Genomic DNA, 123,376 nt, shown 5'->3' with positions numbered 1-123,376 from the left:
TTATACAAAGGTGCCTTAGATCACAGTCATGGGCTATCAGTGATTTTGGTGTTAGGTGCATATATTATATGCTAACCTACCTTCTCTTCAACCGTAAAATCATAGATCAAGTGAAGTATTTTAAATCTTTCATTTCAGAGCCTTGGAATGAAAACAGAGTTAGAAGGGTTATCATTTTGCCTTGCTTGGGAGTTTTATTTTTCTCTAGGTGCTCTAAGAGATTGGAAATTGGGGACATATATTTTAAAACAGAACTGTATTTAGACAAATAGCTTTAACTTTTACATGTGACCCTACCTGCTGGAAGTCAAGGATTTGGCTCTCCAAGATATATTCCAGCAGAACAGCTAGGGGGTGGTGGGCTGGCCACAGCAGAGACAGCAAGAAACTGCTGGCAAGAAGCTCCCAAGAGCCCAGAGTCACTGTTAGTGGCACATGAGAGCAGAGGCTGCGGTTGTGCACACCAGGCAGAGCTGGGAAGCACGGGAGAAGCAGGGCCCGGAGACAGAATTGGACGGAGTGGGCCAGATGTGGTGATCACGGTCTTTGGGGGCCCGGGTTGCAGTTTGCCAGGCCCTCCCTCCATGACCACTGAGTTGCTGCATGGTAGGCCTGACACTAGGGTACCTCTTGGGGCAGAGTGGGCCTAGGTCTGGGAACATGGACGTGAAAGCAGGATCTAAGACAAGCATGTGGGCAGCTGCTCTAGGCCTCTGGTCTATACCTGGTCCCCCTAAACTATAGAGATACTGGCAATGACTAAGCAAAGTTAGGAGGTTTTGCTGGCCCAGGCCTCATCTTTCCCCTTCCTCTTTCTTTCGTCTGTGCCAGCGTGACCTGGTGTCCCTCTGAGCTGAGAGACAGATTTCAGGATCACTCCCGCAGCCTCTGCAGCTCTGGGGTGCTGCGGCCTGGAACTGTGTCATCCAGCTTTGTCAAGGTTCAGGCCACAGAGAAGGTGTCAAGCTAGGATGGAGCAAAGGCTGTAGCAGGCCCCTTAAGATCCTGACCCTTGGGCAGCACCAGGGGCTCTTCACCAGCTCCTGCTCTGGTCTTTGGTCTGAGACTCTCTGAATGGCACTTTGTCTCCTGGACTTGTAGCTGTGCAAGGATCCTAGATGAAGTTGAACAGAGAGGGTAAGAGTGAAGGAACTTCTATTTCCTAAACTCCTCCTGTGTGTCAGGCCCGGTGCTAGGCAGTTTACACCAGTTAGCTCGATTGAACATTCCTGCAGCCTTTCCAGCTGTATTGCTGCCGCAGTTAACAGGTGAGGGCATTGATGCCCACCACTGTGGTGAAGCCTTGGATATCCTGGCACAGCCTGAATTTCCCACCAAGAACCAGACACAAGTGGGGTTGGCTGTGGACCCTGACTCTGACCTGTGTCATCCTCTGCTGTCCCCCCTTCAGCCTAAAGTGAAGCTTGTGGTCTGGCTTCTCCCGGAGCATCAAGAGGTGTCTCTTCTCCACCAGAAACAAATGCTCATCAATTGGGTTGACCTGGACTGTCCGGGGGCTTGGGGTAGCTTGGCGCTGAGCACGGGGCCAAGCTCTCAGGCTGAGACTGAGAAGCCTGTGGTTGGGCCCAGCCTCTGACAGCTCTGCCGTCAGCCAGGATGGAAGGCCCCAGGCGTTGATCAGACCCAGGGGGCAGGGAGAAGAGCTGGATCTGGCTGGCTTCCCCCTTAGTTTCAGGCTCTGCCACTACCCCAATGAAACATCCTTTCCCAATTGGCTGTTTTCCCCACACAGAGACATGTGCTCTCACGGGGGAGTTTGCCAGCCCAACTGCTTCTGGATCGCTCTGGGCTGACTGAGAGTGAGCCACCCAGGAGCTCCTGGTTTGAAGGTCACACAGATCATCTCATGGAGGGTGAAGAACCTTCTTACTGGTGGGTGTCCAGGGATAAAGCTATGCTGACATCTGCTTTCTGGGCAGAGTGAGTGGCTTTGCTTGCCACTCAGAAAGCTGCATGGATTTCCCGGAGGGATCGGTTCATAGGAGGATCCATCTCTCACCCGTAAAGCTGGGTCCCCCAAAATTACTTCCTCTGACCCTCCCCTTGTAGGGGCCATTGTACTTAATGTCCTGACAGTCTCTTAAGAAGAGCTATGCTGTGCCGAGAGTCCAGCATGAATGGGGATGTCTTAAACTTGCCATTTTGACTCTGTTTTGAACAAGTCACCAGGAAAATGAGACTTGGTAGAAATAACCAATATAAAGGAAACTCAGTGGCAGAAACTGCACTTGGAAAACTTGATGTGATAAACCTGATTAAGGAACCAAATATTTATTGTAAAAAAATTCACATGGAAAAGCCTTGATCTTGGGAAAAACAAGTGTGGTTAATGCAAACTGAAAGTGAAAACAATTGGGACTGCTTAATTGTGAAATGTAGAAAACCAATTAAGGAATTAAATTGGCTTAATGGAACTCACTAAGGAAAACACTTTTGGCAAAAACACATCTGTATTAGCTTAAAGTTTTTCTGTAAAAGCGTGAAGTCAGAATATCCCTTAGGGCCTCAAAAGTGGAGGCAAGGACATCTAAGCTCTCCAGCGTTCAGAGAAGTGCTGCCGCTCAGTCCTCGACTCACCCGGGCTGCCCGTGCTGGCATCAGCTCACATCTCGGCTCAGGCGCTCGTCCTGTCTCAGAATCATGCTGTTAGGTTTGGGGGCTGCCCCCGTCCCCCAGTGCTCTACCAGCGGGTGAGGGGGAGCCCTTGCTTGGCCAGGCAGAGTCCCGCTTTGAGAAGGAGAAGGGTCTGAAGGAGGAGATCCCTGGGGCTGGGTTTTTATCTGGTTGCCCAGAGAAAATTCCCTGGCTAGTGAATGAGGAGATGGAGGTTCGGTGGGGAAAGCAGGTGGGAGCTGAGGATGGGCTCTGGGATTAGCAGCCAGCTTTTAGGTCAACTTAACGAGGTTGTAGGACCCAACACAAAGCCCACCCTTTCTCGTCTGTACTCACCACCCCCAAAATGGCCTGGGGACAAGGCTTTCAGAGGCAGAGGACCCAGGGCCTGACTGGGTGGGAGGTAGGGGAGCGAGAAGGTCCTTAGGAGGAATCTACACATGGAAAAAGCATGACAGCAGGTGGAGATGGCCCTGTGGTGAAGACAGTGGCGGTCACCAACAATAGTGTGTTCATTCCACATGTGCCTATTGAGCATGACTTTGCAGCAGGCAAATCCTGGGCATTGGGTGAGGATACGGCAGTGGATGTAACACGCAAGGACCTGTCCTAATGGGCCAGACATTCCCGGGGGAGGAGACTGACGATAAACAAGCAATCAAATGCCATGATAATTTCAGATGGTGGCAAGTGAAGTGGAGACAAAGACACTAGGATGCTGAAAAGATTGCCCTGACTACCACGTGGAGATCAGACTGTAGGGAGATGTAGCTGAGCTGTGTGGCACCATCAGGAGAGAGATGACAGTATCTCGGACCGGGCTAGTAGCCCTGGAGATGGGGAGAAGCGGATGAACTTGGACTACATTAGGGGCAGAGCTCAGAGATCAGATGTGAGGGGATGAGGGAAAGATGAATTGGGCTGGAGCAACTGGGCAGATCACGGTGCTGTTGACTGAGACTGAGAAGGCCAGAGGACGAGTTGGTACTGGAGGTGTGGTCGTGTGTGAATTACAGCTCTATTTTGGTCTTGTTGTATTTGAGCTGCCTGTCAGGCATCCAAGTAGCATCTGGAGCTCAGCGGAAGGAGGTCAAACAAGGGATAAAGTTTGGGAGTCACTGGTATGTGAGTGGTATTCAGGGACTAGATGAATCACTGAGCCTTTGGGTCTTAGCGTAGTGGTTCTCAACCAGGGGCAATTTTTGCCGACTTCTTCCAGAGGACATGTGGCAGTGTCTAGAGACACTTTTTGTTGTTACAGCTGAGTGGGGGTTGCTGCTTACATCCAAGGATGCTGCTAAACATCCTACAAGGCACAGGCCAGCACCCTGCAACAGAGTTATCTGGACCCAAATGTCAGTGGTGCTGACATTGCAAACCCTGCCCTAGAGTGAGAGTATAGATAGAGAAGAAAAATGGTAGCTGAGCCCAGGGACATTCTTACTTGAAGAGCTGGAGCCCCCAGCCAAGAAGGCTGGAGAGGAACAGTCTGAGAAAGAGGGAAGCTTGGAGCGTGTGGTGTCTTGGGAGAGGAGAGAGTTTGGGGAAGGAGAAGTGCGTTACTGTGTTCTCATGCTGCTAAGAGGGGGAATCATTTGAGCACAGGGGGGAAGTGACCAGTGGCTTAGGCAAGATGGACATTGTTGATGACCTTGATAAAAGCAGTTTTTGTGGTTTGGTGGGGCTGGAAGCTCTAGAAGAGAAGATTGTGCCAATGGCCAGCAGTTACTGAGCATGTCCTCCCCACTCAGAATGCCTTACAAGTGTCACTTGGTTAGTCCACACACAACAGGCAGGCTCTGTTATATTTTACAGAAGTGGCAATACTATTATTACCCCCATTTTACAGAGGTGGAAACAGGCACAGAGAGGCCAGTTACTCCCTAAGGTAAGTGGCAGAGCCAGGATTCAGACCTAAAACAGTTTGACTGCAGAGTCAGCATTACTGAAGGTGAGAAGTGGAGGTGCTTACTAAACACCACCCTTTTGAGAAGTTTTGCTGGAAAAGAGAGCAGAGATAGGGACAAGAGGATGTTTGCACACCGATAGAAAGCTGCCATGTGCAGGCTGAAATTGTTGGAGCGGGTGCTGAGAACTGAAGTTTTTGAGGAGGTGAGATGGATCTGAGGTTTAAGTCAAGGTGTTGACTTTTCCTCGGAGCATCGTTGTGGTAGCTCTGAAGGGGAGCCTGTTTTGAGCAACTATATCCCTGGACTCAACTTCTTCCCCACCTGCCCCCTGCTGGCCTCCAGAGGTCCTGCTCTGCTCTCCCTGTAGCCCCCCTGCTAAAAGGTAGCCGGAAGCTGCTGCACAGGCCTGATCCTCCCAGAAACAATTGTGCCCAGGAACCGGTGTCCCAAGAGCATCCCTGCCATCAGTACACATCAGCAATTCTCCACCCAACAGTGTCTCGATCCTTAACACAGAGGCGACCTGTGTTGGCCACCCAGTGTCTTCACTGACCACTCAACCTGGTGGCAAACACTTACCGGAGCCACGCCAGGCTCCTGTGAACTCCCTCAAGTCCTGTGCTTGCTCCTGCTCCTGGGAGAATGTTCTTATCTTCTGTTCATCTTCTCTCCCTCCTCTTGCTCAGCCTCCAGCCTCAGTGTAGCAGTCACATCCTGAGATTAGGACGTTCCAACACCTAGTTGGAGGAACCGGGACTGTTCCTCCAACTAGGTGAGAACCTCCTGTTAGCTACTCCTGCGACTCTGGATTCTAACTCTTTCGTTGTGTTCTTATTGCTTGCAATTTTCAAACCCAATGTCTGCATTCCATGCTAGAGTAACCTCCATGAAGGTAGGTTTTGCCTACCACAGGTATTTCTAGGGCCTGGCATATGGTAGGTGCTCAGTAATTATTTGCTAAATGAACAAATGGATTGGTGACTGGTTTATAGCCTAGCTGGTATTTACATGGCTCGGGTATTTCGGATTCAATGTTCTGCTCTACACACATTTCATTACAAATTTTTGAAACCTTTCTGATTGCTTACATGAGTACTTTCATTTTTGTTTGAAGGTATGTTAAGAAAGCTTAATTTAGTATCTTACATTGTGGTCATTCACCTAAAAGAGGTATGTTAAGTTTGTATGTTATTGACTCTTCCCAGTAGGATGGCTGATTTGGTTTTGTGTGAACCAACAGAGCTTTACAACATCTTGAATCAGGTCACAAAGCTATCCAGATTAACTGAACCCAACTATCTCTGCTTATTGGGTAAGTACTTTAAAAAAAAAAATGTGTTAAAGACGGTGTCCTTCAAACATTTCTGGTGAATTAAACTTTTGGGAGAGGGGAACAAATGACTTTAGAAAGCTGTTGAGTTCATGAGCTGGAAATCATCCCAGATTAAATCTAGAAGAGAAATTCCTAGAAGACTCGTGTTCTGAGTCCTCTTGTTATTGTTTTTAGTGAAATATTTTAAACATGTAATAAACATAACTAATGAATACCCATGTACCCACTCAGATTTAACATAATAAATAAAATGTTACGCAGATATATCTCCCCCCCTTTTTTTTTACTCCATCCTGATCGCATTTCTTGTCCTCAGAGATGACGGCTTCTGTATTTACACTTTTGCTAGATATGCAGGTATCCCAAAATATGTGTGGTTTAAACATTTACACAAATAATGCCATTGTGTACAGTCATTCTGCAACTTTTGTTTTTGCTTAAAATTATATTTTTTAGTTTCTCCCATGTTTATATGTGAAGATCTAGTTAGTTTATTTTAACTATTAGTTGGGATATGTGTCCATTCCCAGTTGATTACAACGTTGCTTGCATTGTGTTGCTATTATAAATGATGCTCCTTGTGCAGTTCTCCTATTCATGTGTGCAAGAGTTTCTTCAGGATACATACCTAGAAATGGAATCGCTAGTTGCAAATTTAGCCTCACTACATTGTTGTCAAGTTGCCCTCCAAAGAGATCGTGTCAAATTGCAATCCCATCAGCAGTGTAAGAAACATACTTTCCGATACCTGGTTTTGTCAGCCTTGAATATTTTTGTAGTCTGGGTATAAAATTGTATTATGATTTAATTTTTATTTCTCTAATTGTTAATAGGACTGAGCATCTTTTCATGTTTATCGGCCATTCTGGTTTCCTCTTCTGTGAAGTATTCATATTTCTCCATTTTTTTTTTCTATTGGGTCATTTGTCTCTTACTGATTTGTAGGAGTTCTTTATTTACTCTGGATACTAATCCTCATTATTTTTACACATTGCAAATATCTTCTCCCACTCTTTAGTATTTCTTTGACATTTTTTCTTGTGGAGTGTTTAACACACATAAAGAAAAGTATTAAAAATAAAAATTTTGAGTTTTGATTTATCACAAAGCAGACACCCACGTAACTACTGCTCACGGAAGTCCCATCGTGCCCTCTCCCAGTTGCTAATCCATTCCTCCCCCTACAGAGGTGACCACTCCCAGAATTTCTTGTTTTTCTTTATGGTCTTTCCACTTAAGGATAAGTGCTTATAGTTTAGTTTCACCTGGCTTTTGAATTTTATATAAATATTATCAGAATAGTATTTGTATTCTGATACAAATATTATTAGTATTGGCTCCTTATGCTTATTATGTTTGTGAGATTGATCCATGTTGGGTATAGGTGTTCATTCACTTTCATTGCTTTGTGGCATTCCTATTCCATGAATGTATCACAATAAATTCATCCATTTTACTTCTGGTGGATATTTGGGTTATTTCCATTTTTAGGATTAGAAGTAACAATTCTGTGAACATGGCTCTTTTGAACATGTACACATTTCTGTTGAGTTCATTCCTCAGAATTGCTGGGTCAAGGACATGTGTGTTTAATTTTACAGATAATGTCTTTGGCATATTTTATTTTTGAAAAGACGTTTTTGTTTATTTTCAGCTTTATTGGGGTATAACTGACAAATAGAAATTGTATATACTCAAGGTGCATAACTCGATGTTTTGATACATGTACGCGTTGTCAAATGATCGCCATAATCAAGCTAGTTAACTTCACAGTTACCAAATTTGTGTGTGTGTGTCTGAGAACAGTTGCGATCTAACCTCTTAGCAAATTTCAAGTATATAGTACTATTGTTAACTACAGTTACCATACTGTATATTAGATCTCCAAAACTTATTCATCTTGCATAACGGAAACTTTGTACCCTTTGACCAATTTCTCCCTCCCCGAGCCTCTGACAACCACCATTCTACTCTCTGCTTTTATGAGTTTGACTATTTTAGATTCTACATATGAATGAGATCATGCAGTATTTATCTTTCTATGTCTGGCTTATTCACTTAACATGATGTTCTCCTGGTTGATCCACGTTGTTCCAGAAATGGCGGGATTTCCTTCTTTTTGTAAGGCCCAATAATTCATTTTATTATATACAGCGTCTGTGTGTGTGTCACATTTTCCTTATCCGTTAACTTAGGTTGTTTCCATTATCTTGGCTGTTAATAATACTGCAATCAACATGGGAACACAGATATCTCTTTGTCATGCTGATTTAATTCCTTTTGGATATATACTCAGAAATGGGATTGCTGGGTTGTATGGTAGTTCTATTTTTAACTTTTTAAGGACTATCCATACTGTTTTTCATAATGGCTTCACTAACTTACATTTGTACAACAGTGTACAAGGGTTCTCTTTTCTCCACATCCTCACCAACACTTACCTTTGTCTTTTTGATAATAACCGTTCTAACAGGTGTGAATGATATCATTGTGGTTTTGATTTGCATTTCCCTGGTGATTAGTGATGTTGAATACTTTTTCATACACTTTTTGGCCATGTGTATGTCTTCTTTGAGAAATGTCTATTTAGCTCCTTGGCTCATTTGTTAAATCAGGTTTTTGTTTTTTGCTATTAAGTTGTTTGCATTCCTTATATATTTTTGATACATATATACATACAGACATATGGTTTGCAAATATCTTCTCTCATCCTGCAGGTTTCTACAGGTTGATTGTTTCCTTTGCTGTGCAGCAGCTTTTTAGTTTGATGTAATCCCATTTGTTTAATTTGCTTTTGTTTCCTGTGCTTTTGGTGTCATATCCAAAACATTATTGCCTGGACCAATGTTGAGAGCTTTTTCTCTGTGTCCTTCTAGTAATTTCATGGTTTCAGGTCTTGCATTTAAGTTTTTAATCCTTTTTGAGTTGATGTTTTTGTACATGGTGTGAGGTAAGGGTCTAATTTTAATCTTCTGTATGTGGAACTCCATTCTAGTTTTTCCAGCACCATTTATTGAACTATCCTTTCGCCATTCTATGTTCCTGGCACCCTTGTCAAAGAAGATTTATTTCTGGGCTCTCTGTTATGTTCCATTGGTCTATGTGTCTGTTTTTATGCCAGTACCATACTCTTTTGATTACTGTAGCTTTGTAATATATTTGAAAATCAGGAAGTGTGATGCCTGCAGCTTTGCTCTTCTTGCTAAAGATTGTTTTGGCTATTAGGGGTCTTTTGTGGTTCCATATGAATTTTAGGATTATTTTTTTTCTATTTCTATAAAAAGTGCCATTGGGATTTTGGTAGGGATTGAATTCTGTAGATCGCTTTGGGTAGTATTGACATTTTGACAATATTGATTCTTCTGATTCATGAAGATAGAATATATTAATATTTCCATTTATTTATATCTTCTATAATTTCCTTCACCGATGTATTATAAGTTTCAGTATACAAACCTTTAACGTCTAGTTAAGTTTATTCCTAAGTATTTTACTCTTTTTGCTATTGTAAATGGGATTGCTTTCCTAATTTTCATATCAAATAACTTGTTTGTGTATAGACATGCCACTGATCTTTGTATGTTGATTTTTGTATCCTACAACTTTACTGAATTAATTTATTAGTTCTGACAGTTTTTGTTATTGAGTCTTTAGGGTTTTCTACTTATGTGATCATGTTATCTGTCTGGAAATAGAGATAATTTTACTTACTTTCTGATGTGGATGCCTTTTATTTCTTTTTCTTATCTAATTGCTCTGGTTAGAATTTCCAGTACCATGTGGAATGGAAGTGGTAAGAGTGGGCATTTTTGGCTTGTACCAGATCTTTGAGGAAAAGCTTTCAGTTTTTCCGTATTGCTTACGATGTTAGCTGTGGGCTTTTCATATATAATGTCTTTATTGTGTAGTGGTAAGTTCCTTCTATACCTTTTTTGCTGAGTGTTTTTATGCATGGATGTTGAATTTTATGAAATGCTTTTTCTGCATCTCTTGAGATGATTGTATGGTTTTTATGTTTCTTTCTGTCAATGTGGTGTATCCCATTGATGGATTGCATATCCTTACATCCCGGGGTAAAGTCTACTTGGTCATGGTGCATAATCCTTTCAATGTGCTGTTTAATTTGGTTTGTTAGTGTTTTACTGAGGATTTTTGCAACTATGTTCATCAGTGATATTAGCCTGTTTTCTTGTGGAATCTTTTTCAGGCTTTAGTATCCGATTAATGCTAGCCTCATAAAATGAGTTTGGAAGTGTTCCCTCTTTTCTTTATAGAAGAGTTTAAGAAGGATTGGTATTAATTCTTCAAATGTTTGGTAGAATTCACTGGTGAAGCCATTTGGTCCTGAGCTTTTCATTGCTGGGAGACTTAATTTCTGCTTCAGTCTCCTTATTTGTTATTGGTCTGTTCATGCTTTCTGTTTCTTCTTGATTCAGGTTTGGTAGGTTGTAAGTTTCTAGGAATTTATCCTTCTAGATTATCCAATTTGTTGCTGTGTAATTGTTCATAATCCTCTATAATGCTTTATTTCTGAGCCATCTATTATGTCTCCTCTTTCATTTCTTTCTTTTTTTTTTTTTTTTTTTTTTTTGAGACAGAGTCTCACTCTGTTGCCCGGGCTAGAGTGAGTGCCGTGGCTTCAGCCTAGCTCACAGCAACCTCAAACTCCTGGGCTCAAGCGATCCTCCTGCCTCAGCCTCCCGAGTAGCTGGGACTACAGGCATGCACCACCATGCCCAGCTAATTTTTTGTATATATATATTTTAGTTGTCCATATAATTTCTTTCTATTTTTAGTAGAGACGGGGTCTCACTCTTGCTCAGGCTGGTCTCGAACTCCTGACCTCGAGCGATCCACCCGCCTCGGCCTCCCAGAGTGCTAGGATTACAGGCGTGAGCCACCGCGCCCGGCCTCCTCTTTCATTTCTAATTTTGTGAGTCTTCTCTTTTTTTCCCTCAGTTTAGCTAAGGGTTTGTTGATTTTATTTACTTATTGAACAGGCTTTCTTTTTTTCTTTCTGTTTTTTTAAGAGGTAAGGTCTTACTCTGTTGCCCAGATGCAATCATAGCTCGCTGCAACCTTGAACTCCTGAAATCAAGGGAATGATCCTTGGGTCTCAGCCTCCTGAGTAGCTGGGACTACAGGCATGCGCCTCCACCCCTGGCTAATTTTCTCTCTCTCTCTCTCTCTCTCTCTTTTTTTTTTTTTTTTTTGAGACAGGGTCTTGCTATGTTGCCTAGGCTGATCTCAAACTCCCAGCCTCAGGCATTCCTCCCATCTCACCTCCCAAAGTGCTGGGATTATAGGCATGAGCCACTGTACCAGCCTCTTGTTTTCTTTTCTGTTCTCTATTTCATCTGTTCATTTATTCTCTTATCTTTATCATTTCCTTCTTTCAGTTAACATTGGGTTTAGTTTGTTCTTTTTCAAGTTCCTTGAGGTGTGAAATTGGGTTGTTTGAGATGTTTCTTCTTTTTTAATGCAGGCATTTATTGCTATAAACTTCCTTCTTAGTACTGCTTTTTCCCTTTTTTCCCCTTTATTTCCCTTTCTTTCAAGACAGGGTCTCACTCTATTGCCCTGGCTAGAGTGAAGTGGTGTCATTATAGCTCACTGCAACCTCACACTCCTGGGCTCAAGCAATCCTCCTGCCTCGGCCTCCCAAGTAGCTGGGACTACAGTCACGTGCCATGACACCCAGCTAATTTTCTTTTCTTTTCTTCTTCTATTTTTTTTTTTGGTAGAGATTTCACTCTTTCTCAGGCTGGTTTCGAACTCCTGGCCTCAAGAAATCCTCCTACCTTGGCCTCCCAAAGTGCTAGGGTTACAGGCATGAGCCACCACAGCTAGCCCTGCAATTCCTTAAAACTTCACTTATGGAGAGAGGCTGTCACAGGGGAGGACATCCACTAGTTTATGGAGATCCCTAAGAAAGTGTGATTTTAAAAATCTGGATTGTATTTAAGTTTCACCAGCCTTTTTCATTGTATTCATAGGAAGTTGCAGCTGTTCTGCCAACATTCAAACTACTTCTGGTATCCTAAGTTGGCTGTATAAGATATGGCTTTGGAATCTCACAAGTGATATTTTGTATAACTTATAGGAATAAATATCTCCTAGTTCCAGATTTGTAGTTTCCAAATATCACTTACCATTCAGTTGAGTAACCATATGGATGCCAGCTATCTATGAAAAAGGATTTTCCTCAAATATATGATTTATCACTGTACATTTAAGAAGTAGCTGTACCAAAACAGGCAAAAAAAAAAAAAAAAATTACTGATGGTTGGTATTTGAGATACAAATCCATTCAATAGAGAGCCTAATGGTTTATTTATTGCAAAATCCCAACCAAGAGCTGTGAATTTTTACTACATCCATTCAAAATAAGTAGCTTGTATGGAATATAGATTCTGACATAGATGTAAGATGTGAAAATCAAGGGACTGAACCTGCATGCTTCATTTGTTTATAAACTCACACACACTGATATTCTGCAAAAAAGACAATTACTGCAAAGAAAAAAGTGTCCTTTTGCAAACAAGCCTAAAAGCATCTCTCCAAAGAGTCCCAAATAAACATGCATGTGTATGTATAAAGCATTACTGTTCAACACAAATGATATTTCTAGAAAAGATTTAGCTGCTCATGTTAAAAAAAGCAACATCAAAATGATATGTAACATTGTAAGCCCTTAAAGCATTACAATTTAAAAAAATATCAGAATCACTATTTATAATATTATGATTAACATGCACAAATAAGAGATAATAACAAATTCTTAAATACCTGGACTGATACAATATCCATTGTTGGGAGAATTTTTCTTCAAGTTAAATATCCAGTGAATTCCAAGTTCACATACATTTTTAAAGGGCTAATTTTATATAAAGCAGGCAAATTCTTCAAGTAATTTGCTATTAAGCATGCCAGTTTTTATAGATCTTAACAAGGAAATAAAATCAAAGTAGAAAAAAAGAAAAACTGACAAATTGGAGCCAGACAGAGCAACAGAATGCTATGATGCTATCTTGGCCGTTTTATTTCAATGAAACACATAGGTTAACACTGCGGTCCCCAACCCCTGGGCCATGGCACAGTACCTTCACTGGCCTATTAGGAAACAGGCCTTGCATCACTGCCTGAGCTCTGCACGCCCCCCACCCCCTTTACCAGTCCGTGGAAAAATTGTCTTCCATGAAACCGGTCCCTGTTCCAAAAAGGTTGGGGACTGCGGGTAACAGATTTAGATACCTGGTTTTAGTACATTAACTTCCTTGGATTTTCTAAAACTTATCCATCAATCAATGAGAATGTGAAAGTCCTAAGGATTAAGAGTTCCATTTAAAAACCAACACTGGATGCTAATTAAAGCAGTCTTAAAAATGCTGTCAGAGAGGATTCTGGGAATATGGTAGAGTAGGAGCACCAGGAATTTCTCTCCCCAGCTAGACAACAATTGCACTGGCAGAATCTGTCTGATACAATTATTTTGGAGCTCTGGAGGCATTGAATGCTTGCAGCTTCTAGGGGAAGGTTTGGATTGTGGTTAACTTCAGTCAATTTCAACTTCTAGCCAAGTAGCAGCTGCCATCCCCACCCCTAGTTCCATGGCAGGCAGCTGTGCACATGTTCCCAGAGCAACCTGTACACAGCTTATAGGAGTGAGGATGAGCAAACAGGACACTGTCCTCCAAGTATCATGGATCTGTGCTTTGATTGCTGACTGCTGCTTCCGATCACAAAGGTGTGGACAGAGGTGGGTGACCATTGTTGCATCTCTTTCTATTGCAAGCCCCTCCCTCTCTGACTTCTGATTTCAGGGGCAATTTAAAGGGCCAATACCCTTTCCCACCCCTTCATTTTTCTCTTTTGTCCCCTTTGGGACTCAGACATTAAAGACTAGAACACTAAAAAATAGCTGCCTAGAGCAAGAAAATCAGAAAGTGACTACATATTCCCAGGGAAAGGCACAGACTCAGAAAAAAACCTGAAAAAACTAAGTTTACACTTTAGGCTGAGCCTTGGCACAGAGACAGCTTACAACAATTAAAAAAAAAAAAATAACAAAAAACAGCCCTGGAGAAAGAGGAGAATAAGAAATAAGAAAGGGGAAAAAAAAAAATTAACAGAAACTGTCCCTGAAAAAGACCTGATGGTAGATCTACTAGACAAAGACTTTATTTTTATTTATTTATTTATTTTTTGAGACAGAGTCTCACTCTGTTTCCTGGGCTAGAGTGCCGTGGCGTCAGCCTAACTCACAGCAACCTCAAACTCCTGGGCTCAAGCAATCCTTCTGCCTCAGCCTCCCGAGTAGCTGGGACTACAGGCATGTGCCACCATGCCCGGCTAATTTTTTGTATATGTTTTAGTTGTTTGGCTAATTTCTTTCTATTTTTAGTAGAGATGGGGTCTCGCTCTTGCTCAGGCTGGTCTCGAACTCCTGAGCTCAAACAATCCACCCGCCTGTGCCTCCCAGAGTGCTAGGATTACAGGCGTGAGCCACCGCCTTCGGCCTAGACAAAGACTTTAAAACAACCATGTTAAAGATGCTCAGAGAACTAAGAAGACTTGGAGAAAGTCAAGAAAACAGTCTATGAATAAAATGGAAATAGCAATAAAGAGAAAACCTGAAAATAAAGCAATTCTGGAGCTGAAAAGTACAATAACCAAATTTTAAAAATTCACTCCAGGGATTCATAGGCCGACTTAAGCAGGCAGAAGAATCAGCAAACTTGAAGATAGGACAAGAAACATTATCAAGTCTAAGGAACAGAAAAAAGATTGGGGGGAAAAAGTGAACAGAGTCTAGGGATGTGTGGGACACCGTTGTGGACCAATGTGCACATTGTGGAAGTGGCAGAAGGAGGAGAGAGAAAGGGACAGAGGAAATATTTCAAAAAATAATGGCTGAAAACTTTCCAAGTTTGAAAAACTTGAATACAGTGGTCCCCCCTCTTATCTGTGAGGGATACATTTCAAGACCTCAGTGGGGATGCCTGAAACCACAGATAGTGCTATACCGTATATGTTTCATGTTTTTTCTTACACATACATACTTATGATAAAGTTTAATTTATAAGCTAGACACCATAAGATATTAACACAATAATAGAACAATTATCATATGCCATAATGAAAGTTATGTGAATGTGATCTCCCTCTCAAAATGTCTTATTATACTGTATTCACCTATTTTCACACCACAGTTGACCAAGTGTAACTGAACCTGTGGAAAGTGAAACCATGGATAAGGGGGGCCTGCTATATAAACATCCAAGAAGCTCAATGAACTCCAAATAAGAGGAATTTAAAGGACACATTATAATTAAACTGATGACAGCCAAAGACGGCATCTTGAAAGCAGCGAGAGAGAAGTGACTCATCATGTATAAGGGATCCTCAATAAGATTTCTCATCAGAAACTTTGGGGACCAGAGGCAATGGGGCTGATAGAGGCAAAGTACTAAAAGAAAAAATGTCAACCAAGAATCCTTTATCTGGCCAAACTTTCCCTCAAAAGTGAGGGGAGAAATTAAAACATTCCCAGATAACAAAGACTGACAGAGTTCATTACAACTAGACTTGCCCTTCAAGAAATGCTTAAGGGAGTCCTGCAAGGTGATTCAATCAGTAATTAAAAAAAAAAAAAAAATCTCTCTACAAAGGAAAGTCCTGGACCTAAGGGCTTCGCTGGTGAATTCTACCAAACATGTAAAGAGAAATCCATATTAATAATCTCAAAAAATTGAGGAGGGAACATTTCCTAAATAATTCTATGAGGCTAGCATTACCCTTGTACCAAAGCCAGACAAAGACACTACAAGAAAAAACTTGTAGTGGTATTGCAGACCAATACCACTTCTGAACATTGATGCAAAAATCCTCGACAAAAACTAGCAAACCAAATTCAGCAGCATATTAAAAAGATTATATACAATGATCAGCTGGGATTTATTCCCAGAATGGAAAGATGGTTCATCATATGAAAATTGAGCAATATAATATACCACATTAACAGAATGAAGGAATAAAAACACATGATCACCTCAATTGATGCAGAAAAGGCATTTGACAAGATTTGACATTCTTTCATGGTTTAAAAAAAAAAACCCACAAACTAGGAATAGAAGGAAACAACCCCAACATCATAAAGGCTATATATGAAAAACCCACAGTGAACGTCATACTCAATGGTAAACACTGAAAGCTTTCCCTCTAAGATCAGGAACAAGGCAAGGATGCCTGCTTTTGGCACTTTTGTTCAACACTGTACTGGAAGTTCTAGCTAGAGCAATTATGCAAGTAAAAGAAATACAAGGCATCCCATTTGCAAAGAAGGAAGTAAAACTATCTGTTTACGGTGACATCTTATATGTAGAGAAAATCCTGAAGATTCCACACATGCCAAAAAAACCTGTTAGAGCTAATAAATTTAGCAAAGTTACAGGATACACTATCAACACACAAAAAATCAGTTGCATTTCCATACACTAAGAATGACAATCCAAAAAGGAAATTAAGAAAACAATTCCATTTACAATAGCATCAAAGAAGAATAAAATATTTAGGAATAAGCTTAACCAAGGAGGCAAAAAAAGACTTGTACACTTAAAACGATAAAATATTGCTGAAAGAAATTTGACATAAATAAGTGGAAAGACATCCCACGATCGTGGATTGGAAGTCTTATTGTTAAGATGTCCATACTACACAAAGTGATCTACAGATTTAAGGCAATCCCTGTCAAAATCCCAATAATTTTTTTTTTTTTTGCAAAACTAGAAAAACCCATCCTGAAATTCATATGGAATCTCAAGAGACACCAATAGCCAAAACAATCCTGAAAAAGAACAAAGCTGCAGGCATCGATTTCAAAACTTACTGCAAAGTTAGAGGAATCAAAACAGTGTGGTAAACACATGAAGGAATAGAATAGAGAGCCAGAAATAAACCCTCATGTATATGGTCAAATGCTTCTGGACAAGAATGCCAAGACCATTTGATGGGGGAAAGGACAGTCTTTTCAACAAATGGTGCTGAGAAAACTGGATGTCTGCAGGCAAAGCAATGAAGTTGGACCTTTATCTAACACCATATACAAGAATTAACTCAAAATGGATCAAAGGCCTAAATGTAAGACTTTAAACTATAAAACTCTTAGAAGAAAATATAAGGCAACTACTTTCACATTTGATTTGGCAATGACTTCTTGGACATGACACCAAAGGCATAGGCAACAAAAGAAAAAGTAGGCAAATTGGACTTCATAAAAATTAAGTTTTGTTTTCTTTTTTTTTTTTTTTTTGCCACAAAAGACACTATCAACAGAATAAAAAGGCAATCCACAAAAGGGAGAAAATATTTGCAAATCATATCTCTGATAAGGGATTAATACTCAGGGTATGTAGAGAATTTCTAAAACTCAACAGCAAAAAACCAAGCAACCCTATTCAAAAATGAGCAATGGGCATGGACGAGACAGTTCTCCAAAGAAGATATGCAAGTGGTCAGTAAGCACATCAAAAGATGCTCAATGTCACCAATCACTAGAGAAATGCAAATCAATACTACAATGAGATACCCCTCATACCCATTTGAATGGCTCCTATAAAAACATGCAAAAGGAAGTGTTGGATGTGGAGAAATTAGAACTCTTGTGCACGGTTGGTGGGAATGTAAAATGGTGCTGCTGCTATGCAAACAATACTGCAGTTCCTCAAAAAATTAAAAATAGAATTCACCATGTGATCCAGCAATTCTATTATACTTCTGGGTATGTACCCAAAAGAATTGAAAACAGGGTCTTGAGATATTTGTACACCCATGTTCATAGCACTATTATTCACAGAGGCTAAAAATGTGGAAGCAACATTATTACCTATCAACAGATGAATGGATGAGCAAAATATTCCACACAATGGAATATTATTCAGCCTTAAAAAGGAAGGAAATTCTGACATACGCTACAATGTGGATGACCTATGAAGACATTGTGCTAAGTGAAATAAACTAGTCACAAAAAGACAAATACTGCATAATTCTACTTATAGGAAGTACTTACAGTAGTCAAAATCATGAAGAAAGTAGAATGGTGGTTGTCAGGGGCTAGAGAGAAAAGGAAATGGAGCATTTTTGTTTAATGGGTAAAGAGTTTCAATTTTACAAGATGAAAAAGTTATGGTGATGGATGGTGGTGATGGTTGTACAACATTATGAATGTACTTAATACCACTGAACTATACACTTAAAAATGATTAAGATCAGCTGGGCACCATGGCTCATGCCTGTAATTCCAGCATTTTGGAAGGCTGAGGTGGGAGAATCGCTTGAGGCCATGAGTTCGAGACCAGCCTGAGCAACATAGCAAGGCCCCATCTCTACCAAAAACAAAACAAAATAACACAAAAAAACACAAACCAGAAAAACTAGCCAGGTGTGGTGGCAGACATCTGTAGTCCCAGCTATTCAGGAGGCTGAGGCAGGCAGATGGCTTGAACTCAGGAGTTTGACATTGCAGTGAGCTATGATGATGCCACTGCACTCTAGCCTGGGTGAGAGAGACTGTCTCCAAAACAAAAACAACCCCCAAATGATTAAGATGATAAATTATGTTTTATATTTTGATGCAACAAAAAATGGTAAAAAATGAAAGGTTTACTACTGTTAATGAATATGTAATAGATCATACAAACTAAGAATTGAAGCTTTGTCCAAAGTTTAATCACTCCTGCCCCTTTTTCAAGAAGTGTGCATTACCAAATGGCGATTGACGTGTTTGCTGTAATCTTTCCTTTGTAAAAGAACAGTTGCAAGAGATACAAACAAAATCTCCCTTAGCTGTGCCGACCGTCGGGTCCTCCACTAGTTTCTTGTGGAACCAGCCAAGCCCCATTCCATCTGGCATCATCACTAACCTCTGCCATTTTGTCACTAGGTCACCCCCGTCATATGGCTGCCTTCACTTTATCAGTTTCCTGAGACTCGGTTACTGGCACACCAATAGGAGATGCAGCCAGGGCAGTGTGGCCACTGCTACGCGTTTTCCTCCTGGTGGGGGAGGCAGCAGCGGAGAAAGTGGTTCTTGTGCTGCTCAGTCTTAACCAGGGAGGTTCTCCCTTATGTCTTGATTGGCGTCTGTCCCGTTTCACTGAGCTTAGTGTCAGCCTAACAGTCACCACCTGAAGGGTCGCCCTCTGGCACCCTGAGGTTTTGTTCGGAGGATGAGACAGTGGTAGGTTCCTCTCCAGTAGCAGGAGGACCAGCCAGGTCCTTATCTGCCTCTTCCATCCCTGCTTTATGAAGACAGACCTCGCTATTTCCTTCCCCTTCTGAGAGTACTTTGGGATCTTTTGACTCCTTTTGAGTTTTCCTTTGGCAGCAGTGACGATGGGGGTCGGGTCCTGTGCGCCTGCACTTGCCCTTGGAAGCCCACTGTCACTGTCACTGAGCCAACTGCGGCAAGGACTTGCTCTGTCCCTTCCATTTCGGTCTGCACGGGGGACTTCTCCTTTTCATTATCTTTTTGGGGCGGAAACTCTTTGGGAATTGGCCCCATGTGAAGGGGAAGCTCCATGGAAGGGGTTTTGCTGCTTTTTAAACTTGATTTATTTATCAGAGTTTTCTTCTTTGTACTTTTTTTTTTTTTCCCACGCAGGTATTTTGCTTTCTGTTCTCCTGCACTTTGCTGTCACCCTGTGGCACTTCCTGCCTGATTCTGGATTTGCCTTCTTTCTACCTTCATTTTCTTTTGCGTCACAGATTCCTCATAGTTCACAAGATTGTTTAAGGATCGGGCTTCAGCTTCCATCTTCCATTGGCTTTGCTCGGTTTTACAGGTTTTTTTCTGAATTATTTCCAACATGTATGTTCATCTTCTTAGTCCGATTTGAAAGTTCTGGTTATCACTTGGATCACTGGGGCATTACTATAAGCCTTTTTCTCTTTTGAAACATCTTTGTTTCCTCCCCTTTTACCAGCTATTACTGATTTTTAAAAATATATTGATATTAAAAATATATATATTGATATTGTATAATATCTGTCAACCTTGATGCACTCTCCTACTGATACTAATTGTGATTCTCTTGGGTTTTCTATATAGACAAACATATTGTCTACTTGACAATTTCATTTCTTTTTCAATTCTTATATGCTTTATTTTTTTCTTATCTCATTACATTGCTGTGGCTTTTGCCCCTCAGTACAGTGTTAAAGAGGAACAGTGATAGCATTTTGTTTCATTTCCCATTTTACCAATCAATATGATTGCTGTAGATATTTAGTAAGATGCTCATAGGTTTAAGGAAACTACCTTGTATTCCTAACTTACTAAGAATTTTTTCATGATAGAATTAAACTTTTTTTTTATATCAACTGAAATGCAGGTACATTCTTCTCTTTTATTATCTCAATGTGATTTTCTATTATTACATAGTCTCTGTTAGACCATGGTATATTGTGTTCTGTATACATTGTTAGACTTGGCTTACTATTTACTTCAGATTTTTACATCTATATTAATGAGTGAAGTTAGCTTACAGTATACTACTTAGTGTCACCTATATTTGAACCATACAGATCATGTTCTTGTTGTATCTGTCTTCTCTCTTTTTCTTTCTTTCTTTCTTTTTTCTTTGAGACAGGGTCTCTCTCTGTCACCTGGGCTAGAATGCAGTGGTATCATCACAGCTCACTGCAACCTCCAACTTCTGGGCTCAAGTGATCCTCCTGCCTCAGCCTCCCAAGTAGCTGGGACTACAGGCATGCAACACCACACCCAGTTAATTTTTCTATTTTTGTAAAGACGAGGATCTCAGTCCTGCTCAGGCTGGTCTTGAACTCCTGACCTCAAGCAATCCTTCTGCCTCGGCCTCCCAAATTGCTAGGATTGCAGGTGTGAGCCATTGTGCCTGGCCCATGTATCTGTTGTCTTTTACTCAAGATTATATTAAGATTCTCTCATGTTATTGTATGTTGCTATACCATGGTTCATTTTTTTGCTAAATATTATTCCGTTATATGAATATACCTCCATATATTTATTAGAATATTTATCCATTCTACTATTGATGGGCATTGGGTTTATTTCAATTTTATCAGCTACAGATATGTTGCTACATGCTTGTACATGTCGCCAGATGTTCGTGTGCATGCATTTCTCTAAGGTATATACATACCAAGGAGTTGGGTCATAGGGTTTGTGTATCTTCTGCTTTGCTAGACACAAAACTCTTTTCCAAAGTCATCGTATCAATTTACCTTCTTGTCATCAGTGAGTGAGAATTTCCATTGCCTACATCCTCACCAGCACCTAGTGTTATCTGGCTTTTCAATTTTTGGCTTTCTAGTGGGTATGTAGTGGTATCTTATTGTGGTTTTAATTTGTATTTGCCTGACTATCCATGAGATTAAGCACCTTTTTACATGCTTATTGGCCATTTGGATTTCTTTTATAAGGCTTTTTCCATTCAGATGTCTGAAGTTTGCCCACCCCTGACAATGGATTTGTGAATTCTTTGTGAATTCTGGATACAAGTCTTTTGTTATTTGTGTTGCAAATATTGTCTCTCATTTTATGGCTTGCCCTTTCACTTAATGTTGTATCTGATGAAAAGAGAATGTTAATAGATTCATTAATATTTTCTTCTGTGGTTAGTGCTTTCTTATGCCTTTTTTAAAAATAGACTTTAGCCAGGTGTGGTGGCATGCACCTGTAGTTCCAGCTAATTGGGAGGCTGAGGTGGGAGAATCACTTGAGCCCAGGAGTTTGAGTCCAACCTGGGTAACATAGCGAGACCCCATCTCTTAAAAAAAAAGAAAAAGAAAAAAAAAGAAGAAAAGAAAGAAAGAAAGAAATTTTACAAGTAGACTTTATTTTTCAGAGCTGTTTTATGTTCACAGCAAAATCAAGTGGCCGGTACAGACAGTTCCCATGTTCCTCTGCCGGCCCACGTCCCCCTATGCACAACCTCCCCAACTCTCAACTTCCCCTTCCAGAGTGGTATATTTGTCACAATCAAAGAACCTACATTGACACATCATTATCACCCAAAGTTCACAGTTGACATTAGGGTTCCCTTGTGGTATTGCACGTTCTGTGGGTTTTGACAAATGTGTCATGACATGTATCCATCATTATGGTATCGTACAGAGCAATTTCACTGCCCTAAAAATCTGTGCTCTGCCTGTTCATCCCCTGTCCCCACTAACCCCCGGTCACCACTGATCTTTTTACTGTCTCCACAGTTTTACCTTTTTAGGAACGTCATATAGTTGGAATCATACAGTATGCAGCCTTTCCAGTTAGGCATCTTTCACTTAGTAATATGGATTTAAGGTTCCTCCTTGTCTTCTCATGGACTGATAGCCCTTTTCTTTTTAGAGCTGAATAATATTCCATTGTCTGGATGTACCACAGTTTGTTCATTCATCTACTGAAGAATGTCTTGGTTGTTTACAAGTTTTGGCAATTATGAATAAAGCTCTATAAATATCTGTGTGAAGGTTTTTCTATAGACACTAGTTTTCAACTCATTTTGATAAATACCAAGGAGCATGATTGCTGGTAATCTTGCTTCTTGGTATTTATAATTTTGTTATAAACTGCCAAATTGTCCTCCAAAATGGCTGTACCATTTTGCATTCCCACCAGCAATAAGTGAGAATTCCCCTTATTCTATATCCTCATCAGCATTTGCTGTTGTCAGTGTGTTAACAGGGGGAAAAAAACCTGGAGAGGGGAGAATTTTTTTGAAAACAAAAAAACCCAAACTCTGTAAAAATAAGTTAAAGAAGTTTATTCTGAGCCGAATGTGTGTGACCACAGCCTGGGGAAACGTGCTCAAAAGGTCTTGAGAAAATGCGTGAGGTAGACAGGTTACAGTTTGGTTTTATACATTCAGGAATTACACGTAAAATCATAAATCAACACATGGAAGGTGTATATTGGTTTGGCCTGAAAAGGTGGAACATGGTGAGTCTAGGGGTGCTTACAGATTACAGTAAGTGAGTTTAAAGATTCTTTGATTTGTAATTGGTTAAAGAAATGAAACTTTACCTAAAGGCTGGGAGTGTATTTAAGATAAAGAAGTTTGTTAATCAAACACACATCTGTTAAGTAAACAGCCAGACATCTGTTAATTAAACTGATGGCCTGCAGGTGTGGTTTAACCTTTGCCTTGCATGCCCTTAGGCCTCTTAATGATTTAGTATCTTATTTTACAAAGAGTAACTCCAAAAGGGAGGGGACATGACCAGGCATGTCTGACCTCCCTTCTCCTCATGGCCAGCGACTCAGCTTTAAGGTTTTTCTGGGGTCCCCTTGGCCAAGATGTGGTCCTTTCAGTTGGCTGGGGGGGGGCTTAAGATTTTATTTTAATTCACAGTTGTTTTGGATTTGGGCCATTCTAATAGGTGTGTAGTGGTGCTCATTATTATTTTAATTTGCAATTCCATAACAACATGATGTTGAGCATCTTTTCATATGATTATTTGCTATCTATATATCTTCTTTGGTGAGGTGTTTGTTCATATCTTTTGCTCGTTTTTTAATTGGTTGTTTTCTTACTGTTGAATTTTAAGAGTTCTTTGTATATTTTGGATAACAGACCTTTATCAGATATGCCTTTTGCAAATATTTTTTCCCAGTCTGTGGCTTATCTTCTCATTCTCTTGATAGTGTCTTTTGTAGAGCAGCAGTTTTACATTTTAATAAAGTCCAGCTTATCAATTATTTTTTTCACAGATCATGCCTTTGGTGTTGTATCCAAAAAGTCATTGCCAAGCCCAAGGTCATCTAGATTGTTTCCTATGTTATCTTCTAGGAGTTTTCTTGGTTTGCATTTTATATTTAGGTCTATGTTCCCTTTTGAGTTAATTTTTGTGAAGGGTGTAAAGTCTGTGTCTAGATTATTTTTGTTTGCTTGCGAATGTCCAGTTTTTCTAGCACCACTTGTTAAAAAGACTATCTTTTTTCCATTGTATTGCCTTTGCTCCTTTGTCAAAAATCAGTTGACCACATTTGTGTAGGTCTATTTCTGGGCTTTCTAGTCTGTTCCATTGATCTAGTTGTCTATTCTTTTGCCAATACCACACTGTCTAGGTTACAGTTGCTTTACAGTTGGGTAAAGTTACTTGCTTAAAGTTGGGTAGTGTCAGTCTTCTGACTTTATTCCTTTCCTGCAATATGGAGTTGGCTGTTCTGGGTTGTTTTTGTTTTCCCCTCTCCATACAGCATGTGTTTTTTAATTTTTGTTTGCAAATTCATCTTTCCAGGGGAATTATTAAAGTGTCCCTACAGAAAGATTTTGTGATTGTTCCTGACAAAGCTCCCCAAATTCCAGTGGTCCTAAACCAGTTTCTACACACAAAACAGGCCTGGTTTCAGTTTCTTTTTCTTTCTTTCTTTCTTTTTTTTTTTTTTTTTTAACTTTCTACCTCAGACTGGTGGGTAGAAAGAGTTTATTGCTTTTCATAAATAGGTCAGAGATCTTTTAGGCTTTAGAATTTATGCCTAAGGCTCAATTCCTGTTCCATGTTCCTCCCAACTTTAAAGAATATCAGCACTTTATCTTCTGTCCTAGCATGGGCATTAGAACCTCAGATCTTAGGTTCTAGAGTCTGAGTTTGGGTCTAAATTTCAGTGAAGTATTTAGCTTTGATTTCAACTTTGGCTTTAATTTCCCCCCTCTCTCGCCTTTTAGACCTCATAAATGTCAATGGAGAAGAACCCAAACTCTGTAAAATAATTAAAAGAGGTTTAATCTGGGCCAGATATATGCACCCATTGCCCAGAAAGCCATGACCAAGAAGCCTTGAGCAAGTGGTCTCACCGTGGTGGGATTAGTTTGGTTTCATACATTTCAGAGAGACAGGAAGTACATGTAAAGTTATAAATTAATACATGGAAGGTGTACATTGGTTTGGCCTGAAAAGGCAGGACATCCGGAAGCAGGGCATTATAGGTTATAGGTGGATGTGAAGGTTCTCTAACTTGTAATTTGTTAAAGAAATGAAGTTTCTTCTAAAGGCTTGGAACATTTTAAGATAAGTCTGTTAATCAGAGATAAGCCACTGGACGTATATTGGAAATATACTCAGACTCAAGTGATCTGTTAGGTAAATTGATAACCGACCTGCAGGTGCGGTTTAAGTTTTGTCTTATATAGCCTTAGGCCTGTTAATGAGTTATAAAGGATACCTCCAAGAAGGGGAAGAGGCATGCTGAGGCATGTCTGACCTCCCTTCTCATGGCCAGCAACTCAGCTTTAGGGTATTTCTGGGATCCCTGTGGCCAAGAAGGGGGTCTGTTTAGTCAGCTGGGGGGACTTAAGGTTTTATTTTAGTTCACATATAGAACTCCTCCTAAATCAGAGATACAAAGTCTCACTCCCCTTAAGGGGATGTGTGGGTGTGGGTGTGGGTATGACGGGGTAAGGGGGAGTCATGTCGTAGGCAGCCTGGAGTAGTGAACCACACAGCTCAAGTTTTGACCTGACAGTAACTATCACCTAACTGCCAAATAGTTGATGATGATGTAAGTACTGTAAGTAATTTGGTCATGTGTCCCTTAGCAAATATAGTTCTTAAATACTTTTCCTTTCCAGATGTTCGTTGCAAACGGGAGTATGATGAAAGCCATGTGATTACAGCCCTTCGAGTGAAAAAGGTATATGGTTGAGTCAGTCTGGGGCAGGCTGGCTACCTTGCAGGAGAGTGGGAAAGAATGGGAGGTTCTAGTACCGTGAGGTCGCATCCCCTCCCTAGGTGACCTCATGGCCTTAGCAGTTGGCATCTGATGTTCCTGCCCTTGGGATCCATTGTTATGGTGACTCCGCCACTCCTTGACTCTACCGCTCACTAACTCCTCTCTACCTCCTGGCTTCTGGTCACCCATTCATTCGTTTAACCATATTTATGGGCCACTGTGTGCCAGACACTTTCTAGAAAGTGGGGATACATCAGTGACCTAAAAAAGGACCAAAATCCCTACTCGTACAGAACTTACATTTGATCTTATAGTCTGTTGCATCCTGTCTGCCTGCTCCTGACCTGTGCTTATGCAGGTCTGCTGCTCACTGCCCCTTTATGGGTGTTTGTGGATTCGGCACCCAGTGCCCCATGAGAGAGGCTGTCACTAATTCAGCTGGCCATAGTCGCTCTGATGCCAGGACCCCTAATGGGCTGTGGGCAGTCAGCAGACCAGCTGTTTTCTTGGCTAGGCGCTTATCCTTGGTCCAGTCATCTGTGGGCAGTTTTTCTCCGAGGGGGAAGTAGGTGTAGAAGATACTGGAATTTAATAGACTCGAGGGTCCACCCCCGTGTTTCCATGCCTGTGTGTGTAGTCAGAAGAGCACAGTCCTGGATCTTTCCAGCGCTGCTGTGAAGGGAATACTTGCTCAACCGAACCTGCCACTCACTGGCCTCTACTGTGGTTTCCTTAGAAGAGGAATGAATATCTTGTCCCGGAGTCCGTGGATCTGGAGTGTGTGAAGTACTGTGTGGTGTATGATAACAATACCAGCACCATGGAGATGCCCTTAAAAGACAAAGATGATGACTCTGATGATTCTGATCAAGGTGGGTTTTTACAACAGCAAGAGTAACAGTTAACAGTTACTGAACGCGTTTGCCACATGCTAGGAGCCATGAGGCCAAGTGCTTCACCCAGGTCTGTTCATGCAATCTGCAGAATGACCTTACTGGGACTGTAAGGTCATGAGCTATGAGGGGACTGAGATCTTACCTTCTTTGCAAGAGAACAGGTGAACCTGCTACAGTTTCATGAATACCGACAGAGACATAAGACTCTTGGGTCAGAGACAAAGGACTCTGTTATTCAGAACAACAGAACTAGCCAGAATGTCATTATTTTCTTGCACTGGTTCTCCAAGCCCCAATTCTCTTTTTTTTGTTTGTTTGTTTGTTTTTTTTTTTTTTTTGGAGATAGAGTCTGGCTCTGTTGCCCAGGCTAGAGTAGAGTGCAGTGGTGTGATCATAGCTCACTGCAACCTCATACTCCTGGGCTCAAGTGATCCTTCAGCCTCAGCCTTCCAAGTAGCTGGGACTATAGGTACATGCCACCATGCCTGGCTAATTTTTTCTATTAATACTTTTTCTAGATATGGGCTCTCTGTGTTGCCCAGCCTGGTCTCAAACTCTTGGCCTCAAGCGATCCTCCCACCTTGGCCTCCCAAAGTGCTAGGATTACAGGCATGAGCCACCAAGCTTGGGCTCAAGCCCCAATTCTCATAGGCTGACAGGAGGAGGGCCAGGTGATATCTATATACACAGCAAGGTGCATTATAGGAGAAGAACCCAGAGCTTAGGGGGCCTGGGCCTTCTATAATGGGCAGAAAAGAAGGAAAAACTCTATCTTCCATGACTGTTACATAAATATCTTGAAAAGCTAGTTTGGAACGAAGGCAGCCAGTTTCTTTGTTCCTTGGACACGCAGAAGTGTGAGGGGCCATGGTGAATTATCTCCTAATAGGTAACGTTGCCCCCATTTTGGAGATGGGAGGAACCTGGGGCCCAGAAAGGTGAAATAACTCACCCAGGATCCCCCACCTAGGGAATTAGTTATCTACTGCTGTGTAACAAATCATGCCAAAACTCAGTAACTGCAAACAACAAACAGTAATTATCTCGCTTGTTGCTGTGGGCCCAGAATTCAGGAAAAGCTCAGCGGGGAGGGTTTCTACTGAGCTTGTAGTCAAATGTGAGCCAGGGCTGCTGTCATCTGAGGGTTTGGGCCAGGTGGCCTGCACCCAGGAGGACTCACTCACCTGGCTATAGCCAGGAGGCCTCAGTTCCTCGCATGTGGAGCTCTGCATGGGGTGGCTTGAATGGCCACACATGTGGCAGCTGGGTCCCCACAGAGTGAGTGACCTGAGAGAGAGGAGAGAGCAACAGGGAAGCCACGTGCCTTTCTGACCCAGTCTCGGGACTCAGTGTCGCCTCCGCCACATCCTATTTATCAGAACCAGGTGGTTAAGTCCGGCCCACCGTCGTGGAGAGGGCAGTTAGCCCCGACCTTTCAAAGGGAGGCCTTGGAAAGAATGTGTGGGCATTCTTAAGCCACCACTCCTGTAAGTTGGAGAGGCCAGGATTCAAACCCAGGTTCAAGTGTGGCCAGTTCCAGTGTGTTCCCCTGAACCCCGAGACTCTGCTGTGTTCTCCATGCAGTCCCTGGTTTTGGGCTGACCACCCGTGGCCATTGGCATGGGGGGCTCCTCTTCCTGCGACTTAGTAGCTAATTCACATGCGTGGGTGCAGTTCCAGAGGCTGAGCACCCACATGCCTGCCATTGGGTGGCGCTAAGCTTCTACCTTTAATAAAATCAGCCTTCCAGACTTTCTTCCCAGGAGGTCCTTGGCCAGGAAACTGTCCCTTCTTCTCTAAGCTCGTCCTGCTGGGCGCTGGTCTGTGACCCTAGGGTTGTAGGCTGGACCCTGAAACTCTAGGAAACGGTGCTCAGTAAAGATGACCCCCCTTCCATTCCATAACTGACCTCCCTGTGCTATGGGGCCCCCATCTTCACTCAGGAAACCAGGACCACACAGACGACTTGTCCACGCAAGGCAAATTTTCTTGTTTAAAGTGGCATTTTTCAGTAAATGCAAAGTCTTCAGGGGTACAAGACCGTCTCAAGGTTTCTCTCACCACCCTCTCCTTTCCATCGTTAAACACGTGCCTCCTCAGTACCTTCTGCATTATGTCCTAGGAGCAGGTGCAAGGTGTTCTTTCCTGCTGGCCCCCCAGGTGAGGTGTAGCACAAGTGGCTTGGGCCATGAGCCTCTGTCCTTGCTGTGTCTACAGCTGAAATGCCCGTGGCTGGTGGAAGTTGTGAGCTTCTCTGCCTCTGGCAGTGGCTGCTCACGGGAGCTCAGCCCTGTGCCCACCTGCCCAGCCGCTGCACCTGGGCTTCCACAGGTGCTTCCAATCCCTGGGCCCTGCTGAATCGCCCCTCAGTCTCCGTGTTAGGCTAACCACCCACCTGCTCTGCCAGGGGGGCCTCAGCATTCCTTGTGGGAAGTGGAGCACGGCTGTTGTCAGCCCCTCACCCACCAGCCTGTGTCTCCCTCCTCAGCGGGGTCTCTTTTCAGGCACCCAGTCAGTGTCATCCTTGGTCTTGACCTCTAGGACTTTCTCTCCAAACATGCCCCTTCTTTTATGAGAAAGATTTCTCTTATGTTAAATCATCCTTGCTTGCAACAAACAAAATGGATTACAGACCCCCAAGCCAGGCTCTTGACATGTAAGGGGAAGCTTTGGGAATTTGGGGATTCCTTTTCCCCTGTCTTAGCAGAGCCTGACTTTCACGACCATTGGCTGGCCAAGAACCCATCATAATTTAACTTAAAGCTCCCTGCTCCCTGAGCATGGACCTCTTTTTCTAAGAAAGCAGAACCTGACCTCCGCTGGATCTCTGTGGCAGGGTAGCTTGGCTACCTAATTGTCCTGATTGTCCCCTGGAAACTGGCCTTCCTCTGGCACGGACTGTCATCCCTGACTGTGAATACAACTCCAGCGGGTCTTATGACAGCCGTGGGGAAGTAGCTGTCTGAAGGCAGCGGCAGTGTGGGCTGGGACTCCTCCCCCAGCTCCCCTGGTCCCTCCGACCTGCCAGTCTCTTGCTCATAAGGGATATATATCGCCGGTGCTGTGAGACCTGTTGGCCTGATTCTCTGACTTCTGAGCTAGGCCGGTCCTCTGGGTCTTGCTCCTGTTTCCTCCCAGCCTGGCTACAGACTCCAGACTCTCCTCCAAATGCAGTCGCTCAGACAGGTCCCATGCTACTTACGTCCTAAGGAGCTCCTGCTGGAACTGTCCTTGTCTCCCTGAACAAAATTCTATGTAGAAGTCAGAGTCCCTGCCCTTCCCTTTCCGCTCATAGCTGGCTCTCCCAATCCTGCTGCACAGTATTTCTCTTTCTGGGCCACATCCTCTGCATGTCTTGGCTTAGCCTTAATTATGCAAACTTCCTGTCACATATCTAATTTGCATACAGTCTAATAGTCATTCTGCAGATCAATGAAGGCCTTTAAGATTAAACTGGGGCCGGGCGCGGTGGCTCACGCCTGTAATCCTAGCACTCTGGGAGGCCGAGGCAGGTGGATCGCTCAAGGTCAGGAGTTCGAGACCAGCCTGAGCAAGAGCGAGACCTCGTCTCTACTAAAAATAGAAGGAAATTATCTGGCCAACTAAAATATATATAGAAAAAAATTAGCCGGGCATGGTGGCGCATGCCTGTAGTCCCAGCTACTCGGGAGGCTGAGGCAGTAGGATCGCTTAAGCCCAGGAGTTTGAGGTTGCTGTGAGCTAGGCTGATGCCACGGCACTCACTCTAGCCCGGGCAACAAAGCGAGACTCTGTCTCAAAAAAAAAAAAAAAAAAAAAAAAAGATTAAACTGGGCCGGGCGCGGTGGCTCACGCCTGTAATCCTAGCACTCTGGGAGGCCGAGGCGGGTGGATCGCTCGAGGTCAGGAGTTTGAGACTAGCCTGAGCAAGAGCAAGACCCCGTCTCTACTAAAAATAGAAAGAAATTATATGGACAACTAAAAAATATATATATATATACAAAAAATTAGCCGGGCATGGTGGCGCATGCCTGTAGTCCCAGCTACTCGGGAGGCTGAGGCAGTTGGATCGCTTAAGTCCAGGAGTTTGAGGTTGCTGTGAGATGGGCTGACGCCACGGCACTCACTCTAGCCCGGGCAACAGAGTGAGACTCTGTCTCAAAAAAAAAAAAGATTAAACTGATGTCGAAACCACAATGACTTATCACTTCATACCCACCAGGATGGCCATAATCAAAAAGGCAGGGAATACGTGTTAGTGAGAACATGGAGAAAATGGAACCTTCACGCCCAGCTGAGCAGGATGTGAAGTGGTGCAGCCATTGTGGAAAACAGTTTCGTGTTCCTTCAAAAGGTTAGGGTGTGTACCCAAAAGAAATGAAAACACATGCACACGAAAACTTGTACGTGAAAGATCACGGCAGCATTATTCATGATAACCAAAAAGTATCAACAAATACGGGAACAGACCAGAATGTGGTCTGTCCACAACGGGATATTATTCAGCCGTACAAAGGGGTGACATACTGATACCTGCTGCAACATCAATGAACACTGAAGAGATTATGGTAAGTGATAGAAGCCAGATACAAAATATCACATAGGAATTTTATGATTCCTTAAATGAGATGCCCAGAATAGGCAAATCCATAGAAATTAGTGGTTAACCAGAGCTGGGAGTTTGGGGGGCAGTTGGAGTGACTACTGACTGGTACGGGGTCTCTCTTGGGGATGATAGAATGTTCTAAAATTGATTGTGGTGATGGTTGCACAACTTTGAATGGACTAAAAACCATTGAATCGTACACTTTACATGGGTGAATTGTGTGGTATACAACACATGGCATACATATGGGGGGGGTGTGGGTGTGTATATATCTCAGAACTTACAGGAAAACAATCAACTTGGTGCCAAGTTGCTTTTGAAATTTTCATTGTAACATTCATCTCTTATGTATGCTCGCTTCAGCTTCCTAAATAATTGCTTTTCAGAAGAAAGTGACCACCCACCCCAGCTCTAGACAAATGGTGAGTGCACAGGGGACATTCAGCTCTTTGGTCTTCTCTTTTAGAGATGGCGCCTGGCGCCGCCATTGAGTATGGCAAGATCCTGACCCACCTCACCCACCACCCCATCTACATCCTGAAAGGGGGCTATGAGCGCTTCTCGGCCCTGTATCACTTCCTCCGGACCCAGAAGATCATCTGGATGCCCCAGGTAAGGCGGGGTGCTGAGCACAGGCGGGCTCAGATGGGAGCACAGGCCTGGGGACCCAGGGGTGGGGGACAGAGGGCATGGAAAGGACCCGGGGACATGGAGAAGACTGGGCTGCACAAATGAACGTGGGGCACCCAGGGGCCTGGTTCTTCACGATGAATCTATAGCTGTCAGGTTAATGCCAAGGCCAGAGACGGGGCCCGTTCAGAGGGCAGGGCACCCCCAGGGGAGCTCTGGATGGTGGGCTATACTCACAGTCTGACAGGCTCAGACCACCTCTCCATTCTTGGCCGTCTGGATCCAGGGGACACAAAAAAGTCAGAGATAACAGTCCCTGCCCAGGAGGAGCTCCTTGTCTATCAGGAAAGTGGTGGCTGGAGCAAGGCTGTGGCTGAGGGCCGTACCAGGTGTCTGGAGCCCAGAGGAGGGGCGCTTGGCTTCCAGGAGCCAAAGCTGAGGATGAGGATGTGAGCAAGAGAACCAGGTACAGGTGTGTAAGGCAAGCACCAAAGCTGGGTGCAGTGGCTCACACCTGTAATCCTAGCACTTTTGGAGGCCGAGGCAGGAGGATCGCTTGACCCCAGGAGTTTGAGACCAGGCTGAGCCACATAGGGAGACTCTGTTTCTACAAAAAATAGAAAAATTAGCCAGGTGTGGTGGCACGCCTGTAGTCCCAGCTACTCAGAAGGCTGAGGTAGGAGGATCGTTTGACCCCAGGAGTTTGAGGTTGCAGGGACCTATGACGACACCACTGCACTCTAGCCCAGGTGATGACAGAATGACAGAGTGAGATCTTGTCTCAAAAAAAAAAAAAAAAAAAGCAAGCGCCAGAGGTGCAGTGACCTACAGGCAGGGACTGGTTCCTGGAGGGCATCCTGTTGGATGGATGTATCTGGTTTGTTGAAGGGTCTGAGCACAATGGAATGTAAACACAAAGTGGTCTCATTTTGTTGTAATTTGTTCTAAGTTGCCTGGAGCTGTGCTTTCATTCCTGCCCTTAGCAACATCTTGAGCAGATTCCTTACTTTCTGGTCATTTTTAGTGAACTTTCAGTAAACTTCAATCTAAGTTATACATAGTATAAAAAGATGGGGCAGATGTGACTATCCAGTGGATATTTGATATTAAGGAATAGTTACTTTTTTTTTTTTTTTTTTGACAGAGTCTCGCTCTGTTGCCTGGGCTAGAGTGAGTGCCATGGCACTAGCCTAGCTCACAGCAACCTCAAACTCTTGGGCTTAAGCGATCCTACTGCCTCAGCCTCCCAGGTAGCTGGGACTACAGGCATGCGCCACCATGCCCGGCTAATTTTTTCTATATATATATATTTTAGTTGGCCAGATAATTTCTTTCTATTTTTAGTAGAGATGGGGTCTCGCTCTTGCTCAGGCTGGTCTCGAACTCCTGAGCTCAAACAATCCGCCCGCCTCGGCCTCCCAGAGTGCTAGGATTACAGGCGTGAGCCACCGTGCCCGGCCCTAAGGAATAGTTACTTTTTAAAGATTATGATGACATTATTATGCTTATTTTAAAAAAGTAAGTCTCTGTCTTTTAGAGATACAGAATGAGATATTTGTGGGTGAAGTGCTATGATGTATGGAATTTCCTTTTAAATAATCCATGGTGGGGCAGGGACTCGGTGGGGATGTAGATGAAACAAAATTGGCCATGAGTTGATAATGTTTGAAGCTGGGTGGTGGATAGATGAGTTTATTGTACTATTCTTTCTAATTTTCTACATATTTTTGACACAATTTTAAATAAAGGAAGTGAAAACAATCAGCCTAGTACAAGCTGGGAAGTTTAACATTCCAATCTCAATCTGAATCTCTGCCTTCCCCCAGAGCTGGGCAGCATTCGGGTTTGCTCGGGGCCTCAGGATGGGGAGGGTGGGGTGGCTTTAAGGACAGCTCCTCTCTGCCTATCTTTGGGCCTAGCCCTTGGGTGTTGGGGTGCAGAGTGGGGCCTGTCTGTGTGGCGGGCTGCGTGTTGGTCGTGGCGAAGCACCTCTTCTCTCTGGCCCGTCTGGGTCTGTGAGCTGCTAGTGGCTTCTGCTGCTGGTTTCCTTGGGGCCTGGCGCGGCCTCACCCTCGACCCTTCTGTGGCAGAGGATGTCCCAGCTGTGCCTCCCTTCAACCCCCGCCAGGAGTCCCCCCACCTCCAACTCCCTGCCCTTCTCTTGGCAGCGCACAACCACCCCCTCGACACTCCTTCCCCTGAATCCCAGGATGGTCCTGGGTGATAAGGCAGGGACATGGGTCTGGGGTCACACATGTTCCCAAATCCTGGGCACACATGTGAAGCTCTCCAAGGACTTCCTCCCCTTCCTCTGTGGGAGCACATTGCTGTGGATTTCAGCTCCTGCCAGGCCCGCCTCCTCACTCCTGGCGGAGCGTCCGATGGCTTTGCAGGGTGCGAGGAGAGTAATTTCTTCTCTGCAAACCTTACACTTTTCATAACTCACCACCATCCCCTGCATCTCGTTTCTAGAGCTTTGGTAAGGTGTAATTGACGTACGATGAACTGTACCTATCTCAAAGGGACAGTGTGGTCGTTTGACACGTGTGCACCTGTGACTTTCCCGCATCGTTGCCCTGGTGTTACGCAGACTGGGAAGAGGGGGTGGTTGTGGCTGGTGGCAGGCACGAGGGCTGGGTGGGGTGATTCGTCACAGCTCTGCTTGTGTGCACCTTTCTTTAGAATGCAGGTACCTAGCATTTGTCTCTCCCTGCTGTGGGACCTTTGCCACCAACCTCAGGAACAAGGATGACAGTTTCACTTCCCTCCTATTACCTGTTCTTATACAACACAAAGCCAGGGTGTCCTGACTGCCCCCCAAGGAGCTCCTTCCATGAGGGGAGATGGAGGCCCAGCGTCTGGGCTCTGAGACTGCTCCTCTGTTTTAGGCAGTGACCTACATGTCCTCTATTTTGTAGGTGGCCTTTCCTAAATGATTTCCCTTCAAGGAAAGAGTTCTTTCTGTGACGGAAACGTGTTTGAAGCCTGCTCCTAGCAGTGTTAGGTTGCGGGGTGGCATGGTCAGATTTCACGTTAGAGAGATCAACTCGGATTGCAGTGTGGGGAGCAGATCAGTGGGGCCGTGTGGATTTGGGGGAGCCCTGCCAGGAGGCAGGGATGGAGAGGGGAGAGGGCAGAGTCCAGAAATGTTTAGGAGGGGGCCCTGACCAGGCATGAGACTGGGATGACGCCCTGGTTTTAGGCGTGGGTGGCAGGTGGCCCTGATGTGTGGTTCACTGGGGTGGGGACACTGGGTGGGGGAGGAGAAGGTGATTTGGGGAGGACGGTGGGCTCAGTTGGGGCCTGTTCATCGGCGATGCCTAACACCAACAAGCGATTGCTCTCCTAGTGCATGTGTTTTCTCCATGCCACGCCCTCTTCCCAGCCAAACCCGCACAACCACAGAAAAGGAAGCTGGTTTCAAAGCAGCAGGAAGGCAGTTGATAGATTCCTTATGGGTTTTTGGTGAGATTTTCCAAGTGGAACTTGAAAGGGGGATTTCACTCGGCACCAGCAGGCCCTTGGGGTCAGCCCTCACGCTGGGGTCAGCTTTGGGCCATGTCATCTGCCAGCAGTGGACCTGCCCGTAGGCAGCGGGTCGTTCATCTCTGTGCCACCAGCCTGAGGACTGGCTCGGCTTGGTGGCTGCTCTTTGCTAAGGCTTTTGAGGCTGGCGGCTTGGGAAGGATGTGGGCTCCCCGCGGTTCCCCTGGTGGGCAGATGTGACGCGCTGAGTCCAGATGGCTCTGAGCGACCGAAGCAGACAGTGAAGTAGATTGAGGTCTTTAAGACGTGATTTCTGAGTCAGACTTGGAGCCAGAGGATTTCTGGAACTGGTTGTGATCTTTGAAATGACCTGTGTCATTCAAAGGAGTATGGATGGAGAAAAGTGGTCTGTAGCCGGAGCCTGCGGGAGACATCAGATCATACGGTGTCAGCAGGTTTTTCTGCCATGGGGCTCCTTCCAGCCTTTGATTGCTAAGATACACTGTGAGTTCCCGAGAGAGGGAGGACGTGGCTACGGCTGCCCGGACTTATAGCCGCCCTTCAGTATCCACAGCGGGGGGTTGGTTCGAGGACCCCCCACAGAAACCAAAATCCACGGATGCTCGAATCTCTGGTGTAAAATGTTGTGGTATTTGCATATATCCTACCCACATCCTCCTGTGCACTTTAAATCATCTCTAGGTTACTTATAATACCTAATGCAATGTTAATGCTATGTGAATAGTTGGTACACCACATTATTTAGGGAATGATGACAAGAGAAACAGTCTGCACGTGTGCAGTACAGACGCAACCATCCACTATTTTTCTGAATGTTTTTGAAGTGAGGTTGCTGAGTCCACGGACGTGGAACCCACAGAGACAGAGGACGACTGTACTTGGTTCTCTGAACCCTTTTTTCACAGTGCACTATGAGGGACCAGTGTCTCCTAGAACACACTTTGGGAAACGTACAAATAATCCTTTTATCTGTTTCTTTGTTTTTCAAAGAAACCAAAGTTTTTAATGTAATTCTGGACCCGGAATAAGGTTCCATTTCACTGGTTGTCCTGTTCCCTCTACTTCTCTACACATTCCAACCCTTCTTCGGAATTCATTTCCTAGTGGCATATATGCTCTGTGTGAAGAGTTGCTTTCTTGGTGTGTGTGTGTGTTTTTTTTTTTTTTTAAAGACAGAGTTTTGCTCTGTTGCCTAGGCTAGAGTGCATGCAGTGGCGTCATCATAGCTCACTGCAGCCTCAGACTCCTGGGCTCTAGTGATCCTCCTGCCTCAGCCTCCTGAGAAGCCAGGACTACAGGTGTGCGACACCTCACCTGGCTAATTTTTTCTATTTTTAGTAGATACAGGGTCTCACTCTTGCTCAGAAGAGTTTTTATTGTTTTTTGTTTTTTTTTTTGATGCTTAAATTCTGGTGGCCTTCAAGTGTAATAAGAGGGTTGTCCACCGCCCATCCCACCCCGCCCCCAACTGGAAACACGAAGGGTTGTCACAGTTCTGGGCCACAGGGTCCTCGACTCCAACCTTTGTGTGCCTGGCCAGGAGCACACGGGTGCCCTGGAAGGAAGCAGATGGCGGTACTGAGACCCCACGCTGTGCTGCTGGGTTTCAGTCCTTTTGTCACAACCAGCTCTCACTGACAATGACGCCTCCTGCAAGTCGTTATCCGCCCGCCAGTCTCTTTGAAAGTCAGGATCTCAGTCTCATTCACTGTCCCGGGATTGCCCTTTTAAGCTTGTTCGCTGAGCCGCATTTCAAGAAATAAAAAGTCCCTCTTCTTCGTTGGGGAATTCACTCATAGCTGCCTTTCTCCTCTCCCACCTCAGGAACTGGATGAATTTCAGCCATACCCTGTGGAAATAATACCAGGCAGGGTCTTCCTGGGCAATTTCAGTCAAGCCTGCGACCCTAAAATTCAGAAGGATTTGAAAATCAAAGCACACGTCAATGTCTCCATGGAGACGGGGCCTTTGTAAGTAAAGGAGATACTATTGATTCTTTGTTTTTTTAGGTTAAGTATCATTTATTTATACAAGTTTCCTAGGGCCACGCATGCACAGAGTTGGAAGGGCTCTTAGAAGTCATCACACAGTGGAGTAGGTCAGCGCTGACCTTCACCTGTTCCTGGCCTGCAGACTGTCTCCTGGCCTGGCTTTGGCATCCTCTGCCCGACCGAGACCCCATAGTTGCCCTTTATATTTCACCAAAAGTAGTGTTTTCTGGTATTTTAACATTATGCTCTAAAATGTCCTGTTCTGCCCGATTTTGCCTGTCTCAGGCCCTCTGAGAAATGGCCCCCATGCCCCAGATTTGCCCTGGTACCAGGGAGGTGGACAGATAGACACGTGCCCATTCATCCTCGTTCAGTGAGCAGGAAAGCCCTGCACAGCTGGCTTGTCAGCCTCTGTTTTCCCAGCTGTGTCCAGTCATGACCACCAAGGCCGAGCACTGTGTACTCAGCTACTTCCAGCTCCTGATCGAAGCTAATAAAGACTCACCTCAGGTAGAATTTATGGAAATAACACAGGATTCAGTTAAGGTATCGAAAAACAAAAAGTACCATATAAAAATCAATGCTGGATTTGTTGATATAAAAACAACAATCAGTACAGGTTGAGTATCCCTAATATGAAAATCTGAAATCTAAAATGCTCCAAAATCTGAAACTTTTTGAGCACTGACATGACACTCAAAGGTGATAAATGCTCATTAGACATTTCAGAATTTGGATTTTCGGACTGTGGCTGTTCGACCAGTAAGTATGATACAAATATTACAAAATATGAAAAATTTCACATTCTGAAACACTTCTGGTCATAAGCATTTTGGATAAGGTATTCTCCACCCATAAGTGAGAAAATATCCAATTTACAAAAGAAGAACCAGTGATAAGATTTCTAAGAATAAACTTAACAAGAGCTATGCAGGGACAATGTCAAAAAAAATCAAAATTTTAAGCAAGGAGATAAAAGAATGTATAGACAATGGGAAAGAATTTCTTGATAGGTAAGTCCAATGTTATGATGATGTCAATTCTCTATAAATTAATCTATAGATTCAGAAAGATTTCAGTCAAAAAGTTTTGTGTATATAATTAGACAATTTGATATTAAAATTCACATAGAGACCTAAGTAGTTTGTGAGGAATGAGGACAAAGTGATTCAGGCCAGCCTTCCAGAAAGAACAACTAGAAGAGTTGGATCAGAGATTTTCTTCTGCTTTATGTATCAGAGAGTGGACGAAACAGTGAAGGTTTTATGGCCAATAGCTGAGAGAAGAAAAAAAAACTAGAGAGGTGAGGCCAGTAGTTTGGTGTTCCTTTTTCATGAGGAGTGTCTGCTGATTCTGGAGAGAAAAAATGGGGCAGAAGTAATATCTGAAAGGATGATGGCTGAGAATTTTCCAAAGTTGATGAAGTACCCCAAGCCAGAGATTCAAGCTTTATGAACTCCAAGCAGGATAAATCTAAAGGAACTCACAGCTAGGCTCATAGTCAGACCACTGAAGACCAAAGAAAGAGAGGACATATTACAGGCAGCAGAGAAAAAGGACAGATTACTTCAAAAGGAGCAACAGTCAGACTGACAGCTGACTTCTCAACGAAATAATTGAAACTAGAAGGAAATGGAATGTACCCTTGTGGTTGGTAACCTTTCAGGTGAGTCCCCACCTCCTGGGATTCACACTATTAAATGTGGGCTGGACTTACTGATGTGCCTCCAATGCATATCATAAAGTGAAAGTAATGGGCTGTCACTTCTGATATTAGGCCACAGAAAGACTTTGGCTTCTGTCTTGCTCACTCTCACTTGCCCTCTTGCTTGTTCACTCTGAAGGAAGTTAACTAACATGTCGTGAGCTGCCCTATGGAGAGGTTCACATGGTAAGAAACTGAGGGAGGCCTCCAGACAGTAGCTAGTGAGGAACTGAGGCCCTCAGTCGAAAAGGCTGCAGGGAACTGAATCCTGACAACAGTTGTGTGAGTTAGCTTGGAAGCAGCTCCTTCTCCAATCGAGCCTTCAGAGGAGACCTGGCCAACAGCTTGACTGTAACCACGAGAGATATTTTAAGCTAATGGTATCCAGCTAAGCCACATCCAGATTCCTGGCCCATAGAAATGGATAAATAATAAATGTTTGTTGTTTTAAGCAACTGAGTTTTAGGGTATTTTGTTACAGAGCAATAAATGACTGCTATAATCTTTTTTTTTTCTTTTCTTTTCTTTTCTTTCTTTCTTTTTTTTTTTTTTTTTGGGACAGAGTCTCACTCTGTTGCCAGGGTGAGAGTGCCGTGGCATCAGCCTAGCTCACAACAACCTCAAACTCCTGGGCTCCAGCGATCCTTCTGCCTCAGCCTCCCAAGTAGCTGGACTACAGGCATGCGCCCCCATGCCTGGCTAATTTTTCCTATATATATTTTTAGTTGGCCAGATAATTTCTTTGTATTTTTAGCAGAGACAGGGTCTCATTCTTGCTCAGGCTGGTCTCGAACTCCTGAGCTCAAACAATCCACCCCCTCGGCCTCCCGGGGATTACAGGCGTGAACCACTGTGCCCGGCCACAATCTTAAAGCACTGAAAGAAAATAACTGCTAACCCACAATTTCATACCCAAAGAATATGTTGTTCAAGAATATAAGTGAGAAGAATTGAGATTTCTTGCCATTGTGGAGTAACAGAGACCAGATTTACAATCCCACCTTAAACAACCAAAATAACTCAGATAAAACATCTGAGACAAGGGTTTTTAGACCATGGCCAACAGACAGCACAGGGTAGTCTAAATACTCCGATTAAAAGGCAGAGGTTGTAGGCTGCCTGCAAAAAATGTACTTTAAATGTAAAGATAAAGACAGGCTGAATAGCCCTATACCTATTAGAGAAATTGAACTCATAGTTAAAAACCTTTGCACAAAGAAAACTTTGCAGTCCATATGCCTTCACAGGTGAAATACTATCAGTTCTACACAAACTCTTCCACAAAATAAAAGAAGAGGGAATGATTTTCAATTCCCTTAACAAGCCATTATTACTCTAATACCCAAATCTGACAAAGACTTTACCAGAAGGGAAAATTACAGACCAATATCCTCATGAACATAGGTACAAAAATGCTAAACTAAATTTTTAGCAAATTGAATCCTAAAACATATAAAAAGGATAATATCTCATGATCAAATGTATTTGTGCTAGGAATGCAAGGTTGGTTTAACATTAGAAAATCAGTCACTAAGGCCGGGCGTGGTGGCTCACGCCTGTAATCCTAGCACTCTGGGAGGCCGAGGCGGGTGGATCGCTCAAGGTCAGGAGTTCGAGACCAGCCTGAGCAAGAGCGAGACCCCGTCTCTACTAAAAATAGAAAGAAATTATATGGACAAATATATATAGAAAAAATTAGCCGGGCATGGTGGCGCGTGCCTGTAGTCCCAGCTACTCGGGAGGCTGAGGCAGGAGGATAGCTTGAGCCCAGGAGTTTGAGGTTGCTATGAGCTAGGCTGATGCCATGGCACTCACTCTAGCCCGGGCAACAAAGTGAGACTCTGTCTCAAAAAAAAAAAAAAAAAAAAAAGAAAATCAGTCACTGTAATTGCCCATATTAATAGACTAGAAAAGAAAAATTATCCTCAGAATGGATGCAGAAAATGGCACCCTACAGCTGGTGAATCTATATGTATGTATATTTTAAGTTTATATAGAATATTTATAAAAACTGACAATATGCTGTTCCATAAAGCAAGATTCCATGGATTTTAGGAGATTAAAATCATATACAGTTGGCTTTCAACCACTGTGGAATTGATGTAGAAAGCAATAATTAAAAATAACTAGAAAATCCCTAGAAAATTTGTAAATTAAGAAATGGGTGTCATGGCTCACGCCTGTATTCCCAACATTCTGGGAGGCCGAGGCAGGAGGATTACTTGAACTCAGGAGTTCAAGATCAGCCTGAGTAAGAGTTAGACCCCATCTCTACTAAAAATTAGAAAAATTAGCCAGGCATGGTGGTGGGTGCCTGTAGTCCCAGCTACTCAGGAGGCTGAGCTAGGAGAATCACTTGAGCTCAGGGGTTTGAGGCTGTAGTGAGCTAGGCTGATGCCATGGCACTCTAGAACAGGTGACAGAGTGGACTCCATCTCAAAAAAAAAAAAAAGAAAAAAAAATTTCTGGCTAGGCACAGTGGCAATGTGGCACAGTGGCACAGTCCCCAGTGGCACTGCCACTCGGGACACTGAGGCAGGAGGATGGCTTGAGCCCAGGAGTTCGAGGTTGCAGTGAGTTATGATCACATTAGTATACTTTAGCCTGAGTGATAGAGCCAGACCCCATCTTTAAAAAAAAAAAAAAAAAAAGAAAGAAAGAAATAAAAGGAAAGGGGGAAAAAAAAAAAGCCCTTGGATCAAAGAAGAACTCACAATGGAAATTATGAAGTGTTTTCAACTACATGGTAATGGAAATACAACATATCAAAACTTGTGGAATATAGTTGTGTGTAGAGGGAAATTTTATAGCCTTAAATGCATCTATTTAAAAAGAAGAAAGGCTAAAAATCAACTAGGTAAGCATTCATCTCAAGAAATTACCAAAGGAGGCCGGGCGTGGTGGCTCACGCCTGTAATCCTAGCACTCTGGGAGGCCGAGGTGGGCGGATCATTTGAGCTCAGGAGTTCGAGACCAGCCTAAGCAAGAGCGAGACCCCATCTCTACTAAAAATAGAAAGAAATTATATGGACAGCTAAAAATATACATAGAAAAAATTAGCCGGGCATGGTGGCGCATGCCTGTAGTCCCAGCTACTCGGGAGGCTGAGACAGGAGGATCCCTTGAGCTCAGGAGTTTGAGGTTGCTGTGAGCTAGGCTGATGCCACGGCACTCACTCTAGCCTGGGCAACAGAGTGAGACTCTGTCTCAAAAAAAAAAAAAAAAAAGAAATTACCAAAGGAACAGCAAATTAAATCCAATAAAGAAGGAAGGAACAAGAGCAGATTACTGGAATAGGAACAATAAAACAGTATGAAGAAAATGAAAATAGTCTTTAAGAAAACGAATAAAACTGATAAATCCTTGCAAAAAAGAGAAGGCACAAATTACCACATGGAAAAGAGGATTCTATGTATCCTATAGATATTAAAAAGATCATAAAATGTTATGAAAACTTTATCATGATAAATAGAATTTAGATGAACAAATTAGAAAATACTACCTATCAAAAATGACATCAGACAAAATAAAAATTTTGTTAGTATCAGTAACTAATAAAGAAATTTCCATAGAGAGAACTCCAGGACTAGATAGCTTCCAAGATGAATTTTACCTAAGCTTTAAGGAGAAAATAAAGGCAATGTTAGGCTTGTTTTCTTTTTAGAGAATAAAAAAGAGGAACAATTATCAACTTGTTTTATGAGACCAATATAACTGTGATTTCATAACCTGACGAAGATATTATAATACAGGTAAATTATAGACTAATTTTCTTTATGAGCATAGATGTAATAATCCTAAACAAAATATTAGCATACTGAATACAGTGATATATGACAAAGATAATATATGATGACTAAGTTGGGTTTATTACAAGGGCATAAGGTTGTTTTGACATCTGAAAAATCAATCCATGTAATTTACCATATTAATAACATAGAGGAAAACCAGGATTATCTCAGTAGATGCAGTGAAAACATTTGACAATATTCATTATGCATTCATGATTTTAAAAAATCTTTTTGCAAACTGGGAATGGAATGGAACTTTCTTGAGCTAATAAAAAATATCTAAAAACGTCTTTACAGCAAACCACACTTAATGGTGAAATGTTGAAAGTTTTCCCTCTGAGATTTGAAACAAGACAAAGATGCCACTACTCCCACTCCTATTTAATGTTGAGCTGGAGGTCCCAGCTGGCAAAATACTGCAAGAACAAGAAATACTTTTAAGAAAGCAAAAGTGAGAAAAAATAAGACTTCCATTATTCACAGACAATATAATTGTATAGATAGAAAAGCCAAAACAACCTGCAGATAAATTGTTAGAACTAATGAATAAGGTTGCCAGGTACAAGATCAATACTGTGTACAAATATCAATTATTTTCTGAATAAGAATGAGAAGCACAAAATGAAATTTTAAAAAGATAAATTTTGCGATAGAAAAATGGTAGCATGTGTGTAATGAAAGCCGTGTGAGATCTCTACATGGAAAAATAAAAAGCATTACTGTGAGTTCTTAAAGATTCCCTGAATAAAAGAGGGATGTACTACAGTTATAGATTAGAAGAATTAATTTTTTCAAAGATGTTGATTCTTGCCCAGTCAATCTATAGATTCAGTGTAATGCCAATAAAGTTCCAGTAGGTTTGTGGGAATTTATACAGTAACTAACATTTATGTGGAAATGCAAAGGGAAAAAAAAAAAAAGCTAAATGTCAAAGAACAACAAATGAGAAGGTTTGCTTGACCAGATATCAAGACAATAAAATTGCAGCAAGCAAAGGCATTGCGATATCGGTGCAAGGAGAAAAAAATAAAGCAACAGAGAATAGAGCCCACACCCAGAGTCTTGCATATATGGACAACTGAATTTTGGCAAAGATTTTCTTCTAAAAATTCATAGTTTTAACTTTTACATCTCATAATCCATTCTGAAATAATTTTGTATAAGGTGCCAGATATGGAATAAAGTTCATTGTTTTGAATATGGATAGCTATTCGTTCCAGCAACATTTGTTGAAAAGATAATTGACCATGTGTGGGGCTATGTCTAGATCTGTTATTCTTTTCTGTTGATCTGTGTCTTTCTTTACACCAATTCCACACTCTTGATGATTGTAGCTTTATAAGTCTTGAAATCAGGTACTGTTAGGCCTCGAATTTAGTTCTTCTTTTCCCAAGTTGTTTTCCTTTGTATTTCCACATAAATTTTAGAATCAGCTTGACAGTTTCTACAAAGAAGCCTGTAGGAATTTCGGTTGGGATTGAACTGAATCCACAGGTCAGTTTGGCAGGAATTGACATCGTAACCATGTTGAGTTCATGATTCATGATCATGATCTTTCTCTCCCTTCACTTTGGTCTTTCCTTTCTCTCAGTGATGTTTTCTAGTTTTTGGTGTATAGATCTTGCACATCTTGTGTCAGATTTCTTAAATATTTGATCTTTTTGGATGCAATTATAAATGGTATTTGTAAATTTTCAGTTTCTGATTGTTGTTAGTATATAGAAATCCCATTGATTTTTATATATTGACCTTGTATCCTCGAACCTTCTCCTTCCAGATGCCTCCTCCATTGTGAAGCCCTCCCAGCTCCCCCTGACTTTCCTCTGCCCCAGCTACCCGGTATCATGCAGATCTGTCTACCAACACCTTGCCAGTTGGATTGGGGCCAGGTGCCCGTCAGACTGGGAGCCCCTTGGAGCTGGAAGGGGCCCTATTTGATTTATCTGGTGTCCACTAGGGTCCAGCCCAGGGTCTGGCACACAGTAGGCACTGCGTGAATGTCTGAGGGAAGGACGAATGGAGAATTGTATTTGTCACAGCAAGTGCTCATGTAGAAACAGAACCAGCGTGTTTTTGTTTCTGAATCTACTACAACTTTCTGTGTGCCACAGTGGTCTGCGCACTCCTGAATGCCACCAGTAGACTGTGGTCTCCATAAATAACATTTGGCAAGTGCCTACTGCATGCCAGGCACCGTGCCAGGCTCCTTGCAGACACCGTCCCGTTAGCCAGGCCCCACACCTCCTCGCCCTCCCCCTTCCCTTCTCTTGGAAAGCTCCAGCCATTCCCACCTCCTGGTGGTTCTTCCCGTACAACAAACACACTGCCTCTGCCACTGTGCACGGCATTCCCCTTTGCCTGGAACTTTCCCTGCCTGGCTTGTTCCCTTACCTCCCTTAGTCGCTGCTCAAACATCACCTCCTCAGGGAAGCCTTCCCTGAACACTCCGTCTAAAGCAGCAGCCACACAGTGTCCATCCCTCTGCCTGCCCTCTCCACCTGACACGGCAGGCGCATCCCCCGAGGCCATTCAGTACCCTGGCCCGGACTCATTTAATCATCTGCACCCAATTCTAGGAAGGTACCGCATTTTGGGTCATTAATAATAACGTCCCGTGTATCACAGTATGTGCCACGCGGATTGCTTCATGCTTTACGTAGGTGACTTCCCTCAGGCCACACAGCACCCTCGTGAGGAGGGCGCTTGTTTTCCGAGAGAGGTCCGACGACTTGCGCACAGTCCCCTGATGCTAGCCCAGCGTCCTCCACTGTGGTCCTGCTGAGGACGAGGGATGCCATGTGGTGCTGGAGCGAGTCTGCCTGATGACCTGTGCTGTCCTTCTGTTTAGTTTTGTAGGTGACCCTGACAAGCTTTTGCACATCCAGATAGAAGACTCCCCGGAAGCCAAGATTTCCCCCTTTTTTCGCCACCTCTGTCACTTCATTGGTGAGGATTGTTCCCTGACCAGGCAGCCCCTGGCCTCTACCCAGGAAGCAGAGTGGCCTTGTCCACTCACCTGTTCCTGACCTTGACTCCCAGCGCTTAGGAGTGGAGGGGCAGTGCCCAGCACACGCCCGGCCAGCGGGGACAGGTCCCCAGGCCAAGTCCAGCTGCTCAGGAGCCCTCAGCAATACGACAACCGGGGTGTTTACCCCGTGGGCTGGAGGAGGGGCAATAAGAGCACCAGGCTGTGGGCTGAGCACCCTGCGTTCTGGCCCTGGCTGGCGGCTGTATCCTTTTGGGCCTGTCGTAAGCAGGTGCCACCCACTCATGGGTGCACATGCTCATGATGGCCTGCTCTGGCCTGGGCTCTGGGGACCTGGAGGTGACTCTCGCTCCATCCTTGCCCTCATCCCTGGTCAGCAGGGTGGGCTGGGAAGGAAGGAAGACTCCAGAGTCCCCCCGGCTCTGACTTCTGTGATCCTCAATGTATGTACCCAGCCCCTCTGTCCTCCCACCACGCACAAGCGAGGCCCACCAGTTACTCATCTCATTGGGGGTAGACTTTTCAGTCATTCCCAGGGCTCAGGATTGGCCCCTGGAGAGAGCCAGGGCTGAGTCAGGTCGGAGCCCCACCCGCCCCCGGCCCTGTGACTGCCTGCCTGGCACCAATGCAGCCCCCAGCCCGAGCAGTGGCACCAGGGGCTGGAACGTGGCATTTTGGCCTGGCCACCCCTTATTTGCCCAGCAGATGGCCACTGTCACTGGACTGGGATCTGAGACTTCACATGTGTCCCACCATGAGATGGCAGAGCCTTGTCGCCCAAAGGGGCCCCTGTCCAGCCCCACCTCCCTAGGCAGCTCCGGGCCAGACCTTAACCGCTCTGTGCCTCCGTTGCTTCATCCGTGCCCATTCCGTCAGCCTGAGTCACCTCCGAGTCCTCCAGCCTGACAGGCTGATTGTGCACTTGGTGTTTTCCTTCAGTTCTTGAAGGTGCCCGGCCCAGCCCCCCATGCCAGCTTAGGTTTCCCCCTCACCCCTCACTGGGCGGGACTCTGCGTCAGGCAGACATTTCTGTGCCAGGCACTGGGCTAAGTACAGAGCAAAGCCAAACCCTATGGGATGGGGAGTATATTGTCATCCCATTTTCCAGAAGAGGAAACTGTGGTTTAAAGTAACTTGCCCAAGCCCCACAGCCAGTGAGTGGCCGGGTGGATTTGCACCCAAGCCACACTGCCTCTGTCAGTGCCTAAGTGTCCCTGGGGCATGATCCTGTCATCCCCACCCTGGGAGGCCAGGCACAGGCCTTGCTGACAATGCCAGATGCCCAGGCACGACCCTCTTGAATTTCCAGCCAGGCCAGACAACAAAAGTGTCCTAGAGAAGTCACTTGACTTTGCCTGGGATACTTGTGCTGGTTCTGAACTTGCTCTCGGGCCCCCTGAGGCCGGTGTCTGACAGCCACCCAGGCCCACAGGGAGGAGGGCTGTGCATGACCCCCTCCTTTCTGTTTGCAGAAATTCACCTCGAGCTCGGCTCTGTCATCTTGATCTTTTCCACCAGGGGAATCAGTCGCAGCTGTGCGGCCACCGTGGCCTACCTCATGCACCAGCACAATCAGACCATGAAGGTACACGTTCCCGGGGCCAGAGTGGGACCTGGGAGGGACAGGGACCCAGCACTGCTTTGGGCCCTAATGAGGGGGTGGGAAGGAGAATAATCGGGGCGGTGGGGGGAGCCCCAAGGCTAGGGCGGTACCCAGGCCTCGGCACCCAAGGGCTGGGTCCTGATGTTGCAGGGTAGAGGTCTGAGGCTGGGCATGCAAGGCTGGCCCAGGGACTAGGCCAGGTCATGGCCTGCAGCACTGCCTGCGTGGTCCCCACTGCCATCGGTCTGTCCACCGGCATTTGTTTGGGGTTACCTGAGGGAGGACAGCTTGGAGTCACAGGATCACAGCACAGACGGGGTCTGCAGGTTCCCAGTCCAGCAACCTTCCTGACCTGAGCGTGGTGCGCAGGGAGCCAGCACGGCCAAGCCGGGCAGAACTCGGAGCTCCCAGGCAGTGTTCTCTCGGGCACCTCCCTGGGGAAGGGGGCCTGGCCTGTCATGTCACAGCCTGTTCGTGGTCTTGGAGGGCTTGGGTCAGACCTGAAAAGCATCCACATCTGCCCAGGGAAGTGCTTGGGGGATGGGAGGGACAAAGAACAACCAGGGTCCGAGCTCCTCGGCCAGTGGTTTTGACATTGACCCAGCGTGCTCTTTGCGGGAGAAGCTGCAAGCTCAGAAGTCTTGGATGTCCTGCGATTCCACTTCCAAAAGGAGTGTAAACACAAACGTGAACACTCGTGTTCCTGGCAGCATCATTCACAACGGCCAAAGGGCGGAAGTGACCCGAGTGTCTGTGGGCGAGTGAACGGATACACAAAACGTGGTATGTTCCTGCAGTGGAAGATTATTCAGCCTTAAAGAGCAAGGAAATCCTGACACCTGCTCCAACACGGATGAACCTCGAGGGGGTTATGCTAAGTGAAACAAACCAGTCACAAAAGGACCCATACTGATTCCGTTTACCTGAGGTACCTACACTACGGGGTGCCAGAGGCTGGGGGAGGGGTGCTGGAGAGTCGGCATTTCATGGGGACAGAGTTTCAGTTTGAAAGATGAAAAAGGTGTGGAGACGGGTGGTGGTGATGGTTGAATCACAACGTGAATGTCCTTAATGCCACTGACCTGTATAGCTAAAATGGTAAATTTTACATTATGTATATTTTACCACAATTTTAAAGAAAGAGTCTGAATGCAGAACAGAGGGGCTGGGGGCTGGGGTTTGAGGACGTGAGGCCCAGATCCCTGTTCTCTCACCACATTCAAGATGAATTTTCGGGGCAAATTCAAGATGAATTTGCCTGCTTGAGGAGTATCTGGGTGTGTACTGGGGGAGGGGAGTGGTGTCACCGATAAGGCCCGGGAGGGGAAGGCTTGTGCAGAGAGGACTCTCCAGCCCCCTCCCCAGGAATCTGTCCTCAGAGGGGCCCCCTGGCTGCCTTGCCAGCTGGTAGGAGAACTCGGGGAGCTGGCTGCCGCCCAGCTGGGCTCAAGGCAGAGCCCGCCCCGCCTGCAGGGTCCTTGGGGAGTTCCAGGACTTGAGCTCCCCCCGAGTTTGAAAGAGGCCCATCTGGTGACCTGCACCAAGCCCTGCCCTGTTGTGGTCCCTGTTTTCCACAGAGGTTGGTTGCAAAGAGGTCTTCAGAGGCCCCCAACTCTGACATTTAGTGTGCTGTCCAGCAGGGGTCACAGGTCACTTGCCAGGGCTGGCTGGGGCAAGAGCAAAATGAGGAGGGCCCTCCTCCCGCTTGGCTCCTCCACGCGTTCTGGCAGGTAGGCCCAGGCCCTCAAGGCGGCGGTGGGGCACCTGCAGGAGCATTCCGGTCAGAGATGCCATCTCAACAACTCATGCCCAAAAAGCCTCACAGCCCACAGAGCTGTGGTCAGGAAGGACTGCCCCTATATCCTTGCATGGTTTTCCTGCTATAGGGAGCACCCCGGATGGCTGACACATGTGGACCTGGGCTTGACTCTGTGGGAGTGATCCTGCCTCCCATTGTATGTGGTGCTGGAGTCTTGGGGGTCAGGCTCCCCCATCCATGGCTTGGGGACGTCATGCTCTCTGGCTGCTGTCAGCTCAGCTGTGATGATCAGAGCCCTCTGGACTGGCAGAGAAGGGCGTGGGCTTCTTACAGGCCCAACAGAATGCTTTCGGGGCCTCAGCCCAGCTCCTTGGGTGCTAAGGCCCAGGGTGGAGGGTCAGGGAGTGAGGTGGGAAGAACCTGGCACCCACAATCGGCTGGCACCCGAGAGCCAACCCTGACCTGGTCTTTCAGAGCTTTGGTGCGAGGTTGTGGGGGATCCCGGAGCCATCAGGCCCTCAAGAAATCAATTTCAGTGTCCAGGAATAGCTTTGTCCCTTAAAGATCTTCACAGAGAGGAAAAATAAAGAAAACCTCCGGAGGCACCGTAATAACTAACTTTGATGTTTTAGTATTTACGTGTAATAAAACACATTCACGGTGACCCTGCCGCCTAGTTATTATCCCCATTTTGTGAGAGGCGCAAAGAGGCCGAGTAACTGTCCCCGGGCCCCAGGGCCGTAAGTGGCAAAGCCGGAATCCAAAGCCAGAGGCCCCGCTGGAGAACCTGGGGCGCCAGGGAGAACACTGGCCTTGCAGGCTGCAGAACAGCTGGGCTGGCGCTGCCCCGTACCAAGTGTGACTTGGGCATGTCCCTTCACCTTTCTGTCACTGAAGTAGGGAGAGTGAAGCCGATAGCACCTGCCCTTGCCGCCCGCTGCCTTTGCGGTGACAGTCCCAGCAGAGGCTTTGTGGGCTGGAAGTGGGGGACGTGTGGAGTGGGGGTGGGGGATGTTTGTGGCTCATGGTTCTTCCTCAAGGGCCTGTTCTGGCCCAGCCACGACTAAGTAAGACTTGTGCTGCCCCTGGAACTACTTTAAAAAAAATTGTGGTGAAACATACATAACATAAAATTTACCGTCTTAATCATTTGTAAATGGATATTTTAGTAGTGTCAAGTACAACCACACTGTTGTGCAACCAATTGCTCAAACTTTTTCATCTTGTGAAACTGAACGACTCCCCATTTCCCTCCTCCCCGCAGCCCCCGGCAACTACCGTTCTTCTTTCTGTCTCTATGAATATGACTACTCTAGATACCTTATCTAATTTCTTTTTAAGGCTGAATAATAATCCATTATGTGTAGAATTCACCAGTGAACCCATCTGGGCTGAGTGCTTTCTGTTTTACATGATTATTGATTCGATTTCTTTAATATAGGCCTGTTCAGATTGTCTGTTTCTCCTTGTGTGAGTTTTGGCAGATGTGTCTTTCAAGGAATTGGTCAGTCAAATTTGTGGGCCTGGAGTCATTCACCGAATCCTTTCGTTATTCTTGTAATGTCCATTGTGATCTGTAGTGAATGTCCCCTCTTTCTCTCCTGATATTAGTGATCATGTCTTCTCTTTCTTTTTTTTTTTTTTTTTTTTTTTGAGACAGAGTCTTACTCTGTTGCCCAGGCTAGAGTGAGTGCCGTGGCATCAGCCTAGCTCACAGCAACCTCAAACTCCTGAGCTCAAGCGATCCTCCTGTCTCAGCCTCCCGAGTAGCTGGGACTACAGGCATGCACCACCATGCCCAGCTAATTTTTTCTATATATATTTTTTAGCTGTCCATATAATTTCTTTCTATTTTTAGTAGAGATGGGGTCTCGCTCTTGCTCAGGCTGGTCTCGAACTCCTGAGCTCAAACGATCCGCCCACCTCGGCCTCCCAGAGTGGTAGGATTACAGGCGTGAGCCACTGCGCCCGGCCTTTCTCTTTCTTTTGTTTTCTTTTTTTTGTTAGTCTGGGTACAGGCTTATTGATTTTATTGATCTTTTCAAAGAACTAGCTTTTGATTTCATTTATTTTTCTCTATTGATGTCTTGTTTTCAATTTCTTTCTTTCTTTTTATTTTTTGCATGTGGATATCTGGTTTTCACAGCACCATTTGTTGAAAAGACTGTCATTTTCCCCACTGAATGGTTGTGGCATCCTGTTGAAAATCACTTGACCATATGTGTAAGGGTTTATTTCTGGGCTGTCTCTTCTATGCCACTGGTCTGTTTGTCTTCATGCCAGTATCACACTGTTTTGATTACTGTAGCTTTGTAATCAGGTTTGAAATCAGGAAGTGTGAACCTCCAACTTTGTTCTTCTTTTTAAAGATTTTTGGTTTTTGGCTATTTGGGTTTCCTTAAGATTCCATATGAATTTTAGGATGGATTTTTCTATATCTGCAAAAAATTGCCATTGGGATTTTGATGGAGTTGCCTTAAGTCTGTAGATTTCTTTGGGTAGTATTGACCACTTAACAATATTAAGTCTTCTAACCCACGAACATGGGATGTTTTTCCATTACTCATTGTTAGTGTATAGAAATGCAACTGATTTTTGCGTGTTAATTTCGTATCCTGAAACTGCTGAATTTCTATATTAGCTTTAACAGTTTGTGTGTGAGCGTGTGTGTGTGCATAATCTTTAGAGTTTTCTACATATGAGACCATGTCATCTTTAAACAGAGATAATTTTACTTCTTCCTTTCCAATTTGGATGCCTTTTATCTTTATTTTTTACCTAAATTGTTGTGGCTAGGACTTCCAGTACTGTGTTGAATAGAAGTGATGAAAATGGGCATCCTTGCCTTGTTCTTGATCTTCAAGCAAAAACTTTCAGTCTTTCACCATTGAGTATGATGTTAGCCATGTGCTTCTTGTACACGGCCTTTCTTAGGTTGAGGTAGTTTCCTTCTAGTCCTAGTTTGTCAAGCCACGCCACTTTTGCCATTTCCTTTTTCCTTAATCCGCATGGAGACCAGCTGCTCACCTTCCTTTGTGTAATAACCCTCCCTGCCACTTTAGGGTGGGTGCCTAAGAGAAGGCAGCTTCAGTTTTCCTTCTTCAGAGAATTTGCCCACAGCTCTCTTCTCTTTTCCATTAACTCCGTCGGTCACAATGCAAAGCTTTGTTGAGGCTGCATTGTGTGCCGAGCTTGGCATAGTGCTTTCCCACCCATGGGAGGTTGGTTCATGTATGTTGTCTCAATTGTCACAAGAACTGTCTGAAATAGGAATTACTTCTGCCCCCATATTTAGAAGCAGACATGCAGAAGGGGGCTCGAGCAAGGCACAGGTGGTCCCCAGGACTCCTATCCCTAATGAATTAACCCCAGGCTGCTTCTGTTTCTGTGTCCAGCCCTTGAGCCATGTTACTGGCCCTGGGCAAGTACCTCCTGTCCCTCCTGAGCTGGCTCTGATCCAGGTGGAAAGGTCCCAGGATCAATCCTGAAGTCTGCTTTCTGTCTTTGCATTCGTAGAGATCCTGGGCCTACGTCAAGAAGTGCAAAAACAACATGCGTCCAAATAGGGGCTTGGTGACTCAGCTTTTGCAATGGGAGAAGATCGTCCTTGGAAACCTAATCACAGACATCACGGATCCTCTCTACTGATCTTCTCCGCATCCCAGCGATGGGTGCGGAAGAAGTTTGCTTGGGGGCTTTTTGTGCGCGGAGGGCCAGAGTATGTATATTCAGGTTGGTCTAGAAGAAGAAGGCCTTCGCTGCCTGCAGCCTCTTGTCAGCCTCCTGCACTGGTTCTTCCCAGGTTCCTAGTTCACTCCACGCAGCAGGTTCTTTCTGCTCAGGCTCAGTGTGAACCCACATCCCTGCGGTCCTGGACCACCCACACTGCACTCCTGAGGCTTCCCGGGGAAGAGCATCTAGCTGCTGGAGCAGCTGCCCCACACGCTCCTGTGACTTGGGCCTTTTAGAGGCTGTCTGGGAGGAGCCCCAGAGGTTGCCTGTGTTGGTCCATAGAAGTTACAATGCCCACCCCCAGCCCCAGAGATGCCAGGCCCCAGAGCTCCTGGCGGCTCCAGGAATGAGGGCACACCCAGTGCGCCCTTGCCAATCATGTGATACAGATTTCCCCCTGCTTCCCACTCATTTCTGCCTGGTCTTGTTCACCAAGGAAAGATTCCCACCTCTCCCACAGCCCACACCTAAGGTTTCTAGAAATTCTTCAGGTCTTAAAGGGAGTTTGTTTTCCAAATGCACTTCCCCAAGGCTGGCAGCACCTACAGAATAACCTGGGAATCAGGAGAGAGCACAGAGAAGGGGGCTGGTGGGGAATTTAGGATGTCCATCAATGCAGGGTGTTCCTTGAGTCCACATAGCAGCCATTCCCTGCTGCCACCTGGGTGGGTCTGGAAACATAGAGATGAATGTCATCCAGCCTCCTAGGACTCTCTGCAGAGGGATGGAGGGGGTTGGGGGGTTCCCCCCAACAGAAGGGCAAGCCTTCTAGGAGGGAGAGTGGGGTTTTGCAAGAGGGAGCAGGGCTTCTCAGACAGCACTGGCTTTAGTCAGGGTCTGGGTTGCAGCAGAGCCCCGGCTGGCTGCAGAGCACGGGCTCCGTCTGGTTAGGGACCTCCTGGCAGGGCAAAGCCACTGCAAAGTTCAAGGACATGGTGGGGAATTAGCCTTGTGTTTTAGGCAGGGCAGTCTGGTGGCTGTGTGAGGGGATAGTGGAGGTGAGGCTGGAGGCAGGGACACGAGTAAGGAGGCCGCCGTAAAAATCCAAGGAGAGAAGACTCTCGCAATCCCTTCCCCAAAGCGGCGCAGCTTCCCAAGGACGAGCGTTCGAGGCTGGTGTCATCTCTCGGGCCTTAGTTTGCTCCCAGCATGACGGGCCGGGTCACCGCGGGCTGCCCCACGCGGCCGACTCGGCCGGTGCAGCCCCGGCCGGGAGGGCCGCAGCAACCCCCGTCAGAGTCTAGGCCGGGAGTCTCCGGCGAGCAGCGGTGGCGCACGAGGCCCCGCCCCGGGCCCACCCTGGGCGCGGATTGGCTGGGGCGGGGGGCGGGGCCAGCGCCGCTCCGCCGGGCCCTTTCCCGTTGGTGCCCGCGCGGCGCGAGCCCGGAAGCCGACTGGGACGGCGGCGGAGGCGCCTCGGGCCGGCGGGGGTTGCGGCGCCGTCCTCGACTCGTGGCTCCCGGAGCGGCAGTCATGCATCCCCCGCCCCCCGGCCCGCTGGGCGATTGCCTGCGAGACTGGCAGGATCTGCAGCAGGACTTCCAGAACATCCAGGTGAGCGTCGCCGAGGACGCCCATTGGCCCCGAGCCGCGTCTCTCTGGCTGGGGGTCAAGGGTCGGGCAGTCCTGGGTCAGGCAGTGGGGAGCTCAGGGTCAGGGTCGGGGCCCTGGCCTCGCTTCTGAGGGCGGCGAGGCCCCGGGTCCCGGTGTCCCCGGCCGGCCCCTCCAGTGTCCGGGGGCAGCCCCATGCGCTCGGCGGCCCTGGCGGGACCCCACTGCTCTGGGCGGCCTCAGCCTCCCATGAGGGCTTCGGAAAGAGGCCGGAACCCCTCCGCCATCCCGACCCGGACCCATCCCCTCCCAGGAGGGCGGCCGCCTGTGTCAGACTCAGCAGAGCCCGTCCTTGGTCGGTCCCTCAACGAATGTGCCGCTCTCGGGCAGCGGCGGGCTGAGTGCTGCGGGGACTGCAGGAGTCACCCTGGATGGGGAAGTGGGGTTCAGGTGAAGTCCTTGCCGGGACGGGGGTGGGGCTGTCTCAGGCGAAGGGACAGCGCCCACCAAGGCCTTTAGAAGGAACGAGGGCTTGACGGGTCCATGTGGCTGCCGCTAGGAGAAGTGGGCGGGGCGGGCCCTGCTCCAACACCTGGGGCCTGGCGAGATCAGAGCCTCTCTGACACCAGAGGGAAGTCACGGGAGGAGTTGTCTGGGTTGGGCTTGTGGGGCCACTGGGGCTGTTCTGTCCAGAGGCCAAGGAGAAGGAGGCTGCTGGCCTCATCCAGGCAGGAGAAGGTGGAGGCTGTGGGTGGTAAGAGGCGGCATATGCTGGGGTCTCAGGGGATGTGGTGGCCCCTCCTGGGCATGAGACACAAGACCCAGACAGTAGAGCCCAGGTCAGCTGATGACTCGGTTAGGCCTTTGCCTTTTCTGGACTGGGTCCAGCCCCATCCTGTCACCATTGAGACCTAGTTGCCCCAGAGCCCCGCCGAGCCTGCTGCCACTGGTGCTTCTCCCCAGAGGTCAAAGCAGACCCAGGCTCCCCATCTTGCTGCCACTGCCCTGGCCACAGCCCTTCTTTGGCTCCCCCCATACTGCCCCTTGCCCAATTTCTAGGCTGTGCTCTCTCCAGATTCGCCCACCAGGGCAAAGTGCTCGGGGAAGCCCTGGGCCAAAGGTGCTGGGGGGGGAGGGGAGGGGAGGGGGACTGCCCTCATATCGGAAGGCCTAAAGGCTGAAGCTTGATGACCTTTAACCTGGAAGGACAGGAATGCCTGAACAGAGGCGCCTGGGATGACAGGAGCTGCCCCTGTACTCGCAGGCTGCATAGGCAGCAGGCGCCTGGAGCGCAGGGGCTGGCTGAGGGTAGCCTGATTGGTCCAGCTGAACTGTGGGCCTAGAATCCGGACCAGGGTGGGACAGACAGCCCCTGTAGGGCTGGGGACAGCCAGCAGATGAGCTGAGACTAAGAAAACCTTCAGGGAACTGGTCTGTTTCTGGGGGAGGGTGTGCTGTGGGGGCTTCTGGACTTGCAGGAAGACACCCCGCTCCTTGCCTGCCTTGGGGGAAGAGCAACCTCAGAGAGGTCTCCAGGCAGGCAGGGCAAGCTCTGTCTCCTTTCCTGCTGAGTCCCTTCCAAGGAGCCCTGGGGAGCTGGTGTCCATGCCCTGCCTTCAGGCTCTGGCTCAGTGGGTCCCCGCCCTGCCTGCAGGCTCTGGCTCAGTGGGTCCCCAACCAGCCTGAGCCTTTTCCCTTCCCCCCAGGAGACCCACCGGCTGTACCGCCTGAAGCTGGAGGAGCTGACCAAACTGCAGAACAACTGCACCAGCTCCATCACTCGGCAGAAGAAGCGGCTCCAGGAGCTGGCCCTCGTCCTGAAGAAGTTAGGATGCCCTGCCCTGCCCCGCCCGCCCCTCCCCTCCTTGGGCTGGGTGTGGGTGGCTGACCTGGCGGGGTGGGAGAGCTGGTGCTGAGTCATGGTGTGACCCTGGGCTCGCTGGCCTGCGGTTTTGCCCTTCTGCCCCGAGGGTGTCAGGTAGGACACCTGGGAGCCCGCCTGCTCTGACTCTCCGGCCCCACCTGCAGATGCAAACCCGCCCTCCCAGCAGAGGCCGAGGAGGCCGCGCAGGAGCTGGAGAACCAGATGAAAGAACGCCAAGGCCTCTTCTTTGACATGGAGGCTTATTTGCCCAAGAAGAATGGGTGAGGCCACACCCCGCACCCCACACCCCGCACCCCAGTTCAGTTCATAGCCACTCCTGGGAGAGAGGCCCGAAGCCGGGTGCTGCTTCTTGGTCATTCCAGCAACAAACGTTCCCTGGACCCGCTGTGGGCTGAGAAATGAGGCACAGTCCTGATGTCAGGGGAGACAGCCCAGCTGACAGTGACAGTTGATCAGGATAGGTGCTTTGTGGGGGAAGTACAGGGAAGGGCGCGCACGGTGAGGAAGGAGCTGAGGAAGGAGCGTGGAGGTTGGAAAACGCTTCCTGGAGTCGGGGCTGCCGGGCTGAGTCTTACAGTGCGCCAGACAGACGGGAGGAGGGGTAGCGGCAGGTGAATGGAAAGGCTGGGAGAACTGCAGTGGCCGGGGCTCAGATGGGAGGCGAGAGGGAGCGAGCAGACCAGGTAGCACCAGGCCTCAGGGGAGAGGGACAGGCCAAACATGCGCTTAGAACGGTCAGCTGCTGTCACCGTCACTGGGGAGGATGGATGGGACTGTATAAAACCCTAAGCTGAGCCAAAACTTGCAGCAGGGGTGGCCGCAGCAGCAAGGGGGCTGGGAGGGAGTGTGACCCAGGAGGCGAGGGAGGAGAGCATGTCAGTCCTGAGATCAGACGGGGTGCGGGTGAGTGTGACGAAGGGGACAGGTACTTCCTGGAAGACCGACCATCGTGGTGAGAATCATTTGGTACAGTGGGGTTGGGGGGAGTTGGAAGTCGATACTGGGGATGATGGAAGAGCGGAAGTGGGGAGACAGCTAAGTTTGGGCCACTCTGTCTAGAAGCTTGGTTGTGAGTGGAAAGAGCAGTTAGGAACTAGTAGCTGGAGATGAGCACTGGCTCGAGGGGCATGGGTGTCACCCTGTACCTGGGAGAGACCTGAGCGTTATCCACCTGCTGAGAAGAGGGGCCCCCGGGGGGAAAGACCCAGCAGAGGGGCTGGAGTGACGGAGGGAAGCCCCTGGGGCGGGGGCAGCAGAGACGTCAGTGGCCAGGCCGTTTTCTCAGTGACGTCACATGCAGGGCTGGGGTGAGGGAGACAGGGTGGAGGGTGTGGGAGTGAGGATGTGGTGGGGAGCCCGGTGGGAATGTGTCCCCTGCTGGGAGCGGGGCCTGTGTGCAGGGGTGGCAGAGGCTTTGCCACCTCGCTGGTCTGGGCTGGAGTCCCCGCCCTGCCCTGGAATCCCTTTGCAGCCTTGAGCAAGTCCCCTGACCACTCTGAGCCTCTGTCCGTATGACTCAAGCGTGAACAAGAGTACGTGTGTTGGGTGCAGCTGCTTAGTAAGTGGCTGTGACTTTACTGTCACTTCTTGGACTGTCCCTGGTGGAGAAGGGCACGTCGAGCTTGGTTGGTGGGAGCTGAAGGGGGTGTGGGCTCGGCTGGCTCGGGAGACTGCGAGGCCCGGGTGGGGAGGAGTTGTTGCAAGGCCGGGCGTTCAGGACACAGCCAGAGCCCCGAGTGTCCGAGGGAGGCTGCTCTGGGTTGAGAGGAGGTCCCGGGTGTGGCTGTGGGTGTAGGTGGCTACAGAGGCTCAGGGCTGAAGGTTCTGGAGTTGAGGTGGCAAGGGGCAGGTGGTGGATGGCGGTCATCCCACGGACACTGAGTCCACAGGCCAGGCCCTCGGGATGGCCGTCTGCAGGGAGAGCCAGACTTTTCTTGAGGCTAGAGGTAGGAGAGCTTCAGGCAAGACATGGAAGGCAGGGGCCTCAGTTTACCCTGGTTGGGACTCTGGAGCAGGCAGGGAGAAGGGCAGGGCGTCGGTCTGCAGCATGCCCAAGGTCAGAGCCCTACGCCAAGGCCAGGGGGCAGGCAGCAGGTGGGGCAGTGGCTCAGACTCTGGCTCAGCACACTCGGCTCTGTGCCACATGGCTTTTCTGTCACTTGGGGCATCTCCTCACCCGATCTCCTCCTCCCCCAGGTTGTACCTGAGCCTGGTTCTGGGGAACGTCAACGTGACACTCCTGAGCAAGCAGGCTAAGTAATTTGTTGTCGTGGGCTGGTCTACACCCCCCCATCCCAAGCACTTTCCACTTGGCTGAGCCGTGGGGCTCGGGGGCTGCTCCCCATGCCGGCCCTGTGCACCCTCAAAGCGTGTCCTGGGGCAGAGGCGGGGTGGCCCCGCCAGCATCCTGGCCTTTCTCAAAGTGCGTGCCCCGCAGGTTCGCCTACAAAGACGAGTATGAGAAGTTCAAGCTCTACCTCACCATCATCCTCATCCTCATCTCCTTCACCTGCCGCTTCCTGCTCAACTCCAGGTGGGCGTCCTGCTGTGGGGGCGAGTCCCTGCCCCCCTCCAGGCTCTGTGGCACCAACCCTCTGTACCCTCCCCAGGGTGACAGATGCTGCCTTCAACTTCCTGCTGGTCTGGTACTACTGCACGCTGACCATCCGCGAGAGCATCCTCATCAACAACGGCTCCCGGTGCGTGGGGGCCTGGCCCTCGTGGGGCTCCTTGGGTGGGCGCCCTGGAGGGGTTGTGACCCTCTGGGAAGTGGGAACTGGGCCAGGGCCCTGGTTTCTTCCCACCTCTGCCTCCTCCCTGTCCCTGAGCCCTGATCCTGTAAGGGGACAGGGAAGTGACGGTGGCTCTCTGACACAGGATCAAAGGCTGGTGGGTTTTCCATCACTACGTGTCCACGTTCCTGTCGGGAGTCATGCTGACGTGGTGAGTGGCCCGGGCTGCCGCTGGTGGGAGCCAGGACCAGAGAGAGACGGAGTCCCCAGAGGTCCCCATATCTCCCTTTGCTTTCTACCTTAGGCCCGATGGTCTCATGTACCAGAAGTTCCGGAACCAATTCCTGTCCTTCTCCATGTACCAGAGTGAGTGTCTCCGAGGTCCCTTCTCAGCTCTGGACTCGCCCACGGTGGGGGGAGGGGGCGGGGAAGGACCGCGGCCGCAGCCCGCCCCTCTCGCCGGCTGCAGGCTTCGTGCAGTTCCTGCAGTACTACTACCAGAGCGGCTGCCTGTACCGCCTGCGGGCCCTGGGCGAGCGGCACACCATGGACCTCACCGTGGGTGAGTCGGCCGGCCCGCTCCACGGGCAGCTGGGGGTGGACTCTCCTCCCGCCCTGGGTGTGAGTGACGGCGCCCACATCTGTCCCTGCTCATTCTGTGCCCCGCCCCTTTTTTCCCCAGAGGGTTTCCAGTCCTGGATGTGGCGGGGCCTCACCTTCCTGCTGCCTTTTCTTTTCTTTGGACACGTGAGTTGCACCTGTGTGTCCGCATCCATCTGTCCGTCCCGCCCTGGGTTTGGGCTTGAGCAGGAAGTGGACCGAGTAAAACTGCTCCCTTCCCCTCAGTTCTGGCAGCTTTACAACGCGCTGACCTTGTTTAACCTGGCCCGGGACCCTCAGTGCAAGGAGTGGCAGGTGAGCCGGGGCCCCAGCGGGGACAGCTTAGGGTGGGGGTGGGGATCCTGTCCCCGGCCCAGCCCCTGTCCTCACACCGATTCCTCCCACAGGTGCTAATGTGCGGCTTCCCCTTCCTTCTCCTCTTCCTCGGCAACTTCTTCACCACCCTGCGGGTTGTGCACCAGAAGTTCCACAGTCAGCGGCGCGCGAGCAAGAAAGAATGAGGCCGGCCCCAAAGGGGCCTCTGTATCCCGTGTTGGGGGTGGGAGGCACCCCTCCTGTGTGTGTGTGTGTGTGTGTGTGTGTGTGTGTGTCTGGGGGGGCTCTTTTGTTCTCCCCTAGGTTTTGTGGGCTCTGTGGGCCCTGAAGGAAGGCCTGGTCCTGTGTCCCAGCCTGCAAGGAGCTGGGGGCCGGGCTCTCAATAAAGGAAGCAGCACAGAGGGGGCCTGAGGTGTGTGTTCTCCAAGAGGAAGGCGGGGCCTGGCGCGCAAGCCCCGAGTGCTCCCCGAGGCTGGGGCTGGTTAAGTAGATCCAGGTGGAGGCCCTGGATCTGTTCGGGCAACACCAGGCAAATACAGAAAACAGAACTTTATTCCAAGGACCAGAGGTTATTTAAAATTATTTACACTCAATGACAATCACGTGGAGGGACTGCCCTCTGCGCAGCCCCGGGGGCCTGAGGCGTCCCCAAGCGTGGGGCTGGGCTGCCTGGGGCCGGCGGACCTAGCCTGGCCTTGGGGGGCTCAGGAGGGCACACCCCAGGCCCAGAGGAGTCTTTGGCACGGGGTGGCATTGCCTCCCGTGGCAAGGCCGAGCGGAGCGCCCCAGGAGACCGGCAGAGGGAAGGGGAAATGACTACGGGGGCAGCAAACCTGTGGGGCCGTAGGGGACGGGGGGCCAGGCAGTCCTAGCTCCACACATCCAGGGAGTAGCGGCCCTTGGTCATCAGCTTCTTGATGTAGTCCACGGCCTGCGCGTGCTCCATGGCCCCAAGCTCAGCCACGATGTCGTAGAAGGTGTTCTGCACGTCCCTGGCCATGTTCCGAGCGTCCCTGGGGGCAGGAAGGAGATGGCAGTGGGGGCTGGGCAGGGGCCACCGAGAGCGGGCAGGCCCCACCTGGCCCCCACTCACCCGCAGACGTAGATGTGGGCGCCCCCCTCGTGGATGAGCTTCCACAGGTGCTCCTTGTCCCTCCTCAGCAGGTGCTGGACGTAGACCTGTGGGGCGGGAGGGTGGACATGAGGCAGGCCTGGTCGCCGTGGCCTCTCCATTGGGTGTCCCCTGCCTGCACGGCACCCCCGCCTCACCTTGTGGGGCTGCTCCCGGGAAAAGGCCACGTTGAGGTGGGTGAGGGCGTTGTCCTTGTGGAACTGTGCCAGCTCCTCGCGGTACAGGTAGTCCTCATCCGACCGGCGGCAGCCGTAGTAGAGCAGCGTCTCTCCCACGTCCTTGCCTAGGTGGCACGGGCCAGGGTGAGCGCGGGCCCCCGGCCTGCCACCGCCCCCGCCCCTGCCCGGGCCACACACTCACCCTGCTGCCGCAGCCAGGCCCGCTCCTGGATGAAGCCTATGAAGGGGGCTACCCCCGTGCCGGGGCCCACCATGATGACAGGTGTGGTAGCCTTGAAAGGCAGGCGGAACTGGGACTTGCGCACGAACATGGGCACCAGGGCGCGGCGGCCGTTCTCCCCGGCAGGATCCTTGGCCCGCAGCCAGCTGGTGGCCACACCCTTGTTGATGCGGCCAGACTTGGTTTCGTACTCCACGGCCACGGCACAGATGTGCACGGAGTTGGGGTGGACCTGCAGGCGGGCCCGGTGAGCGCGGCCGCTGTGCCAAGGCCCCTTCCCAGCCCCGTCCCACAGGTGGTCCCTGCTTGGGGCCTCCCGGGGCCTGGACATCCTCAGAGGCCCCTTTCCCAGCAGCTTTCCTGACTGGCTCCTGGGACAGGGCTAGAGAGCAGCCGGCGACGGACTCTCCAGCTCTCTGCAGCCACAGCCCGGGGCCCTCAGAACCGCCCAGGCACCCGGGGCAAGGCTGGGGCTGACCATGGCGGCCGGGGCCCCTCACCTTGGAGGAGGAGGCGATGGAGTAGTAGCGGGCCTGGAGCCGGGGCAGCAGCTCACACAGGTGGTCGATGGGGGGCCGCAGGGACGGGTAGTCCTGCAGGATGGCCAGGATGTGCCTCCGGGCCTCCACCACCCAGCTCAGGTACAGCTCCTGGAAGAAGACACAGTGCGTGTGGTGAGACGCGGGTGAAAGGATGGGCAGCACGGGGACATGGCTGAAGTGGGACCCACGGAGCTGGGAGGGTGGTGGGCGGGGGCTGCAGCGCAGCTGGGGGGGCCGGGTGGCCGCGGCAGGCTCACCTTGCCCTCGCCCGAGGAGGAGGCCATCTTGCGCAGCTGCTCCTGCTCGGCAGGCTCCGAGGCGTACTGCGCCAGCTCGTACAGCACGTTGGTGCGCGGCGGGTTGGTGATGTCCAGGTAGTAGGTGAGGGCCGTTCGGTAGGAGGTGGGGCAGGGGAATGGGTGCTTCTTGTTGGACTCCTCTGCGGGGAGAAGGCGGGCAGGACTTGGGGTGAGCAGCCGCCTCCTGGGTGGATGTCCCGGAGGCAGGGGCCGGAAAGCCCGAAGCAGGCGCCCAGCTGGCACCTGGCGCCTCCTTGGCCCTGGGGCAAAGCCTCGGGCTTTCGGCCGGGTCTTAGGCTTCAGGCGGACGGGAGTCCTCATCCGAGGCGGATCCTGCTAGGGAGGCGCGTCAGCGCACCCCGTGCCCCCCCCCACCCCCCGCTTCTGTGAGTTTGACAGAACCCAGCCCCTTCCTGCTGCTCTGTTCAAGGGCTAATTCCGGAACTGGTGAGAGGGGGCAGCCCCGGCGGGGGTTGCTGAGGGCAGGGGTGGTGCCACCCCGAGAGGCCCTGGGCAAACCCAGCCCCGAGTCTGGTGCCTGTCGGCACCCTCAAGCGGGCCCAGAAGGGCTGTCGGACACCCGCGGGGCCCAGGAGCAGGGAGGAAGTGGCCCCAGGCCCACAGCGGGTGGTCGAGTCTGGACACAGTGGCTGGGGAGCTGGCGCTGGCTCTGCCTGCAGGCCTCAGGCACCCCTCCCTCCCTCAGGGGACTCTGCAGAGATGGGGTGAGGACCCCCAAAGGAGAAGGCAGCCCTGCAGCCACCTTGCCCCACCTCCGAGTTTGCTCCTGAACCGTAACCATGGGTCTCGGGGCGAGGAGGTTCCAGGGCCTCAGGCCTGAGCAGAAACTCCACCCATGGGCCTTGCCAAGGGGCCCGTCCCCACCAGCACCATGGCCTGGGAGGGAGCGGGGGTGGCTTTGACTCCAGGACTCACCGTCGAGATTGTTCAGGGACATGACAACGTCCAAGTCGACACCCAGGATCTCGCCCAGCTGGCTGACGAGGGCGGAGTCGTTGGCTGGGTAAACGGCCACATGGTCCCCAGACTCGTACCTAGAGGGAGATGTGAGGCTCAGGGAGGGGGTGGAAGGATGGCTCTGCACCCAGACCCGGGGCCCCAGGTGAAGGTTCAGGGGAGGTGGCGGTGGCAGCTGGTACCTGATTTTGGAATCCGAGATGTCTAATTCTAGGTGCATGAGGTGTCGCTCAGTTCCCTGGTTCAGCTTCCGGTTGGTGGTGACTGCGGCCAAGAATGGGTTCTTGGCATCAAACGGGCTGGAGGGTGGGGTGGAGAAGAGGAGCCAGTGACTGGCCAGGGCTTGGAACTGGATTTCCCTGTCCCCAGGGGATCCTTCTGGTCACACAGAGAACCTCAGAGGTGGCCAGCGGCCCTCGGGCCTCTACGGGCCAAGAAGAAACCTCACCAGTTATGTCAAGGACCCCTCCCAGCCCAATCCAGCACAGTCCTCTCGACAACCCATACAGTGGGCAGAGCTAGGTCGTCAGTGTCCCCATTTACAGGCCCCTACAAGCCCCGTGAGGCCTCCCACACTCTGGGGGGCTGAGCGCAGGGAGGGCCAGGCCCTGGGAGATGCAGCCCAGCTCGCCCCGCCACGTGCCTGGGACTGTAAGGACGAGAGGAATTTTACTCCATGAAGTCCCTGAAACGCAGGGCTGCGGCGGGCCTGATGCAAGCTGGGCAGGATGTGCCTTGGGCCTGTGCTCGTGACTCTTGGCAGCACGAGGACTTTCCTGGGCGGCACCCAGGGCATAAAGGGCGCAAGGTAGGAACTTTGTTTTTGGCCAAAAAGTCCATCTACTGAGGTAGATTTTAAGGAAATGAGCCCTTTTGCCAAGGTTGAACCTAGACACAGAGCCAAACTTGCTATGTCCTTGTCCGGGAAATAGTATGTGCCCCACGCCCCAGGGAGTCTACAGCAGCGTGTCCAAGTAACTTAAGTCCAAACTGGGCGCGCGCCAGTCTCTCACAGGCCACGCCCTGCACTGGTGCCACCTCGGGCCAGGCGTTCCTGGGGGTCCCGGCGTGGAGCAGCCCCCTGTCTCGGGGCCTTGTGCCCTGCTGTGCAGGGGACACTCGAGCCCACTCCTGGGCTGGGGGGAAGAGCCCTGTGGGGCTGCACAGTGCACTGAGCTGCTGTCCCCAGGCTCTGGGACGTGGGTGTGCCCTGGGCCACGGGGCCCTGTGCCGGCAACCGCTCCCCATCCACTCACGGCTTCTGGTTCTCGTAGCTCTTCAGCCGGCCCATCTCGCCCACGTACACCTTGGCCATGTCTATGTCCATGTGGACCACGAGCTCGTACTGGCGAATGCTGGAGAGGGGAGACCATGGGTGAGGCCGGGCACCAGGGGGGTCCCGGCAGGGAGGAGGGGACAGAGCACAGGGAGAGGAGTAGCGTGGAGCTGTCCGGTCAGATCCCCAAGAGCCAGCGCAGGGCCGGGCAGCAGCTTCTAGGAGAGTCCGTGAGAAGGTAAGGAAAGCCCAAGCTCCTCAGCTGGGACCAAGGACCCTTCCTGACCCCTTGACTGAGCTTCTGCTGCCTTCTCCTCATCGCCCCCACTGCCACCCCCGGCCAGACCCCACTCTGGGATGGCTGCCCTCGGGCGCAGGACCGGGCTGAGGCCCCCCGCTCTGCGGCACACGCTCACCTGGACTCCTCCCCGGTGGCTTCCACCCCAAAGTGCTCACACACAGCCGGCCAGAACTGCTCTCGCCAGGTGATGAAATCCTCCTCCAAGCTGGGGAGCGGAGAGGGTGAGCCGCGCCGGCCTCCCCAGCTGGGGGCGCCCCCTCCCCTGCTCGCCCCGACCCGGCTCCCATCCCGGGTAGGGGCCGCCCCGCGACCTGAGCCCACGGTGTCAGGAAGGATCTGGAGGAGCAGCTACTTCAGACAAGAGGTTCCTCTGTGAGCCGGGCAAGCCGGGAGAGGACCCGGTGACTGAGCAGGGCTGGGCGAAGGGAGGGCGAGTCCCTTCCCTTGTCGGTGACGGGTCACTGACTTTCAGCTGACAGTGGTCTGCACCCCCCCCATGTCCCCCCCTCCCTAAACGTGTGGCACCTAACACGTGACGGGGTGGGGGTGGCCCAGGCTTCGGGCGGGGCACTCACTTCCCGTCGTCGTCGCCCATCCCCAGCTCGAAGATGCGCTGGGCGCCGAGCTGCTCCAGCCGCTTGTCCACGTACTTGCCCATCGCGTTGAAGTGCTCGTAGGTCTTGTTCCCGAGACCGAACACCTGCGCCGACACGGGCACTCAGGTCTGGCCCGAGGGTCAGGCTGGCCGAGCCGCTAGGCAGCGCCTGCAAACCTCCGTACCCGCCTGACACCTTGCTCTAGGAGGACACCTGGGCCACCTTTGGCCCCCGAAGAGGCTTTGTTTAGGGACCTGCAGCCCCTAGGCTGCCCCTCCACAGCAGCCTCAGCCTGGACGCCACGTGGCAGCGGGGAGGGGCGCAGGGCAGCTCCAGCCCTCCTGCCTGGCCAGATCTCGGTCACCCGCCACATCTGTCTTTCCTGTAGCCTCCAGCAACAACTGGGGACGTGGGAGGAGAAGCTCTCTTTGTGCTGGGGCCCAGGGCAGAAGAAAGGGTCCAGGACTCCCCCACAAGCTCCCCGTCAGGCCCTCGGCCTGCCTTTCGGACCTGAGGGTCCAGAGGCCCAGGGGAGGGGCTGAGGCCACGCGAACCCACAGGAGCCTCTGGGTAACTCACCGCATACTTGACCCCAGAGAGATCCATGTCCGTCTCCTGGAGCCAGTCGTAGAAGTCCTGGGCGTTGTCGGTGGGGTCCCCCTCGCCGTAGGTGGCCATGCAGAAAACGACCAGGGCGTTGTTGATCTCCGGCAGGCTGCTCAGGTCGGCCTGGAGAGACGGGCAGAGGCAGCCGCGACTGAGCGCGGCCCTAGGGCGGATCTGCACCAGGCCCTGCCCGGGGCAGCACCCAGCTGGGGACGTCCGGGTGTTGTGGGGTCAGAGAAAGAACAAATCTGTTTGCCTGGGAGGTACGTGGAGGGTCAGGGACGGGTAAGCAGAGGGGCTGGCGTTTGAGCCGGGGGCAGGACAACGCAGTGTGTGCCAGGCTGGAGTGGAGAGTGTGTGTTCCTAGGGGAAGGGGGGCAGCAGGCACAGAGAGCATGGGGCGGACAGGGCTGGGAGTATGACCACACTCCCGACCCTGGGCCACCAGCCCAGACTCCCTGGCACAAGGCATGGCCTGGGTGCTCACTACTTTCTGACTAAGCTGTTCATCAACTTGAAACGAGGCCTGCAGATAGAGGGTGGAGCAGGTGGGGAGGACGGGTTTGGTTTGGGAGATGGAGCAGCCTGTGGGGCAAGCGGCTGGCGCTCAGGAGAGGGCTGGTTCTGCGGGAAAGGGCATTCGGTGTGTTGCTGGAGCCGCAGGAATAGCTCTTCCTCAGCCACCCTGACTAGTGACGTCTCTCCAGGACCCCTGCTCCCTGCCAGCCTCCCCGTCCTAAGGGGAGCCTCCCGCTTGGCTCCACTTTCCTGCCTCCGCCTGGGGCTGGCGGCCTGGCTGTCACTGGCTCTCCCAACCCAGAAACAGCAAGCGACTGCTTGAAGTTTCTTGCACTTTGAGGGCCACAACCGAGCAAGGCGGTGGTGGAAGGAGCCAAATCCAGGAAGAGCCAGTGGCCGGAGGAGCAAATGTGCCTCCCACGGCCCTCAGGGACAAGGCAGCTGAGGCCAGGAAGTCAGGATTTAGTCCCTTAGTGGCCCAAAGGGGAGCACCGTGTCAAGGCCCACGGACAGGAGAAGGACTCCTGCAGCTCCAAATGGTAGCCCCTCCCCATGCCACACTGTCCCCTCACCCTGTGTCCCCGACACACAAGTTACTAACAGCCTCATTACAAGGCCAGCTGAAGGGTTCTCAGAGTGACCCATCCCACACCCTCATCCCTCCTCTGTAGATCAGAAAGGAGGCTGCACGGGCAGCGGCTGCCAGCTGGGGCGGGATCAGCACCCAACCCACTGACTCTTCGTCTGCTCTCCGGCCAGTGCATTTTGGGGTGGGGAGAAATGGGACAGAGTTCCCCTCCCGACCTTCTGAAACACCCAACCCCCGACGTGCCAGGTCCCTTCTGCTCGAGCTGCCCAGCACTTGGGAGGCCCCACAGCGTGCAGGCTGGGCCCAAGCGGCGCTGGGTGTAGACACACGTGTGCGTGCACTGGCCTGGGCTCTTAATGTCTTAATGAAAACTGGCACCACCTGGCTGCTAGAACAAACAGTGGGAGACATCCATTTCCATCTGTCCCTTGGGCTAACTCGGCCCTTTAAGCCTCTCTGGGATCTAGAGGCGAATTCCTCAATACCGCAGGAAGCGACGGGAAGAAGGGGGCAAGCGCCTGGCGGGAGCTTACCAAGTCATACTCCTCGGGGTCTGCCACCATGCCCCGCATCCCGTAGCGATGGGCGTCCTTGGACAAGCGGTTGGCAAACTCCTCGGCAGTCCCCGTCTGGGAGCCGTAGAACACGACGATGTTCTTTCCCTAGGGAAGGCCGGACACACCGGGTTGGGGAGGCTCCAGCAGACACCCCTGGGGCCCCTCAAAGGCATCCCCTCTCCTTCCTGGCTCCAAGTCCTGTCTGAGTGGCTGTGGGGCTGGCTTCTTACTGTCACAGCCACTGTGGTAGAGGAGAGCAAGTCACCCAGGGGATCTTACACACACAGCTGCTCAAGATGACACATTTTTTAATGACACGGGAAAAAAACATAATGTTAAGTAAAAAAAGAAGGTAACCAAACAGAATTAAGAATATGATAAAGGTGGCATTTCAAACCAGTGGGGAAAAGATGGACTCTTTTCCATGGTAATTTGACAGCTATGAAAAAAAGTCGAGTCCGGAGCCAGACCTCACCTCTCACACCAGGACAAATTCCCAATAGATCAAATTTTACATTTTGAATATGAAAAACTAAACCATAAAAACACTAGAAGAAAATACAGGAGAATACCTTTATCTTTTTGTAGTGGAGAAGGACTTTCACATTATGACTCAAAGTCCAGAAATCACAAAAAGATAGAATAATAAAGTTGACTACTTGACTTTTACACGGCAAAACAAATAGATAAAAACACAGTAAGCTGAGTCAAAAGGCAAACTGGTAACGGGCAAAATATTTTCAACTTACAACCCAGACAAGGAGTTAATCTCCTTAATAATTTTAAGCAGTTCCTTGAGAAAGATCAATTCCAACAGAAAAATGGACAAAAGATTTGAACAGAGATTCTATTAAAAAAAAAAAATGCCATCTAAATATATAAAAATCTACTTAACCTCATTTGAAAGGGGCGGGTTTGCCGAAAATAACAGGAAAACATCTAATCCCACAATTTCCCCAGTAATGGTTAAAGATCAAGCCCACGAGTTCCTTCACCAACAGGCACCCTGCAGGAGTTCTGTTCTGCACAACTTCTGGAAGGAAGTGAGCCGATGGAAAATAGATGTAAATCTCTCTCATTAAAATTGTTTTTTTGAGAATCTGCTTTGACAGAGTTCCTGAGTAAACAGCAGAACAAGCTACAGCCTCCACCATATCTCGAGGGTGGAGTCGCATCTCCTGTGATAATCCCATCTCCAAGGAAAGGCTGGCGACCAAGGCTTGGACTTTGACATCCTGCTCCTGCTTTTGCTATCACCTGACAGCCATCGCTATTCTTTTTCTCTTCATCCCCCTTAAAACCAGCCAGCCACTTGGCCTCAGGACTGGCACCCTCTTCTCTCTTTGGGATGCCACCGTCTCCCTGCTCTCCCTCTGTCAATCTCTCCTTCTGAAAGGATAAAATAAACTTTTTACTTTTATATATCCTCCTAATCTCTTCGTGAGAAACTTTTCTCCACCTGTGCTGTGAGCACCTACTGGGCTTTCCACTCTAACATACTCATAAGAAAAATGCACATTAGAATTACACTGAGGTCTTTTTTCCCCTAGACAATTGGCAAAAATCTAAACTTTGACAACTCTCTGTTGGCAAGGCTGTGGGGAAGAGGTTGTCTCACAGACCACTCATTCTTGAGTGGGCACCATGGTGTGTGTGCCTCCCAGGGGGCAATTTGGTGGCTTCTACCACAGTTACAAATGCACATGCCTTTGGATCCAACAATTCCACTTCTGGGATTATGCAGTATTTGCAAATGTGCAAGCTGATCTACGTATTCACAGTGGCGCTGTTTGTAAGAGCTAAAGATCAGAACTATCCCAAGGCCCATCCACAGGACAGTGTTAAAACAAAGTACAGTGCCTCCATGTGGCCCTATAATGGAATCACCATGCGGCTGTAACAATGCGGGAAGTGTCTTTGTGCTGCTGGGGAAGGATTTCCAAGACATATTCTTAAGTTAAAAGAAAAAGCAAGGTCTGGAATAGTGCATGTAATATGCCACCTTTTGTGTTTAAAAACCGGTGTAATAAGAATCTCTGTTTTTATTTGTATGTGCATACAGAAGCTCTAGAAGGATCCATAAATACCAAGAACAGCGGCGGTGGTGGGGCTTTCCACTAAACAGTTGATGTTTAGGATTTTAACCATGTGAAGGTGGTACCTATTCCTAAAATTAAATACTTAAATAAACCAAAAACAAAACAGAGATGAAACTGCAGCCGTGCCATGACCACAGCTGTGTGAGATTCACACCTGCTCCTGGACAGCCTGGCATGGAAAGGGGAGAAGGGACAGCTTCAGGAGTTAGATGGAGGGTCTATTCCTAGACTTTGGTTTGCTCAAGGAAACATTCAAAAAAACAAAGTAAACTGTCCCAGCACCAGCAGAGCAGCTTTGGGCTTTGGCTAGGCAAGAAGGCACCCACAGGTGAGCAGGGCCTGGTTCCCGGGCCTGGCCCCTGCCCGGTGCCAACCCACCCTCCCTCGCCAGGGGCCTCCTCTGTCCGGTGAAGCTGGCCCTCTGCCGGACCCGTCCCCTGGGCCCACCAGGCTGAGACTCACTGAGAAGAACTAAAACATAGAGAACACTCACCGTTTTCTTCATCTTTTCCACAAAGCTGCTGTCTTTGACAGAGATGGTCCTGAAAAACAGAAGTGTCCAATGGGTGAGGGATGCGTGTGCTGTGGCAGCATGTCGAGGGGACACTGCAGCTGTGCCCCGTTCCCCTCCCCAGTGACTGAGCCAGCAGCTGGCCTCCAGTCCAGTACCGGGGCTGGAAGAGGCAGGACCAGGGCTCCCAGGTCTCCCCATTTCCCCTGGTGTAGATCCAACGCCCCTTTTGACACCAACACCTTGCAAAGCCAAGACCTCCTGCCCCCAGACAGATGCGAACCTGCTTCCCTCAAACAAAGAGCCAAGGTTTTCACTTCCCTCTTCCTTCCCCTCTACAGCCAAGGTTCCCACAGCCTCCCCTCCCCTCCCCCTTCAACCTTCTCCTCCAATCCCTGCCTCACACAGACACACCATGGCCCTGCTCCACTCTAGAACCTTCAATGGCTCCCATGACTCGCAGGATGGGGTACGAGTCCCCTTAGAGTCTGTCCCCAGCCTAGCCTTCTGCTCCCCTCCAAAACCATGTTCAATGCACTGATTTTAGGCCTCTCCCTCCGTGGTGGCCCTCAGAATTCTGTGGGCCTCCCCAGGGCATTCCCACCACACCCTCCTCACCCAGCTGACCCTCAAGAGCCAGGCTGACCGTGGCTCCACCCTCAAGGCCCTGCTCCAGTGCCAGCTCCCCTGCGATGCCTAAGATCCCCTTCCCTTCCTCTGCACGGGAGCCACATCTCATTGTACCCTCCTCTGTGTTCCTGGGACTTTCTAGAGCCCTGAACTGGATCCTGTCCCCTCCAGAGAGCAGCCTGACACATCACGGCCTCAGGATGGGTCTGGGCTGACTCGATCTTCTGTCCACTCTCCACATCCCAGCTTCTGGGCTCTCATCCGCTGCCCTGCCCCATTTGCTGTCCTTTTTCTTCCCCTTGTCCTTGCCCCAGACCTGCAGGGCTGTCAGGACAAGCCCAGGGCACTTTGCCAAGGACTCTCAAGCTGAACGTGGTTAAAAACCCTTGCGTAAGACAGCAAGGTGGGAAACACGTCCCTTTTTCTGGGTGGCAAATCTTTAGGATGTTTGAAATGAGCCCATTCTGAATCAAGTGACAAGTCTGAATACTAAAATACAGTTGCTTCTGTTTAAAACGACACCTTCAAGGCGATGAAAGGCAAGCCATAGCATGGGAGAAGACAGGTGCGACGTACGCGCATCTGGCAAAGACTTGGATCGAGACTACACGAAGTCCTGCAAATGAATCAGAAAACACAAATAATCCAACAGAAACATGTCAGAGATGTGAACAGACACTTTCTTAAAGAGAGCATCTAAATGGCCAAAGAACCTAGGAAAAGGTACTCAAGGTTCTTATTACCAGAAAAATGGAAATTAAAACCACAATGAGATATATCGTATACCTATCAAAATGGCTAAAACTGGAAAGACTGATGATGTCACAGACAGGTGAGATGTGCAGCAAGAGGAAATCCCACGAGCTGCCGGTGGGTGTGGCAGAGGCGCGAAGATGCTGCAACACCGCAGAACCTGCCTCTCCCTACAGCGCGGCGATTCTCTCCTTGGTGCACACCTAAGGCAACGTGCTCGTACCTGTGCACCAAAAGACACGCACAGGAACGTTCGAAGCAGCATTGGATATGCTACTATAGGAAACAACCCTCGTACCCGTCAGAAGAGTCAACAGACTGTGGTACGTGTGTACAGCGGAACACTCTCCGCTGCGGCAATGAAAAAGAAGGAACTGTTACTATGCACGTGCATATGAATGAATCTAACACGATGTGTGAGACGCCAGATAGAAATGGGCACGTGTGGTATGATTTCGTCATATATAAAGTTCAAAACAAGGCAAACCAATCTATGGGGACGTAGGTCAGGCTGGTGGTTGGCCTTGCAGGTGGAAGGGACAGGAAGGGGCTCCTGGGGCGCTGGTAACAATGTGCTTGTTGATCTGGGTGCCGACGACCACCCCCACCCGCTCGCACGGCGAGAATCACAGATCTGTATGCTTATGGCGCAGAGATGCGCCTAGCTATAGATGTGATATTTCAGTAAGAAGTTTATGCCTAAACCTCACACACACACACCCTCTTTCTCCCACTGCCACGGCTCTCAGGCTGGCAGAGGAGGCAACAGCATCAGGAGACAAGCTCTGGAGTTGGGCAGACCCAGGTGTCCTTTCCAACCTGCCAATTCGCAGCTGAGTGAACTTGAACTAGGATTTCATTGTTCCTCAATTAGCAAATGGAAGTAACAAATCCTAGTTCAGATGATTCTGCAAGGATCAGATGAAGAAAGAGGATCCAAAGGACCCGCCACAGTGTGTGGCCCACGGCAGGCTCCGCTTACCGGGCAGCTGTCACTCTTACCTGGGAAGGGAGCTATGCCCGGAAGCTTGTCTGGCCACCTCACCTGCCAGGCCCCAGCCAAGACACAGGACAGAGGGTCCCTGGGGGGCTGCAGGGATGCCACAGAGCCCTTGCACAAAAGTTTGTGGTACAGAAGAATGACAGTGGGGGTGTGCAGGTGGGCGCTGAGTATTCCGAAAGGTTTTCAAAAGTGCGATGATGGCTGCCTCTTCTCCACCCAGGCCGTTTACTTCCTTAGCAAATCTCTCTCACAGAGTGGCCAAGATGACGTGGCCGATTTCCAATTCAGACAAGTCCAGCAGTATGAGGGGGGCTCAGGTGGCTGTGTCCGAGGTGGGCTGGGATTACAAGTGGGCTGTGTTCCCTCCGCAGTCAGCCTGCCAGCCCCGGGCCCCTGTGCTCGTCCTGGTGTCCACGGTCAGGAAGCCTGGCTGGGACACTGAGCTCGGGGGCAGCATGTCAGAGATTGGGGTTGCAGGGACGATTACGGGGGCTGGAATGGAGGCTCTCAGGCTGCCCCTTCCTCACCCAATCCCAGCTCCAACCGCACTGCAGGGGGTCTTGTGTCTGGACACCTCGGCTCCCACGTCCAAGTTCTGTCCACGCCCACATCTTCACGATGCCTGTGGTTAATGTTCACCATAGACTAGAACACTAAAAACCTGTCTGCGTGCCAGTAAGGCAGGCTCTGCGGGCTGCACGGCCAGGCGAAGCAAGCCAGGTGCACAGCAGTGCGTGTGCCTTCGGAATTGAGTCAAGAGCATATATTACCGACCAAACAGCAATCAAACTTAAAGCAATGATTAAGAAAACTCTCAGCAACCTAGATGAATGTTTCCGATAAAATACTATGAGGGAAGAAGCAGGTACAAAACTGAATGTAATTCCTGTTATGTGAACTGTCCCGAACAGACAAATCCAGAGAGACGGAGGTAGATTAGGGGTTGCCAGGGGCTGAGCGAGGGGCAGTGGGGAGTGACTGCCAACGAGACCAGGGTTTCCTTATGGGGTGATGAAAATGTTCTGCATTAGACAGTGGCGATGGCTGTACAACATTGTCAATGCACCAAAAGCCACTGAACTGTACACTTTAAAATGGTACATTTTAAGTGATGTGAATTTTCTCTCAGTTAAAAACCAAAAACTGAATCCATTTAGTTGATGTCTAAAAAGGACTAGAGTTTCTGGCAAATTCACTAATATGGGACTCTTCTTTCTCGACTTCTCAACTGTTGCCAGGTCCTTGTGTCTAGATGTACCCCAGCAGAAACTCTGGTGGAAACTCGAAATGACAACATAAAGCAGGCCCCCAGGAAGCGACCGTTGTGCCATTGGGTAATCAACACACCTTCCCTGGCACCCAAACCCTTCTAGGGTATCATGTGCGACTGCCAGCAGGGACACAGGAAAACGTGTCCTTAAAATACCGAATGCCCACGATTAGTCAGAGAAAAAGGGCCTGGAGGGACATACACCAGCATCTTCAGGGAGAACATTGAAGGGTTAGGATAACGGGTGAGATCATTTCCTTTGTTTTCCAAATTTATAAGTTTTCACATTATTTTTATAATTAAAAATATATTTTGTAGTTTAAAAAGGTGGAGAGTGGGCAACTCAAATGTCCAAAATTAGGGGAGAGGCCACACAGATTAAGGTACAGCCCCATAATACAGCATCGTTTGCTTATTAATCAGGTGATGGCAGGTCACCGTCTCCTGCCACGGAAGGACATTTTTAGTATGCTAAGTGAAAAAAGCTGGTTAGAAAATGGTACGGATGACACAATCCCATTTTGCTCAAAAGGAGGAAAGGTCTAGAGGCTATACACTAAGATGCTAAGAGTTGTCCTCTCCTAGGTTGAGGGGTTATGAGTCTTTTTTGAATTTTTTTGGCTAATTTCTATACCCAACTCTCCTACTCATTTTTCCCCTACAATGCACATGTAATGCTTTTGTAATAGGAAAAATTACTTTTTATTTTAAAAATGTGCATGAGGATAGACTGATTGATATTGAAGGCTCCAACAATAACGATTATTAGAATAGCTAAGCCCTGAGTACAGACTCATATCAGAGAAGATATTCTAAATAAAAGAAAGGCGGCCACCGATTCCGAACACCTCTCCCACGGTGGCCCAGCCCCATCCCCTGACTCTCCACCTTCCAGACTCTCTGGGCTACACTAACCTACTCAGCCCTTCCATGCTGCTCCCTGGACCCAGGATGTCCTTCCTCTGACCCCTTCCCGCAAACTCCTACTTATCCTTTCCTCTTCCCTGCCCCTCAGCATCAAGGTTATTTGTCACTGTCTTCAGTGACATATACCTGTCAAGGCACTTTACTCTGTATATTCTGACTGTTTGAGGTCTGAGGCTGGGCATGGTGGCTCATGCCTGTAATCCCAGCACTTTGGGAGGCAGAGGCAGGAGGATCGCTTGAGCCCAGGAGTTTGAGACCAGCCTGGGCAATATAGTGAGACCCTGTCTCTAAACGAAATAAATAATTTGAGGCCTGGCTTTCGCAACTTTGGGGGAGGTGTCTGTGCCTTGGCACAGGATGCTCTCTCTCCTTTTGGGTGGTCAGTCCTGAGACCTCTGCCCAGCACGAGGCTGGTACAGGCGGACTGAGGCCATCGGAGGCACTTCATACTCCCTACCCACCTTTGAGAGAGTCCAGCAGCAGCTGAAAAGCCAACTCCTATCCCTTAAAGGACAGATGTTTTCATAGAAACTCCATCTCCAACAAAGTGGTTCTGAAGACCTGCTGAAGAAAGGGACAGGGGCAAACTCCCCGAGAGCGCCAGCAGCTCTCCTGCACCCACAGGCAATGTGTGCCAGCCTGGGGCGGCACGGGGGAAAGTAGGCACCGTGCCAGGCACCGAGGGCAGGGGACTAGAAGGAAGGAACTTCTGTCTTCAAAGGGCCAATCCTCTGGCTGGGAAGACAGGCTCCAAGGACAATCACAGCAGGAGGGGAGGAGCTGCACGCTGGGTCCTGGTGCTGCCACCACGTAGGCATGTGACTACACTGGCCCTTGCCCTTCTTGCGGCCTCACACTCCTCTTGTTTAAAGCCCTGTGCCTTGACTTCCGTAGCCTCTCCAGTGTCTGGCACGACACCCGGAGCTTGGTTAACACCAAAGGGAAAAAAGGGAGTTCTCTGGAAGGAGAAAGCTGTGGGCTCAGTCTGTGGCACAATGTGGCATGTGCTAAGACCACACAGATGGATGGCACGGTTCATGCCATGGGGCTTCAAAGGGAGCAGGCACTTAGAGCTGAAGAAACCAGGAAAGGCCTCTTGGAAGAGCTGGGCTCTATCCTCAGAGACAGAAAATGGCCCCCAAGAGAGAAAGCCACAGGAAGCAGGCTACCAAGGAGCCCCTGGCTGAGGACCCCACAGCGGGTGGGGAGCTCAGGTCCCGCTATGGCAGCCCAGCAGGGTGTGTGGGGAGGAGGGCCTCGGTGTGAACTCCTGACACAGCTGAACAAAGTGGAATTCCAGACTGGCTGGCTCTGGGAGTGGAACATGGAGGGGAGGAAAGAGACGTGGGAGCCCTCTCTGCCCCCAGAGCCCTGCCGAGGCCCAGCAATGGTCTGTCATTAGCTTCAGCCTCAGGGGACAAGGAAGAACCCTTCACTCCCTCCTCTCGGCTCCAGGGCCAACTTCCAGAGATTCTGTGTCCCAAGGACCAGGAAGACCCTGTGCCTCCAGGTCCCTGGCGCAATACAGAGCAATTCCTTTGTGTCCCTGCTGTCAAACCTGTCCTGCCTGGGGAGCAGCTAGGAGGCTCCTCCCCACCCCACAGCCAGGCGCCAGGGCTCAGGGAGCACAGTTCACCTGCTCAGCCTGAGGGGTGCACACCTCAGGCTGCCCTGGACTGGCTCCACCTCACCTGAGAGCTTCAGACCCGGATTTGCACAGGGAACATGACCCTTCCCAGGCGAAGGAATTGTGACTGGGGCCTTCCTAGTTTCCAGTCCAAATCCCATCCTTCGGAAGCAGGGAAATGCAGCCTGCGAGTCTGGGACCGAAGGGGCCACCAGTACCCAGGCCCAGCCAACGCCCCGACCCCCCACAGACACTTTCATGAAACAGCCCCAGGAGCGCCCGCCTCTGCTGGGCAACTCGACACAGCGGTGTCTTCATGCCTCCAGGGTGTCCCCACCCAGCAGGAAGTTCCTCCACACTCCAGTCTGGATGCCAGGGCCACCAAGGCTGTCTGCCGCTGGGGACATTGTCTGGAACTGACCTTCTCAGGGTGGGCTCGTCCTGCGGAGATGAGTACGTGCACCCCATGGCTGCTCTCTCCCAGTTCCAGGACTTAAGGAAAAAAGAAGGGTACAGCTCGCTCCTGGAAGCCAGCAGGGGGCCAGCAGATAGAAAGTTCAGGTCCGTCCATGCTCTCCCCAGTGCTGGTGGGGAAAGTGCCTGGGACCGTGGACTCCAAGTGCTCCTGGACACCCTGAAGTCCTCTTGGAGTCTCCCCAAGCTCCTGCCGGCATCCGTCCCCACAAGCCTGAGAACCCTGCGACATCTGGCCGCTCCAGCCGGGAGGAGGCAGGACTCAAGACTGAGGCCTCCCATGATCCCCTGCGGCTGGGGCATGCACCCCTCCTCCTCCTCCTGTATGGACCGAGGGAAGGAAAAAACCCTTCCAACCCAACTCGGGTCTCCTTGGAAACTGTTTATATCAGAGCCCTTCTCCCCACGCCCTCCCCCTTTCCCATTTAAAAAAAAAAAAAGGAAGTCATGTCTGCTGAATAAAGCTCTTCTAGACTCTAGAAGGCAACTGTGAAGGTTGCTATGGCAGGGCTGTCTCTCCATAAAGGAAGCCATGCTGAGCCCACGGCCTGGGTGCCTCTCGATCATATTAAATTAGATCTGGTCCCCATCTTCCCTGACACAAAAGCGGGGAAACAGAGCTGATAACGCTGGGTCTGTGTCAGCTGGGAGCGTCCTTCACGCTGTGGAACAGACGCACTTTCCCTCCTGTCACGGCAGTCGGGGGACGCCCAGCAAGGTGGCTGCTCCAGTCTCTGTGGAGGTGTCCTGTCCTAAGGGGTGTCCCTTCAGAGACTCCCAAGCACAAATGGCCCATCAGAAAATCCAGGGCTCCGCAGTGCAGAGGCAGCAGCGGGCACAGGCGGGGAGCCCAGACCACGTGGCTCCAGAATGGAGCAAGGAAGGTTCCAATTAGGCCTCTCTGCTCCCAAATTGGGAGCAGGAGTCTCTCCGGCTCAGGCCTCAGAAGACAGCTGCAGTCCACCATGTGGGGAGGACAAAGGGAGGGCAGGGAACAGCACAGCCACTTGGATGGAGATGAGAGCCCAGTGGGATTCATCCTGTTCCAGTCCCAGGCAATGCTGAGAAGCATTTCTGAAAACTGTAACTCAAGTTTAATTTTCTACACAGCAGAACTGATTTCTTCCGGGACTTTCCCCTGCCTTTGGCAACACATGGGACAGTTGCTTTTGACCAGCTCCCTTCCAGAGCCTGGTGTCTAGCGGCCAAGTGCCCCAGGCCCAGGCTACCAGGTGCCAAGGTGACGGAACGGACGAGAGCAGCTGAGGCAGGACGTCGGGGACAGACTTGTCGTGGTGGGATGGGGTCGGCTTTGCAGATGGCTCCACCCAACAGGCCCAGATTTCTCTACCTTCCGAGCCTTGTGGTGCAGGGCCAATGGTCAGAAAGACCTGCCTCTGGAGAAAACAGAAAGTGGTTTGCCGCAGCTCAAATAAAAGCCAGCAGCTCTAGTGGCCACGCAGCGAGGGCAGCCTGAGTTAGCCAGCCTTGGGCAGGTGCAAGGTTAAAACAGATGTGAGAGGCCACAGGTCAAAGACAAAAAAGGGAAGGGGAACCACTACTTATTGAGTGCCCACTGTATGCCAGCTAGTATTTGGGGAGCTTAATATTTTATTTTACATAATCCTTGCCACCTTGGGAAGCAGGTAAGGATTTCTGCCCCCGCTGATAGCCAAGGGTAGTGAGGCTAGGGGTGAAGTGGTAATTCAGCTCTGGGCCTGTGAAAGTCCAAAGCCACGCAGCCCAGCATCCAGGGTTCCTGCCCCAGCCTGTGTTGGCTCAGCCAAAGCACAGCTCACAAAGTGCCCATGCGCCCTGGGCACACTCAGAGAACTCACCTCCCAGCCCTTTCCAGGGCTGCTGGGGCCTTCTGGCTCAGCGTACTCAAGGTTCCAGTGCACTGCAGCTTCTCCCAGGACCCCAGACTACCCCTGGGACCCCAACTTCCCCCCAGGACCCGAGGCTCCCTTTGTGACCCAGCTTTCTTGCTGACCTACACCTGGGCGCTACCAAGCCGTGCCTTTCCCAGAGCAGGCCCCACGTGTCCTCGCCTCTGAGTTCCTGCACTCACAGCTCCTTCCCCAGCCTCCTACTCAGTCTCCCAGACTCATCAGGGGGCACCTTGTCCCTGACATGCCCCCCGGGAGGTGCCCCCCTGCATTCTCACTGCCTTGGGCTGTCAGAGCACTTGTCACTCTGTACCGTCCTTACTGCCAAATGCACAAGTCTCTGAGGACACTGCTCTGTCCTCTGTGCCCCTCATGCCTGGCACACCGGGGAAGGAGCCACCAGAAGCACCGAGCACTCCAACGGCGCCCAGCAAAGCCAGGACGGTGGCCGATTCGAGTTCTGCATTGCTGTTTCCAGATAGCCCACATTTGGGGCTCCAGGCACTAGCCAGAATGGCAAAAACCACCCCAGTCTCATCAGGGACCAGGAAAGGCAGGTGCAGTCCCCTTGGTAGTCAAGGGGCAGCAGAAATCCCAGACCTGTGCTTGCAGGGTTGGCAGAAATATCCTAGGCCCATTTCCTGGCCATTCCCACACCCGTGGGCAGCTCCAGGCACCTTCGGCTCTCGTGGGCACAGAGCCCTTCTCCCAGGTGCTTTTCTCTTCGTGAAACTCTCGTGTTTCTCTTCTCTTGTTCAGCGGGGGCAAGGATCGCTCTATAGAAAAAGTGACCCTGAACTGAACGTGGCAAGACCTCTGGCGTACTTTCCATCTGTCGGCACTCAGGAGATAAAAACAGAACTATGTGATGCCAGCAGCCTTGACGTCTGGCTCTCCTGGGCTTTCCGTCAAGAGCGAGCCCCTAAATGAAGGTCATTTAGGAAAATGAGATCTTTTGTGGCTTTTCAAAAGCAACCCCCAGTGGGATACGATCGGCAAAATCCAGACTGTGGGAAACTCTGAGAAACAAATGATGTGATTCTTTCCACACAAATGCTGCAAGGAGGAGACGGGATGGGAGGGAAACCTGGGAATGAAAGGACTTGACGTTACGTGAATGAAAAGCAGCCGGCACAGAAGGCCGCAGCAGTATAATTCCATCTACGTGACATTCTGGAAAAGGATAAACCACAGGGACAGAAATGACATCAGCGGTTGCCAGAGGATGACGGTCGGGGGAAGGAGACTTGACTGCAAAGGGACATGGGCGGACCTTTTTGGGGTGATGGAATATTCTATTATAGATCTTGATTGTGATATTTGATTATAGAACCGCACAGATCTGTCAAGACCCATCATATTTTGCACTTAAAAAGAAGCAATTTTACTATGTGCAAATCATACCTTAATAAATCTAACCCCCTAAAAGAGAGGGAGAGAAAGAAATTTATAGGATTTACTAATCAACTGCAGTGTATGGGTCTTATTTAGATCCTGAATTTAAAAAAAAAAAACTATTAAAAGAATAAAACAAAACATTGATCCATCAATCAGGGAGCTATGAACAAATGCCTGGGTATCTGACAATGTCGAATTACTGCTGCGTTTCAGGGGTGTGAGGATGGCATTGTGTTATGTTCAAAAATGGGGGTCCTTGAACTTTAGAGGACTGAGATATTTCCAGATGAAATACAATTTCTGGGAATTGCCTTAAAATAATCCAGAAGCGGTGGGGACGGGGAAGTGGAAAGACACAAGATTGGCCAGGACTGGGTAACTGAAAACTGTGGAAGTGGTGGCCATGGCCCCTCTCCTGTGCTCTGTACTTTGGTGTTTGTTTGAAATGTTCCATAATAAAAGCTTTGTTTTTCTTTAAAGCACCCTCAGGCGCCAGGAGGGCGGCAGAGATGCAGAGGGCAGGGCTGGGGCCACAGACAGGAGCACAGCAGCCTGAGCTGGGAGCTGGCTCAGAAGGCGGGGTGAGGAGGGGCGCCATCCAGCAGGGGGGCCGGTGCTCAGCTGCCACCGCTGCGGGTGGGCATCGCCATGGGTCCAGTGTGGCCAGATCCTCTGTTTTTTTTTTTTTTGTAAGAAGCTGTAAGTCTGGGTTTTTATGCAAAGTTGCCAGACCTAATGTTCTGATTAAAATATTTTTTAAAAATACCGTGTAAGCCAACCCCAGCCGGTGGGCCAGAGTTTGCCCTAAAGGCAGCCACACACACAGATCTGGCATTTATCAATTCCATAGCATTGACTCTGACAGGCAGCCCTGTGCTACGCTAGGGGCCCAAATAAGGAGGGGATGCTACCTCTGCACCGTGGAGGCAGGAATATAAACAAATTCCCGTTCATCAAGAGGGTGCTCCATGCAGTGTTGTATCACACATGGGAGCCAAGTGCTGCCAGGGCAGAGAGACTCCCCTGGGAACCAGCCCTCCCCTGGGCGTCCTGAGGGCAGGGGCCGCCCCGGCGTGGAATGCTCTGTCCAGAGGTACAAGCTGAGTGAGTGGGAGTGGCTATGAAAGAGCCATTTATTAATATTATTACTACCACCACTCTTATTATTAAAGAAAACTTGCTACTTGTAACTGCTGCTAAAGGATGCCTTAACAAGTCCTTAAATGCTGTTACAAACAGTTCAAAAGACCTCCTCTTGGGGGGATAAAACCACGTTCATGGAATAGACGAACAGACGGCTCAATACTGTAGGATGTCAACTCTCTGCAAATTAATTTATAGATTCAATCCCATTCCAACTAAAACCTTAGCAGGTTTTGAAAAAGAATTGTTTTGGTTTTGGTGGACATTGATAAGCTGATTCTAAAATTAAAATGGAAATGTCAAGGACCAAAAAAAAAAAAAAAAAAAAAGCTGAGAGGGTCTTAAAAGAAAAGAACAAAGCTGGAGAATTTAGATATCAAAGAGTTACTTAAAATCATAGAAAACAGGACGGTGTGGTTATTGGAGAAAGAACAGAAAGAGATCAATAGAACAGAACAGAATAGTGAGTCCAGAAACCAACCCGACGTACGCCGTCACCTGATTTGTACCAAACTGCACTTCCCACTGACGTACAATGGGAAGGGGACGACTGTTTTTAACAAATGGTGCATACGTAAGGAAAAAAACCTGAATTCTGAACCATGTCACACAGCACACCAAAATCAATTTCAGCTGGACTGCATGTAAGTATAATATAAAAGTAAAACAATGAAGCCTCCAAAAGAAAACATAAAAGAACATGTTCCTGATGTTAAGATAGCTGAAGTTTTCTTCAACTGTACACAAACCAACACGAAGGCCAGAATCCAACAGGGAAAAGTGGGCCAAAGACCCGAACGGGACCTTCACAAAAGAACGTATGGAAATGGCCAAAAACCTTTTGAAAAGGTGGGCAACTTCATTGGTCATCAGAGAAACGCAAATTAAACAAGATACCACCAGAGGCCCGCTAGAATGGCTAAAAAGATAGTTAACAAAAGTTAAGTGTCCGTGAGGATGTGAAGCAACTGAAACACCACACACTGGTGTGAACCTGTAAGTTGGGAAAACCACACTGGAAAACATAAACGGTCCCTAGGTCATACTAGTTCCACTGCAAGGACACGCCTGACAGAAATATGTGCATATGGGAACCAAAATATATACACTAGAATGTTCTCAGCAGGACTTTTTGTAGTAGCCCCAGACTGGACACAGTTTGAATGTCATCTTCATTAGGATGAATGAAAGGTGGTTTATTCACACAGAGCACCGCGATGACAGAGCTACAAACACACACATGGTCAATCTCCTGCGTGGTGCTGAGAAAGAAGCCAAGGAGTACTCATTTTAACAACCCAGACCAAACTCACCTGTTAGAAGCAGACACAGAGTAAACACCCTTGAATGGGTGGTATGGCTGGAGGGGGTACGGGGCTTTTTAGGGGCTGGAAAGGAGCGAGCTCTTTGTTTCTCTCTCCCTCCCTCTTTCTTCCCTTCTCTTCCCTTCCCTTCCCTTCCTCTTCCTTCCCTTCCCTTCCCTTCCTCTTCCTTCCCTTCCCTTCCTCTCCCTTCCCTTCCCTTCCCTTCCCTTCCTCTCCCTTCCCTTCCCTTCCTCTTCTTTCCCTTTCCCTCCCTTCCCTTCCCTTCCCCTCCCTTCCCTTCCCTTCCCCTCCCTTCCCCTCCCTTCCCTTCCCTCCTCCCTCCTCCCTCTCCTCTCCTCTCCTCTCTTCTCTTCTCTTCTCTCTTTTCTTTCTCTTTTCTCTTTTCTCTCTTTTCTTTCTTTTCTTTTCTTTTTTTTCTTTTTCTGAGACAGTGTCTTGCTCTGTTGTCTGGGCAGGAGTGCAGTGGCATCATCATAGCTCAATGCAACCTCAAACTCCTGGTCTCAAGCGATCCTCCTGCCTTGGCCTCCCAAAGTGCTGGGATTACAGGTGTGAGCCACCATGACCAGCAGGCGCTGATTACAGGAACATATTCACTTTCTGACAAGTAATCAAGCTATGCAGGAGGGATGATCTGTGTGCTTTATGTATGCATGTTATGTACTCCAGTAAAAAGTTTACAAATGAATACTAATGAGATCCTCCAAGAGCTGAGATTCCTGTCTCCGCCTGGCTCCTTCACCTCTCCCATTCGGCCCTGAGGATCTGAGACCAGGGAAAGGAGCAGTGAGCAGCCCAACCCTGCTAACTAAAGCCCTCTGGGTCTCCAAAAATCGTTTGATTTCACTGTTTCCCTTCTAACAGCCTCGATTTCTTTTTCTCTAGTCGTGCCTCCATCCCCCACTGCTTTCAAAGGTGTGCAAATTTCTTAAATTGGGGTTTTGCTCAACACCCTGGCCCTATCTAGCTACTCTCTTTCCAGTGCCCAAGAGGAATCCCCAAACCCTACGTCTTAGACTCTCCTTCCCAAACCCGCCCCTGCGGCCCAGCTCGGCCTCACCTTCTGCCCACTCCAGGCAGCCCTGCAACTCTCCAGCCTGCTTCTCACACCCACCCAGGCCCATCAGTTGGGCCTTTGATGCACCTCCCCCTGCCCCCTGCCTCCTCACTGTCGGCCCTCTTCTCAGGCCTCAGCACCTCTCGCTGCACGACTTCCCAGAACGGCCCCCCAACCTGTCTCCCGGCCTCCCAGCCTCCCTCCATCCTCCACGCAGCCTGAGTGGCGCCCGTGTGAAATCAGGTCTGCAGAATACCATCCACGTGGCCCTCGAGTCAGGCTCCAGCCTGCTGCTCTAACTGCATTTCCCACACTCCCCAGCCCCCACCCCATCCGACACACACACCCACCAAACAGCACCCCCAGTCACGCGGTCCTCCTCCCGCTGTGCCTCAGCAACACCACCTCAGCCCGTCAAAATCCTGCTCCACCCTCGAGACACAACTCAAATGTCACCATCTCTTTACAGTCTCCCCCAAGCCCAAGTCAGAATCCATCACTCCCTCCTGGGTCTCCCGACTCTGTGTACACGACTGTAGCCCAGCACCGCACACGCCACGTGAATCTGTTCACGGCACTGCCCTTCACACAAGACTGCAAGGCAGGAACCCGTTTTACAGGATCCTTCCGATTTTAACCAGGGTCTTCCAAATCACCCCCGCCCCATCCCTTTTTACCAGAGAGGCTGGGGAGAGACTGCAGGTGTGTCCCCTGCTCTCACGTCCACGTCCCAGAGCCACAGTACCGTTCATGAGCTGGAACTCCGCCCAGTGGAGTGTTCAGGGCAAAGCCTACTTTGGTGGGTGTATTAAGCCTTCTCCCACCCCCATGCCCTCGAGGGCAAACACCGTCCCAAGAGCCCTCCTGGAGTGATGCTGATCTGGGCCAGGAGAGCAAGCCCCTGGGTGCTGCCCCTAGAAGGTGTACAGGTGGCATCTTCCTCGGCCACACATGGACAGTGGCAGCAGAGAGCCCCCGGACTCCTGAGGTTCTGTTGCCAAATCAAGACTGGGAGTGAGGGCCACAGAGGCCAGCACGCCTGGGAGAGTCACCTGAGCACCCAGGGGCTCCTCCTGGATCCCCTGAGCCTAGAAGTCCAGGGCTGGGGTTGGGGGGAGACTGCAGGTATGTTTCCTACGTCTCTCTGCTATTTAAAGTACCTGCTGCCAGACTACGGTTGGCCCATTGGTTTGTTTTTTTAAATTATCCACATCCAAAGTTTTCCTGCTCATTAGCACACAGCCTCCCAGGTGGCTAAGGCCTTAAAAGACTTGACAATACCAATTCTAGAAGCTGCCAGAAAGCATGGTGAGAATTCCTGACAGAGCCCTGGGCCATGTACATTCCCCACACTAAGCCCTGTCACTCTTCACAGCCCGGCACTGAGGCAGCGGCCACCTGTGCTCACTGGAAAACAAGCAGCCGGGGACACCAATGGGAGGGCCAGGCTTGAGCCCAGTTGTATCAGCTAAGTGACCGCTCCGGGCCCCAGTTTTCTTTGAAATACAAGTTGAACAACCCTAATCCCAAAATCCAAATTCTGAAATGTTCCAAAATCTGAAAATTTTGAGCACCAACATGATGCTCAAAGAGCATTTTGGATTTAGGATTTTTACATTAGGGATGCTCAACCAATTAAGTATAATGCAAATATTCCCAAATCCCAAAAATTCCATAATCTGAAACACTTCCAGTCCCAAGCATTTCGGATAAGGGATACCTAAGCTATAGGGACGTGAACACTACCTTAAGAGGCTGAAGGCAGCATGGTATAACAGAGAAAGTTTGGGTTGTGGGGTTTGCAGACCTGGTTCAAAGGCCAGCTCTACTGCTTAGAAATTAGATGGCCTTGGGCAAAATCCTCAATCGCTAGCACCTCAGTTTCCCCATCTACAAAAGGGGCTACTAATGCCTTCTTTGAAGGGCACTTGTGAGATTGGAGATGATATTAATACTAAAGATAAAAAATAATAATATATAACATCTGAGGGCTTACCACACACCAGGAACTAGACACAAAGCTCTACAATGGACTCACTCACTTAATTTTCATAACCTTGTGAAGTAAGCTGTATTCTTAACCCCAGGTCACAGCTGAGGATGCTGACTTAGAAAGATTGAGTGACTTGGACATTGTCACGTGGCTAACATGGCAGAGCCAAGATTCAAACTTTAGTCACCCAACTTTGGGGTCCAGAACTTAACTGTTGTACTGTAAATGTTTCCCCTGCGTGGTGCACGGGCAGGAACCCTGGCCACAGCAGGCACCCAGCATGACACAACGAGGGATGAGACGGCAATGTGTAACATACAGACACCAAACACACAAGGTTAGAATGTTAGGATTGTGAGGAGGGAGATACAGTTTTAGCATCCTGGCAAAGAGAAGCGATTACAATCAACAAAATACAAATGCTTCAGGACTTGCAACAGCTCCCACGGCCTGGAAGTTTTATTTCGGATTCATCATTCACCTCGCCAGAGAGGTGAGTGGAGAGGACGAATGAGGAATGATGGAAATGCCACCTCCGGAAGCAGCTCCACACCCCCATGGTCTGCCCATATCCCCACTCAGTGCAGGGGCGGTACTTCCATTTTACAGATGAGGGAATGAGGGCCGGTTTGGAAGCTGGGACCTGGACACTGGTCCGTTTATCTTGAATACTATACCTTTTTACCAAAAATATGTCCCCACACAAGGAATGCACCCTGTACCAGCCCTGGCAGAACAGGCTGGTTCCAGCTGATGTGCACGGCCGGCTTTGCCCTCTGCTCGGTCCTCTCAGCCTGGAGGGGTGGCTCCACCCTCAAGGACCTGCTCAACGCCCCTCCCTTAGGACACAGTCCGATCCTGCCACCAGAAGGAATTTCTTCTGTTTTTAGAGCTCTGGAAGTTTGGGCCCACCAGCCTTGCCCTGCAACTCCACAGTCGCCAGGCCCTGGGCGCATCTGAGGGGCCCACGCTGCCTGACATGTGACGCCGCTGCAAGGAGGCCCTGATTAGACAACGTACATTAAAGCATTTCACAAACTACTTCTAAAAAGTACCTTTCAACACCCTTGTTTCCCAGTTTCTTTAATGCAAATCACCTCTGTGGTCCTTAATAATGCCTAGCACAGTGCCTGGCACAGAATACAATCTGACACCAACACTGAGCAGCTGCTATGTGCCGGGAACTGTGCTGGGGGAGTTTATAAACATTTCCTCATTTACTACAATGGCCGTGAGATCAGGGTTGTTGCTCCACTTAGATGAGTTTAAGGGTCTTGCCCAGGGTCTGCCCAGCGCTAGAGTGTAAGCTTGATGAAGACAGCATTCATCTGTTTTACTCATAGCTGTGGCCATGAACCTTAGAACAGAGTCTGGGACACTGTAGTAGGCCCTCAGTAAATATTAATATTTGCTCAGTGAATCAATGATGAAAATAAGATTGAACACAGTTCTTTTTTGTTGGTGGTGTTGTTTTTTTTTTTTTTTTGAGACAGGGGCTTGCTCTGTAACCTGGCTAGAGTACAGTGGCATCATCATAGCTCACGACAACCTCAAACTCCTGGGCTCAAGCAATCCTCCTGCCTCAGCCTCCCAAGTAGCTGGGACTACAGGGGCATACCACCACGCCTGGCTAATTATTCTATTTTTTATAGCGACGGGGTCTCACTCTTGCTAAGGCTGGTCTTGATCTCCTGGCCTCAAGTGATCCTCCCACCTCAGCCTCCCAAAGTGCTAAGATTACAGGTGTGAGCCACCATGCTTGGCCTCGAACCTAGTTTTTAAAAATGTAAAGTTAATGCCCTGTCAATGACACAAGAACTCTGTTCTGTGAATATCTGCTTTAATGTTTGAACACTAACTCTTCTAGGAGAGAAAGCTGTTACCCAGATTGGAAGAGGGAATTAAGACGTGATGTTAGCCTATACCTCCACCCTGCCCAGTCTAGGGAGTTCTGGCCTGACCTGCCCCTTGCCAAATCCAGGGGGTCCCCCACGGCTGGGCTGTGGCCTGGGAGGTCCCCACTCAAACCTGGCTGCAAGCCTCTGAAGTCTAACATTGGGGTCAAACACAGCCAACAATAAATGATTCTGGCTGCAGGACCCTAAAGTCTGAAGAAGGATTTTCACGCGTGGCTTATGGAAATCAACTGGGGAGACAGGGGCATAGTCTCTTAGTCACACCTTCACCATCATTTTTTCCTGTCTATGTACCATCTGTGCTCCTGATATTATTTCCTTAATATTTGTCTTTGAACTAATCCATCTTTTCTACTTATTCTTAAAAGGAAGCTCGGCCAGGCGTGGTGGCTCACGCCTGTAATCCTGGCACTCTGGGAGGCCAAGGCGGGTGGATCACTCAAGGTCAGGACCTTGATACCAGTCTAAGCAAGAGCAAGACCCCATCTCTACTAAAAATAGAAAGAAATTAGCGGGCCAACTAAAAAATATATAGAAAAAATTAGCGAGGCATGGTGGCGCATGCCTGTAGCCCCAGTTACTCAGGAGGCTGAGGCAGAAAGATTGCTTGAGCCCAGGAGTTTGAGGTTGCTGTGGGCTAGGCTGATGCCATGGCACTCTAGCCTGGGCAACAGTGAGACTCTGCCTCAAAAAAATTAAAAATTAAAAAAATTAAAAAAAAAAATAAAAGGAAGCTTTATGGAAGGTTAAAAAAATCAAATCAAATCAATGTTAGTAAAGTCAAGCTTGATACTTGATACGGTCCCTCCCCAAGGCTCTAAGCTTAAGATGCCTCCTTCATTCAAAAGACAAATGAGCAAGTGTTAGGTATTAAAGACACACTAGCAACACACCTCGACTCTCTCCTTGTCAGTAATGGAAAGGACTAGAAAGGAGTGAACATCTCACTGTTACAGTCTATGCAAAAGGCTCCCATCTGCTTACAAAATGGAAGGGTCACCTGGCCTGGAGTAAAACAAAAATGGTTCCAGCTCTAGCACCGCCATCGCTGGCAGATGACCTTGGGCGGCTCCATTACCACCTGTGAGCCTCAAGTTCTCTGTCTGTACAATGGTTTCTTCTACTCTGAATGGTTCCTGTTAAGTTCAAATGAGCAGCAGATATAAAAGGTCCTTATAAACTCGAAAGTGCTAAGTAAACATATGGGATTATTGATGCAGATTTGAAGCTCAGTCTACCAATAAGGCAAAACCCAAGACTTGACCCAAAATGCTACAAGGAAGCTCACTTCTCTCTCAGCCTAAGGCCCATGTGCAGGACGTGCTTGGCATGGTGAGAGAGGTGCTCAAGGAGGCGGGAGAGGGGTGACAGAGAGAGTGCTGGGCAGTGCCACTTACACTGTCTGAATTTTGGAGAACTCGGGGACTTCTTCTTTTTTCTTTCTAAAGAAGAACCAGTAGGTTAGGAGACCCACGATGAGTGAGAACAAAATCACATCCGTCAAGCTGAAGAGAGACAATTCGTGGGCCGAAAACTCGGAAATGGTGGTCCTGGTGTCCATGTTGGAGTCCCCCTTGTCGATCGTGAGACTGTCAGGAGAGAGAAATGGCAGACGTCAGCAGGGAGGAGCAGGGTGCACCCTAGGCCAGCTGGGGTGCCCACCTGAGCAGCCTGGGCCTCGTGCCCCAGGGGCTGCAGCGGACGAGCTGCTCGGGGCAGGAGGAGCTTGCTCTGCAAGGCTCTGCAAGGCTCCCACCACCACACTGCAGCCCGGGGCCGGAACTACACAGAAACGGCCCCCAGTGGTGTCAGCACCTGCCAGGGCGTACCTTGGATGCAGGCTAAGGCTGGAGCTGGGACTGGGTCCCCTGCAAACAGAGAGAATGGAAGCCATTGGCTCTCGGTGCCATGGGGCTTCCTTCAACTCCAAAAGGACACAGCCAGGGGCGGGTTCCATGTGAGAGAGGAGCCACTTGACAACAAACACTTTCCCCAACTACTACACCTGGGTCGCCCCAAACCCAGCATATTCCGAAGGTCTTCAGGACTGGCCCTTGAGTGGCTGCTGGGAAATAACCTCTGAGCCTTGGAATGTCCTGTCTGGGAAGAGCGTCCTATATACCTGAGACCTCGGGCCATACAGCTAGTTCCTGCTAACAGTGAGACTTATGGTGAGTACCTGGTTCCCTGTTCCTGGGGCTTGGAATCACACCGTATCAGAGTGATGTCCTGGGGTACTGGACACTGAGTAGGTGAGCTAGACACCCGGGTGCTCTGTGCCTACATGATTGACCGCCTATAAAAACCCTGGACACCACAGCCTGGGTGAGCGTCCCTGGGTGGAGAGACTTCATACATGTTGTCACACATCTTTGCTGGGAGAATTAAGGGCTGTCCCTGTGACTCCACTGAGATAGGACAACTGGACACTTGTGCCTGGTCTCTCCCTGGACTCCACCCTGTGTGACCTTTTCCTTTGCTGATTGTAGTCTGCATCCTGTTGCTGGAATAAACCATAATCATAAATAAAAAGCTTTGCTGAGTTCTGTAAGTCCTGGCAAATCGTTGAACCAGAGGTGGTCTTGGAGACCCCCAATTCACCAACCTGCTTCCCCTGAAATATGCTCAACTGGTCTCTCTGCCACTGAAACCCGGCAGGGAGGCAGGTTTGACATGAGTCAACAGAGGCCAGAGCGAGAGCAGGTGAGACCTCAGCAGTCGAGTGCGCCATTTACCAGCGAGCCCGGCTCAGCCCTGGGATCCACATTCATTGCATTTTGCAATCACGGCTGTGACCAAGTGGGTGGCTTTCATCACAGCCGGGATGCCCACACTCAATCAGGAATGTCTTAGTCACACCTCAGCAATTAGGCAATGGGAGACTACATCGCATGTCACTTCTGGTGGCTGTCACCGCCTCCAGGAAACCACAAGGCTGGTCTGGGCAGCCCGAGCATCCCAGGGCTCTGGGCCCCAGTCCATTCTACAACCTTCTGGGAATGGGCCATCAGCACAGACCTGCGAGCTTGGTTCTTTGCTTTCTCACTGACCTGAGATGCTTTTCCAATGGCTTGAGTTAGTCCCAATGTGGCCTTTTTGATATGACATTCAAGGACAAATTTAATTCTATTGTCCCCAGAGAAAACTGTTTCTATTCAAGTTTTAGCTTACAAACTCATTTCATATTTATTCAATGCTGGTCTAACCGGCCAGGATCTCTGTCAAGCCCACGAACCATCTGTCACGCTTTCGCACAACAGACAGAGAGGAATTTAGGACCTTCTCTGATAGGCTCTGGAAGGACCTGTCCCACAGAATCATGAGGCGACAGACACTCAGAGCCCGACTGGAACCAGCTGGGCGTTCTGCTCAGGAGTGACGAGGTGACACAGGAAAGCCCCTAGCTAGTCTCGCACATGAAGCAGCAGTCAGTAAACATGCACTCCCTGTCCCGCTGTCCTCCTCTCTTCTAACCCACCAGGTGACCCAGTCCCCTCAGTTTCCAGAAGAGGAGACTAAGGCCCAGGAAGCTAAGACGCCATCTCCTGACACATACTCAAGCTGCCTGCACAATGCAGGGCAGCAAGCTCATTCCCTGCTGGCAGCTTCTAAACCGACCGCGCAGGGAGCAGGGACAGTGGCACATCTGCACCCATGTGACCACCACAAGAGACTCCTGACAGATGGGCCGTTTTCCACATGGAAGCCAGAGGGGTCCTCTAGAAAGTAAGTCAGATCATGTCCCCTCCCTGACCAAAACCCTCAGGCGGTTCCACATCACACTGAGTACAAAACCTGAAGTCTTTACGAGGCCTATTAACCCTCTGTGATCTGGCCCGTGGACACCACTCCCACCACCCACACTGCTTACTACTCCCCTTTCTCATACCTTACAGGTCACACTGGCCGCCTTCTGCCTCAGGGCCTTTGCACATGCTGACGTGCTGTCTAGTTATTCACAGAGTTCGTCCCCTCACTTCGTCAGGTCTCTGGTCAGGTGTCACCACCTCACAGAGACTTTGCCTGACCTGACCACGGGATCTAAAACAGTCCCCCGGCCACTCTCCCCTCCTTTAGCCCTCACAGTGCTTAGCCCCACCTGACATCATATTGTACATTCCCGCCCCCCTCCCCCACCCCGCCCACTGGCTATTTCCCTGACCAGAGAGTCAGCGCCGCAAGGGTGAGGACTTTGCTTTGCTCCTAGCCTGGCATACAATGAGTTCAATGAATGCACATGAACAAAAGGCAAGAACCCTCCTGAGTCTGGGGTTCCCAGGTTAGCAGTGCATGGCATGGGACACTCCAGATCCGTCATGACACACAGTCTGTGAGGCTGACTACGTTCTTTCCTCTGTCCTCTTGCTCACACCTGCTCTCGTGGCTTCTTGCAGCATCTCCAGCCTCTCCCGAGTTCAGAGTCAGGGCCACAAGTTCCTGTGCCACTGAGGAGGCAAGCAATACCAAGGACAGGAACAGGTGCTGCCTACTGCAGATGCGACTGATCCCTGTGGCCGCAGGGCTGGGGCTTGGGCCCCGAGGCACAGCCAGCTCTCAGCCTGGAGGCTCCACAGAACAGAGAATGTTCCCAGCAGCTGTGACTCTGAAGCGCTGAACAACTTCGGACAGATAAGAGCTGCAGAGAAACGGCAGGAAGGACTTGGCTGTCACTTTATCCAAGGCTTTGATCTATAGATGACACTCCGAGGGGGTAAGCAGCTCACCTGCCCTCTATCCAGGAAGACTTTGCTGGACCCACGTCTGTCTCCCAGGCTGTGTGGGCTCCTTAAGGGAAGAACAGTATCTTAGGCATCTCAGTATCTGACGTGTGGTGGGACTGGGAGGACCGGCAGGCTGGCAAGCGGAAGTCAAACCTGGAGGAATCCAAGGATCCAACCAGCCTGCCTGGGGGCTGAAGCCATGAACAAGTCTCACCCCCCACCTCCAGGTTCAGTCACTTGACACACCAACACCACTCAGCTCTCCAGCCTCCCTCGTCCCCAGCTGGCATCTCTGCAGTCCTGCTCTGGTCCTGACCGGTGTCTGAGATGCTCGTCTCTAAACGCTTCCTACTCATTCTCCAGGCCTCAGCCCCACCATCCCCTCCACGTACACTCTCCTGGCACGCAACCTACTGTGCAATAACTACTCGGGAAATGAATGAAGAGAATCAATGAATGACACATGGAATGTGAATGTGCATGAATCAGTAACGTGAAGCGTGAAGATTTAAAAGAAATGTTGGCTTTGTAGTGCGCCTATCTGGGCAGATCCTCTAAGACAGAGGTTCCCAAACTTTCTTGGTTCATGGAGTCCCTGGTATCTCAGCACATTTTTCTTGGCTTCCCTAGGCCAAAAGAAATGCCTAACAGTTCCACATATGAAGTAGTTAGGTCCAAACAACCACTGCAAACCCAGCTTTGCAAAGGTCCAAAGTCATCAGGAAGAACGATGCAGGATCTAATGTTGGAAGTGCAAACCATCCCAAGCTGGTGCTTCACACAGAGTTCAACAGATGTGAACTTTTGCTACATTTGAAAATCAGGCACCTCTGAGTTTGCTGTGGTGTCCTGAGGTGTCTTGGCACAGTTTGGGAACCACCTCTGCTGTGTGAAATACTTTGAAAAGAAAATTCCAGGCCTCCTAAATAATTGTCCTCCATGTCAAGAGGTGGCAAAGGTGACCATGAGATAGTCAGTCTGAGGTCCCCACCAGGTACCCCAAGGAGACTCTGGGAGCCAAGTGCTACCCTTCTGCCCTGGAAGTATCTTTATCTCTGAGTCTATTCCTTCTCCCTTCACTGGAAAGGAACACAGGACAAGGCAGAGCCCACGGGGCCAAATACAACATTTGTCAGCAATAACAAGCAAGGAAAAAAAGAAATGGAAATGAAGAGACAGAGTAACTTCTTGATTAGACCAGGCTCTTGCCACAGCCCTGCCACTACTTGGCTGGGACCCTAGACACATCCTTACCAAGAGCAGGCTTGGATGTTTTCATTTGTATCAGTAAGCACAGAAAAAGGCATATGTCAAAACACCAGCCAAGCAGGTTTTCCCTCATTCCAAATAGAGCAGATCTAATTTGATCTTTTATTATAAATTAGGTCTCAACACAAGAGTTTTCATTTTTATTATAAAATACAACATACAGAGAGGGCAAAAGCTATCTATGTATAGCCTAACCACTATTCCTCCTGAATTTCAACAGCCGGCCGGTTCCTGCAGACATTGTGGGGCCCAACACAGCAACTCCAGTCCCACACACTGCAGAGAAGGTGGACAAAGAAATCACAGGCCACTCAGGCCACCGGGCACTGGCAGGGGCTTTGCCAGCTTCTAAAAGGGAAAATGAAGCAAGAACACAAGGGCTTTCTACATCCAGTTGTTCATGATACTGGAATAGCAGGTCATTGCCCAGCATTTGCTTTTCCCATATGCAACTTTTGGTCAGTAAATAAGATTGAGCAACCAACCCAGCACTGACATCAGGGTGAATCAGTCACTTGAAGCAAATAAGAGAGGAGAAAGCAAGGAATGCAATCGGCCCTCCAGCAGGCGTCACCCAGCAGCAGTCACTGTCAACTCACGGCTGCTTAGACAAGGATCTGGTATCTACACTCCGGCTGCCAGGGGAACAGGTTCTGCTCAGGTTCACAAACCCCTGTCAAGGTTTAGTAGCCTCAAGATGAGGGAAAACCCTCAAGGAAACAAACCCTACGTTGCCTAATAGCTCAACCTCCAGAGACTGACAGATGCTCAGGGAGAAACTACACTCTCCAAGGCAACATGCTAAAAAGCAGTGACCAAAAGAGCAACTCAAACAGATTTTTCTACAGCTAGAGTGTCTAGAAAGTTTATCATACAAACCAAGATGTTGCTGGCGCAGATTTCTTTGGATTTATCTTGTTTGGAGTTCGTTCAGCTTCTTGGAATCTGTAGATTTATGTCTTTAGCCAAATTTGGGAACTTTTCAGTCATTATTCCTTGAACACATTTTCAGCTCTGCCCTCTTTCTTCTCTCCTTCTGGGACTACGATGACAACAAAGTGAGATCTTTTGTTAGTATTCCCACAAGTCCCTGACGCTCTGTTCATTTTTTTTTCAGTCTAGCTTCTCTCTGTTGTTCAGACTGGGTAATTTCTACTGTTCTGACTTCAAGTTCATGGATTCTTTCCTGTCTTCTCCATTCTCTCATAGAGCCACCCATTGAGTTTTCTATTTTGGCTACTGCATCTTTCAATTCTCAGATGTCTGTCTGGTTCCTCTTTACACCTTGTATAATTCCAACATCTGTGTCGTCTTGAGGCTGGCAGCTGTTGATTGTCTTTTCTCATTCAAGTTGAGATTTTCCTGGTTCTTGGTATGGTGGGTAATCCTGGGAATTTTGACTATTATGTTTTATGACCTGAATCTTATTTGTATCTTCTCTTTTAGTAGGTCTTCTCTGTCACCCTGCTGCTGGGGGAGAAGGGTGCCAACTTGGTGCTGTCTCCCTACTAGGCCTCTGCTGACATCCGTAGCTTGAAGCGGGAAGGCCACCTCATTATTGCTGCCCACATGCCTCCACAGACACCTTGTGTGGGTACCCTGGTTCAGCCAGGTGCTGGTGAAGTCCTGGCTTTCACTAGGCCTCCTCTGCTACCAACAAGATTAGGTTTCCTTGCTCCTTTGGGGAGCCAAGATTTCCTTGGCTTTTTAAAATATTATTTTTTTTAATTCGTAGTTTTCCCTCTTGTAAATCTTTCTTAAAAGATGTCACAGGTATGAAATAAGACTGAGCCACAGGGGAAGTGCAGTCCTTTGGACTCCTATGCAATTTCTATAGCATTCACTCATATCTTGGAAGCATTTAGAGCGAAGCTACCAAGAGGGTTTAAGAATGCATGCAATTCCTTGGCTCCTAATGAAACTGAAGACATTACCTATGCTGCTTGGTTGTTTATTTGAGGAGTCAACACCAAGTTTGATGTGACTGAAGGATTAACATGGAACAACTACAAGCAAGGACATTTTCAAAGAAGTTAAGAAAATACTAGTTTAGTACAATCTGAAGCAGAATCTGCTAAGACGTATTATAACTGATGCTGGTAAAAATATGTGTGGAGCAGAAAAAGGCTTAGTTTAGCTTTTGCAAAGCTTGCGAAAATGTAAGGTGTTTAAAGCCTATGATTATTCACTATCTTATTCATCAGCATGCTTCCAAAATATGTTAACTATTTCCAAGCTGTTTGTCTGGAGTCCACACAGAGCGCCTAGTTCTAGATTACTCAGATCACATCATTATACAATTACTCAGGAGCTACTGAGGTAGGGAAGGCTGCTTGTGACCACACGGAGTGACCCCAGGCTGTGTACCCTTAGGTTCCTGCATCTTTTTTGGTGGTGCTGTTAGTCCTTTCTTAGGGACAAGATGAGTCCCACCACTGTGAGAGTACCTGCGTTCCTTTGGAAGTCTCTCCCTCACGTATAACTGGCTGCTCTGAATCTGCTCGAACTGGGAAATCAGCTGCTTGTGCTTGTTAATGTTATCTAAAATAAGAATAAAAAGGCTCTTGAGTAGGGCCTGAGGGGCCCTCTTTTTCACAGACTTTGTGAAATACAGTTGAGATACTCTGAGCTGCCTCTTGATTCTTAGATGTGGTGGAGAGGTGCCCCAAAAGCCTTATGAGCTGCTGCTCTGTGTGCCCAAAGATGCTGAGCGCTCCTGCTGAAGCAGGCCTGGAACATGCGCTGGAGCTCTCCTATGTACAGGCCATTTGGTTGCTGGCCCGTGAGGCCCAGAGCACTGAGGACGCTGGGAAGCTCGAGGCAGGCACAGCTCCTGTTCTCATACAGCTTGCAGTCTGGAGTAGGCTCCAGAAAAATGTTCAGGTACGAAAACATCATGTTGAAGGGCATGGCTCTGTCACTGTTCTGTCCATGCATCTGGCAAACTGCTCAGGGGCACCTGTCCCAGCCAGGAACTAACTACAGATTCAGGCGGGAGCAACACTCCAATCCTGCCTTGAGGAGCTCTCCCCAAAGAGGAAGTGCAGACATATCCCAAGAGTCACAACACTGAGCTCTGAGGAAGAAGGGGGCAAGACCATCACCATCCAAAGGAGTCAAGGAAGGGGCACCCAGAGGCCACCATCTGCCCTGGATCATGAAGGATGACCAGGGTCCCCCAGTCAGATAAGGGGCATGAGTGAAGTTCCTGACAGAGGAAGCGTGTATCAGGGCCTAGAACACAAAAGAATAGCACCTACAGAATCTGGGGTACTCACGTGTGGTGTGATGGGATGTGTTTCTATGTGGGGGTGTGCAGGTAGCGAGTAAGAGATGAGCATTTATTAATAAAAGGGACCCAGACCAGTGTTCCAAGGGCCCAGGAGCCCCATATGCTAGTCTGTCTTTGGGTCCCAGGTAGCTGGTGATGACCAGGCAATAGGGCGGCACTATCAGAACGCTGCCACAGGAAAGTGATGCTGTACAATGACTCCTGCGCCCCCAATATCAGTACAGTCACGGAGCCTTGACCAAGACATCCTAGAAAACATTCTCTACCGCAGATGCTCAAGCGTCCCCTGCTGACGACCTTTCCCTCACACTCCAGGGCTTAATTTGGAAGCACATGACTGGCATGTGTGTTGCAATGAAAGGGGAAGGCAGCCACCAAAGCTAGATCTGTGCAAGCATGACTCAGCAAGAAGCAGATAGAAAAGCAGGCATTACTCAGCACAGATCGAGCTAACCAAGCCCACAGGGGCTGACCACGGCAACTGCTGCTGCTTGTGCCTAATTCTAGTAGCATCTCTGGGGCTGTGGCCACTTGGCCTGAACATCGAGTGGGGCGAACCCATAGCTCCCCTAAGCTTAAGAGCATTTCATGGGTATAATTCAATAACGCTACTAAAGGCAACACAAGGCGATTTATGGGCACAAAATACTTCACAGGAACGCCAAGGAGTTAATACTGGTTCACCCTCCTGAACACCCCTTTTGCCCCAATTAATTCTGAATAAAAGTATGGAAAAGAGAAACACAGAGAGCCAGAGGACTTGCCTTAGTTTCCCCAAACTTTGAAGTCTGCTTCTGCCTCTAGCACATCACCAGGAATAAGGGTGATCGTCTGGTAAGAGCATCCCGAGAGCAGTCAGAAGCTCCCCCAAATCACGTGTTACAGTTCCCGTGGCACGCCCACGGCAGCAAGCCTGCAGCCCGGGGAGTGTTACTTCCTCTTGTTTTATGGAAATGAGAATGGGACGGGCCAAAGCCAATCTGGCCTCCCAAAAAGCAAAGGCGCACTAAGGATTCACTAACAGGTCACAGATGGGCTCCACACTTATCATCAAAGGCAAACTGGTACACAGGCAGAAAGACTCCTCGGGATGGAGTGGTCCTCAAAATATGTCACAAGAGAAACACTGAAGAAACTGGAAAGGTTAATCCTAAAGAAAAGAAGATTCAGAGGCAGCTGATCCCTTCTTTGCATGGTCAGAAACCTGGGATGGGGGAGAGGCCCCAAAGAGCAGAAGGAGGAGGTGGTCACAGAGGACAGAGATGTATGTACTCTCCACGAAAGAACATTCTGACTAGGGTGTCTGAAAACAGAAAGGGTCGCCGTGGGTGTGTCTCCCCATCACAGGAGATGTGTCAACAAGAAGGCTGCGTCATAGGGGCTTAATGACAGAAACTGCCTGCACCCCAAGGGCCTGGGACACAGACACCAAATTAGTGTTCATTAACCTGAACTTGCTGATAGGTGACAATGCCAGGGGAAAACCCCAAGTCTCTGACCACCTGAGTTAACACTTACATACCGATTCCTGGATCTTTCTTTCACTCCTTTGAAACACATGTGCGTGTGCACACGCACGCACACACACATGTGCACACACACGTGCGCCTTAAACAAGAGCTCTGGAAAGAGAAGGCAGACAACGGACACAGTGATATGTGATCCCATGGCAGATCCTAAGGACTCAGGAAAGAAGTAGAAAAACAGGGAAGCTCAGGGCAATGCTTGGAAAAAGGCAGGAAGGAAGAAGTACTAACTCTTTCAATTAAAAAATTGGTCCCAGGAACACAGGGCTGGGTTTTCAGCTTTAACAAGGAGGTTTTTCAGGAGTAAATGAATATGTTCTGCCTCCTGTCTCCCCAAAGCACACCACCACCGTGTCTGCATTTCGTCTTTTCAAACACAACTAAGTCTACAGGGACAAAAGATGCTGTTCCTTGACAGCACTTTCACTGCCCTCCTGGCTTGAGGGGCAAAGGCTCAGTGTCAGTACATCATGGCAGAGAGGAAAAGGAATCACAGACTCTGGGGTTTCCTGCACAGGCGCCTCAACAACCAATTCTGCTGAGTGATATTCCTGCCTCTGCCTGCACAGCCTCCAGTGACAGGGAACTCCACACCTTACATCCAACTATCATTCTGCTTAAATGGCATGGATTAAAGGATAACAACAGGGCCAGAATCTGATCATCTATATAGGTATTTTCTCTCTAGAATTTTCCTTCACTTTTCCCCATACATAAATATAACATTATACATACATATATACATTTACTCATACCAAGAGCAGATAAAATGTATTCTATTTTTTAAAATACTTTTTCATGTTGATAGATGACCCTTCATAGTGATATTTTCTTTGGCTGCACAACAGTCTGCTGACTTGATAGACCATTATTTACTTATTTCCCTATTTACTTAGGAAAATACTTTTGATTACCTAAATATAGGCTAGATCTTGGTCTAGGCTTGAGGGAAAAAAGATAGATTAACATGGCCCTGCTGCATCATTCAGTCTGGACAAGGAAATAGAAAACGCTGTAGTCAAATGTGAGAAATGCTGTAAAATAAATGTTTACCAAGGACTGTGGGATAGAGAGGAAGACGTCAGTCACTTGCCCCTGTAAAATGGGCGAACACACCACAAATGGGCCATTTTAGCAGGGTTGTTTCCAAAATCTCACTTTGCTAAACACCAGTGGCTGTGACTGCCCACTATAAGCAGTCACCAGGCCTGGAACTTTCTGGGTGTATGTTAATGTCTCAGTTCCCTATGTGGCAATTAGTATTATCTCCTTCTAAATGAGGAAATCAAACCTCAGATCAGTTTAAGTGGTTTGACTGAGATCACATCTGCTGCTAAGTGGTGGAACTTGAATTTATTCTGAACTTCTCCCTAAATAACACTAAGAAAAGCATCCTTAGACAGTTTTTCTTTTTTTAAAAAAAAATCTTTAAATTCTCATCTAGATTTGAATTTTTATAATTCTTGATATATAAATTACCTCCAAATAGGATTAACCTCTAGCTGAACTGATCAGGAAAGAAGAAAGAAGATTGACTTACCACCATAGGGAATGAAAGAGGGGACATCATTCGATTCTACAGACATTAAAAGGATAATGTGGAAAATTATGAACTTTATGTCAACATTTGATAACTTAGATGAAATGGACAAATTAATAGACGTAAACTGCTAAAGCTTACTCAAGACAAACAGATAACCTGAATAATTCTCTATCAAAGAATTTGAATTAATAGTTAAAACCTCCCCCAAAAGTGAACTCCAGGACCAGATGGCTTTGCTGGTGAATTTTATCAAACATTTAAGGAAGAAATAATACCAATTCTTACACAAACTTTTTCAGAAAATAGACTTCCCAACTTATCCTATGAGGCCTACATTACTCTAAAACCAGACAAAGACAGAACAAAAAAAGAAAACTGTAGACAAACATGCTTCATGAACATAGATGCAAAAGTCTTCCAAAACATCAGCAAATCAAATCAAGCAATATGCAAAAAGGATACTGCATCAGGATCAAGAGGTGTTTATTCCAGGAATACAAGGTTGGTTCAATACTCAAAAATCAATGTAACTCACTGTGTCAACAGGCTTTTTAAAAAAATCCCGTAACATCATTTTGGTAGATGTAAAAAAAGCATCTGACAAAATTTGACATCCATTCATATGGAAAGACTTGGTAAGCCAGGAATAACAGGGAACTTTCTCAACCAGATAAAAAAAAAAATCATGGATATGATTATCGTAATAATGGTAGCCCCTTCACTGTGCTGTTTTGAGGATTTAATAAACAAAACATGTAAAGCACTTAAAACAGTGCCTGGCACAAAGTTTCTGCTGTAATAAATGTAGTTGTTACTATTACTAAAAGTCCTGAAAGATGAAAAGGGAACAACAGAAGACATATTAAGTACCCACAGCTGTGAAAAAGAATGAACTGCTGCTACATGCAATAACAGGGATGAATCTCACAGACATTTATAGCTGACCTTTAAGAACAGGCAAAATCTATGGTGACTGAGGTCAGAGCAGTGGTTACCTTTGGGGCAAGGGTACTGACTAGAAGGCACAAGGGAAGCTTTTCACATTTAGGTATTTAATTTATCATCAGTTGATTTTTATATGTGGCATAAGGTAAAGATGAGCTTCATTTTTTTGGATGCAGATGTCCAGTTGTCCCAGCACCACTTGTTGAAGAGAATATTCTTTCTCCATTGAATGGTCTTGATACCCTTGCTGAAATCAATAAACCATAGTTTACATCTGGACTCTCAATTCTACTCTGTAGCTCTTTATGTCTTACACATGACAGTACCATACTGGCTTGATTAGTGTAGCTTTGGTGTAAGTTTTGAAACGAGGAAGTATGAGTCCTCCAATTCGGTTCTTTTTCAAGACTGTTTTGGCTATTTGGGGTACCTTGAAATTCCATATGAATTTAGGATCAGCTTTTCCATTTCTGCATAAAAAGCAGGGATTTTGATAGAGATTCCACTGAATCTGCATATTGCTTGGGGAGATATTACCATCTCAACAATATTAAGTCTTCCAATCCATGGACACAGAATGTCTTTCCATTTATTTAGGTCTTCTTTATTTGCTTTTCCACAATGTTTTGTAGTTTTCAGTTTAAAAGTGTTATAGCTCCTTGTTTAAATTTATTCCAAGTATTTCATTCATTTTGGTTCTATTATAAATAGCATTGTTTTCTTAATTTCCTCTTTAGATTGTCATTGCTAGTGGAGTATTAAATTCTTAACCATAGAATAAATAAAAACCTGTGAGTCCAGACAAATATAAATAATCAAATACATAAATAAATGGGAGAGAAGAGATAGCTCTTCTGCACAGAATTCCAACTAAGAAACGTAGAAGGAAAGAGGGAAATAGAGAATTAGCATTAGACAAATATGACGGTAATAACTGTTGCAGACAAGATCCATCAATGAATGTTAAAAAATTAGTGGGCAAAACCAGGATTTGCATAATCTCAAAGTACCTCCCCCAAGACACTTATTAACTACAACAGGAAAAACAATAACTATACAGTGGATAAACCTTGAAGACACCAACCTAACCAAGAGATTTAGGCAAACATCACTAGTAGTATGACTAACCTCTTGATACTATGTACTGAGGATATATCCCATTTTTGTGGTATTCTTGCCACAAATGCATCACCTCACTCCAACCTTGAGAAAACCTCAGACGAGCCCAAATTGTGGGGCATGTCACAAAACAACCAACAAGTACTCTTCAAATGCATCAAGGTTATGGAAGACTAAGGAACAATCACAGATTGGAAGAGACTAAGGAGACATGGTAAGTAAATGCAAGGTGGGATCCCAGAACAGAAAGAGGACATTAGTAGGAAGGCTGGTGAAATTCTAACAAGGCTTGCAGCTTTTAGTTCAGGGATCGACAGATTATAGTTTGTAGGCTAAGTCTGGCTCACTGGTTATTTTTGTAAATAAAGTTTTATTGGAACACAGACACTCCCATTCATTTATATATCATCTATGGCTGCTTTTGTGCTAAAAGAACAGAATTGAGTGTTGTCACAAAGACCTTGTGGCTCACAAACTCTAAAGTATTTACTAAAAGTCTGCCAACGCCTGACTTAGTTGATAACATTGTGCCAATATTAATCATAATGAAATGATTAAGAACAGGAAATTATGTAAGATGTTAATATTAGAGGAGGCTGGGTGAGAAATATAAGGAAACTCTTTGTGTCATTTTTGCAACTCTTCTGTAAGTATAAAATTGGTTAAAAATAAAAAGATTTTTTAAAATCCAGCAGCATCCTTATTGCAAGGCCTTTCTCTCAGCTTCTCTAGATACACCTTATACATTCCTGCCCATTTTGTTTCACTGTTCAAGTGAACATTTATTTAAGTAAGTGTTGAAAAAATGTCTGATGACTTGGATTCCCTATAATCTCCAAGAAACAAGGGTTAGCACCCTTGGTTCTTAAGAAAAGGCACTCAGAATTGCAGAACAGAAAAAAGCCTGCTCAGTCCTATATAGCATTGTGTTTACTGTGGACTCACTAAACAAGAGCCAAGCCATGGAACCAACATTTACTCAACACCTACTATGCACCAAGCACCATGCTAGGTGCTTTATATGAGTTGTCTTTTAACTCATATGATCAACCAGTTCAGAGAAATATTATTTCACTCACTTTACAGATACAGACTCAAAGATCTAAGAGCCAAGCAAATTACTTAAGGTCCCACAACTTACCGAGGGAGATTTAAGGACCTTGTGGGACCCTTTCTGCCATTTCTTGTTGCAACCCTGGACAAGGAAGGGGTGAACTAACTTCTTGCTCACAATGTTCTCAGTGGTTCTTGTGTTGGCTATGGTCACCCCAGGTTCAGCCAGCAGTGAGCTGTGCCACTCAGAAGAAACTGAGTTTCTACTAGGGCAGTGAGGACCTGGGAGCTACAGAGGGCTGTTCTGGGCAGCGGCTTCCCGCACAGAGCAGGTCTCTCGGGCAGTACCTTCCTTCTGTCCAACAAGTGGCTTCAGACCAGCTCTTCCACAAGTTGACAGGAAACAATAGTCCTGATGAGACAGAGAGTCCAGATTTCATCAAGCAGTCAGGCCAGACTGCCGCTGGGCTGAGGCCTCAGATGGCATCGTTTTGGCCACCTCCCTCCCCAGCTTCGCTGGCATTTCACCTTGACATTAGGGCCATTGCTATGCATTAAAGGCTGTTGTCAATCAAATATATGCTGAGCACCAACTTTAGGTCATCTCCATGACCTGTGTCTGGATATTCACACCATGTTTTTAAAGTCTGGAATTTGGGGAACAGAGTCCTTAAGAAGTCACAACATGAACAAGTCAGTAATAACTAGATCCCATCACTGTGGTGATAAAGGACTGTCTGGTGGTGTCTATAAAAGCATCCACAATTAATACACCATTTACAACACTGCCCATCAGCACTGAACCATTATCTGAAGACAGCTTTTTACTGCCCCATGTTCTTTTATGAGGAAGACAACATCCTTTGGTGCTGGCCTGACACTGTACTGTGCCTGTTGCTCGGGATGGGTACACTAGGTCACCCAAGATGCTCCTTTAGGCTGACAGCTTAATGCTCCATCTGAAGGACACTGCCAAGAGAGCCGTGCACGTGGCTACGGCAAGCTGTGGAGACACATTCGGGTAGGAGAACCCCTGCTCTGCTGCGTCTGCTGCGGCTTCCTGTTAGAAAAGACACCCACCACATCATATAGTACACCTGCATGCGAGGCTAGGAGGAAATTTCTCTAGGCCACAGCACTAGCAAAACATCCTCCTGAGCACTGACTCACATCCCAGCGGCTTCGTGCTTAATTTTATGCAATGTCCAGTGCAGGCAGGGTGACTCTGCTAGTTCTTGGTCTCCATGATGTGACCCAGTGGTTCAAGCAGTTTTTTTCTTGTTATCCTACCATCTCGATGTGTAACTTCCAAGGTGGCTGTGATGGGAAGAGGACTGTTGGAGGGCCCAGCCCTGGCTCATAAATACTTCCATCCAGAAGTGACACAGCACTCCCTCTCACAAACCGTAACCTAAAGTTAACTTCAAGAGGACTAAGAAATGTGGGGAGCATGGAAATACTCAGTGAGCGTAAATGCGTCTGGACCTGCTCAAAGCGATGGGAAGCCAGTGGCAGTCTAGTTGCTCGAGAACTCGTGACCTATAAACCTGATTTTTAAAAATCAAGATAGAATTCAAACACATAAAATTCACCATTTTAAAGTGTACAGTTCAGGCTGAGTGCAGTGGCTCATGCCTAGCACTCTGGGAGGCCAAGGCAGAAGGATTGCTTCAGGAGTTTGAGACCAGCCTGAGCAAGAGCGAGACCCCCATCTCTACTAAAAATAGAAAAAATTAGCCAGGCATGGTGGCACACACCTGTAGTCCCAGCTACTCGGGACACTGGGGCAGGAGGATCACTTGAGCCCGGGAGTTTGAGGTTGCTGTGAGCTATGATGACACCACAGCACTCTAGCTGGGGCAACAGAGCAAGACAATGTCTCAAAAAAAAAAAAAAAAAGTGTACAATTCAGTGGTTTTCACTATATTTATCCATTGTGCAACTATCACCACTATCTAATTCCAAAACATCACCCCAAAGAGAAATCTCATACCTATCAGCAGTCACTCCCCACTGCTGACTTGTTTTTAACTGATGGACACAGTGAACTGTCTAAGAGAAGGTCTTCTGCTGTTTGCTCTGGATGTCAAGAAACTCTGAACAAATCTGCAGAGCCTGGAGCAGAGATACAATATCCTGATCCCTAGGTTTTCCCCTCTATCCTTTCCTGTTTGCCTTGACTATCTCAACTATTTCTTTTTCCCTAAATAAATATTAGTTATTATAACAACATGTATTGAGCAGTTACAATATGACATTCAACTAGTTCATCTTATCTTTACACCACCCATCTGAGGCACAGCAGCTGTAATGATCACAAGGTTAAAGTACCTTGGCTAACGCCAGGGAATCAATAAATGCTAGAACCAGGATTCGATCCCAGACCAACAGGCTCCAGGGGCACTCTACTGACCGTCTCTGTGCCCCTTGAGACCTTTTTAGAACAAAGCAAAGTGAATGACCTGGGGTTCATTTTGTGGCTGACATCCTGGTCATACCATCAGTGACAGATTTACTCAAGATTAAATAATCTCTGCAGAAGGACATGGAGTGAGTGATCTCATGTCTGGCTAGAGCTATCTTGTATCTCTGTAACCCTAGTGCATGCCAGGCCTGGCATAACGTGGGTGCTCAGTAATTATTTGTTGAATGAATGAATGAACCGCATCTCCTGGACCAGAGTCTCTGCTCTACCCTTGATGGCACAGTATACTGGTCCTTCAGTGAGGGGCATATGAATAGAACCAGGGGTGCTTTCTGAGACCTCTTGGCTCTGCCTAAGGTCACCCACTAAGGGGCAAGAAACCAAGCCAGGTTTTTCAACTCTTACTGCAAAATGGCAGGACACTGCACACGGGAGGGACTAAGAACTTCAGGACCTCCACTTTGGACGGGCTGCCTCCACTCTGGCAAAAAGTCTCTCCTCATTCTCTCTCCCGGCTTCTCTAGCTTTATTCCTGCCTGCTAAAATGCAACACTCTGATTCCATTCCTTTGCTCCCATACTCCAAAGATCTGCCCTTACAGTATTACAAATGAGTCTGAAGCTCTCAGCCCCTTACCCAGATGGGTCCCAGAAAGGGCCACCTGTGGGCAATACTCCTCTGTTCCTTAGAACATTCCCTCCACCCTGGCCTAAGCCACCATTATCTTTTGTCTTGTTGGTATTTTCCAGATACAAGTGTAGTCCCAGCACCTCAAAGAGAGCATGGCACATGCGAGTTGATCTACAAATGCTTGCAGAGCACGGAGGTTGCTGCCTACTGATTAATTCAATGACACTCATCTAAATGCAAACAGAAAGGTACTTCCTGTGATAAACTGATCTGTCTCCTTTTTCTAATAATGCTTACTGTGCAATCTCATCTTTCTTTGTCTTGGCTTCTAGGAAGCTCTGAGTTACACGCTCAACCAGAACAGCTTCCCTTGACTGTTTTTTGGTACAATTACTTGCCTCTCAGGGTCCTTCTCTCAATTTCTAGGCTCTCAGCTTTTAATTCTGCCTATAGTTTTTGGAATTTTTGGAGTGAGCAGGGGACTTGAAATTCAACAAACTCACAACCCAATTGAGCCATGAAAGAACATGGGCCTCGTAGGTCAACAGACCTTGGGTTAAACCCCAGATATGCCACCTACACCCTGTGGGACCCTGGGCACATTACTTATTGCAGCCTTAGAGCCTCGCTGGCCATCCTCACAGTGTTATGATGATTACATGAGGCAGAAACACCCAGCACAGCACCTGACATACAATGGACACTCAGAGGTTACACTAAACCCCTTTTATTTTTCATTTTCATTAGCATTTTAAAAATAAGCAAATTTATTCATGTCTTTGGCATCCAGGTAACTCATCTAGAAAGACTTAGAATACTCTTCTTCCATTATAAAATGATTATTAATTATTGAATAAACTATCAATTGCAGAAGGAACTTAAGACATTTAAAATTACATACCTAGATGGAAAACTAAAATCCTACTGAAGGTTCACATTGTACTTTAGAATAACCATCAAAAGTACAGATCAAACCCAATTTTGACATCTGGGCTCAGCTAATATGCAGCAGTAAATGTGGTAGAGAGAAGCCATATTTATTCATTCAATTATTCATCTGGTTAATATTTACTAGCGCCTACCTTATACCTGGCACTGTTCTACGCACTGGCTCATACTCACAGAAATGACAGGGAAGTTCTCTGTTCTCACTGAATTCACATTCTATTCCAACCATATTGCCATCAGGGAGGGGGGAATTAGACTCTTTCATTATAAGCCACTTTATATCCTTTATGGAAGGAGATGAAGAAGAAAAAAAACACATATAACATTAAGACAATGAGAGTGATTGTAAATTCTTCAACAAAGGAGGGGTGCTACAAGCAGAGCTCTAAGATCAATCTAGCAATGGTACCATGGACAGATCTTGGGAAGTGGCTGGCAGGAGATGACAGGGAGAATTATAGACGGGAGAAGGCCAATTAGGGGGTTAGTGCAGCAGGAAATGACAAGGAGCCACAATAAGGCCACAGCAGTAGAAAGAGATTCAAAGACTAAAAACTGACATGACCTGGTGGTGGCAGGAGAGCAGGATAAAGCTCCTTAGAGCGTCAGAGCCCAGGAAGAGGGTGAGGCCACTGGCAGGGGCAGGGAGGTTTCAGGTAGAAGGGCTGGGGGCTTTTCATTGTTGTTGTGATGCTAAATGACCTTTCAGAGTTTGCAAAACACATTACATAAAGGACCTCATCCAACAAGTTCACGTATTACTGTGTCGTTTCTTAAACAATCACAAAGGTTCTTGTAACCTTTCACCAAAGCCAATAACTACTTTTCTTTGTAAGACCACAAATATCTGATGGAAAATTTTCTGATGCCTGGAATGTGTGCCAACGTAAACTGTACACCTGAAAAAACTCAGGCACAATTGGCTAATACATTCTCCTCTGTAGTCAATAACTGCCATCCCTGTTTACAGTGTTGGAAACTGAACCCAGGAGACCTGCAGTCCTGACATGTGAGTTCAGAAGAGGTGAACCAGAGTTCATGTGTTCCTACCCAACCCTGCAACCTTTGTACAGGCCCAGCCTACCCAATGCAATGATGATGCATACCCGTGAAGATCGAAGTATCACAAGAACACGGTGCTCTACAGACACATCAATACCAGAGAGGTGATGCGGACACTGAGCTCTGCAAAAGGGGTTGGGTGGGCAGGATCATAGGGAATACCACTGAAGATAAATAGAATGACTAATTATTATTCCTAACTTTCACCTAGAAGTAAATTATGCCCATTCCACATTAGAGGACACACCCCACAATGTCCACTTACCTCCCCGTCACTCCAACCAAGCGGGCAAAAGCCAACTTCTCCCATTCTGTTTTCCTGCCAGGATGTCTCCTAAAGAATTCAATTCTCTGACAACAGTCGACAGCTGAGAGCAGCACAGTTTGGACCATCATCATATTCTAGTTCAGCCTTGAAACTGATTCATTCCGGGAAAGTACGTGAACCATTCTCTCAGCTACGCTGTAGAAAGGAGATCAGAAGGCCACACCCTCCGGCACTCCAATTAAAGGACAATTCTTAGATGTCCCCCCACCCAAGTCACCTCTTTACAAGTGGAATAAATGAGCTCCCCACATGAACAGTTTTCTGCACAAGCCACCCAGAAGGACCAGGTTCCCCAGGGACTTTGTTCACAGCACATCCAAGCATCACCCGAGTTCCTGCACCAACAGCATCAGAAATAAAAGACTGATGAATTTGGCTCCAGTGGGCCCAACCAACAGGAGCCACCAGCCAGCAAAGAACCACGGTTTGCCTTATGGGACTCTTTCACCACCTTCTCTCCCTCCCTCCTTCTCTCCCTCCTCCTCTCTCTCTCTCTCTTTCATACACACACACACACACACACACACACAGAGGCGGGCAGGTATGTGCACACTAATCCCAATAGATACACAACTGACGTAAATGTCTCACTTGAGGAGGAACTTGGGGAATAAAAATGCTTTTAAGATGTAGAGCTGTAAAATAGTATGATTACAAATTTAGACACAGTAAAAAATTCCCAAATGATTGTTCATTCACCCAGAGAGAAGGACGTTAGGCAGTAAGAAAGTCTGAAAACTCAATGCAAGAGAACACTGTTCTGAGCTAGTCACAGCACTGACGTTCTAAACATCCTCCTAATCATTTTTCGTGGTTCGTAAGATCCTTTCAGACAAGCCTCACCAAGCAACCTACACCCCACACACCCCAGAAGTGGTGTACCTGGGTGAGCTCAGGGAATTCTTACCGACCCGCCAAGACCCCACTGAAACGTTACCTCTTCCAAGAAGCTTTGCACAAAGCCCCCCAAAGCAGCTGCTCCCACCTGCTCTCCCAGCACACGATTTCAGGAGCACACACCAGCCTCAGCACTAACAAGCACCTCACACCATCACCTCGAGAAGGAACTCAACACACTCTGCCATTCTCACTGGTTTTTACGTTTGCTCCCCTCCCCACTGGAGTTCTCAAGTGCCTGAACCAGACCCTACACATAGAAACGCACCCCTGAGACTGAATATGTGTTTAAGTGTCATTCCACAGTGATCTGAACACTGCCAAGAGCAGGGAGATCACCCCCTGAAAGGGCAACCCTGCTGAGCTGTCCCAGGAGGCAGGTGGAACAGGGATTCTCTCCCCGGCACTGATGAAGAAACTATGGCTGGTGTGGGCCAATGGTCTGTAAACGCAGGTCAGCTACCTGTGACCCAGGTGCTTCTCCCACCTGCCTAGCGACTCTAAATTCCTGTCAAATGCCAGATAACAGAACTGCATAGGAAAACAAGCTTTGTTCTGTAGGCTGCATAAAAATAAAGAACTGGCATTTTCTGTCTCTCTACAAGACATTCATTTATGTTTCTTATAAGAAAATGTACAGTGAGATGTATAAAACAGTATACACTTACTTGTGCTTTGTAGTACTGGGAGTGAGGAACAATTATTAAGCAATTATGAGTATGGAATAGATTTTCCCTTCACCAAAAAAAAAAAAAAAAAAAAAATCCTCTGCAGTCAGAAAATGAGATAATGATAACGTAGCACAAAAGCAGTGAGGGCTTGGGAAGCAGACGGCCCTGGGTGAGGTCTCAGCTGCAACCTCACAGCCTTGAGCAAATGAGTCCGCCTCTGAGATGGCCTCCGCAGCTGCGAAGTGGACATTGAAAGAAGAACACCGTGGCGTACGTTATCAGGACTTAAAATTCTGATATTGTGTGCGTATGCACATGTATATAGATAACACAAACACAGCGCAGAGTCCAGCATAATATTCCATGAAATAAAAGCATCTCTGCCATGAGTAGTCAGTCTTCGCAACTGGCCTTACAAGTCTGAATTTAAAAATGATGAATCTCTGTTGGAGGTAACATAACAAGATACCATCTTTTGGGGGGGCAGGTGTTGGCAATATCTATTATTTAAAGTCACAATATTTACACACACACACACCTCTCTGTGTTATTTTTCTCCCCGGCAGTTATCAACAACTGATAAACCAGACATGTTGTTTGTCTTCCTCCGCTAAAAGATCAGACCCATGAGGGATTTGTTTCTTTTATTCACTGCTGTATCCCTGACACATCAAATAGTGCCTGGTACACAGTAGTTTATCAATGTCTGTTAAATAAATACATTTAAAAGCTCATATACATTGTTCCACTCTCCCACTTATAAGAATTAGGCAAAAATATTTGCCCAAGTACTCAAAGATAAAGAACAAGACCACCCACTGCAGCAGAATTCATACTGGCAAAAAGCTGCAAACAAAACTCTTCAATAATACTAGTTATTGGAATACTGCCATTTTGAAAAGAATGACGTTTTTTAAAAAATGAAGTAGATCTTTACATAGTGAAGTAGAAAGACATCCATGTTAATAAAAAGCCAGCTTCAGAACAGTATGACAAAAATAACTAGTGTTTTAGTTTTGTGTTAAACATTTAAACAGTAACAGATTCCTGTTGCTTTAAGTAAAAAAAAAATTTTTAATGTTTTATGTGACAAAAAAATATCTGGAGAATATACCCTACAAAGGACATTTACTATCCATAGTGCATATTTCTATAGTTTATTTTATAATGAGCATTAATATTTTTGTAAATAAAAAATACATTTTAACGAAAATTGTCATTTCTGGATTTCACTTTTTTTTTTCTAACTTTAATTTTTAAATGAATTGACACATAACAAAAAGTTTAACCCCAAGGTTGAGGCCCACGGGCCGGGGGTGGTTTGCGAAAAGACACACGGTGCTAGTGCCAGAGCTCGAACTCAATTTCCCTGTCTCCCAATCCAGGGCTCGGCTCCTCTGCAAAGCACAAGCAAGCTGACTCTTGCAGGGGCACCTGGCCTCTGGATCCATGAAAGGTCCTACGATTACATAAACTTCCATCAGAAAAAAAAAAAGAAAAGAAAAAAAGTTTCTTAAGAGCTAAATTCTTTTTAACGTTAAACGTTCCATGGTTTTAACAAGTAAATGTTCTGGATTTGCCAAGCAGGTCTGATTTCAAATGGTCTATCTCCTAAGCATACATAGACTTACCTAATGCAGATCCTGATTTTCAAGGAGTTAAGGGTGGATCAACCCAGAGTCAATGGCAGGTCCTAAGATTCAGGTTTGTCAGGCAACAGATATTCCTTGTGGCTGTTTACAATCTCCTACTGCCCAATACCCAGGAATATTTACCTGACTTACTCAAGTTAGCTGCAGTCAATGCTGCTATTTCCAGGTGCCAAAGTATATCCCTGGGGTTTGTTTCATTTCAAACCTATTATTTTTTCAAGTGCTAGATTGTGAAGAATTTTGGAGAGTTAAGACCACTCCTAAGGTTTAATACAACACAACTGGAAGATAACATTCTATTCTCTGAAACACAAACATGTTTTTTGGACACTTCTGACAATGATTGCTTGCTCAAGAAATAGTTTCCCACATCAGATGCTATGAAAGTCATGAGCAGCTCAAGAACCACTCTCTCAAAAGGAAAATAAGAATTCCTTAGAGGGGCAAAAAAAAGAGAAGTGGACCCTTCTGGGTTCACTGGTTTACTAAATGGGCTTTTTGGACTATTTTCCCGACCAAGCCAACCCCACAACCACTCGAAGGGGATTTGTGTAGTTAGTTAGAACTTGTGAGTGGTTAAATGAATCAACGTCTTCTCCACAAACAAGGCCTGAGGAATCACAGCACTGAACAGTGAGGACACTGGATCCCAGAGGGTTAGATAACTGCTCTGCTTACAAGAAGTTTACAGTTCTCAATGCCACCCTCCAGGACCTTGTTTTGATCCTCAGAACCTGAACCCTGTAGGGGTGGCAGGGCAGCCGTATTACTACTCGTTCCACTGATGAGAAAACAGAGGCTCAAAGAGGCGTTTTGCCACTGTGCCGAGTCAAAGCCTGGACCACCCAGTCCGGTCCAGTCTCGCTATGCGCTATCGTCATTCTCTGGCTTGGCCAAGCTCAGAGCCAAGGCTGCAGCTTCACCAGTCTAAGAAAGCAGGCAGCCACTTTCACTGAAACGGTCCCAAACTCCTCAGTATTGGTCATCACTTTACACAACGGTGACTAGCCTTGAGGAATGAAAAACACAAAGTCGAGGTCAAGCTCCCTGAAACGCCCCCACCCCTCCGCCACCCAGCAGTCCTCGACCTCTTACCCAGTTGCTCCCAGGAGATCAGGAGAGCCGAGGCACCTGCCTGCGAAGGGCGCTGTCCCTAGGGATGCACGCCTGGCGATTCCAAGGAGAGGCCGGACTGGCAGGCTCCCTTGAGCCCTCTACTGAGCCCACCTGATGCTGCAGGGTCAGATTCGGGTCCTCATTAGCGCTCATCGAGCCCACGTGAGTTCCCCCACAATCCGCTGCCTCCCTAGGCCCACAGTACACTCGAGGAACCAGAGGCTGGGAGAGTTAGTGGCTTGGCCCAAGGGCAGCTGAGCGGGGACTGGAGCCAGAGCCCTCAGACGCCAAGCCCCTCCGAAGGGCCCGCCAGGCTCTCTCCGTCCGAGACTGTGGAAACGTCGACCCTCAAGCAGCCGCGAGAGGTCAGCTAGAGGGGAAGAGCCACCCGGGGAAGGACCAGGGTGGGAGCCGCGCCTTCCGCGCGAGCGTCGAGGAAGACGCGCCGCGACCGGGCCCCAGAGCCAGCCGCGGCAGGCTGAGAAGTCCCGCACCCCCGAGCCCAGAGACCCAACCTCGCCCACCCTGCGGCAGCCACCCCGCTCACTCACCGCGGGTGGCGGAGCAGCTCTCAGGGGCACCTGGGCAGGACGCAGGCCCGCACCACTGAGGCGCTACCACAGCCCGCGCCGGCCGCGGGGGTGGGGGCGTGGCCGCCAGGGCCGCCGCTCGGCGCTGCACGGCAGGCTCTTCCCCTGCTCCCCCCGCGAACCCGCGCTCTTGGAACGGCCGGCCCGGCCACGCCCCCTGGCGCCTCGGTCAGGCCGCCGGGCAGCGGAGCCGAGGCGCGTCGTTCCGGGGCGGGCAGAGACCCCCGCGGCGGCGGCGGCGCGTCCCCCGGGCTGGCTCCCCACCCTCTAGTGGGTCGCCACAGGGCCGCGGCTGTGCGCCACCCGATCAGGCCGCCTGCTGCCGGCCGCCGCTGGCGTGGGATCGCGGCATTTTCTCCTCGACGGCCCTCAGTCTCCTCGCCTGAAAATGGCGAGGCTGCGGGCACAGATCGGCCGGGCCCCTCCAGCCTGGCCGCGGGGGCTCGCGGTTGAATGCCCGCCCGCTGGGCGGCGGCGGTGACCAGGAGGGGGCGAACACTGGACCGAAGAGGCGGGGAGGGCGCAGAGGGGCCTCGGGGTGGAGTAAGAATCCCACCTGTCCCACCTCTGTCTCCTACTGCGGTTCCTGTGTTACAGGGTTATGAGGATTGAGTGGTATAACCTTGGTTCCTAAAGGATTTAGTGCAGCGCTTTAATTACTACTGTTATTTTTACTAGTACTATTATTACAGGCTCTGCTGCCAATTCCTTTTGGAACAGTGAGCAACTCACTTCTCTCAGAGCTCCTTCTCCATCTTTAAAAACGGGGCCAACCAACCAACAACCAAATACTGTGAAAATAGTTAAGTCCTATAACAAGAGGGGGTTATTACCATGGTCCAGCTGCTGGGCTTCCTATGTTCAGAGACCGGTCTGGTCCAGCCCCATTGAACAGGTTTGATGAATGCAATAGCTTTCAGGGTGGGGCACGACATGTCCAGCTAAGGGACTGAACAGGTAACTCCCACACTGGGCCCTGGAGAGAGCTGAGAAACTCATCACCCAGATATCTGATACTCTGTCCCACCTTTTCAACACCCTCTTGGACATCTCCCCTGGATGTCCCACTGAGGCTTCAAACTTTGACTGTGACTCCTTGTCCCCTGCTTCTGGGAAGCCAGAACTCCTAAGAATACTGAGTCCCCTCTCTCTGCTAATAGTAGCATCACTGAGGAAACATTGGGAAACAGGCATCCTATTTGCTTTTTCCCACTGAAATAGTAACTGAGTCTTATGGACTCTATCTCCAGGACTTCTTACCTTTCCTGTCGCCTCGGCCCTAGTTGGGGGCCACCTGGGTTCACCTTTCACCTGGATGATCTCAGCAGCTTCCTGACTTACATGTCACCTCCAGTTTCTCCTCCACCCACTGGCCAGGAAAGCTTCTCTTCCTCAGTTACTGCCCTGCTCACTGCCCTATCTTCCTGCCCTCCTCTCACTCCACCCCCCACCCCCTAAAAAGAAACACACTAGCCAGCTGGGAAAAAAATAGTTGGATACACACCTCACACCTTACACTAATGTCAATTCTGGATAGATAAAATATTTAAATGACTTTTTAAAAGAAGAAAAAAGTCCATGGGAGAATTGTGTTCATAACCTCCAGGAGGTCTTTCTGAGTTATGATAGAAACTCTAGAAGTCAGAAATGGAAAGATTGAGAAATCTGCCTACATAAAAATCAAAACTTGACGTGTGACAAATGCCTACAAGCAAGGTCAAAAGACAAATGGCAAACTAGGAGAAAATATTTGCAACTATTAATAATCAAAGGACTAGTTTCCCTAATAAGGAACACCTACTAATTAATAAGAAAATCCCTAATTAACATAAATGGGAGGGCCGGGCATGGTGGCTCACGCCTGTAATCCTAGCACTCTGGGAGACCGAGGCGGGAGGATTGCTCGAGGTCAGGAGTTCAGCCCTGAGCAAGAGCGAGAGACCCTGTCTCTACTAAAAAAAAAAATAGAAATTAGCCAGACAACTAAAATAATATATAGAAAAAATTAGCCGGGCATGGTGGTGCATGCCTGTAGTCCCAGCTACTTGAGAGGCTGAACAGAAGGATTGCTTGAGTCCAGGAGTTTGAGGTTGCTGTGAGCTAGGCTGATGCCACGGCACTCTAGCCTGGGCAACAGAGTCAGACTCTGTCTCAAAATAAATAAATAAATAAATAAATGGGGGAAAAGATGTGAATCATCAGTTCACAGAAAAGGAAATGCAAATGGCTGTTAACTATATGAAAAGCTCCTGAACTAAAAGAAATGCAAATTAAAACTTGGCTGAGATACCATTTTTCACCTATGACTATGACAAACTCCACAAGTTGATGACACACAGTTGGTTGAGCTGTGTGGAAATAGGCCTGCCATCTATTGTTGCTACATCGTACGTGGATATCATCCAGCTATAAAAAAGACAAACGAGGGAGTTCATTGCTGATTCAGAGCAATCTGAGATAAATTGATAAAAGTGCAGGGTGCAACAGTAGGTATAGAATGCTACCGTTCGTGTGTTCTCAAATAATTGTGGTGAGGAGTAGGGGAAGAATGTACACACTATGTATACGTATTTGCCTGTATGTGCATGAAATATCTCTGGAAAGAAAAAAAGATGGTGACATTGGTTGTCTATGGAGAACTGGGAGAAGGGAGGCTTCACTGTACACTCTGTATCTTTCAAATTTTGTACCTTATGAATGTTTTACTAAGTCAAATACATAAATACTTTTGTAATATCCAAACAACCGTGTTGCGGGCCAGAGAACCAACTCTTCTACTGGCTCCTAAAACCTAAAGAATAGTGACTATAAACTTCATTTTTCTTAAATCAGAATCATCTGGGCGGGGTTCCAGACAGCAGTCATGGCAGCTCCCTTCTCTGTCTCCTCATCTTCCCTGCCCAGAAAGGATAACTTCTTACCCTGTTTAGTGCTTTCTTCTGGTCATTATTTCTATGCGGGTAAATATGTAAATGTTTTTGTGGCTGGGTTTGTCCTGTGCCTGATATTTTGGATGTGACCTCTTGAGCCCTTCTACTGATGAGTTAGATCATTTAAGTCACAGCTCACCTTACCTGCTGTTAGGTGACAAACACCTAACACAATTATTTATATACCTAATTTAGTTTCTCTTTTAGCCACCTTTATAATTTAAGTAGTAGCCTTGGACCCTTATTTATTTATTTATTCTTTTTTTTTTGAGACAGAGTGTCACTCTGTTGCCTAGGCTACAGTGCAGTGGCCTCAGCCTAGCTCACAGCAACCTCAAACTCCTGGTCTCAAACGATCCTCCTGCCTCAGCCTCCCGAGTAGCTGGGCCTACAGGCATGTGCCACCACACCCAGCTGATTTTTTCTTTTTTTGGTTGCCCAGCTAATTTTTTTTTCTATTTTTTTTTTTAGTAGAGACAGGGGATCTCACTTATGCTCAGGCTGGTCTCGAACTCTTGACCTCAAGCAATGCTTCCGCCTTGGCCTCCCAGTGTGCTAGGATTACAGGCGTGAGCCACCTCGCTTGGCCGGACCTTTACTTGTTGATCCGTGAACTACAAGCAGTATCTCTTAACATAAGATGAAGCTACCAGCACCCTCCTCTCCCCTTCACTCTTCCCCCCACCCCTGTCTCCCAACTTCAGCCATCTGCAGCTCCACATTTTCATTACTGAGTTTTATCATTTACATTCTGAATGTTTGCTTTGCTTTGCTTGTAGCTTGGGCCTAAAAGTCGAGTCAGCAAGTGGTGTTGACATTGTTTTAACACTTGCACACACAGTAGCTGGCAGAGCCAACCATCTCTATGATTTCAGGGATCTTCTCGTGCAGCTGTCCTGTTCCTGGATGCCCCCCCCCCCAGCACTGTTTAAAAGAAACGGATTCTCAGTTTATCCACGGATATGGTGCTATCAGCCTTTTTCCAGAGACCTCCTCCAGGGCTCTCGGACAACTCCCTGCCCCCATCCAGATTGGCTGCCGTCAAGGACAGAGGCTGGATTCAGGTCTGTGTTTCAGTTCTTGTAGCAGGCGCACAACAAAGTTTGCGGAATGAATGGTGCTCCTGGGCTTGGGATACAAGGGGGTTCAAAATCTGGTCCCAGCCCAACTTCTCAGCTTGATCTTCTTAACTTTCCTCCACAAATTCTATATTCCAGCAAAGCTGCACAAATGCTTGCTGGAAAGTGCTGTCACTTTTCATTCCTCTGAGCCATCAGGAATGTTGTTCTTTTCCATGTTTACACGGCCATGTCCTGCCAATGCTCCCACCTCTGGAAGGTCACTCTGATCCCTCGCCGGAACTGATGGCCCCGTAGTACTGTCCAGCCCTCTAAATTATTTCCTACTTTAAATCATATTTCCAGGGCATTGGCCTCCCCGTTGGTCTGGGGTCCCTCCAGAGCAGGTCTGTGTTCAAAACCTCCTCTCTCTCCCTCTGCACCCCAAGCCCTGCCAGGGGGCTTTTGCTGAGTGAAGGCACAGAGGACTGAGGAAATGCAGGCTGGAGTTCCAGAGCCTAGGCTTGAGTGAGAGCCTGGCTAGGGGATGAGACTTGGCCATTGCAGGACGAAGACTTTGCAACCTGTCCGGAGCTTTGCTCTTTGGTGTGTTTTAGGGGCTGTCTCCACTGACCAGAATTGGAAGAGGTTTGTCCAGGTGTAGGCACAGGTGTGGCTGCATTAAGGACTCCTCAAGAAGCTGCGATCCTCTGGGAGAGCAATGGCGGGGTGTGGGGGCTGGTCACCAGGACAGTAAGCTTTTTGCCGCTGCAGTCCCATAGCCCCACCCCCACCCCAAGCTCTCCTAAATGTGAACAACCTGAAAACTCATGACGTCTGCAACAGACAGGACCCTCAGGGGCTGGGAAGCTGGAAGCTGGCCCCTAAAGCAAAGCTTCTTTCCCCAGGAGAAGCTTTTAAACAGGTAGCATCCCATGAAACCAAGCTTACTCTCTCGGTACCTTTAGCTCGCCATGACGCCTCAAAGCTTTTCCTCATTCTATAGAACCAAGAATTTACCGAGTTCTTGCGACATGCTACACTTGGGGTGGAGGGGAGGGGCTGACTACCATTTATTGAACACCAACTAGATGCCAAGTATGGTGCTAACCATTCTACACTGCAGATCTTCTCTCAAAAGTATACACTATTGTCCCCATTTCACAGATGAGTAAACAAAGCCTCAGTGAGGTGAAGGGATTTGTCCCAATGTCCCCAGCTAGTAAGTGTGCCAGGACCTGGTGCCCGTCAGTACACTTGTCAAGCACATTCAAACCCTTCCCACTCTGCTCTGTCGCTGAAAAGCAGAACTTCCCTGGTGGCAGGGTCTGGCTCCCCAGGGGGCACCCAGCCCAGCCCCTGGGCAGTGTCTGTTCGGCTCTCACTTTGGGGTGGCACCAGTTCTCATGCTGGGCAGGCTCCCATGCTCCCACCCAGGGCACAGGGCAGCCTGCCTCTTCCCTGCTCCCTTCGCGCTCAGGCCTCCTCTCCTCCGTGGGCACCCAGAGCTTACAGAAGCTCCAAGGGCATCCAACCCCTGCTTGCGCAGGAACTCACTCTCCAGCCACATGGCTGACGGGGGCAATCTGTCCTCTCGTAAGAAGAAAAAGAGGGTCCCAGATAAGCCCGGCACTGAGAGAAGTTGGGTTGACATCCCTCCCGGATGCCAGAGGGGCGTGGTTGATACACTGAGGAGACGCCTCCCCACTTCTCAAAAACTACACATACCGCCCAGCTCTCTGACTCGGGGTCTGAAACACCCCCAGTGGCACTCCAGGCTCTTTGCCTTAAGCACTGGCTTGGCTGTTTCCCTTGAGAGGTTTCCATGAGAGCATAAGGCAAGTGAGTTTTCAGATTTCCTGGAGCCATGGCCTAGGATGACCACACAGGGACAAGGACAAGAACGTCATCGAAGTACAGAAGCACAGAATCTCCATCTGGAGATCAAGGGCCAAACTGCACTTGGACAGAAACACAGAGGAAACACATGTGTGGCCTTGGCCACGTATCTTTATTGCCCTCTCTGGATAAGAAGTCAATGTCCTTATCAGCAAAATGGGAGACAGATTCTGTCCCTGACCCCTCCTCCTGGGAGTTCTGAGGCTGGTAATAATGATCCAAGCATGGATGTATGACCACACGTGGGAGGTGGCTACCCACGTGAGCCCTACTGTCAAAGAGGAGAGGAAGGAGGGTCCTGAAGACACACCTCCCTGACCTCTAACCCCTGGCCAAACCTCATGCCTGACCTCGTGCTAGGAGGACACTGAACTTCCTCAAGCTCTTCAATGAGCACCATTTTACAGACGAGGAAACCGAGGCAGAGAAGTGGAACAACCCCATTTGTTCTTTCTCTACAAGTGGGTTGCTTCTCTGCTCCCAAGCTCTTGTGCAAAATGCCCCAGACATCCTAGTTCCCTTCTGATGTCAGAGGCAGCTGTCTCGGTCTGCTCAAAGCCTCCAAGCTCAGGCCTTTTGGCTGGCCATGAGCCAGGTCCTTATACAACAGAGCAAAGGCCCAGATGCTGGGCCCACTGAGCCGGGCAAGCAGGGCCCTGCCGGCTGCTGGGTGAGCCGGCCAGCTGGGGACAGCTATGGATGTGCTGTCTGCAGACAGTGCCGTGGGAACTGGATAAATCGCCGGGGTTCCCAGGGAACAGCTGGGAGAAGGTGGGGGCAGAAACAGCTGAGGGACCAGAAGCTGAAGTCACTGAAACCTGGGGCTCCCAGAGGAGACTGTGGAAGTACAGGGGGAAAGCAGAGACCTTGGACGTCTACAGCCACCTGCAACAGAATTGTCTTGGGGCCTGTAAAAACCGCCAGTTTCCCCATCCCAGCCGCTGGATCAGTCTCTGGTGGCAAAGCAGAGATTGGACTTTTAAATAACCTTCTTGCCTATCCACACAAAAATGAGAGAATCACTGCCTCAGCGGGTTACCTTGGCCAGAACTGGGGGTCAGGGTGGGTGTCCAAAATGTGGGTCTGATGGATCAAAAAACACGAGCAGATAAAGAGGAGGAGCCCAGATAATGACCAGCCAGGCCTCCTACGGTGCAGAAATAATTTCCCCGGACCTTGTCCCTGCCTCCCTGCTGCCCCCACAGCCCTGGGTCCTCCCAAGCATGGCCAAAGTTCAACAGTTTCAAAGAGACAGCTGTGAGATGGAAGAGCAAACAGGCTCTTTAGCAACAGCAGATCGGATTTCCAATCCGGGCTATGCCAGGATCCAGCCAGCCCTGTGGCCACATACGGGCTGTGGGAACACGGCTCCAGGGGGTTGGGTGAGGATTAAGTGGGTTCACGTGCGTGTGAAATGACCAGTACACAATGGTTCTCAGCACCCAGGATCCCTTCTTTCCTCTTTCCTGCTCCCCAAGTCCTGCCCAAAACCACCCCTTTCCTTTGTTCCTCTTTCTGTTACACAACCCAAGTTCAAACCCTCCCTGGGTTTGCAGGCAGCCGCCAGGGCCAGCTTCTGAGGAAATGAGAGGGAGTCCAGGTGAGGGGGGACTTTGGAAGCCACTGCCTCCCTCCTCCCCTCTCCCTTCACATTCTCATCCATGTGCTGCGCCAGGGCCTTTGCCCTCTCTCCCCAATACTGCAAAGAACCCTGTGATTCCGTTCCCCAAATTGCCTGGCTGCTGCCCACGGTTACCATGGAGACCAGCAACCGTTGTGCTAGGGCCTCCAAGAGGGAGCCTGCGTGGCTTCCACTAACTGCGCAGTGCAGACAGCACTTAGCACCTGCACATGCCTCAGAGCAGTCACTTAGTGGAAATGGAAGTTGATTAGAGCTGGTTCCTGGCCTCTGGGGGCTGGGAGTCTCCTGGCAGCCTCACATCCGAGCATCTACTGGTCTAGTTCAGTGATTCTCAAACCAGGAACATCGGCACCACCTGGAAATTTGTTAGACATGCCAAATTTCAGGCCCCTTCCCAAATCTACCAGATCAGGAACTGAGGGGGTGGGGCCCTGCCATCTGTGTTTTGAGACCTCTGGGTGACGCTGACACAGGCTGAAGCTTGAGAACCACAGATCTGATTAAAACCTCACTCAATCCCCAAAGATGGGGACTCGGGGACCCATGTTATGGATGAGGAAACCGAGGCTCTGTCCCACTCTGGCGCGCAGACTCACGGTTTACAAAGAGGTTGGACTCCTACTTTTGTTTCTCCTGTGATGAGGTGGTGAGCCATTATTCTTCTTCCTGCGTCCTGGCTGGTCCCAACAGGAGGAACCTAGGCCATTGGTGGCATCTTGCACTGCATCCTTTGGGGTCGGGGGCTGAGCTGGGAGTGACAGGAGGCCTCCCCGGCTCCTCCTGCACCTCTGAGCATACTCACACAGACAAGGAGAAATGGAAGCCTCACAATGGAACAGGGTTGGAGGCAGAGTCAGGAAAATCATCCCCAGTGACAGGCACCTGCCCCAAATGTGGGGATGCTGAGCCCAGGCTGTCCCCAGATTCCAAAGCCCCTTTCTGCCCAAGCCCCAATCTTGAGACCTTCTCACCTACATGCCAGGTTGGTCTCTTTCCTTGCTTCTGCCCCCATAGACTCTCAGGGTCCCATCTTATACAACGTCTGACTGAACTCCCCCAGCCCTGCCTCCAATCTGGAATATTCTCTTCAGCAACTAATGGCTTCCAGACTCTTCTCCAACACATCCTGTGACTGGGAGCTCCTTGCCTCTCTAGGAAGCCCAACCATCTATGAAATCTCCAACTGGAGCGAAATCTTCATGTAAGCCCACCTCTTATAATACGAGTGTCTAATCCCCCTTAACAGAGATTACGGGATTATTTGTAAAGTGGGATATGAAGTAAGAACATCTGTGCTATCCATTTCCCTCAACCTACCACCCTCCTTTGCAGATAAAGAAAGCAGGTAGAACATACCGACTCGGTACCTCCAGGATGGTAGGAACAACCAGACCAGGGTGAGATCAGAAACGGCAGGAGGAAGGAGGGGCAGAGGTGGAGGGAAGGACAGCTGCCTCGGGGTCCCCAACTGCCCTTTATCCCCCAGTGGACACTGGTAGGACCCCAGCAGTCTTTGTGGGGCCTGACGTATATTAAGGGCCCTTCAAGAAAAAGAAGCTGATGTTACAAAGAAAGTCACAGGTAGATGGTTTGTTATCGCAGAAGCCTTAAAACTCACTCGTTTCAGTGATCTTTTTTTTTTTTTTTTTGAGACAGAGTCTCACTCTGTTGCCCAGGCTACAGTGCCGTGGTGTCAGCCTAGCTCACAGCAACCTCAAACTCCTGGGCTCAAGCAATCCTCCTGCCTCAGCTTCCTGAGTAGCTGGGACTACAGGCATGTGCCACCATGCCCGGCTAATTTTTTCTATATATATATTTTTAGCTGCCCATATAATTTCTTTCTATTTTTAGTAGAGACGCGGTCTTGCTCTTGCTCAGGCTGGTCTCGAACTCCTGAGCTCAAACAATCCGCCCGCCTCGGCCTCCCAGAGTGCTAGGATTACAGGCGTGAGCCACCATGCCCGGCCCAGTGATCATTTTCACTGATCAGTTTCACCTATTATTGTTTTCAGACACTGGGCAAGTCATCCCCCTCTCTGGGCCTCAGTTGCTCATCTGTGAAATAGGGGGCCCCCCACCCACTTCCCTAAATTGGTTAGAGGATTAAATGAGCTAAACGAAGGGAAAATATCTGCCAAGGTACTACGATATTCTCTGGTTTCTACAGATGAATTCCTGGAGTCTGGGCAGGAGGGAAGGGTAGGTTGATGGGTTGTCCCTGAGGCGAGGGGAGAGAAGGGCATTCCAACTTAGCAGGTGTGTGGCTGATCTCAGCAAAAGTGAGCCCAGCTGGTCGGAGGACCAGCCCTCTGTCAAAAGGCAGTGGAACAACCGCTTGTCACCAATGAATAGTTTTGGTTTCAGAATTCTTTTT

General features: G+C 48.6%; 3 protein-coding genes and 1 non-coding gene across 6 annotated transcripts; 2 read left to right on the top strand and 2 right to left on the bottom strand.

Moving 5' to 3' along the window:
• The first annotated feature begins 1,856 nt into the window (after positions 1-1,856).
• STYXL1 (serine/threonine/tyrosine interacting like 1) lies at positions 1,857-52,876 on the top strand. Of its 3 annotated transcripts, none has more exons than XM_069486373.1 (9): positions 1,857-1,893; positions 5,753-5,856; positions 25,488-25,549; positions 26,325-26,460; positions 31,536-31,681; positions 37,031-37,176; positions 45,542-45,639; positions 47,152-47,264; positions 52,558-52,876. In XM_069486373.1, exons 1-9 carry the CDS (start codon positions 1,868-1,870, stop codon positions 52,687-52,689), a joined length of 963 nt encoding a protein of 320 aa, XP_069342474.1. In that variant the 5' UTR covers positions 1,857-1,867; the 3' UTR covers positions 52,690-52,876. The 3 variants fall into 3 exon arrangements, with proteins under 3 accessions (XP_069342474.1, XP_069342476.1, XP_069342475.1); XM_069486375.1 differs by having other exon boundaries at positions 47,198-47,264; positions 52,558-52,617; XM_069486374.1 differs by having other exon boundaries at positions 1,885-1,893; positions 5,750-5,856.
• Positions 52,877-54,131: 1,255 nt separating this feature from the next.
• Positions 54,132-60,125, top strand: TMEM120A (transmembrane protein 120A). The gene is made up of 12 exons (XM_069486357.1): positions 54,132-54,327; positions 56,031-56,149; positions 56,353-56,469; positions 58,406-58,465; positions 58,647-58,742; positions 58,819-58,908; positions 59,087-59,152; positions 59,246-59,307; positions 59,411-59,503; positions 59,624-59,688; positions 59,788-59,856; positions 59,949-60,125. Exons 1-12 carry the CDS (start codon positions 54,247-54,249, stop codon positions 60,060-60,062), a joined length of 1,032 nt encoding a protein of 343 aa, XP_069342458.1. The 5' UTR covers positions 54,132-54,246; the 3' UTR covers positions 60,063-60,125.
• A 286-nt stretch (positions 60,126-60,411) lies between these two features.
• On the bottom strand, positions 60,412-108,627 carry POR (cytochrome p450 oxidoreductase). The gene is made up of 16 exons (XM_069486355.1): positions 108,485-108,627; positions 89,084-89,275; positions 70,264-70,312; positions 67,648-67,776; positions 65,980-66,129; positions 65,380-65,504; positions 64,920-65,009; positions 64,484-64,582; positions 63,410-63,526; positions 63,186-63,304; positions 62,208-62,389; positions 61,909-62,058; positions 61,370-61,640; positions 61,147-61,292; positions 60,971-61,056; positions 60,412-60,890 (listed from the first exon to the last, which is right to left on the bottom strand). Exons 1-16 carry the CDS (start codon positions 108,616-108,618, stop codon positions 60,746-60,748), a joined length of 2,184 nt encoding a protein of 727 aa, XP_069342456.1. The 5' UTR covers positions 108,619-108,627; the 3' UTR covers positions 60,412-60,745.
• LOC138394943 (small nucleolar RNA SNORA14) lies at positions 95,439-95,573 on the bottom strand. The gene has a single exon (XR_011235451.1). It is a non-coding gene; the product is annotated as a small nucleolar RNA SNORA14 (small nucleolar RNA).
• Positions 108,628-123,376: the final 14,749 nt, after the last annotated feature.

Source organism: Eulemur rufifrons, chromosome 14, assembly GCF_041146395.1.
Source record: "Eulemur rufifrons isolate Redbay chromosome 14, OSU_ERuf_1, whole genome shotgun sequence".
Lineage (NCBI taxonomy): Eukaryota > Metazoa > Chordata > Mammalia > Primates > Lemuridae > Eulemur > Eulemur rufifrons.
This window is presented reverse-complemented; position numbering and strand designations above follow the sequence as displayed.

Bases quoted from the DNA above. Each gene is read 5' to 3' on its own strand.
- STYXL1 (XM_069486373.1), top strand. From the start codon at position 1,868: ATGGAGGGTGAAGAACCTTCTTACTG. The intron at 5,857-25,487 runs GTAAGTACTTTA...TTTCCTTTCCAG, and splicing joins CAACTATCTCTGCTTATTGG to ATGTTCGTTGCAAACGGGAG. The intron at 25,550-26,324 runs GTATATGGTTGA...TGGTTTCCTTAG, and splicing joins CAGCCCTTCGAGTGAAAAAG to AAGAGGAATGAATATCTTGT.
- TMEM120A (XM_069486357.1), top strand. From the start codon at position 54,247: ATGCATCCCCCGCCCCCCGGCCCGCTGGGCGATTGCCTGCGAGACTGG. The intron at 58,466-58,646 runs GTAATTTGTTGT...CGTGCCCCGCAG, and splicing joins CTCCTGAGCAAGCAGGCTAA to GTTCGCCTACAAAGACGAGT. The intron at 59,689-59,787 runs GTGAGTTGCACC...CCTTCCCCTCAG, and splicing joins CTTTTCTTTTCTTTGGACAC to TTCTGGCAGCTTTACAACGC.
- POR (XM_069486355.1), bottom strand. From the start codon at position 108,618: ATGATGATGGTCCAAACTGTGCTGCTCTCAGCTGTCGACTGTTGTCAG. The intron at 66,130-67,647 runs GTAAGCTCCCGC...CCGTCTCTCCAG, and splicing joins ACCCCGAGGAGTATGACTTG to GCCGACCTGAGCAGCCTGCC. The intron at 62,059-62,207 runs GTGAGCCTGCCG...GTCTTCTTCCAG, and splicing joins CCTCCTCGGGCGAGGGCAAG to GAGCTGTACCTGAGCTGGGT.